Raw genomic sequence first — 144,179 nt, 5'->3', positions numbered from 1 at the left:
TGCCACCCAACGTGCTCTAGAAGGTGTAAGTCAACTACCCTGGCCAGCAAGATCTCCGGATCTGTCCCCCATTGAGCATGTTTGGGACTGGATGAAGCGTCGTCTCACGCGGTCTGCACGTCCAGCACGAACGCTGGTCCAACTGAGGCGCCAGGTGGAAATGGCATGGCAAGCCGTTCCACAGGACTGCATCCAGCATCTCTACGATCGTCTCCATGGGAGAATAGCAGCCTGCATTGCTGCGAAAGGTGGATATACACTGTACTAGTGCCGACATTGTGCATGCTCTGTTGCCTGTGTCTATGTGCCTGTGGTTCTGTCAGTGTGATCATGTGATGTATCTGACCCCAGGAATGTGTCAATAAAGTTTCCCCTTCCTGGGACAATGAATTCACGGTGTTCTTATTTCAATTTCCAGGAGTGTATATTTATGTAAGCCAACGACTTTCTGCAGCGCCCCGATCTTCAATCCACTCACTCAGTTACATCAGGTTAAAGAACGGTTTCTAGGAGTTAATTATTATCAGTAAGTATTATCAGTGGCAGCGTTAGTAACTTATACACCACCTGAGAAGAAAGGTGAAGCACCCAGAAGGGGAGGATGTATCGGAATGTAACCACAGTGGTTGAGACGGTATGTGATGTTATTTTTGTGATTACTGAATCGTATCAAAACTGCAGCGATTTCGAAAGTACACTTCTTAGTACGGTGTTGCATTTCCGCTGGCTTCGATGCACACACTGATTGAGTTGAAAAAATTTGGAATTTTATGGTAAAGTCTTATGGGACCAAACTGCTGAGGTCACCGGTCCCTAAGCTTACGCACTACTTAAGCTAACTTAAACTAACTTACGCTAAGGACAACACACACACCCATGCCCGAGGCAGGACTCGAACCTTCGACGGGGGCTACCCCGCGCGGCGATTGAGTTGAGAAAGGTTCCATAAAGCCGTAGTATCCCCTCCTCACACGTACTGGCCCGCAGCTGTTGTTATTGATACTTCTCATCCAACATACTAGCCGTGGGACAGTTTCGATGTCCGAGCTGGTCTCACAGATGTTAATCGGGAGCAGATATACGGATGTCGTTGGCCGTGGGAACTCCTCAAGGCAGTTCATAGTGACAAGTGCCATGTGTAGACGAGCCGTAGCATGTTGAGGAATGGCACCACGAGACTATCACATGAGAGGTTACAGATGAAGACACATGATATCCTTGACGTACCGTCCTGCCGTCACAGCTCCCTCAGTCACTACTAGCCATAACCTGAAGACATACCTGACGGCTCTCTGCAACATGGCCCCAGGTGTAGCACAATATGCGTTTCCAAAACAATGGAAGAATGGGACCTCTCTCCAGGTCGCCACCAAACTCGCCAATTACGATCATCAGCGGTGGCGCAGAACCGCAGTACATCACAACAGAATGCGACGCCATTCATCAACCATTCATGCTTCCCGGTGACGGCACTATTCCAAACACTGGTGTGGTTTGGTGTTAACGGTAGATGGTAATTTCTTTGGTCGGCTGATGCTGTTCGTTTCCAAATGGTGGGGGACGACACAGTAAAGTGCAAGGAGTTCATTAGTTGTTCTCGGATGGAAGGCGTGGATATGAAGGGTCTATGACGTACTTGGAGCACAGTATGACTTCCGGAAACTCGGCGACAAGTGTACCTGGCCTCAGGTTCCCGCGGAGCCCAACATCCGGCCACTGTCACACCCAAATTCCCCACAAATATGGATACTGCATAATTCGACCAGCTGGCCAAATGGTTACGAATAGTAAAGTCTCTTTCAAAATGCAAAGTGCGGACATACCTCTCTACAACGAGCACGCGTCATCTCCATCTCCTTCAGAGTGTCACTCAACGTCCGACGCTGTTCACTCCCGTTATTTAAGCTGCCAGGCCCGGTAAGATTTCTAAACACGAACAACACTAACGGTCGTTCTATCTGTCACAGACAACTGCAACTGTAACTATTTACTTATCCGCTGGAGCTATGTACACAGAAGTGTCAAAGAAACTGGTATAGGCATGCGTATTCAAATACAGAGATATGTAAACGGGCAGAATACGGCGCTGCCGTCAGCAACGTTTGTATAAGACCACAAAGGGCTGGCGCAGTTGTTGGATCGGTTACTGCCGCTAAAATGGCGTGTTATCAAGACATAAGTGAGTTTGAAAGTGGTGGTAGAGTCGACGCACGATCGGTGGGACAAAGCATCTCCTAGGTAGCGATGACGTGGGGATTTTCCCGTACTACTATTTCAGGAGTATACCGTGAATATCAGGAATCCGGTAAAACATAAAATCTCCGACACCGTTGAGACGGAAAGAGGGCCTGCAACAACGGAACCAACGACGACTGAAGAGAGTCGTTCAAGGTGACAGAAGTAAAACCCTTCCGCAAATTGCTGCAGACTTCAATTCTGGGCCATCAACAAGTGTCAGCGTGCGAACCATTCAATGAAACATCGTGGAGCAGGACTTCCGGAGCCCAAGGCCAATTCGTGTAGTCTTGATAGCTGCACGACACAAAGCTTTACACCTCGCCTGGACCCGTCGCATCGACATAGGACTGTTGATGACTCGAAACATGTTCAAATGGTTTAAATGGCCCTGAGCACAATGGGACTTAACTTCTGAGGTCATTAGTCCCCTAGAACTTAAACTACTTAAACCTAACTAACCTAAGGATTCGAACCTGCGACCGTACGAAACATGTTGCCTGGTCAGACGAGCCTCGTTTGAAATAGTATCGAGCGGATCGACGAGTACGGGTATGGAGAAAACCTTAGAATCCATAGACCCTGCATGTCAGCAGGGGACTGTTCAAGGTGGAGGAGGCTCTGTAATGGTGTCGGGCGTGTGCATCTGGAGTGATATGGGACCCATGATACGGCTAGACACGACTCCGACACACGTACTTAAGCATCCTGTCCGATCACCTGCATCCATTCCGACGGACTTGGGCAATTCCAGCAGGACAATGCGACACTCCACACATCAAGAATAGCTACAGAGTGGCTCCAGAAACACTCTTCTGAGTTCAAACACTTCCGCCGATCACCAAGCTCCCCAGACATGAACATTATTGAGCATACCAGGGATGCCTTGCAACCTGTTGTTCAGAAGATATCTCCACCTGCTCGTACTCTTTCGGATTTGCGGACAGCCCTGCAGGATTCTTGGTGTCAATTCCCTCCAGCACTACTTAAGGCATTAGTCGAGTCCGTGCCAGACGTCGTGTCCCGGGACTGGTGTGTGGTCGCGGGGGCCCTACACGATATTGCCGGCCGTGGTGGCCGTGCGGTTCTAGGCGCTCAGTCCGGAACCGCGTGACTGCTGCGGTCGCAGGTTCGAATCCTGCCTCGGCATGGATGTGTGTGATGTCCTTAGGTTAGTTAGGTTTAAGCAGTTCTAAGTTCTAGGGGACTAATGACCACAGCTGTTGAGTCCCATAGTGCTCAGAGCCATTTGAACCATTTGAGCCTACACGATATTAGGTAAGTGTACCAGTTTCTTTGTCTCTTCAGTGCATGTGTACCAATTTACATTGATATCCATCAATGTCTTGCGGGTGCTTCATATGTCAGGCGGTAGACATGGGTCCATTATGTATCAGTCACCTAGCGCATAAATTCAGGTTCCATTGCATTGCATTTGATTTTATATTGCGCTAAAATGAATAACAATTGCTATAACTTTTACGTTAGCAACGCCTTGCTGCGTAATTCGAATATGTCAGCAACCGGACGCCGATGTGAACCCCAGCTACGTTATTGAAGCACGGTACGTGAGCCCACAGCAACTGCTTCATTTGCGTCACGGAGATGAAAACCCGTAATTATTTGTAACGGTGCGGAGTGTGGGACCGCGGCCGGCCGGCTCAGAGACACGGAAGTGCGCTGCGTGCGCCGGCCGGTGCGTGCGATCGGACGCGCCTTTCGCACGGCCGAAGCCGTAATGGCGGCCCACGGCTGATGTGTGGCTGCGGCCACCGCGAGAAGTGCGCCGTGGGAAGGCCACGTCCGCTGCTATCGCACCGCTTTGTGGTACACGCGCTGGCCTGCACTGGAAACCAAAAACGCCAGCTGGACGCCGATATGTGATGTCTTGGTTGTCGGAAGATGGCGATTCCTGTCTTAAGTCTCCTTAAATACGGGGTAGAGGTACACAACACGATAGTAGCGTCTGGCCAGGAAAGTGGACGTCAAGTAGAGTGAAGTTTTCCAAATAACTATAGGTCGATGTTGCACCGTTACGACCATAAAGCGGCAGTTGGTCAGCGACAAGTGCGAGGAAATATAATCTAATAATCCAATATGCCTCAGTCAGAATCTGTTATGCCAAAGAAAACAGTTACTAATTAAAGTAGCTGCAGATCGTCGATAAATTTCCTATCCATGGCTGGTTACGTTATCCATAAATTTTCTGTAACGTTTGTTAGGTAATGCTCTACAAATAAACTATCCTAATAGGGTCGCAATGCCATTATTTTACCAAGCTGCACTTCAACGGTAGCGCTGCATCAAGATATTCGATACGTGGTACTGTAAGGTGCACTGATACTAATAATGAAATCTCAAGGCAACATTTCTTAAATTGTTGGTAATGTACAAGGACCATGAATGAACTGGTATTAAACAATTGTACATCAATACGAATCAGAACAGGGACGGTCAAGAATTTGGCTCACAAGCCACGCCCAAGCACGAGTAACATAGCGTTCAGCCTAGCTGCACACTTCCCTCACCACCAGAGCACTGTGAGTGTGACGAGGAGGAAACTGCGAACGTTACACAATGCAGTCGCACTACGTACGATACGGTTTAGCATTTCACATTTTGCAGTACCACAAATACCAAGTAAAGGAAGTTTTCAGTATTATTTAATTCATTTCGGTGTGCTGAAGATGTGATATAATATTTTATCTACACCGAAGAGTCTAAGAAACTAGTACACACGCCTAAAATCGTGTAGGGCCACGGCGAACACGCAGAAGGGCCCATCACGACTTGCCACTGATTCGACTAATGTCTGAAATGGTACTGGAGGAAACTGACACCATGAATTTTGCAGGGCTGTACATAAATCCGTAACAGAGCGAGGGGGTGGTGATCTCTTCTGAACAGCATGTTGCAAAGCAACCCAGATATACTCAATAATGGACGTGTCAGGGGAGTTTGTTGGCCAGCGGAAATGTTTAAACTTATAAGAATGGTCATGCAGCCACTTTGTAGCAATTCTGGACATGTGGGGTGTCTCACTGTCCTACTGGAATTGCCTAAGACTGTCGGAATGCACACTGGACTTGAATGGATGCAGGTGATCAGAAACTATTCTTACGTAAGTGTCACCTGTCAGAGTCGTATCTAGACATATCAGGGGTCCCATATGTCTCAAACTGCACACGCTCCACTCCATTACAGAGCCTTCACCAGCTTGAACAGCCCCTGCTAACATGCAGGATCTATGGATTCATGAGGTTTTCATACCCGTACACCTCCATCTGCTCGATACAATTTGAAACGAGACTCCTCCGACCAGGCAACATGTTTCCAGTCATCGAAAGTTCAATCTCGGGGTTGACGGGCCCAGGCGAGGCGTAAAGTTTTGTGTCGTGCAGTCATCAAGGGTACAGTCAGCCCCGGTAGCTGATCGGTCTGCGCGACAGGATGTCAATCGTAAGGGCGCGGGTTCGATTCCCGGCTGGGTCGGAGATTTTCTCCGCTCAGGGACTGGGTGTTGTGTTGTCCTAATCATCATCATTTCATCCCCATCGACGCGTAAGTCGCCGAAGTGGCGTCAAATCGAACGACTTGCATCCGGCGAACGGTCTACCCGACGGGAGGCCCTAGTCACACGACATTTATTTATCAAGGGTACACGAGTGAGTCTTCGGCTCCTAAAGCCCGTATCGATGATGTTTCGTTGAAAGGTTCTCACGCTGTCACTTGTTGATGGCCCAGCATTGAAATCTGCAGCAATTTGCGTAAGAGTTGCTTTTCTGTCACGCTGATCGGTTCTCTTCAGACGTCGTTGGCTCCGTTCTTGCACGACCTTTCTCCGACCGCAACGATGTCGGAGATTTGATATTTTACCAGATTCCTGATATTCACGGTACGCACGTAAAAGGATCTTACGGGACAATCCCCACTTCATCGCTACCTAGGAGAAGCTGTGTCGCATCGCTCGTGGGCCGACTGTAACACCGCTTTCAAACTCACTTAAATCTTGATAACCCGCCATTGTAGCAGCAGTAACCGATGTAACAATTGCGCCAGACACTTATTGCCTTATATAGCCGTTGCCGACCACAGCGACGTATTCTGCCCATTTACATATCCCTGCATTTGAACACGCATGTCTTTACCAGTTTCTTTTGCGCTCCAGTGTAGTACAAACTGTCGATATACGGACAGACATGGAGAGTTTCACAGAATTTCTCGCTCAGGTTGTCACGTAATAGTGACGTTTAGTTTTATAATGGAAAAAAGTCTTTCACAAACATATGTGGATCGAACTATTGTAGAATTATTGCAGCCTCGTTAAGGACACATGGAAATTCAACCAGAGGAAAACAGTGTAGAGGTCTGAACAATTTTAACGTAATAGGGCTCGTCTTTAAGACGGAAATTACTTTTCAGAGCGATCAGTTACTTCTTTCAACTAAAACGGCAAACGGTCTTGTAAACAGTTCTAAGATTTCCAGTAACCTCTAAACGTTTAGAAAACAATCCTTGTAATTCTTTCAAGGCCGCAACGAATTCCTTAACATCAATGAGCTTAGGGAACTGAACTGTGTTTGTCAGAATTCCTCCCTTCTACAATGAATCTTCTTTCTAAATTCATACCCATTAAATCTGATTGAAGTTGTTTCTCACTTTGCTGTGTCTTGCTCTGGGCAGTGTGCAGGCAATTACACTTAAGATCCGAGGTCTGCTATTAGTTCCGAGTGTTCTAATTTTCGTTATTTCACTCCTTCCTCACTCATAAATTCAACAAAAGCGGGTTTTAAATAGAAAAACCATTCCAGATATGCGCCCTGACTTAACCAACGTACTTTGCATATATATATATATATATATATATATATATATATATATATATATATATATATATATATATATATATATATACGTGTCCGTCGAAAACTGTTGCAACTAATAGTGGAATAAAGCTTGTGGCTGCAGAAATTTTACTGTTCATGCCATCAATTTCTTCACGTGTCTGCAAATGTAGCACAAAGTGCTTCGTAATGTACAGAACAGTGAATCGCGTCTGTCGATCGTTGGCATTTTTTATTCTTTCATTGTTAACTAAATCCTTACAATCTTTTTGCACGGTATTATCTTGCCGTTTCATAGCAAATTTGGAGCATCCGTCGATTATGCGATTACATCAAAGATATTGAGAATTCCCATCCCTATGTTGTAATGATAGATCACTGGGCTGCTTTTCTTTGTGCCAACAGCCCCTGGACGTGTGAAAGTCCCTCATACTACCAACAAATAGTGAAGGGTAAACGCTGCTGACACAACCAATCTGTCGAACTGAAGAGAGATTAATTCCGTACACAATGGCGTTTAAGGTCCAACGGTACTGACCGACTGTGGTATCACGTATCTGTACCACACCACGGCGTACTAATGTTGTTAACGGAAAGGCAAGTTTGCATCTGACGCCAAGAGCGGTTGCATGGGATCTGACGGAACCAGTGGTGTACATCCCCTGAGCCGCACTTCACCGGCTCCGTAGCACGAGTGTCCTCTGCTGTTGCAATGTAGGAAGGCCATTGGCAGTGCTGTGGCTCATTTGCCCTTGGAGCCACTACGCTACGACACCTTAGTTCATGCTTCTTCCTTATGATATCGCCAGCTGGACTCTATTCCTTGTTGCATCATTTGCAATGTGTCGTCAAAAGTTTGCAAAAATACAAGTTAAATAAATCTTCTCTTTTCTGTGTTACTTGTTCACTGATCATTTCTGCTCCTGTCTAGCTTTCCTATGAAGACAGTTGCCACACCAGTCTGTAGCCAACCTCTCCTTACCGCTGTGTGCGAAGTCCTACACAGCACCGACCGCCTTGTCATCCTCAGCCGATAGGGGTCAGTGGAACCAATGGAGGGGAGCTTTCGTGACTGGAGCCACTATCTCCCAATCAAACAGCTCGTCGATTGAAACTTCCTGGCAGATTAAAACTGTGTGCCGGACCGAGTCTCGAACTCTGGATATTTGCCTTTCGCGGGTAACTGCTCTACCATCTGAGCTACCCAAGCACGACTCACGCCCCGTCCTCGCAGCTGTACTTCTGCCAGTACCGCGTCTCCTACTTTCCAAACTTTACAGAAGCTCTCCTGCGAACCCTGCAGAACTAGCACTTTTGAAAGAAAGGATATTGAGGAGAGCACTTGCCCGCGATAGGCAAAGGTCCCGAGTTCGAGTCTCGGTCCAGCACACAGTTTTAATCTGCCAGGAAGTTTCATATCAGTGCACACTCCGCCGCAGAGTGAAAATCTCATTCTGGGAGCTCGTCAATTGTCCTCACGAGGGCTGAGTGCACCCGACTTGCCAACAGCGTTCGGCAGACCACGACGGTACACCAAGTCCGCGAGCTGTTCGGAACGCCGTGTCCGACCCTGATTTGCGACAATGATGAAAAAGAGACAGAAAAAGAAACAGAAATTAAATTTTAATCACTTTTGTTTCCACTCATGACTTTTTGTGACAGATACCCAAAATTCCTGTGTCCAACATCACTACAAACCTGACATCGTCGAATAAATAACAGCAGCGCCTTGGATGAACATAACTAGTTTACTAGAAAACCATTCTTTCACAACAGCGAATAAGTACGACGGTGTACGGAAAAGTAATGTCTTCAAATTTATTATTCTGTTCTCAACACCGGTTGGGGTGTTACATGTCACGCATATTACTCTGTCGACTTTCCTGCTTCGCTGACTCAAGTTGCAAACCTCTACTCCTGTCTCCTAGCTGCAACGTGTAACGTGGAAGTATGTGACGTAACTATATCAGTGCATGAGAAACAGCGGACTGTAATCGAGTTTCTGAAAGTATGAATTCGAAAACTTCATAGATGCATGGAGCTCCCGCTCCTTCATCATGACAACGCACGCCGCACACGAGTGCTGCAACATCTGCAAGAATCTGACGCCTTGGATTCACTGTAATCGATCATCCTCCACTTGGCCGCATTCGATTTTCATCTGTTTCCAAAACTTAAAAGACACCTTCGTGGACTACACTTTTGCTGTGATGAAGCTGTGCGAGTAAAACTCTACAGTGGCGATACCAACAGACTGGTCTCTCGTTGGGAGAAATGTGTTCGTCGCCAGGGTTACTATGTTCAGAAACAAATATATACACATAAGAAATAAAGATGTGCAATATTGATAATTTTTTTTGTTTAAAACGCTAGAGTTTTAACACAAAAAATTCGCAGGCAATACTTTTTGATGCTCCCTCGTATGTAGGACACTAGTACATGGAGTTCAGTCATTTTCAAATACATAATGTGCACCCGAATATGAATAGCATTCATAGTCTGCATTTCGATCTGCGCCCTCTAAGGAGAGATAAATGGTCCGAAGAAACGGTCATCTTGACTTACGTCGGTAACGTGACATTCGAGAGTGGCAGGCTCTTTAAAAATCAAAAGATTAATTGAACTTCCGCCCTTTGAGATGCGTAAATGCGCTCCAAGAATCTGATAAGAGCATGTCCAGTTCACTGTGAACTAATTAGAGCTCAACCTTGAAGTTAACTCGGATGGGAAAGAAAATAGAGCGCCTCTTCAGACTAACCATAGCAGTATCGCACTGAAGTGATTTAGGGATATCACGGAAAGCATGGGAACCTGAGCCCTGTGCGTCATTACTCGTTGGGCAAGATAGAACAGTGCCTACAATACAATGATCAGCCAAAACATTGTGACCACTGCTCACCATAACGTTGGACGCCACCTGGTGGCTTTTTAGGGTACGTGACGCACTAAGAAAAACATGTAATCGGAGCAGGCACGGACGGAGGATCACCCTAGGGAACATCTGGGCTTTGAATGGGAAATTCCACTGAGATACGTGACTTTGAGAAAAGCCAGATATTTATTATGCGCCGGCCGGAGTTGCCGACCGGTTCTAGGCGCTACAGTCGGGAACCGCGCGACCGCTACGGTCGCAGGTTCGAATCCTGCCTCGCGCATGATGTGTGTGATGTCCTTAGGTTAGTTAGGTTTAAGTAGTTCTAAGTTCTAGGGGACTTATGACCTCAGTGCTCAGTGCTCAGAGCCATTTGAACCATTATTATGCAGAGCCTGTGAACGAACATCTCGAAAACAGGGAAATTGGTCATATATTCACGGGCTACTGTCGTGGGCATCTACGGAAAAAGGTAGAACAGTGAATTTACCACAAGGCGCTAAATGGTTGGACGTCCGCGACTCTTCCCCGAACGTGGATTTCGGAGGCTTGTCTGCTCTGTAAAGTAGGACAGATGGTGATTTGTGCCATCTCTGCCAAAAGAGCACAATGCTGGTGCACGCGCAGGTGTTTCGGAGCACACCGTTCATCACAGATTGTTAACATGGAGAGACAATCTCCTGCGCTTGCTTGCGACCTGTAGTGGTAAGTGAAGACAGGCTAACAGCTGCGAAAGCCCTGCATCCCTTCATGCTTGATGTCTTCCCCGGTGGCGATGTCATCTTTCAGCAGGATACTTCTCGTGTCTCTGAGCCAGAACCGTCCTACAGTGCTTTGAAGAGCATTATAGTGAACTCACGTTGATGTCTGAGCGACCAAATTCGACTAATGTAAATCCTATGGAGCCCATGTGGGTCGTCATCTGGCGCCATCACCGCTATGCAACTCAGTGGCCTGTCATTTACGCGAATTATATAACCTAAGCGTAGATATCTAATGCCGCATACCACCAGAAACCTACCAACAAACTTTCAGATTGCTGATACATAGAATCAGTGATGTATTTCGTTCCAAAGACGGACAAACAAGCTATTAAGTAGGTTGTTACAATGCTTTGGCTCATCAGTTTATAACGAGATGTGTAGAGCCTGACTCTAAAACACAAGACGATATTAAGTGGCTACAAATCAGGCAAGCAAATAATCTAAGAATTCAATCTAAGTTAAGAAATTCAAGAAAAAATAATTTATAAGAAAGATCCAAATCGGAAGGTCAAAGAAACAAGCCCAAGTTCGACCAGAGAGCCCAGAGCTCGGGGCATGTGCTCTAAAAATTTGAAGAAATAAGTACCAATAAAACAAAATGAAGCCTTGGAAAAAATGGCTGAAGCACCTAAAACAGATTCACCACACTCGGATGAACCAAACTATTACGACCACTGCCGCCCGCGATATTGAGTACCGTTGGTGGCGTTGAGACATCGTGACACGGCAGTAACCACGTATTAGAGGAACAGAAACGATTGAGGAAGGGTTCTAGCGACGACATGGACCACAAATAGCGAAATCCACTGGCATAAGCGACTTCAATGAAGAGCTGATTGTTATGGTCCGGCATCTGGGAACGAGAAACTTGGAAACGGCGAGTCTGGTCTGCTGTTTGCCGATCATTTACGAAAAGTGGCTGAAGGACGGTGGGATCACCGTTACGCGACAAGGATTTGCACCACGGAAAGTGGAGGTCCGAGTTTTGCTCTTTAAAACAAGTTAGGCGACAATCTGTCGTGGATCTGACGGCAGAGTCGGGCTCAAGTGTTTCAGAGCACAACATTCAGCGCACCTTGTTCAGTATGGGACTGCAGTAGATGGGCACTGCGTGTTCCCAGGGTAACCCGACGGAGTCGTCAGTTACGACTGCAGTGGACGTGGGCTCCTCGACATTGGATTTTGGGTCAATGGGAATGTGTCGCATGGTCGTACGAAACACGATTTGGTTACATAGGTCGATGGTCGCGTCCGGATACGCCGTCATCTATTCGGAAGGCTGTTCAAAATATTGGCTGCGCTACGGACACAGACCGATGGGGCTCAGTATTACGCTATGGAGTATGTTTACCTGACCTTACGTCGGTCCTTTGATACTTTATTTATTTAGTCTTCATAATAACAGCCTATTATTTAAAAGGGTAAAACAGGCCATACAAATCACATTACCTTGGATAGTAATAAGTTATGTATTAATTACTTATTTCTTATACTTAATTTAAAGAAAAAGAGATAAAAAGCTACAACTATTTCTACTGCTACAAACCTACATTAAAACTCTGAACCAATTACCAAGCTATTAATCTGCTTCAAAGACTACAGAATTTGTTCTCTGTTTGTTCATTTATTTTGGTGCGTTTAACTTGTAGATGGTTGTTTCCGCTACTGAGTCCGCCCTTATACTACTCCGGTCAACAGCAATAGCGTGCTGGATTCCTTAGGCACTGGGCAGCACGACAGCAGCGTTTCCACTATAGCAAGTAATTCCAGCCGTCACTGTTACTTCTTTAAGTCTACCCTTCCATGATCACTTGCATCAACGTAATGTAGATTCTTGATACAGTATTTCATTTGGTGATTACCGACCTTAGTGTCCGCCCCCGGTAGCTGAGTGGTCAGCGCAACAGAATGTCCATCCTCAGGGCCTGGATTCGATTCCCGGCTGGGTCGGAGATTTTCTCCGCTCAGGGACTGGGTGTTCTGTGGCCAAGCAGTTCTAGGCGCTTATGTCTGGAACCGCGCGACCACTACGGTCGCAGGTTCGAATCCTGCCTTGGGCATGGATTTGTGTGATGTCCTTAGGTTACTTAGGTTTAAGTAGTTCTAAGTTCTAGGGGACTGATGACCTCAGATGTTAAGTCCCATAGTGCTCAGAGCCATACGATTGGGTGTTGTGTTGTCCTAATCATCACCATTTCATCCCCATCGACGCGCAAGTCGCCGAAATGGCGTCAAATCGAAATACTTCCACCCGGAGAACGGTCTGCCCGACGGGAGGCTCTAGTCACACATTTCTTTCTCGACCTTAGCTATCTTTCGCCATCTGAAATAGAGGTATGTCTAGCCTGGAAAGGCAGCATGATGACTTAAGGCTGAATGCCTCGTGAAGTCTTCTGGATATTGCCGCTGTAGTATCGTCCAAGATGCGCCAGGTCGACTCGATCCCTAGTGCTGCTTTGGGATCCAATATCCTTAATGCCTGTAGTCCATTGCCCGTAGCATGTTCATAGAGCGTACAGTCCCTCATTGTGTTTTCTGGTGTGCCCACACTGCCGCAGGTAGAGCTATCATTCATTTTTCTTCGGAATTTTTTATAGATACGTGGCATAAGGCCATGGCCTGTCACGTGTAGCAATCCACTCTATGACTTAATAAATCACATTTTTAATCTCTCCCTGATGTTAGAGAGAAATTCATATGTTCTCCTGTCTGCGCTTGAAGTGTCCCATGCCACCCTTGTAATAGGCGATCTCTTATTGCCTTTTTGCAACTGGCCTCAGTTCCCAGCACCCTTCATACTTCCATTTCATTGTCTTTTTTAACCAGTAAAAGGCTCCCCTTTTCCTAATTTATGAGCACGATGGGCATATTCCTAGAATTAATGACAAAGCATCATTCTGGGAAGTGCAGTACGCACCCGTTAATCTTAGTGGCACGCCTCGTTGATCTTCTCTCACTCTTGAGGCTGGCTTCACTGCGGCCTATGAGCCCCAACTCTCGCACCATATCCTACGGTTGGTGCTAATATTGACTGGTGGTAGCGATCGCAGACATCGTGATAGTTGAGGACTACGTAACCACCGAGCGAGGTGGCGCAGTGGTTAGCACACTGGACACGCATTCGGAAGGACGACGGTTCAATCCCGTCTCCGGCCATCCTGATTTAGGTTTTCCGTGATTTCCCTAAATCGTTTCAGCGCAATGCCGGGATGGTTCCTTTGAAAGGGCATGGCTCATTTCCTTCCCAATCCTTCCCTAACCCGAGCTTGCGCTCCGTCTCTTATGACCTCGTTGTCGACGGGACGTTAAACACTAACCACCACCACCACTACGTGACCATTGTAATAAATCACTTGTATCTCTTCGTGCCTCTTTATCCTCGATGACGATGACATTTTGTAGTAGGATAACTGTACATATAACAAGGCTTGAATCGTGCTACAGTAATTTGAGGAGCACGATAATGATCTCTCGTTGATGTCTTGGACACGAAATTCGCCCCATCTCAACAACAAGAAACATATCTGAGAGCTGTAGGGTGGCAGCTCCGCTCCAACACACCACCGGCCCTCAACTTACCGGAATTACGTTAACTGTATGTAGAAATTTGATGTCACATACCTCTGGAGACCAACAAACGGCTTTCTGAATCCATGCGACATAAAATCCTTGTTTTATTGGTTTCCAAAAGTGGGCCAACGTGGCGTTAACCTGGTGGTCATAGTGTTCTAGATTACCAATGTAGATGAAGCAGGAGTGTCCTCAAACAGAAGATGTGCCGATAAACAGCTATTGCTCCTTTCTCATGGCTCTAATCCTTCGCAAGTTAAGATACATGTGTAGCTAGGTTCTTCGACTTGACATACTTTAGAAAATTTAACCGAATAAAGGTTGGATTCAATGTCACCCGTTGGAAATAACGAAGAAAGTGAATCAGCTTTTTGCGGTAAACTTGTCAGTCCAGAAGCAGTATACCTGAAGAAGTTTACTCTATTCTCGCCGAATTGAGACGATTACCAAGACTAGATGTGGTCTTAGACGGTATTAGTGTGATGTCTTCCCCCAGAGACTAAATTTTTTTCCTTTGTGCAACCTGGTAGAACAAGCATAATCCGACTGCCCATGCTCTCTGCCAGTAAAGTCGTGGATAAACACAACCGCAAGACAATGTCATTTTACTTAAGCAAATGTCAGTCATGGTACCATCAAGATTGAAATTGCGCAGTGCTCGTTTCAAACTGTTCTTCTACAGTTTATGACTACTTCTGGGTAAGAACAACCTTGAATCTGTCGTTGCATTGCCGTCAAACCCAACATGAGCTGTAAATTCGCTACACAAAACCACACTATAAATCTCGCACTCTGTCAGGGGTGAGGGCGCTCTTGGCATTCGTAGCGTACTCTGGATGCCGGAAGACATCATTCACCAAGTATCCTGCAAAATTAACCAACCCCTAGTGTGCTCGAATATGTCCAGCAAATAACTGACGACACATATTGCAAGTGCCACTCTGAGTGGAAGAGGTTGTCACAGGAGAGGAATTAGTGGCGGGCTGCATCGAAACAGTCAGAAACCTGATGAAACCCTTCCCCCCCCCCCTTCCACACAAAAAAAGTGTGTCACACTGTATGAAATGATTTTTTACTAAATACCACTTTTATACACTGTCGAATGGCCTTGTATCGACGTTTCGCATGTTACATGAGAACGTCTAACTTTGTCAGTATCATTTATGACTAGTGGGAATATGCAGAGTTTTAAATACAAAAGAGTACTTTCATTTGATTACATAACAACAACTATTTACCAGTTACATAACGTTGCAGCGTCAGAAAAATGTTCTGAATAGAGAGAAGACCTGTCGAGGACAGATGAGTGGTGCGGGGACTTTCAAGTGATCCTGGACGGAAATAAATGAAACGAGCTGCGCGTACATAGGAGAAGAAAACCTCTGCCGCACAATTACAAAATTGGTGACAAATCACCGGAAAGAGTAACTACTGTAAAATACCTGCGAGTAACCCTGTGAAGCGACATTAAAAGGAATGACTTACATCCTGTTGCTGTTATGCAGAGCATTGGGCTTCGATGAAGCTCCGCAAGCGTACTCAATTGAGGGCGAGGCTCTTCAACGTTGCAAACGTTTCCCGCTCCTTCTTGGCCTCTTCCTCCACTGTCTTCCTCATTGGTGTCCTTCGTCTTCCCCGTTTCCTTCTACCCTGTAGGTGCCAGCAGAGAGTTCGTCTCTTTACAGCATCCCACCTTTTTCTGGGAGTGTGTCTGACCCACTTCCACGTCCTTCTCTTGATTTGGATGGCGATAGGTTATTCTCTCGTTTGATTACACCTTCTAACATTCTGCGTGGAGTCTGTTGTTCTAAGTCGTGTCTCCCTACCACTTTCGCGCAACGACGCTCTGAGCGTGTTTTTTAGGGAATTGACTAGTTTGAACCTGGGACCTGTTGCTGGTAAGGAGACGCCGGACCACACATGGCATGTAGAGTTCAGAAGAGTTCAGTGAAACTAGCGATGATATAACCAAATACTTAATGATTTCAGCGTCAGCTCCACTGCACTCCCTGTAAAAGAATCTTAATACTAAGTTTAGTGGAAGAGGTTCAAGGCTTTCCTATTTTTAGTTAGCTGGTAAAATAACGTCGAAAAAGCAGTTAAGTTTACCATTGGAAATTTTATTCTACTCACAAAACATTGTTTATAAATTGCACTATTGATAAAAGGAAATGTCTTAATAGAGGATGATAAAAACTAACTGCGTTCAACAAAAATGTGAACGAATATTCCCTGAATGGGTTTCCAAGTTCTACAATGGATCGAAGGATGACCTATGCCATATCACATCTATAATCTAGGTTTAAATTAAGTTTCACAAAAGAGAAAACTATCAAAATGGTCTACAGTGCCCCTGAATTATCTTTAATTACTTATCTAACTTGTCGTAAATTACAGTGGCTGATGTGGCTTCTCAATAACTATATAACAGAAAAATCATCGCGTTTCAGATTTTAACTTACGTAGCAAATGTGAATACCATGAGCTTCAATTGACGATCGACACTAGTATTACGTAAAAAGGGGATGTAACAGATGAGACTTCTGCAGTTCTAAGTGAAGCTTTATGCGCTCAAAAATGCGGCATCGCGTGCGTTCATTACCTTGTCGGTAATCGTCAGGGGGCGGCGGCCGGCGCAGCTCCATGCATCTCGCCGTCTCGGAAGCAACTCTCTCCTAAGTTCTCCTTACTACAATTTACCGATGTTGGTTTAGAAAAAAAACTATTTGGCTGTGTTTTCATCTGACCAATTAGGGTCTCAATGTTAACCTTAAGCTCCACCTACAAAAATTCTGTCCATCCAATGAGAAACGTTATACTTTTCGTGGTTGGGCAATGTTTTTAAAGTTTGCAACGTAACAGAGACGCGAAAAAGTCTCACGCTAAAACTTGCGGCTGGTGTGGCCCTTTTAGTGTTATCGTAAGATGTATACTGTTCTTCTGGAGGGCTCTAGATTTTAACATGGGCTGGGGGGTGGTGCTGGTGGTTAGCTGGCGACGTGGGTGTCCGTCCCTTATCGTAGGGCCTTCTAGCTTAACACGGTTCTGCTCTCGGCTTCTGTTCTCGTTTCTCCCCTCGGAACTGCGTCTGTCTCACGGTGGGAAGGTATGACATGCATTTAGGCATTCTTGTATTAGTCTGTGGTATTCCATTTGCTCACTCGTTACCCGTATTACTTTGGTTAATTTAATGTCACGATTTATTCGGAGCTATGTGACATACTACTGGATTTGCTTATCATGTCAGGGTTTTCATGGAAGGTGTTGGATTTGCCTGACACCTTACAACCTTCTGAAGAAGACAATTTTAAAATTGTTGAAACCGAGGTAAAGAATTCCCGTAAACCTATATTTGCAACTGGTTGACTTATTTTCATTTTTTTCCCAACTTCTCCAAGTTTACTGTCGTGCGGTTGTAGAATCTATTCACATGTTTAAGATTCTATCGGCGATATCATTTATATTGTGAACTATAACGTTTATAACTCATTTTCTCTAATTATGTCCGACAAAACATTCGTGCCTCATGACTCATTCGAAATAATTGACTCACGCATGTAGCTGCGTCGCACAGGTAGTCCATAAAGAGGCGGATAACTGTTCTTTATGCTTGAGACCAGGACTGAATTCATATTAGAAGGCAAAATATGACGGATACTGGAGATACGTTAACAAGAAACCGCTGAATTTACTTGTAACTACTCAGTTCTACTGCAACACTCAAATGTATCCGTATATTCTCTTATTTCAGTGGATTTTCTGGTATATCGGCAAGAAAATACAGGGACTGGGCATACATATGGAAACACCACTGAAGTAGAAGCATCACCACAAATGTAGATGCTAGCCTAGCCTGCAGGTTAATCGGTTATATTTGACTACGAACATCACCCGTGCAATGTCCTCAATACGTTGTCAGTCATGGTCAGAATAGCGTTGCGCGTGGATTTCAATACTTTGCGTCGGAGCTAAGCGACTTCGAAGAGGTGCAAAGTGTTGGTGTTCGTACGGTGGATACCTTCGTAACCAACGTAGCTGAAGTTGTTTGGTGTTTCAAATAGCAGATCTGCACTGAAGCGCCAAAGAAACTGGTATAGGCATGCGTATTCAAATACAGAGATATGTAAACAGGTAGAACACGTCGCTGCGTTCGGCAACGCCTATAAAAGACAACAAGTGTCTGGCGCAATTGTTAGATCGGTTACTGCTGCTAAAATGGCAGGTTACCAAGATTTAAGTGAGTTTTAACGTGGTGTTATAGTCGGCGCACGAGAGATGGGACACAGCATCTCTGATGTAGCGATGAAGTGGTGAATTTCCCATACGACCATTCCACGAGGGTACCGTGAATATCAGGAATCTGGTAAAAAAATCAAATCTCCGTCACCGATGCGGCCGGAAAAAGATCCTGCAAGAACGGGACCAACGACAACTGAAGAGAATCGTTCAACTTGACAGAAGGGCAACCCTTCCGCAAATTGCTGCAGATTTCAATGTTGGGCCATCAACAAGTGTCAGCCTGCGAACCATTCAACGAGACATCATCGATATGGGCTTTCAGAGCCGAAATACCACTCCTGTTCCCTTGATGACTGCACAACACAAAGCTGCCTCGACTGGACCTGTCAACACAAAAATTGGACTGTTGACTGGAAACTTGTTGCCTGGTCGGACAAGTCTCGTTTCTAATTGTATCGAGCAGATGGATGTGTACGGGTATGAAGAGAACCTCTTGAATCCATGGACCCTGCATGTCAGCAGGGCACTGTTCAAGCTGCTGGAGGCTCTGTAATGGCGTGCAACGTGTGCAGTTGGAGTGATTTGGGACCCCTGATGCGTCTAGATACAACTCTGAAAGTAACACGTACGTAAGCGTCCTGTCGGATCACCTGCATCCATACATCACCATTGTGCATTACGTCGGACTTGGCAATTCCAACAGGACAATTCGACCCTCCATACGTCCAGAATTGCCACAGAGCAGCTCCAGCAACACTTTAAACATTTCCACTGGCCACCAATCTTCCCAGACATGAAAGTTATTGAGCATATCTGGGATTCCTTGCAACGTAAATCTCCACCCATTTGTACGCCTACGGATTTTATGGACAGCCCTGCAGGTTTCACGGTGTCAATTCCCTTCAGCACTATTTCAGACATTAGTCGAGTCCATCCTACGTCATGTTGTGGCACTTCTGCGTGCTTGGGCCCTACGGTATTAGGCAGGTGTACCAGTTCTTTGGTTTTTCAGTGTATATCGCATACAGGGAAAGTGGAATATCATCATCTGCTAAGTCACAATGCGGACGAAAGTGTATGTTGAGTGATCGTGACAGACGGTCATGGATGAGGACTGTGAAGAAAAAGAAGAGGACGGTGGCTGCAAAAGACACTGCAGAACTCAATGTCACACTTGAGAACACTGTCAGCACCAAAAAAAACATGAAGAGGCCCCCAGAAATATGAAATTTCAGGGCGATCTGGAAATCCAAAAGCACTCGTCAGTGACGAAAATGCCAGCAACAGGAAAACTTGGAGTCAAACCCATTTAACCAGGACTATGGAGTAATGGAAGAAAGTCGTTTGGTTGTTTAGGTCTTGTCGCTGCTGCTCACTGTTTCCACCTGGCTGCGTTTACGTTATGAGAGGGGATTCGGTTATGATTGGGGGAGTCATGTCGTGGTATTCCATGGGCAGCATGGATTCCCAGCAAGTTCGTATTACTGCCAAGGGTTATGTGACCATTTCGGCTGTTCAGATCCATATCATGGTACAATGTTTGTGTCGCAAAGGTAATGCTGCATTCGCGAAGCTCGCATCGTCCCGGACTTATTTTGTGAGTAGAAGGGTGAATTTTTCCATCTCCCCTGACAACCAGGGTCCGGATCTAAATATTACTGAGCCTTTATGATATGATTTGGAGAGAAGGCGCATGATCGCTATCCACCTCCATCACCGTCACCTGAATTTGCCACTGTTTTGCACGAAGTATGACATTACATTCCCATGAAAACCGTACATGAATTAATTCTAACATGGGCTTGACATATGTATCAACTATGGCGACTTTACAGCGCAACATCTGAATATCATCAGTATATGGGAAGGATCATACTCGTCTGTCAGCTTATTCTCCATACAACCCAACTGCGTGCATAGTACCATTTTTACCATGAATATTGAACTTTGTAATCAACTCATTACGCGTATTCTACTCCAATAAGCACAGTAAAGTCATTACCTGGATGCAGGCTGACATCTACTCGTTTAGATCGACACGCAGTAATGTGGGTGTGCTCATCCATCAGTCCTGGTACCACAGGTTCTGGGGCACAACTCACTGCTGGAACAATAACAGACAATAAGTTTATTTTCGAACAGAAATTTAATAACAATAGTAATAAGTATACCATTATTAGATACTTACTTTCCGCCTTATTTCTCTTTTGCCTGGAGGCACTGGCTAGTCCTTGCTGCTGTTGCGTTATCATCGTCTTTCTATGAAGTACCGAGCTCGAATGAGGGAGGCTTGAGCTGCTGGATTCATAATAAGAAGAAGGGGTTGGAGCGTTCGAATCCTATTAGTCCACTGGGTTTTCTGTGCTCTCAGTGACTGGGAGGTGTTTACCGCCATTTTTATGTCTCATGACACAATTGCCTAATACTTGCGGTGATTCCTCTGGGCGACTTTTATCAGTTCCCAGTGGGTCCCCGGAAGAGAAGGGGAGTGGGGTGGCCTTGAATATAAGTCGCCCAAGTGGTTAATAAGACATAACACGCATAACATGACACCGGATGTGATAAGATTGTTATCTGAGCCAGAACATAACACTGCTATCCTACTGAGTGTGTATTCTGCTGAGGCGCAGTTCAAGCTCAATGGTACAGTAAGTCACTGCAAGTGTGTCTTCTAGGCCAACCCATATTCGCATGTCAGTGTGGACAAAGATGATTTATTGATGTGGGTTATCTTATTGGGTTTGACTGGGCAATTTCAATAAGATAGCGCCCCCCTCCCCCCCAATCATAATGGTGTCAGCGAACACTTCGAAGAAAATCTTCCTGCACAACGGGTAGGGAGCAGAAGAGGTGTTGTCGAGTATCCATTCTCCAGACTTGACAAAAGTCAGACACTTTGTATGAGCTTCAAGAACGTACTGGCTTGCCTGTGCATAGATGCAGCTGGACACGTTGCTGTCAGTAGTTCGTGCAGCAGTTCTGCGGCATCATCTGCGTATGGATGACCACTTCGAACACTTGTACTGACTCCAGTAACCTGATATTTAAGCTACAATTTTACCAAAAATGAGACGTTTCCATCTGTTAATTTCGAATCTACAAGCAACGAAAAAGTGTAGACATATTTTGGACTACTCTGTATGTCGATGATAGAACGTCAGCTTGCATACTCTTTCCAACAAACGCTCCGCTATCTCGATGTAGTTACTCATTTTCCTCGTTACAATTTCAGCATGCCCACGAGAAGGACATTCTGCTGTGTGTGACCATCTAAAGATCGAATGGTACTTATTCTACTGTCCAATCAAAATTACTTAATAGCTGGCATCTGTCACTTGCCGCTACGATGTCACACTGACTGCCGGCAGTAGGGAGACAAAGTGGGCATGAGCTCAATTTGTTAGTGCAGGCTGCCTACATCAGGAGCAACTAAGCACTCTGGGGCAAAGCTAGTGTTCTCGTTTGATTGATAGGTTATGGCCCCCTGTGGATAATCCATCCATTTGATTGAGAGGTTATGACCCCCTAGGGATAATCCTTCATTTTGATTGACAGGTCATTAATCTATTGTTCCCCACCATTCCGCTTCCCCCTCCTCCTCTCAACCCCTCAGAAAACCTCCAACCCTCCCCCTCCCTCTCACTATACAGTTACACTTTCAGGCCTGAGTTACTCGAATAGCCCCTCCCACTCATATCAGTTTCATTGACTACTTAATTAATATGATCAATTAATGAAACCCTTCCCGCCTGGTAAGCCCCCCCTCGAAACCCTTCCCCAATCTCCCCTTCACCTACCTCGAAATTGGCGGCTATGTGGTGGAAAGGAAGGATCTCATGAAAGGAAATTCATTTGCATGGCAAATGGTATATATTTTATTTGTAAAAAACTCTGTCTGCAGAGGTTTAATCTCTCTTGCTCATCATTCTCCGCTGTTTTGGAAGAGGCAGGTGTTGTAAAGAAGTAATTAATCGATCGCTTTTCTGTTTATCCCAATCGCACAAGGAATACAGTCATGAAACACCAATCACACGTAATTATGCTTTTAAAAATCTTTCAATAGTGAAGAACACTCAGTCCACTGGACCATGTCCAATGTCGACTCACGCTACCGCACAGGCAACTCGCTTGAGGTTCTGCAAAGTGACGTGCCAGACACCTGTCCAGGAGTAACCACTTGGGGCTGTGACTGACAAACTGGATATCGTGCTAATCCCCGGACAAAAGCAACCGTGAAACTCCCTTTGAAATACGTGCTCTTTGTTTATATCTCTGATGCATACGAGATGTCTTCCTTCCAAGGCAAATTCATGACTATGGATTCCGTCATGGGCTCTAAGCTGTTATGTGCGGTGTTGAGAAAAGATCGCACGACTAGAAATTGAATTACATAACATAGGATGTACCGTTTATTTATAAAACTCAATTTTCAGGGGCTGGATCTTACATTAATTTTGCGGGAAAAGATCTCGTCCAGCAACTATATGTCCTAATTAAATCAGAGGAACATGTCCGTCCTGTTTCGACACATTCCTCTAGACAAATAAAGACTTATGTGACATACTCCACTCCCCTGCTGCACCTTGGGCATAAAATCGAGTATTCAGTTACATAGGTACAGTGATTCTAAACCAGCGACTGGTGTTTGTGAGGTACTGCAATCCCTGTGTATACATCTGCTTGACAGATGTGCTTATGGAGTTAGTGGTGGCATGACGTTTAATTTCACATTTCAAACACTGCTGCTATGCAATTGTCTCTTTCTTTGTAAGAGGCATTCTCCATTACTAACGATCGTTTTATATATGACAGATGCGAGCATAGTATAATATATAATTTCTAAACCACGGTAGGATTGAACAGTGGTCGCTATACACCTCTGGAAAGCTATATTGTGCAGGTATCACAAAGAATGTTTTAAGGAAGCCGTCTTTTTTCATTTTCCAGCAAAGCATTATGAGTAAAAGAGATCCAACCGCTGCAAACTGAATTTTTGTAAATAAACAGTATATCCTTTGCTATGTAATGGAATTTCCTGTCATGAAATCCTTTCTCTCCACCTCATAGTCACCAGTTTCCAGGTAGGAGAGGGAGAGAGGGAGGGGAGAGTTAAGCACGTTTACCAGAGGGGTAGGAGCTCTATAATTGATCAATTTAATTAAGTAGGCAGACAAGAAGGGGCTATTCGAATAATTTAGGCCTGAAAGTGAACCTATATCAGTGAGAGGGAGTGGTGAGGGTTGAAGGTTTCTTGGGGGGTTGGGAGTAGGAAGGGGAGGGGAAATGGTTGGGGAACAATAAATTAAGGACCTGTCAATGAAAAGGAAGGATTATCCCCAGGGGTCATAACCTCTCAATTCAAAAGTATGGATTATCCCCAGGGGTTCATAACCTGTCAATCAAAAGAGAGCAATAGGTTTGCACATAAATGCATACTTTCCCCTGATGTAGGCAACCTGGACGTACAAATTGTGCTTGTACCCACTTTGTCCCCCTACTGCCGGCTACTGCTCTGTTATAGGCAGCACACAAACACGGCAAGTCACTTCATAAAAGCATTAATGTTTAATGTGGAGCAATGTCCGAAGTGGCCTTCGCACGTTATGTAGAAAACGCAAGATGTTCTGTCGACAGCTGAGTTTAAGTGATCAATGACTGAAATGCGGCAGGAGACACGTTTAATAGCCGTGACAAACTCATGCCTTAAGGTAACCACGAAGTTGGTGATGTGTGATGTATCTGAGAAAGCGCTGGTCAACAGTCTGTTGCAGAAAGAAAACCACAATCGCTATGTTCATGGCTATTAAAGCTAACGTCTGCGAGGAAACTCAAAACAGAAAAAGTTCTTTCAGCGCTAAGACCAAACTGAAATTTCTTGCTATCACTGGTAGCCTGAAACTATCCTCCCACTGGCTACACGAGCTGCCGCGTTACCAAACGATGAGCAGTCCTTGTTGGCACTTGGTTGAAGCTTACAGGCGACACAAGCTGATTTCAGAGGAAAAAAGAATGATAGGTAGAAAAATAAGAGCAAATAAGAAAGTGATTAAAATGACGTGACAAAGAATTTGAAATAAAAAATTACATTTTAACCAATTAATTGAATAAAAAATGGTAACCAAACCCTTTTAATTGGATTTAGAAATAAAAAAAATGTTCAATGCGTTTGATGAGATTCGTGGCTAAAACATTAATACGGCAAGTTAAAACGCTAATAATTGTGCTACATTACAACAACGAGTCAAGCCGTTATATTTTTGTCTGTCATTACCCAGTCGCAATGATAATCGCAGCCTTCAAAAACTCGGTTTCATGAAATGTTGTGCGAAGCCGGTCTAACGTAAGCCAGTCTCTGTGATCATGATAACCGCGTATGTGACGGTGAATCGCGTCTTGCAGCGGAAGCATCCTATAGTGTTTTGTTACTGCTGTCTATGAAACGTGTGTGTTTCATTAGCATCGTTACGTGCTTGTGCCGTGGTTATCACGCATGATGAAATACGAAATAAAAGTGCTGGACCCACGATTCGGGATCCAAACACGTCAAAGAAGAAAGCAGGACGAGGAATCGGAAATGAACTGAGCAGTTTTGTGGCAGTTTGGCAACGGCGAACGGTTCGGGCGTGACGATGAGCCCTCTTATTGGAGGAAACCAGCTCCAACGCGTGAACTGCGAACTATTCGTCGAGCGCTCTGATTGGAGGAAACCAGTTCTAATGCGTGAACTGTCAACTATCAACTAATTAGTATGTACTAGACTTGGCCACTGTTTCTATGTTTCGATACAGTGTGTCGATACGTGGAACTGTTCCAGTGTTTCGGAACGGCTGTGGTTCACTGTTTCGAAACAGTAGTGTTTCATTCCGCCCCTGTCTCGGACCAGATTCGGTCTAGAGCCAAACACAGATACTGTATCGTTGTTTCAAAATAAGGCTGTTTCAGTCCACCTGTGCTTGGAACGGACTGATTGTACCGAAACAGTGATGTTTCATTCCGCTCTTTGTCGGACGAGATTCGGGCTCGGCACAGGTACTGAAACACAACATACCACTTCATGAAACACTTTCAAGAGTGTCGAAATCTTTTTGACAAACAATAGCATGAAGCTTAAGATATCCGAAGATAAAGCTTCGTTTCTAGCTGACTGTCCAATTTCGAAATGGCGTAACATCTACTTTATAAACACTAACCAACAATAAAACAACGCATGCTATTCACATTCAAAATAATGAATATGTGAAAATCATTGAGTTAAATTATACTTTTTTTTATAACATACGCTTCTCTGTTCATGTACAGTAATCATATTAAGAAACGCTAGTAAGCCTACAACATTTTGAATAAAAAAAGGCGTAGTGACAGTTATTAGACATATACGTAAATTTGATGTAGGTATAATTGCAAGCAATCTGTTTGACATATCACTGATAGTGCAATGGTGAACGGGAAGGGCTGGGAAGCATGATGAATTTATAGGAACGGTTCGGAACACCCTGAAAGACCAAAATTTTTTTGTTATATTTTGTTATTTATTCGAATTATTTGGCGTTATTTGTGAGTCTACAGTCACTGTGCCTATTATCCACAATGATTCCCTTGAGTGCGTGGAAATAAGCAGGATGGGTATATTACCCATACTAACGGAATGTGGGAATCCCAGTAGCATATGCGTTGTTTCTGCAGTTTGCTCCCATCTCCAGTTCCGTTCGTGGTGGCTCTTCTGTCTTCAGCTATGCCTGTCCTCAGCCAATTGAAAAGTATGATTAGATTAGATTAGATTTACTTTCATTCCAATTGATCCGTAGTGGGGAGGTCCTCCAGGATGTGGAACATGTCAGAAAAACAACAATACATGACAAATATTTACAACTAAAACAAATAAGCTAATGTACCATTCCACAGGTCCCAAGTGGAATGATCGTCATTTTTTAATGAACACTAACAGTCATTTTACAAATACTAATGCACTGAATTTAAAATAAAAAAGTTTTTTATTTATTTATAAGGTAATATAACTACTGTAATGCTTATTGACAATGAACACATTACTGCACTGAAATGGTGCAGAAGTTAGATTATACTAACACACACACACACACACACACACACACACAGATGAAAGTCACAGGACACGAAAGCAGCGCATTTGCTGCAGGATACAGTAGACATTCAAGATGATAAAATGTGAAGGTTTATTAGATTACAAAATACGAACTGTTTATTGTACTGTTTCATTTGTGTGATATGCTTTATTAATAGTTTATGCAACAAACACACGACTGCGAGTATACGAGTTTTAGATGTTGCAGACTCTTGCACTTACGGAAAGCAGCTCCGTAATCTGATGTTGGCAACAACAGTCCTGGAAATAATTCGCACTGAATAACCGTATAGCAATAATATTACTTTCTATAAAACTTTTGTGCACGTTCCTAAGGACAAAACTGGATCAAATGGATTGTATCTAAGCTGGCCGTAAGTTGTGTTCCAAAAATGAACAGCACAGAGACAGAAGTGATGACACTTTCTGCAAGACCTGACCATCATTTTGTTGGACACTGCTCAAGTACTTACCGTGCAAGCTGCTACTGATTTGTTTGACTGATGGGCCTGCGAAGTGCTATACCACCTACTCCACTCCCCTGACTTAAGCCCTCGTGAGTTCAACTCGATTTCTAAACAGAAGGTAACGCTTCACGGCATTCGCTTCTGACCTTCTACCAGTTCGTCGGGCAACAGACCGCGCCGCTCAAACCGTCAACACAACTGGCACTGCTAAGAGTATCCTACGACTTCCGCATCGCTGGCAACGGGTTATACACAATGGTGGTGACTTCTTTGAAGGCCAGTAAAACTTTGAAACACGTATCTATTCTGTACGAGCTGCAAATAAATAGTTGCCACTATTACAATTCCAACCCTCGTATGTCTTAGGAGGGAGATGCGGGATTAATTGGAAGGAAAAAAATCAATAAAAGGTAGAGTGAATAGCTATGGGAGATGAGAGCTTACGGAAACAAACATGACGTCCTTATGTTATACATCATTTTAATATGTGAAACTTCCTGGCAGATTAAAGCTGTGTGCCGGACCGAGACTCGAACTCGGGACCTTTGCCTATGCAAAGGTCCCGAGTTCGAGTCTCGGTCCGGCACACAGTTTTAATCTGTCAGAAAATTTCATATCAGCGCACACTCCGCTGCAGAGTGAAAATCTCATTCTGATTTTAATATGTGTTGCTATACAGGGTGTAAAAAAACGGTATGGCCGAACTTTCAGGAAACATTCCTCCCACACAAAGAAAGAAAATATTTTATGTGGACATGTGTCCGGAAACGCTTACTTTCCATGTTAGAGCTCATTTTATTACTTCTCTTCAAATCACATTAATCATGGAATGGAAACACACAGCAACAGAACGTATCAGCGTGACTTCAAACACTTTGTTACAGGAAATGTTGAAAACGTGCTCCGTTAGCGAGGATACATGCATCCACCCTCCGTCGCATGGAATCCCTGATGCGCTGATGCAGCCCTGGAGAATGGCGTATTGTATCACAGCCGTCCACAATACGAGCATGAAGAGTCTCTACATTTGGTACCGGGGTTGCGTTGACAAGATCTTTCAAATGCCCCCATAAATGAAATAATACACAATGCTGGTGACTTCTTTGAAGGCCAGTAAAACTTTGAAACTCGTATCTGTTCTGTACGAGCTGCAAATAAATAGTTGCCACTATTACAGTTCCAACCCACGTATGTCTTATGAGGGAGATAAGGGATTAATTGGAAGGAAAAAAAATCAATAAAGGGTAGAGGGAATAGCTATGGGAGATGAGAGCTTACGGAAACAAACATGACGTCCTTATGTTATACATCATTTTAATATGTGAAACTTCCTGGCAGATTAAAACTGTGTGCCGATACACAGTTTTAATCTGCCAGAAACTTTCATATCAGCACCGGCCGCGGTGGTCTCGCGGTTCTAGGCGCGCAGTCCGGAACCGTGAGACTGCTACGGTCGCAGGTTCGAATCCTGCCTCGGGCATGGATGTGTGTGATGTCCTTAGGTTAGTTAGGTTTAAGTAGTTCTAAGTTCTAGGGGACTTATGACCACAGCAGTTGAGTCCCATAGTGCTCAGAGCCATTTGAACCATTTTTTTTCATATCAGCGCACACTCCGCTGCAGAGTGAAAATCTCATTCAGTTCTTCAATGAAAATGCTCGCCATACTATTAAGTTTATCAGTGTCTACTGGACTCCAGTATTTAGTAACCGATTAGCTCTATATGCCACGCGGAAGTACTGTTTTTTTCTCATACACAAAATGACTTAAAAATCCGTACTTTCTAAAAAACACACCGGAATAAATATGCCTTCACTTTAAAACACTTTTGGAACATGTAGCACAACTAAAGCCGGCAAATTATAACTTCCTTTGGAGTTCATACTACACGCGGCGGTGCCATTGAAAGGCTGGGCTCCGACTGCTTACACTGCTGTAAGCATTCTGTATCTCCAAGAGAAAAGACGCGTGAAGAACACTGCGTTCTGATTGGTGAGTTTTCTTTAAGGCCAATAAAAAAAAAATGTGTGTCGTTGTACTTACTATTAAATACAGCGTCACCATTGCATTTAATAGTAATGACAACGACATATAAATGTGTCAGCTCATTTTAGTTTGACATGGCCTAATAGCAATAACATCTTCTCTTGATGATGGCGTAAGGCCGAAATTGCAATCGTGAAATAAAGAAAGTGTTACAGTCACTGGCGTAAATATGATGTCTTGTATAAAGAAATTTCGGTGTTTCCAGACGTGAATACTAGCATTCACCCTGAGCATTCACTCAGTTATGTGGATAGGACAATTTGTCCACTCAATACCGACTTCGTTGGGATATTTTGTGCACAAGAAGTTCGTAAGTATCCACATACGGGGTGAGGAGACTGCACTTATATGGTTCAGGACGTACATAAAAAAAACCACAGAGGCAAGGCGACAGACCGAAATAGAGTTTAGCTGTCAATTCCATATGTTTACCTCTGTTTTTCTGATAGCAACCACACTCACAGTACAGGCTGTGTTAGGGCTTACTTTTTATACAAATATGGAGCTGTACTGGATTTAGACGATTCTTATGCTGGAATGATGAAGAAAGGAGAAGATATTCGAATATCATTTGATTAGGGAACAGGTACTGAGAAACCAATCGCTTAGTCTCTAAACCTTTTGCTTGAGGAGGAGGATGTCAGTGGTGAAGAGTACTGGTGTATGATAGGGGAGACATTTTAAGGGGGCCGGCCGCGGTGGTCTAGCGGTTCTAGGCGCGCAGTCCGGAACCGCGCGACTGCTACGGTCGCAGGTTCGAATCCTGCCTCGGGCGTGGATGTGTGTGATGTCCTTAGGTTAGTTAGGTTTAAGTAGTTCTAAGTTCTAGGGGACTGATGACCACAGATGTTAAGTCCCATAGTGCTCAGAACCATTAAACCATTTTAAGGGGGTAAACAAGAGAAGAGTGTAGAGGAAGTGATAGATGATAAAGTTTCCCGCAAAGGAAACAGAACCACGACGACAGTTACGCAAGATGTTACTTAAAGGCAGAAACGTGTTCTCAGAGCCACCTGACCCTATTTACAATCTACAGTATAGGTTCAAGGTCAAGCCACATAATACTTTTTCTGCACACACATATCCCATATACACTGTCTAGCGTGCTCAGGTTAGGAAAGCATTAAAAGAGATGCTGGAATTAGGAATAATTTGATCTGCCATTTGTTGCTACAATAGCAATGTACACTTGTTAGCAAAGAAGGGCAGTTCAGTAAGGCTCTCCCTTGACTCACACCAACTTAATCAACTAATTGAAACAGAAACAGATAAACCAGAAACTCTAGACGAACTACTCCAGAGGCTCCATGGAGTGAAAGTATTCACGTTCGTTGACATCAAATGTAATTACTGGCAAATTTAACTCCTACCATTAGGTAGAAAATATACGGCTTTCCTTTGTTTCAGGTGGGGTAACATTTTAGACAGTTACCATTTGCGTTAAATGTATTGTTGGCATCATTCTTCAGGGCTGTCGACACAGTATTGCCGGAGAAGCTTGTAATGGTACTTGAATTACGTAACCATTACCGCACCTCACCTCAACCTCTCGATACCAGCAATATTCTACTGTGTTTCTGTAAAGTAGTTAACATATTTCTGTGAAAACATTCAGATTTGATTTCATTAATGTAGAGGTACTTTGATAAATCGATATATTTACATTGCAATGATATTATTCTTATGTGTGTTCTTTCTTTTGTCACTATGATCTTTGACATACCTGTAACTCTGATTTTTGGGCGCGTAAGCAGTTATTAGAGAGTCAAGTCTTGGTCGTCATGTTGAAAAGACGCAAATTGTAGTCAGTTTATAAAATGTGAACTTTAACAGTGAGGAAGATATTTTCAAGTATGTTTTATATTGTGAAGTGATGTTGCAACAAAAGTAATAAAAAAGAGGTGTAACTTAAATTCGGAATGCTGATTACTTTTTTACATCACCATTGTTTTACCTTGCAAAAGTTTAATCTTCAAGAATGGTTTATGAAACACATCTATAAAATGTATGATTAGATAAAAGAAATGATTCAGGTACTGAAGGGAGACGAAAATTTAATAGTCATGGGTGACTCGAATTCGAGAGTAGGAAAAGGAAGAGAAGGAAACGTAGTAGGTGATTATGGATTGGGGCTAAGAAATGAAAGAGGAAGCCGCCTGGTAGAATTTTGCACAGAACATAACTTAATCATAGCTAACACTTGGTTCAAGAATCATGAAAGAAGGCTGTACACATGGAAGAACCCTGGATATACCAGAAGGTTTCAGATAGATTATATAATGGTAAGACAGAGAGTTAGGAACCAGGTTTTAAATCGTTAGACATTTCCAGGGCAGATGTGGACTCTGACCACAATCTATTGGTTATGAACTATAGATTAAAACTGAAGAAACTGCAGAAAGGTGGGAATTTAAGGAGATGGGACCTGGATAAACTGAAAGAAACAGAGATTGTACAGAGTTTCAGTGAGAGCATAAGGGAACAATTGACACGAATGGGGGAAGGAAATACAGTAGAAGAAGAATGGGTAGCTTTGAGGAATGAAATAGTGAAGGCAGCAGAGGATCAAGTAGGTAAAAAGACGAGGGCTATAGAAATCCTTGGGTAACAGAAGAGATACTGAATTTAGTTGATGAAAGGAGAAAATACAAAAAAACAGTAAGTGAAGCAGGCAAAAAGGAATACAAACGTCTCAAAAATGAGATCGACAGGAAGGTCAAAATGGCTAAGCAGGGATGGCTAGAGGACAAATGTAAGGATGTAGAGGCTTATCTCAAGAGGGGCAAGATAGATACTGCCTACAGCAAAATTAAAGAGACATTTGGAGAAAAGAGAACCACTTGCATGAATATCAAGAGCTCAGATGGAAACCCAATTCTAAGCAAAGAAGGGAAAGCAGAAAAGTGGAAGGAGTATATAGAAGGTCTATACAGGGGCGATGTTCTTGAGGACAATATTATGGAAATGGAAGAGGATGTAGATGAAGATGAAATGGGAGATATGATACTTCGTGAAGAGTTTTACAGAGCACTGGAAGAACTAAGCCGAAACAAGGCCCCGGGAGTAGACAACATTCCATTAGAACTACTGACAGCCTTGGGAGAGCCAGTCCTGACAAAACTCTACCATCTGGTGAGCAAGATGTATGAGACAGGCGAAATTCCCTCAGACTTCAAGAAGAATATAATAATTCCAATCCCAAAGAAAGCACGTGTTGCCGGCCGCTGGTGGCCGAGCGGTTCTGGCGCTACAGTCTGGAACCGCGCGACCGCTACGGTCGCAGGTTCGAATCCTGCCTCGGGCATGGATGTGTGTGTTGTCCTTAGGTTAGTTAGGTTTAAGTAGTTCTAAGTTCTAGGGGACTTATGACCTCAGCAGTTGAGTCCCATAGTGCTCAGAGCCATTTGAACCATTTTTGAAAGCACGTGTTGAGAGATGTGAAAATTACCGAACTATCAGTTTAATAAATCACAGCTGCAAAGCACTAACGCGGATTCTTTACAGACGTGTGGAAAAACTGGTTGAAGCCGACCTCGGGGAAGATCAGTTTGGATTCCGTAGAAATGTTGGAACACTAGAGGCAATACTGACCCTCCGACTTACAAGAAAGATTAAGGTAAGGTAAACCTACGTTTCTAGCATTTGTAGACTTAGAGAAAGCTTTTTACAATGTTGACTGGAATACTCTCTTTCAAATTCTGAAGGTGGCAGGGGTAAAATACAGCGAGCGAAAGGCTATTTACAATTTGTACAGAAACCAGATTGCAGTTATAAGAGTCGAGGGGCATGAAAGGGAAGCAGTGGTTGGGAAGGGAGTGAGAAAGGGTTGTAGCCTCTCCCCGATGCTAATCAATCTGTATAGTGAGCAAGCAGTAAAGGAAACAAAAGAAAATTTTGGAGTAGGAATTAAAATGCATGGAGAAGAAATAAAAACTTTGAGGTTCGCCGGTAACATTGTAATTCTGTCAGAGACAGCAAAGGACTTGGAAGAGCAGTTGAACGGAATGGACAGTGTCTTGAAAAGAGGGTATAAGATAAACATCAACAAAAGCAAAACCAGGATAATGGAATGTAGTCTAATTAAGTCGGGTGATGCGGAGGGAATTATATTAGGAAATGAGACACTTAAAGTAGTAAAGGAGTTTTGCTATTTGGGGAGCAAAATAACTGATGATGGTCAAAGTAGAGAGGATATAAAATATAGACTGGCAATGGCCAGGAAAGCGTTTCTGAAGAAGAGAAATTTGTTAACATCGAGTATTGATTTAAGTGTCAGGAAGTCGTTTCTGAAAGTATTTGTATGGAGTGTAGCCATGTATGGAAGTGAAACATGGACGACAAATTGTTTAGACAAGAAGAGAATAGGAGCTTTCGAAATGTGGTGGTACAGAAGAATGCTGAAGATTAGATGGGTAGATCACATAACTAATGAGGAGGTATTGAATAGAATTGGGGAGAAAAGGAGTTTGTGGCACAACTTGACTAAAAGAAGGGATCGGTTGGCAGGACATGTTCTGAGGCATCAAGGGATCACCAGTTTAGTACTGGAGGGCAGCGTGGAGGGTAAAAATCGTAGAGGGAGACCAAGAGATGAATATACTAAACAGACTCAGAAGGATGTAGGCTGCAGTAGGTACTGGGAGATGAAGAAGCTTGCACTGGATAGAGTAGCATGGAAAAAAAAATGGCTCTGAACACTATGGGACTTAACAACTGACCGATGACCACGCTGTCTGGTCTCCTTCCCCAAAAGCCAACTTAACAACTCAGGTCATCAGTCCCCTAGAACTCAGAACAACTTAAACCTAACTAACCTAAGGCCATCACATACATCCATGCCCGAGGCAGCATTCGAACCTGCGACCGTAGCGGTCGCGCGGTTCCAGACTGAAGCGCCTAGAACCGCTCGGCCACCAACGGCCGGCAGTAGCATGGACAGCTGTATCAAACCAGTCTCAGGACTGAAGACCACAACAACAACAACAATATATAAAACTTTTGAATATCGCAGAATATCACCAGGCTTCTTTGCATCCGAGCTTCGAGTCAGCACTACCTGGATTTTCGACGATTGAGCCATGAGTTCACAACGAGACCAGCGTGGGAAACACGAAAAGATGAGTGCCTAGTTTATCCATTATTTCATGAAATGACTTTATTAACTGTGCTCTAATGACACCTGCCACATAATATAACTTTGTTGTTGCCCGAAAATGCAATATTTAGCAGCGTTAGCAACACTACAATCATAACTAATTTTTGACCTTTGTTGTGGTACGGTTGTTAGAAGTTGCACAGGCGTATTACATTTTAGATATATGATGCTCTGGATGCAGAAGAGTCATGGGTTGAAAACAACAATAAAGTATATGCCTTGCTGGATATGCTTAAAAGCGAAATGTAAGTGTGAATTTGAGGAAATCCGAATGGGGAAAAAACGAGTTGCACTTCCTTGGACATGTAGTCTAGAAATGAGCACTTCGTTCTAACCTACTGTAATGCTGTGTAAGGGATTTTGTCCAAAATTACATGCATGAAAATGTTTTTACAAGGATGTATTACAAATCCATGATTGTTATTTCATGTCATTCAGTTCACGGTTAGCTGTTTTCTCTTCATTCCCACAACTTCTCTTGTCCCAATGACTGCACTTATTCCAAATACTGGCATTACTAAAAACTATAAAATTGCGAAAGTTTTTGTATGGGTCCTCTTGTCATCTTTTAAATGCGCTCGACTTACTGTTCTTAGTTTGCAAGTGCACAAGATAATTACGGACGTAGAGCCATACAACAGCACCAGCAGAGGGATGTAGGTATTGATTTTATGTCATAAGAGGATAACATTCACTTCATGACACGTTTACATGAATTATTATTGTGGCCCTTTTTGCTCTTCCCCTAATACCAAAGCCCATTGATGTAATCGCTCATGATTGCTCATTACACACAGGCAGTGGTTATCACAGCCACGGCGGATTGATGTACTGTGACTGACATGTAGGAAGCCTATAGCTCCATCATACAGATGAACGCTGCTAAGATAAACATAGCACTGAAAATGTAGCAAATGGTCAGCAACTGACAGTTGGGGAGTAATGTATAACCACACTGCGCCACTAGTCCCTCTGGTTCATGGATATCTTTTCAGTATGAATAATTTTGCTTTTTAGTATATAGTGCTGCTATTATGGACAACACATAGTTGATTATAAAATTCATGGTCAGATCGATGTTTTATAGTAGTACATAGCAAACAAAAACTGTGAATGGAAGCATAGCAACCTAGATTTATTACTTTGCTTTTAACAACTTATTAGAGTGGGAACTATTTTAATCCTTATTTCCTTCCATTTCATATTTTGTTCGATCCTTAATTTTTAGTGAACATTGTGACTATTTGTAAGAAGAAAAAAAGATGTACCCTACATACGAGTATGGAACAACTTCTGGCCGCAATATGCATCTATTTAAATCATAGCACTGACCTTTACTTTTAGAACATGACACATCGACTTGGGAAGCGAGCTTGAGGACTCAACACCGGGTGTAAGGGTCTGCCGATGTTTAAGGTTGTGCTTACACTCCTGGAAATGGAAAAAAGAACACATTGACACCGGTGTGTGAGACCCACCATACTTGCTCCGGACACTGCGAGAGGGCTGTACAAGCAATGATCACACGCACGGCACAGCGGACACACCAGGAACCGTGGTGTTGGCCGTCGAATGGCGCTAGCTGCGCAGCATTTGTGCACCGCCGCCGTCAGTGTCAGCCAGTTTGCCGTGGCATACGGAGCTCCATCGCAGTCTTTAACACTGGTAGCATGCCGCGACAGCGTGGACGTGGACCGTATGTGCAGTTGACGGACTTTGAGCGAGGGCGTATAGTGGGCATGCGGGAGGCCGGGTGGACGTACCGCCGAATTGCTCAACACGTGGGGGCGTGAGGTCTCCACAGTACATCGATGTTGTCGCCAGTGGTCGGCGGAAGGTGCACGTGCCCGTCGACCTGGGACCGGACCGCAGCGACGCACGGATGCACGCCAAGACCGTAGGATCCTACGCAGTGCCGTAGGGGACCGCACCGCCACTTCCCAGCAAATTAGGGACACTGTTGCTCCTGGGGTATCGGCGAGGACCATTCGCAACCGTCTCCATGAAGCTGGGCTACGGTCCCGCACACCGTTAGGCCGTCTTCCGCTCACGCCCCAACATCGTGCAGCCCGCCTCCAGTGGTGTCGCGACAGGCGTGAATGGAGGGACGAATGGAGACGTGTCGTCTTCAGCGATGAGAGTCGCTTCTGCCTTGGTGCCAATGATGGTCGTATGCGTGTTTGGCGCCGTGCAGGTGAGCGCCACAATCAGGACTGCATACGACTGAGGCACACAGGGCCAACACCCGGCACCATGGTGTGGGGAGCGATCTCCTACACTGGCCGTACACCACTGGTGATCGTCGAGGGGACACTGAATAGTGCACGGTACATCCAAACCGTCATCGAACCCATCGTTCTACCATTCCTAGACCGGCAAGGGAACTTGCTGTTCCAACAGGACAATGCACGTCCGCATGTATCCCGTGCCACCCAACGTGCTCTAGAAGGTGTAAGTCAACTACCCTGGCCAGCAAGATCTCCGGATATGTCCCCCATTGAGCATGTTTGGGACTGGATGAAGCGTCGTCTCACGCGGTCTGCACGTCCAGCACGAACGCTGGTCCAACTGAGGCGCCAGGTGGAAATGGCATGGCAAGCCGTTCCACAGGACTACACCCAGCATCTCTACGATCGTCTCCATGGGAGAATAGCAGCCTGCATTGCTGCGAAAGGTGGATATACACTGTACTAGTGCCGACATTGTGCATACTCTGTTGCCTGTGTCTACGTGCCTGTGGTTTTGTCAGTGTGATCATGTGATGTATCTGACTCCAGGAATGTGTCAATAAAGTTTCCCCTTCCTGGGACAATGAATTCACGGTGTTCTTATTTCAATTTCCAGGAGTGTATTATAGTAGAGAAAAGATAATTTGTAAATATTCCTTAAATAGTTATTATAACTATGTTCTGGGAATCGTTTGATCACAGGATGGCCTGATAAGGGTGCTTGATGGCGAAACCTATAGCCAGTAGGAAAATAAAAACGCCACTGTTGGCCAAAGTAAATAATGCACTGGAGGAAAAAAATTGCCGCACCAAAATATAATTCATGTAGAACAATGAAATTTCGGAGATACATTTGGCTGGGTAACATATGATCACAGGATAGCGTAAGTGCGAGGTAAGCTGTTGCAAATGTGAAATGCTGGTACGTTAACAAACAGTGTAATCGCCAAGGTGTTGACTGCAAGGATGTAAACGTGCAAGCATTGTGTTGTACAGGTGCCGAATGTCAGTGTATGGGGTGGAGCTCCACAATTGCAGCATTTAGTCAGTCAATAAAGGGACGGGTAATGCTGTTTGTCGATGATGCTCGAATTTTGTCCGTTGATGTCCCATATACGCTCCACTGGTGACAGATCTGGTGATCGATTAGGCCAAGGCAACAAGACGCTACTTTGTACAGCATGTTGGGTTAAAACATTGATATGTGAGTGAGCGTTATCCTGTTGCAAAGCACCTCACTGAATGATGTTCATAAAGAGCAGCACAACAGGTTGAGTCGCAGACTGATGTACGGTTTTTCAGACATGGTGAGTGGGATAACTACGAGAGTGCTCCTTCTATTACATAAAATAACACAGAATTGGAAGGAAAATCAGCATTGGCCGTATTTTGTAGTTTTATTGTCAGCAAAATCGATTTTCGGTCACTTAGTGACCATCCTCAGTGCTGTAATATACAATTATAAAATTGGTAGGCACTGGTATAAAGCTATAACCACAAGCTTAGAGCGATTGCATCATGTGAGGATGGTCACTAAGTGACCGAAAATCGATTTTGCTGACAATAAAACAACAAAATACGGCCAATGCTGATTTTCCTTCCAATTCTATCCACTATTTGGTCGTGGTGCACAGAACACTCCATGGAGTCGCCAATCAATAAAATAACACTCCAGACCATAATTCCAGGTGTAGGTCCAGTGTATCTAGCACGCAGACAGGTTGGCTGCAGACCATCAACTGGCCTCCTCCTAACAGTCGTATGGACATACCTGTCACTGAGGCAGAACCAGCTTCCGTCAGAAAACACAACAGACCTCCACTCTGCCCTCCAATGAGCTCTCGCTTCACGCCACAGAAGTCGCAAATGGTGGTGATTTGGGGTCAGTGAAAGCACGCTACAGGGATGTGTGGCTCGCAGGTGTTCTTGAAGTAAATTACTTGTAACAATTTGTTCTATCACTAAGGTGTCAATTGCTGCTCAGATTGCTGCTGCAGATGCAAGACTATGCGACAGAGCCATTTGCTGAAAACAATGGTCCTCACTCTCGGTAATGACACATGGCCATCCAAAGGCCAAACTTCTGCGAGCGTACATTCCTGTGACCTCCGCTGCCAGAAATCATGTACACTGGCTACACTCCTGCCAAGTGTTTTTGCATTATCAACGAAAGAACATACAGCTTCTCGTAGCCTCATTACAAATCATTTAAACTGAGTGACATTATGATGATGGCGTCTTTGTCGCCTTAAAGGAATTCTTGCTTAACATCACCATCCACTCTCAAAGGCAACTAACGCTCACGACCATTACGGCATATATTTAAAGCAAGCCTGATTTACATCCTCATAGCGGTGAGTTGCGCGACAAGGAAGTTTCTGGAGCAGCTTGCATTTTTGCCAAATTTATTCAAAATGATGGATCCAAGATAGTGGCTACAGATGTGATAACATCACACCGACATCTTGGCAGGAAATGTAAATTTTTGAAGCTATTGGGCTACCTCCATTCACCTTTGCCCTCTCCCTTCCACCTCCCCCAACTCATATGACGTCATTCACTCCCCGCAACCACCCCGTCCCTGGAAATGACAGGAAGTGGTCAGTGTCCAGCTTAGGAGAGGAGGGTTAGGTTAGTGTGCTTTATTTATTTTTGGAGGGAAAGGGTCATTCTGTGCTGGAGAGGAAGGCATAGTATTTAATTTACTTATTTATAGTTCAATCACGTTACCTGCAGTAACTTAACTCGGAGACGTGAGTGTTTGCCCCGATATACAGGAAACGACTGAGCTACTTTGCACTACATCCGCCAAAGAGAGCTGTTGGCCTCTCCCACCCCTGCCCCACTCCTATGACATCACCCATAATACACCACTACTCCCTCTTTTCTCCTCTACAAGTGAGGAACCTTCACTCTGCGCCAAGCTTCTGGATAGGATGAATGTAAGTCTTTACTTTCTGTGATGTGTGCAGTGGAAGAGATGCTGGTGTCGGACAAGGGAAAGTCCAATAGCTATATTAGTTGTGAGGATGCAGCTATGGAGTGCGTCCATAGCTCACTGTACAATTGTCGGGAATTGCAGATGTCGGATGAGTGTGAGAATATGAATCGTTTCATCAAACAGTGAAGATGCGGCAGGATGGACTGACGCTATATTTCGGAGCTCATACCGATAGATGCTTGTGCTGGAGTTGCAGACCTTTCATGAAAAGTCCAGTTAGTCTTCCAAATTGGTATAGTCATCTTGTTCAGAATGTTTACAAATTAGGAGATGCTGATGACGAGCAGATATTACTTTAATGAGTGTACTACATACAAGCAGTTGAGGAATGCATTGATAGCTCCCTACCCAAGGATTGGAAAGGAAGGATAATGGATGAGCATAAGAAGATTATTTTTCAGCAAATAATGGTGATGCATCGTAATGGGCTGAAGATGAATTTTTTGGAATGCCTCGTCAATATGTCTAAGACATGATTGTGTGTCCTTCACCAAGGACCCCAGACTGCCGGCCGCGGTGGTCTCGCGGTTCTAGGCGCTCAGTCCGGAGCCGCGCGACTGTTACGGTCGCAGGTTCGAATCCTGCCTCGGACATGGATGTGTGTGATGTCCTTAGGTTAGTTAGGTTTAAGTAGTTCTAAGTTCTAGGGGACTGATGACCACAGATGTTAAGTCCCACAGTTCGCAGAGCCATTTTGAACCCCAGACTAACTGACCAAGTTCACAAAACTGCCACTGTGGGTGCTTAAAGCAGGATCCACTCGCTCTCAGGGAACCAATCGAAACACAGTATTCCCCACCGCCTATCTGAAAATTGGTGAGGGGCCAATAGGAATGCAGGGATGCCTCATCTGGTCACGTGATCGTCACAGAAGGGCTGTTATATGGTTAATGTAACAGTTCGTTGGTCTCATTCATAGACACAAAGTGTAAGTAGAAGCAAGGATTGTCCAGTGCCCCCCCCCCCCCCCCCCCAGCAGCATGTCGTAAAAGATGTTTTCCTCTGTTGAGGAAACTTTCGGTGGTAAATCCCAGTGCTTCCCAACGGGAATATACCTCTCATTCCCTGCATGTAGTACAATATTCCACTCTCTGTTGAGTAGATTTGCTGTTATACTCCATTTTGTATGTAATGTTTCTTCTTCTATGCTCATCAGTGGCAACCTTCAGCAGTGGCATCCACCACCTTGTCAGAACCTGCAGTGACCTCCGATGCGTCCAGACCAGCAGCAGCAGCCGCCACCAACTTGTTGGGACCTGGAGCAACATGAGATATGGTAGTGCACCTGGCCAGCATGCTGGAGTAGGACCATGAGTTTCTGTTATACATCCCACTCGCCAATTTCGCAACAAAGACACCCAGCCAGTTCCTGGATTTCTAAAGAAGTGTGCTGGTGGTCCTACTCCACATGGTGCAAGTAAGTATTGGTCTCTGAAATACACTATCCCAGAATATTCTGGTGTTACTGCAAGGACGGGGTGTAGATGTAGTGGATGCAAAACTGCGAATTTTTCCAAGTGCTCTAATGCTATTCGTTTCAATTTAAAATGCAACAGCCAACGTCTCAAAGCGCTTAAATATTGATATAGAGGAATGAATGGACAGTGACTGGCGTGTTGTGTTAGAGACTCACAATGCGCTGAGTGGTATTAAAATGGGGTTTACAGAGTCAGCATGGGATGAGCTGTGTAATGCAGAACCATACATCGATCATCAGATGAACACAGAGTATGATCGATCTCGCTCTCCCCCAGAGATCTGCTGCGCCAGGCCGACACTATCCCCAATATCATTGAACAATGGAGCTGCACTCACGCCGGGATTAGGTGGTAGGTCCATTTATTAACAGCACTCTACCATTAAAAACTTGTTTGGTCCACAAAGGATATATGACAGGCGTTTTGTGAATCACTTCTACTACCCTTCCTGTAGACAGGTGTGACCTGTACCCCTTTCCAAGAAATGAGAACGGTTTTTTGGTCGAGGGATCTATGATAGATTATAATTAGATGAAGGAGTAACTCAGCCGCTAATTCAGTATAGTATCTGACAGGGATCCCATCGGGTTCTGGAGTTTTGTTCAATTTTAACGATTTCATTTGTTTCTGAACACCACTGACTAATGTTTATTTCATTAAACTTTTAAGTGGCACAACGATTAAATTTGGGCAGTTCTCCTGGGTTTTCCTCTTTAAAGGAACATTTGAAAGTGTAGTTAAGCAATTCAGCTTTTGCTTTGCTACACTCAGTTTCAATTCCTGTCTCGTTCGCTAGGAACTGGACGTTAACTTTGGTACCACTAATAGCCTTTACATATGAGCAGAATTTCTTTGGGTTCTGTTAAAGATCACTTGATAGTATTCTGCTATGGTAATCATTAAAGGCATCACACATTGCTCTCTCCACAGGCAAACGCATTTCATTCAGTATCTCTCTATCCTACGCTTTGTTTTACACGTATTATATAACAATCTTTGTTTCTTTAGAAGTTTCCTTACAGTGACCGTATACCATGAACGCTCCCTCCTATTATGAATTGTTCTACTGGGTACATATATTTTCAGTGTATGACCAACTATTCTTTTAAAGTTGAGCGAGAGTTTCTTTACATTTCCTGCCCTGTGCTGGAAGTTTCAAGTTCCTCGTTGAGATATGACACTACTGATTTTTTGTCTAGTTAACTGAACGTATATATCTTTCTTCTTGTTTTAGTTGTCCTTTCTCTCTGGTAATCATTGTTGCCATAACCATGTCATGGTCACTGACGCCAGTTTCGCTGTGGAATTCCTCAATGAGGTCAGGTCTGTTTGTTGCCATTAGATCCAATATATTTCCGTCATGAGTGAGGATGCTAACTATCTGTTCTAGGTAGTTTTCAGAGAAGTTACACAGGATGTCCCATCACGCCCATCACTAACAAAACTGTAAATTTTCCAATTAATTTTTGGATGATTACAGTCTGCACCGGTGATAACATTGTGAAAGGGGAACTCACATACATGTGAACCGAGGTTTTCTCTAAAGTTTTTGGTTACATCAGGAGAAGAATCTGGTTGGTGATAGGAGAATCCAGTTATCATTTTATGCCCATCGCTGATATTGAGTCTTGCCCAAACACTCTCTCATGCAACTTCCATTTCTGCCTCGATGGATTTGAAGTTTCTTGTCTAATGTGACCGATACACCACCTCCATTTCCCATTTGCCTATCCTTTCGATAGACACTTAAATTTGACACTTCAGGTTTCAACCATCATCCATGAGGTTACTGGTGAATGCCGCTACGTCGGGTAGGCTAGTTTCGTCGATTTTTGCCATATTATGCAGGTGGTCTTGCGGGAAAACCCCCTTCATAGTTACAAGTTGGAACTTTTGCTCGTTGGGAAATACGGGTCGGTTGATATGCATATCCTTCAGAGGTAGAGTTTCAACAATTTTTTGGAGTGGCGCATACATAAACCATAGCGAGTGGAGGAAGTGGAGCTTAACTGTAGACGTCATTCATTTGAAGAATGGAACATATTTGTCAAGGCTCTCAGTTAGGGCACTGATATGGTCATTCTCCGTACTGAACTTAGGCAATTGCGTAACAAGAAAGTGAGCATCATACCCGTTCACATTATGTAAGAAAACGGATACGTGTCGTGGTAATTGATACTTCAGGTTGCATACAGTGTGAGCTGCACCACGAAATTTTCCCATAGGATGACAATGTTCTCTATGAGGAGTTTCTGCTTTCTAGTGTAACAGCAACCCATAAATATGACAGTCAACAGTGTTGTTGTTCAGATCAATATTCTCGTGGAAATGTTACTCATGCAAAGCTTATCAAACTCCCATGAAAGTTTCTCAAGTTCAATGAGCGACGAAATTGCAGAATTATCCCCAGTATATGATCTGTGGTGGCTCAGACTACAATAAAATGCGCATACTATCTTGAACGCCGCCGCATACAGTACGTGTTTCTTAGTGAAGGTTGTATGTGAGGCTGTGAGATCCTCTTCACACCGTGTCACAAGAGCGAGGAGACACTCGAAGTCATCACACACTACTACAAAGAGGTCGCTCCTGGTGGTGGTGGTTCTTAAACTTTAAAAATCTGTTTTGCTCTAATGGCATTTCAACACAAGAGCAATCAATAGTGTGCTTTGCTAAAGACTCACCTGAGCAAAAGTAGTTGAGACACCTATAGCGAATACGCTTTCTACACTTGTATTTATTCTTTCGGGAAGAAAGATCATATCCCTGACCCCAACGTAGTGTTGATTTTCATTATCTTTCTCAACTGAGATTGGCAGCGTGTTAACATGCAGCATGCACTGACCTGTGAAATCAGACAAATGGAGCAGCCCGACGATTTTGTGGGTGATTTTACCATTGTTGTCATCATCATAATCATTATCTGGCTTGTTCTTCTTCAGGCCAAAAACATTAACCGAAATACCCTCTTCTGCCTCTCGAATTTGAGTATGTCCTGAAGTTTACTGGGAAATCAGTACCATCAAAGTTATAGCACCCACGAATATTTTCACCTACATTGCATTTTTAGGACGCTATGGATTTTTTTTATAATTTCTTTCGCAAGCCAGGAATGACCACGTGAAACAGGCGTTGTCTGTCTTATTAAGGACATTAATAAAAACACGCTTCCTTGTCAGCTATATCTTTCGGTAGATTGTTATAGCTGAATCCCCCATTCATTGGGTCATGGAGAAGTGAATGGACATCGACCGGTAGAACACAGTTGATTGCTTTACCAGATTGTCTACCGGCCATCTCTGAAATTCTGTCCCTAACTTCACTCGAGGTGAGGTCATGAAACCACTCAGTAATCGAGGTGCTCCGCAATATCACATTGTTTTCCCCCAAAGATACACAATACTTTACTCTTTAAGAGCGCCTTCCTCTTTGGGGGGATGTGATAATTCGCAGCATAGCACGGCGCTGCGTCTCACAGAGGGATGTCGCGGATCATTTACTACTTTGATGAGCTCTCTCTCCATGACAGGGAGGCACGCCATTCTACGACTCAGCTCGATCCTCGATCCTTGTAAACGAGATGCGCTCTTCAAACGCGTCTGGCATGACATTCATAATCAGATGTCCTGCGATAGGGTGGGGGAGGTGACTGCTACTAGCCACGTCACTGTATGAATTACTACTACTACTACTACTACTACTACAACTAACGCAAGGTGATGGTGGTGTTGGTAGCGTAACGTGCCGGTGCGTCCTGGCTTCGCAGATTGGTGGCTCTGACTACAGTCTGCTGCGCCATTGTTTCCCCTTGAGGGGGAAGAGGAATGAAGAAAATTACATTCGTAAAAAAATACACAGATACCCCTGAGAGAGAAAACGTGTGAATATAATAATTTACTTCAATCAGCGGCGCCGTTAATGTCATCGTTCTAGCAGTAGGAGGCGATAATCTCCCCCAAATCCTATGGCACTGCATAGGCCCTTTTGGGTAGGAGCGGCTCAAAGCCCGATTCCATCCGGGTTCTGGGGTAATCTCGACATCTTAGAGCCCGAGAAACCACTTACCTACTATGCCGAAATCGAGGGCTGTAACAATATACTCATTTGTGAAAGAAAAACCTCCCACACTACAGACACAAAGGAAATACATTTCAGCACCACAGAATTCTATTTCTACTTACAGGTCTTCTCCGACGTCTTTTTGACTGCCAGAGACTGTTCGAGCACCGATTGTTGTGGGTAGACAGTCTCCAGCTACCTATCTATAGTGTCCAGCGCCTCGGGAATGGTAGCTGTAACAAGACGAAAAATATATTTTAACGTGGAAATACACACGCACAGAGAGATTACACAGCTACTACAGAGATATACATATATATTTTTTCTGTACTTATGTGACTGCTGCTGTTGAGTATTCTCTGCTAGAGGCTGTTACACAGCATGTTGCAGTTTTCATTTTTTTTTTTTTTTTTTCTTTTCGGCCTCCAACAGTGCCTCAGCATGCATTCCTGGTATGTCAGCCGTAACAGGGATAAGCATGAGATAAAATTTTCAACGTCAACCCACTTCTACAAGAACAAATTACACTGGTACGATGAATTTTTTTACTCACAAGGCTTACTTTACTTTACTTTTTCGTGTCCGGAAACTACAATTTGTTTGCCCAATATTGGGCAATGTCCAATGCTTCTTATTTAGCCAGCCATAGATCGTCGAGGGTGCATCTGTGCGGGCAGGCTGGGCATTGTAGGAGATGTTCCATGTCCTGTCGAGTGCCGCAGTCGCATTTGTCGTCATTTTCGTCCAGCAGACCCCATTTGATCAGATTAGATTTCACAGGAGCCACCCCAGTTCTGATGCGGTTAAGCATTCTCCAGGTTTTCCAGTCACCAGAAACGCCGCTGGGTGGGTCCTCTCTTAGTGGAGGGCTCATCTAAGGCGCAAATTAGGAAACGGCGTCTGGATTTGAGTCTGCTGGGGCCACACTCTAGGCCAAATATTGAGTGACGAGCATCAAAGGTTTGTTTTAGCTTCTCGGTATGTTCATGGGTTTTCCAACGTGAGTCAGGGTTTGTGAAACCTGCGGCCCTGTAAAGATTTTCTATGGGGGGTAGGTTTCATGCAGCCTGTCACTATCCTGCATGTTTCATTCAAGCTAATATCCACCTTCTTTGCGTGGGTGGATCTGCACCATACCGGGCAGGCATATTCGGCAGTTGAGAAGCACAAAGCTTGGGCTGAAGTTCTGACCACGGTAGGTTTGGCACCCCATTTGCTGTTGGACAGCTTTCTTATTAGGGAATTTCGTGCTTCTACTTTTTTGCGTGTTTTTTCGCAATGATATTTGTATGTCAATGTTCTGTCCAGCACGACGCCAAGGTATGTGGGAGTATGTGTGTGTTTTAGTAATGTCCCATCCCAGGTAACATTGAGCCTGTACTTCGCCTGCCTCGAGTTCAGATGGAATGCACTCACTTGAGTTTTGGAGGGATTGGGTTTTAGAGAATTCTTTTTGTAGTAGGTTGACATTATAGAAAGGGCGGTTTCTAGTTTCTCCTCGGTGGCTTCAAACCTGTTGCCTTGAACTGTTATTGCCAGGTCGTCTGCATATACAAAATTTTGGTTTTGTCTGGAGTTGGTTGGTCATTTGTATATATGTTGAATAGGATTGGCGCCAACACGCTCCCTTGGGCGAGCCAATTTTTCTGATTCCGCCATCGACTCTTTTTTCCCCTCAAGCATTACGAAGAACTGTCTATTTTGGAGCAGGGATTCGATTATCTTGACTAGGTGGTAGTCTTTCAGGGTCTCGTAGATTTTATGCAGTAGTGTCCGGTGATGTACTGTATCATAGGCGGAACTTAGGTCGACTAGTGCCAGCCCGGTGATTAGTTTATTCTCAAACCCATCCTCGATATGTTCCGTCAATGCTAGAATTTGACTGGTACAGGACTTTCCAGGTCTAAAACCTGCTTGGTGTGGAATTAGCTTCGAGTCAACGATCTTCTCTATCCTGTTGAGGATCAATCTTTCACAGAGCTTAAACAGATGGCAGAGAAGGGTTATGGGTCGATAGCTCTTCGGAGACTCTGGGTCCTTCCCGGGTTTAAGGAGAGCCACCACTTTTGCCTTCCTCCACAGTTTCGGGATTTGAAAGGTTTCACGGCACACGTTAAAAAGTCCAAGTATCCAGTCCCTGGCGCCAAGGCCGAAGTTTTTAATCTGTTCCACGCAAATATCATCAAACCCAGCGGCTTTCCCATTATTCATGGTATTTATGCCATTGTTCAACTCTCTCATGCTAAATGGTTTCTGGAAGTTGGTGTTTTCCGTTGGCAGTAGGCGTGTGATTTTAGTTTTCTGACGTTTGGAGTTGAACTTGCCGTTTAGAAGGAGTTGGTTGGCCACCTGGTTTGGAGTTACGTTGGCCGGGGCCTTGCTTAGCCTTGGGTCACCATCCAGTTTCTTAATCAGGTTCCAGGCTATTTTGCTACTGTGGGACATATCCATTCTTTCTAGGGTTGCTATCTACTTCTTCTCGCGTGCCTCGCTGAGGGCTTACATTAAAGCTGTGCCACAGGTGATGGTTTCGTCGCTGAATGGGTCTTCCGCGAACAATACTTGAAACTTCTCCAGGATGTCCTTTGAGGCATTTGAGAGCCCTGGGATATAGTGTTGTCTGCAACCCCTAGGTTGTCTAGATACCTTTCGCAAAGTCTCAACAAAGGTAAGGTAATTATTTGGTGTTGGGGTCAGACTGGCTAATTCCTCATCCAGCGCTTGGGAATATTCTGACCACCTAGCCTTTTTAAAGCTGAATCTCCTACGGAAAGGTATTTTGGTTGTTTTGATTGTTGAGTAGACTTGGATTCCAATAGGTCGATGTTGTGTCTTTGGGATTGCATCATATACTATTTTGCAGCAGGTGTCGTAGATGTTCCGGCTGACGAAGCAAATATCGGGATTGTAACCTCGCTTCCAAATTTTGCTGTTGAAGTAGCAGGGGAGCTTGGGGTCGTGGACAAGTGAGAGGTTATTTACCTCAGCCCATTGTTCTAGCAGCTGACCATTGGCGTCTGTCTCGTTGTAGCCCCAGGTGGTGCTGTGGCTGTTAAAGTCGCCCACAACGAAGTGTGTCCTTTGATTGTTGAAGCTTTCTGGCGTTGAAGTGTGTAAGTTCTGGCTGGGGGGTTTATATACGGAGCATATTGTAAATGATCCACTCTCTATCGCTAACACTTCAATGTTGTTGGTGGTTGTCTTACTCGTGGAAGAGAGCAGCATCTCGGGTCTGGTAAATATTGAGCTCCCATATCTTCTGTGAGGTGCTTCGACTGCCAAGCGCATTCCTTTGATATTGGGTCTGTTTGCTGTTTCATCTCTATGCGTTTCCTGCAGGCACAGTACGACCCACTTTTCTGATCGGCATAGTTGCGATATTACATCCTCCTTATTCTTGGTGATTTCCTCGACGTTCAGGCTGACGATCGTCAGGGTTGTCCCTGAAGAGGACCTGTTTTTGTTTTTGGCTTTTGATTGCATTGGTTTCCGGTGGTGGAAGGTTTGGCCGTTTGCCCATTGGGCAACGTTTCCGGGGAACGCCGGCATTTTACTTTCTTCTCTGTAGCATGTAAGTAAAATGCACACGTAGAGGCACCAGTCATGGCTGTGGGTTTTCCAGAGGAGACTGGATCTCAACAGAAACAGGCTGAAGAGTTCGCCATGGTCCAACCTTCTCCCGTCTCTCCTCACAATCCAGACTAAAATCCTAGGGCTGTAATGTAACAAGGGAAAAGAAACGGAATTACTGATGAAAAATTCACAATAGAGGTTTTAACAAGCGAATTTTTTTCCCTGTTTGTACATCGTAAGCACAGATTAACGAGAAAAATTGTTTAATTACGCGGTAGTTTGTCTTCTACAAATCTACAGCACTTGCCACCAATGTATAAATACACACACACATGCACAGACAGACGCAGAAATATACCCACCACAGCGGCCAGGAACAGTGAGGATGAAGCAGGCTGGTAAGAATTTATGTATACTCACAACATTTCACAAGCATCCAATAAGAGGGCTTTATTTTGAATGGAACCCCAATCAGGAAGGGCGGTTGATGGAAAGTTGTAAGGGAGCATTTTCAAGAACCAATGATGTTCAACCTTTGACCGAAAATTCCAGAAATTCCTTGCTCCACTCTAAGGTAACGCGATCTGTGACGTCAGACTTGTTTGGCGAGGCTGGAGACTGTAGTGATGTCAAAGTTCCTTGTCTGACTGTGGGTGGTGCTATTCGTGACATCACACTTGATTTTGTCCTGTTCAGTCGGTCACTGTACAGGGCGCGTGGTCCACTGCATGCCGCAGGTGATGTCCTAACGTGTGAGAACCGAACTTCCAGTTGGGGCCCCCATTCAGCCACGTACAAGTCGGACGAGCAGTCGCACAGAGTACGGTATTCTCTTTCCATTCATAAAAGCACGCACGGCGTCAGGATGCAGGATTCGAAGCTTCTCCTGGATAGTGAAGTATGTTTCGTGATTGTCATTACTACAGAGGTGTTTTTCTTTTCCCGAGTAGGACACTGAGCCGTGGTTGTTATTAGACGTGTGACTTTTGTTTTTTCGCGGATTTCTCGTCTGTAGGTCAGTGCCTTACGTTCCACTGTCGTTTGAGTAAAACTACAGCTCTGTGCAGCAGATGTGTATCCAGCGAGCTGTTTTTTTTATGTGCGCGTTTTTAGCTAGCGTTTTGTAGGCAGCATTTAGATGAATCACGCGTTGTACATAACGACATTTTTATTGCGAGTACAAATTGTTTAGGGTCCATTTGCTATCTGTAGCGATACGTGTAAGTGTCTTTAGTTGATTTGCGTGAAATATTTAGAGATAGATTGCTGACGCCATTTGCAGCAGTAATGGAATGAGGTTTCGAGTGCGTTTATAGTATTTTTACATGATATATTTAGAGATATTTTTTAGTGTAGGAGTGCATCTGCGAGTGTATTTAGGTGTATTTCAACTTGTAGCTGAAGAAGCGGTCCTATGGAGATATTTATTTCGACTTATAGTTGAAGTGAGCGTCACATTTAGAGTCAGATATGTATTTATTTATTTATTTCAGTTGTAGGTGAAGAGAGCGCTCTATGTAGAGTTACTATTTATTTCTAGTCTGTCTCTTCTAGTGCCAAGTGGTACTGTGAATTTTTTTCCAACGGGATGACACTAGTTCTGTGTGACATCTTCAGTTTTGAGCTGTATTGTGACTACATGGACTCGTTGTGTGTAGCATAATGCATTTATATATGTAATTAGCAGTGAACTTTATGATGAATTACGTAATTAGGACCGTTATTTAATTCAGTTTCCCACCAAAAATAAATAAAGTACTCTAAGCTAACCTTCCTATCCTGCTGTTGGACAGAGTCTGACCTTTTCCTGCAAATTCCAGGTGCAAGGTAGTGGTGGTAGTGGTGGTGAGGGGGGGGGGGTGACTGACATCATAGGAGTGGGGGAAGGAGTGGAGGACTTAGGTTAGAGGAGGTAGCTCCTTCATGGTGATGCGATTGTTTTTTCCATCAATGTATTTCCTGATGAATAAATGCTACTTTCGTCACAGTTCATTGTTATACCTCACCACTATGATTATTATTGTTCCTTTCGTAAGATACGTTATTTTTAGTAGAGAGAGAAGTGTTTGGTGTAAGATCAGTGTTCAGTATGGGCAATTTGCAGTTTTGGCCCTCAGCCAGTTTTACTGACGCCGCTGTTCTGTGACTAGTGCTCTCATATGGCACTCAAAAGATTCGTAAAACTTTGAACCTCAATGTCTTGGAAACGCTTGGGATGCAAATTGTAAAAGAGCAGCGTTTTTTTACGTCTGCCTGTATTGTGAGGGGCAGTGAAATGAAAACGAGACATACAGTAACTTTGACGCTTGCTCTCCAGCCGAAAATATGGGCACTGTGGTTCATTTTCCAGACGAATATGAGGAAAAAAAATATTATTCTCCATAATGATACAACTGGTGCAGTGATGTCGACATTCTGTTCAACTTTAAGCTCCTCCATCAGGCTGTGGGGAACGCACTGCACACAAATTTTCTGGAACTTCAAATGCTCTGTCATGATTGACATAAGCGGTACTGTGACTGATGTCCAACTTGAGCCGAATTTCTTCCACCATCTGTCACCAGTCATTTCTGATGGCAGCATCCACTGCACCAATGACAGAAAGGGAAATTACATGATGACCCTGTCCTCGCAGACTAGTGGCTTTCGGTGACACGAGACCTTCTATGAGTTGTTTACTCCACACAAACACATGCACACATGGAGGCATATTCTGTTCGCCATACACAGCATACATGTGGGCATGAATTTCGTTTCCTGACACTCCATCTGCAGTCAACAACCACACTAAACCCTGCTGCTTCTGTTTCGCAGTCTCAATGGTGAAGTTGGATGGACACACGACTCACTGACTTCACATGAAGCACATATAACAGACAAATGACATAGCAGTGTATCATCGTGCTATTCATTCCTGATGCTCAATAGAAGTCAATTCTATACACACACTTACCTGTGTTACCAATTTCCGACCCATATGCGTTATATACGAGAGCTGATCAACAAAGACTGAGTCTGATTTTTCCTGTAGCTTCCATGATAGTTTCCTAACTGTACAATGAATTTAAAAAAAAAGAGCGAGTTTAATGTATGATGTTCATATGTGGCAGCACTCTCGTATTGTTAGGTTGACAGTAATGCACTATTTTATAGACGCTACTTGCATTTCGTATACGGAACAATGGAGGTGATGCAAGAGGTGGAGTGTGGCGCAACACAATTCTATGTTCCTTTAAACCATACAGATACACAAACTTAATAAAATCTGGAGTAAGCGTACGGTAAAGAAGCACTACCTCTTGCAACAGTGTTCAAAGAGGGCCATCTTACCTGTGTTAAGCAACGGGGGACTGATATTTCGGCACCTGTTGTGACTGAAGTCAGCATTAACACAGCTGTTGCGATAGTCCGTGAGAATCGATGGATAACATTACATAACCTCAATGAAGTGTTGATCATCTCAATATGACCTGTATTTGTGCCCGTTTCGTGTGAGGTCTGTTGACTCCCAAACGAAACGTTGTGCATATGGAGACAAGCCGTGAGTGCTGCGTCTCTTTGCTGATGGAGGGGATGTGTTTCTGGAATTGATTATGCCCTGGGGTGAGTCAAGGATGCATAATTATGGTCCTAAATGAAAACAGGCCGGCATGGAGTTGAAATAATTACGTTCTCCAACTCCTAAAGTAGGCAGAAGTTTGTCCATTTGCAGGGAAAGTGATGGTGATCACAGTTTGTGACTGTCATGGAACAGTCTACCAGCGTGCAGTTCCCCCTCACAGTATTGTTACAGCAGCAGACTACACGTCAGTATTAGCTAAACTGAGCAAGCACATTTGAAGGAAGCGACAGAAACCTTGGACTGAGTGGCGACTTCGTCATGATAGTGCGCGGCCTCAAATCACAAATCAAGTCATGTAGGTTCTGCCTCCATTCTACTTTACCTGTGTACCGCATCCACCTTGAGATTTTAGAACTATGAGACAGTGCTCAAGGAAAGTGAGGCGATTCTCAAGGACATGATAAAGAATGCCATGCATTATGTATTCGAAGACTGGCAGAGACGCTATAAAAAGTGCGTTCAAGTAGAAGGGGAGTACTTTGTAAAATATCATGTAAACATTCAGGTAACAAAACATCTGTAACAAAAAATCAGTCTCACCCTTTGTTGATCAGCCCCCGTAGTCCTTCTCGTCTTCATTTGACTGCCCCTTATGCAGTGATGTGAAACTTCGGCAACATCGGTGACCCCTTAGGTGTAGTTCAAAATTGGTTCTGAGCACTATGGGACTTAACTGCTGAGGTCATCAGTCCCCTAGAAGTTAGAACCACTTAAAGCTAACTAACCTAAGGACATCATACACATCTGCCCGAGGCAGGATTCGAACCTGCGACCGTAGCGGTCGTGCGGTTCCGGACTGTAGCCGCCTAGAACCGCTCGGCCACTCCGGCCGGCGCCTTAGGTGTAGTCTGTGATTATCTTGCGAGTGATATGCGTGCTGTCCACTGCTTCGTGACCGAGGGCTGCGAGGGCGGAGCCAGCAGGTAAACGACGCTGAGACGCGTGCGACATTTCGCGCGCACCAGGTCGCCTCATGGTTTGCGCCTCTAGGAGGGACGGGAGCGGCCGCCGCCCGCGCTTCCCACGTGCCGGTTCCGTCGCGCCGGGAACAGAGGAGAGCAGAGCAGTGCTGACCACTCAGTTAGTACGCACGCCTGTCTGGCTGGCTGGCCTACCAAACACACCGGCTCAATTGTTGCATCAACAGTGGCAGCCCCCTCGTTTCCCATTTCGTCATTATTGATTTACCTCTAGACATGGTCACATTTGCTGTGAAAGCCTATCAGAAGGCGTAAGTAACCTTATATTAAATCAAAACTACCACTAACTGTAACAGTAATTGGCACCTCTAAAACAGGAGTTTTTTTTTTTCAGAAAGCAGGTTGCTTTTATTCAGGAGTCCAGCACATTACATAGTTTCCCACTATTCTGGATACGAAACCTTGTTTTTCAACATAATCTCTGTTCAAGGTGATGACCTTACATCACATTCACTGGGAGAGCCTTTATGCCACTCCACTGGTCGTCGTTAGAGCCAACGTCTTGCTGCAGCAATAATCTCTCCATTATCCGCGTACTGCTTCCCACGGAGTGCATCCTTCATTAGGCCAAACAGATGGAAGTAGGAAGGTGCGGGATCGGGCTGTAGGGTTGATGAGGACGAATAGTCCAATTAAGTTAAGTGTGCTCCTCTTGAGAGACTTCTGTGAGGCCTTGCGTTGTCACGGAGATATTTCTTTGCATTCTTGTGGCGACCAACACGCTGAATGACAGTATCCGCACGTTGCGTCATCGCAGGAGCCACAGCTGTGCACGGATAGGTTTGTGCGACCTTACTGCGATAGTGGCACATGCCTCGCCCAACGACTTACCATGATCAGACATATTTCGGGCTTGTAGCCGGTCTTCGTTTAATTTATTGCACGATAATTCGGCTGGGCCCTGCCAATCATCTTCAGGTGAAGTGTGGTCCGTTGTCACCTCTAATTCTGACGGACGCACGGAATACAAGCGGCGCGTTATATAGGGCAAATGGAGAAAGTCTTCGTCAGTCTTCGATGGCTCACCTGAAGATGGCTGGCAGGTGCCCAGTCGAAATACTGTGCAAGGAATTGAACGTCGACCGGCTGCAAGCCCGAAATTTGTTTGAACATTCAACGCGGTGGGAAAATTTTAAGACTCATCATGCTTTTGTTCACTAGCAGGTATCCGTAGACATTCTGCAATATACTCTCTGTCTGGATTTCACCTCCGTTACAGACGCCATTTTGAAGGCTAAGGCCGACCGCTGTGGCCGAGCAGTTCTAGGAGCTTCAGTACGGAACAGCGCGACCGCTACGGCCACAAGGTTCGAATACTGCCTCGGGCATGGATGTGTGTGATGTCCTTAGGTTAGTTAGGTTGAAGCAGTTCTAAGTCTAGTGGACTGATGACCTCAGATGTTAAGTCCCATAGTGCTCAGAGCCATTTGAACCATTTGAAGGCTACACATAGCGCAGCCACCTTTACAAACTTCATAAAACTATAGGGGTTGAAACGGAAATGTACCACTACGTCCCACTGCAAATTCCACATTTTTCAACCGAATCTGGCTGAGAAAAAAAAAACAAAAAAAAGGTGTTGCGCCCCTTATATTTACTTTCCTCTGTACTATTGTCCTCTTGTTGATAATCTTTACTTCGCCGGAATTGAATACACAACGTGTAACATTCAGCTAAATACACAACACAGTCACGTGTAAAGTCTACTTAATAGCAAACAGTTGATGCTAGTAAAATTGCAAAGGTGCATGTCGTTAAAGACTTTAATGCATATTTCTAAATTTAATACAAAGATCGTCATAAAAAGAGCAGCAACCAGGACATGGCGAATTGCGATCATTATTGGCAGGCAGGTAGATGGTACAACACATACGAAATGATTACAGTTTTAACTCTGAATGACCAATTTTTGTTGTGCTACACGACCACAGAGCATACGTGTTAGTTTGGCGTCGGACCTTCACGCTTGCGAATACAAGCGTCCAAACGCTGCGATATGGAGTTTACACGTCTCGGATGTCGTCCTCTGATACTGCATATAATGAGACTTGCACCTGAGCGCGCAGTTCCCGCAGATGGTCGGATGAAGGTGTAGCCCTGGACATACTCTCCATGACACCCCACACATTCTCCACCGGTGAGAGAGCGTCTGGCTGGCTAAGTCAGAGTACCCACAGCTGCAAGGTAAAGCTCGGGAGGCGGGGGTGGTATGAGGACGAGCGTCCTCGTCCTGAAATAGTGCAAGCGCGAGGGCGTTCACAAATAGCAGAGCCACCAATTGCAACACCTCTTCCGTGTACCACGCGGCTGTCACGAAGCCCCTTAAGAACACTGAAGGTGAACGGACACCACGGGATATCGTTGCCCACAACTGCACACGAGACTGGCGGGACTTGTGATGAAAGCCCATAAACTGCTCCCCGCGGCGCTCTCCACTGCGCCTCCAGGTATGGATCCAGTGGCCTCCCCTTCAGCTAAAACGAGACCGTCCTAAAGATGGCCCGCTGCCTGTTGCCACCGAGCGTGAAAGAATTAAATGGTTCAGTGGAAGAGCTGCAGCAGCTGGCAGTTATTCGTCCTCCCAGGTCGCCGTATTCTACAATAGTATTTACTGCGGCAAAAACATCTGGCAATTTCAGGACAGTAGTAGGTTACAGAGATCGTAATAAGAAGGTGGCCCTCCGTTCCACTCTGCTATCAGATTTGTATAACTGTTTCTGCTGGTCTGCAGACGCCTTTGCTTTTACTGACTTACATCTGAACCAGGGATGTCAAATTCCGTTGACGTTGTTTAAAGTACATTTCATTAGGTAAATATACAGATTTTACGTGTGGTTAACACATGGCCAACTCTAAGTTGTGTAATTTTGCCTCAATTCAGAATTAATATAATACAGTGCAATTACTTATTCTACTCATTCATTCATTAACCAGTGAGGTTTGAGGTGATATTTATGATGTACGTGTCATCAGGCATGTAAATCCTGTTATATGTGGTAGAACATTACTTAGGAATAAGTGCAAATAACACAGGTATGTGAACCGTGTCTTGTACATAAAAGCATTAAAGCAACTAAAAGAATCAAACGATTTCATGTTAAACATAACATTTAAATTTAACATAATATAAAGAATAAAAATATACTAGTATTTGTTAATTGTTGATAAGATACAATTACAAATGTGAGTGCAGCGTGGTCAATGATTAGCTGGACTGTTATATTTATGGAGGCAGCGAATATTATCGAGAGGTTTGTTACTGTTTATGTTTATGAGCAGGCAACTTTATTGTATACTCAGATAAACAGGTGCTGCAAAGATCTAACAACTACCAAAGAAAATAAATTTCTCCTAAGCTTTCCTATCCTACTGGACACTGAGTCCAAAGATTAAAAGAAAAAAGTCACCTGCTTGTAACAGGAATTTCTTTGACCAAGACAATTAGCCAACTGTCATTCTGTCAAGATGGTATACTCAGTGATGAAACAAAGCAGTAGGCGCCGGCCGGAGTGGCCGAGCGGTTCTAGGCGCTACAGTCTGGAACCACGCGACCGCTACGGTCGCAAGTTCGAATCCTGCCTCGGGCATGGATGTGTGTGATGTCCTTAGGTTAGTTAGGTTTAAGTAGTTCGTTCTAGGGGACTGATGACCTCAGCAGTTAAATCCCATAGTGCTCAGAGCCAGCCAAGACAATGTGTCTAAAAGTGTATTTTTAATACGAGAGTATGCCATCTTAGGGCACTGTAGAACACTTGTAAGTAAGCATTATAAATATGGATTCTTATATGGCTATATCACTTGCTATGTATTTCACTGTAACTGTCTAATATGCTTTCAGAAAACACTTGATAATGGCACTTCGAAGCCGAAATCATGATCGTGTAAGTGTAAATGTAACACTGCAAATAAACAACAGTCTAATAGTGGTACTGCCTTTAAAGAAATATATTATGACTGTGGCCCCGCATTATGGAAAAAAAGTATAGATGCACATGTTGATGTAAAAGTTTTAGGATGCTTCCGCTGAATGTACCTGTTTAGACTACAAGGGGGTACCCAAAAGAAATCGAAATAATTTTTCGATGGGCAGAGGTTTTGTAGTACCCCGTTTTGTCGTTAGGAGAGCATAGAGCGAACATTCCGGAGTCATCAACCCGAGTGTCGACGTTGGAAAAGGTCAGGACTAGTTTCGGCAGAGTTTACAGTGACAACTGTTTTGTGTGATTGTCGTTTTTGCAATGATTGATTTTCGTGAGCAGAATGAGGCAGTGAAATTCTGCTCTCTACTCGGAAATAGTGAAACAGAAACTCTTGACATATTAAAACGATATACAAGAACGATGCTACGGGGAAAACTCAAGTGTTTGGGTGGTGTTTCCGTTTAAAAAATGGTGAAATGTCAGTTGATGGCGAACCTCGTTCAGGTGGTCCTTCCACGGCCCGAACACATGAAAGTGTTGAAAACATTCGTGCATTCATCAACGGAGGTGGTCAACGGACCGCTGAAGAAATTGTAGAGCCGTCGGGAGTGACTTGCAGTTCAAAGCAGCGAACTGAGATTTGGGAATGAAAAGGGTGACTGCCAAATTCGTGCCACGGCTACTGAATGCTGAACAGAAAACAAGGTGACGTGGAAGCATGCTGTGCTTTGAAGGAAGAGTCCCTAAATGATCCAATTTTTTTTAATTAGCACAGGTGACGAAACTCGGTCTGTACTTACGACACTGAATCACTGCAGCTATCAAGCCTGTGGGACACGTCAAGTTCGCCTCGTCCCAAGAAAGCCCGTCAGGTGAAATCAAACATTAAGACAAAGCTGATTTGTTTTTCGATGTGGGAGGAGTCGTCCATTGAGAGTTTGTGCCGCAGGTCAGAAGGTCATCCAGGCTTCCTACTTGGAAGTTTTGCAAAGATTGCGCAACAAGTTGCGGCGGAAGCGGCCTGATTTGTGGTAGGCAGACAACTGGATTTTTCATCATGGCAATGTCCCTACTCACATAGCCCCGTCCGTACGACATTTTTTCACCAGATATTCTATGACTACTGTTCCTCACCCCCATACTCATTTGACCTTTCCCCGTGAGACATTTTCCTTCCTTTTTGTTTCCTAGAATGAAAAAGAGACATGAAAGGAAAGCGTTTTGCTGACGTTGCTGAGATGAAGAAAACAACAACGGAGGCTCTATTATGCGCCAAAAAAATGTATTTCAATAATATATCAAAAAATGAAAGTCTATTAGCGCAAGTTCTAACAACCCTACCACAACAAAGGTAAAAATTTAATAATGATTGTGGTGTTGCTCACGCTGCTAAATACTGCATTTTCGGACAACAACAAAGTTATTATGTGACAGGTGTCATTAGAGCACAGTTATTAAAGTCATGTAATAATGAATAAACTAGGCACTCATCTTTTCGCGTTTCCAACGCTGGTCTCGTTGTAAAATCATGGCTATCGTCGAAAATGTAGGTGGTGATGATTCCAAGCTCGGATGCAAAGAGGCCTAGGTGTTATTCTGCGATATTCAAATATTTTATAGATGCGCTTCACAAACCATTCTTGAAGACTAAACCTTTCAAAGTTAGCCCAATGTTGATGTAAAAAAATAATCAGCACTCCAAATTTAAGTTACACTTTCTTTTTATTGCTTTTGTTGCAATATCGCGTAGCACACAAAACATCACTTCACAATACAAAACATACTTGAAAACATTTTTCTCGCTGTTAAAGTTCACATTTTATAAGCTGACTACGTTATGCGTCTTTCCAACATGACGTCCAAGACTTGACCTTCTCAAGGTCCGACTCTCTAACAACTAACTAATAATCGCTTACGCGCTCAAAAATCAGAGTTACAAGTACGGCAAAGATCATAGTGACAAAAAAAAAAAAGAATACACATAAGAATAATATAATTGCAATATAAACATATCGATGTATCACAAATGAAATCAAATCTGAATGTTGTCTCAGAAATATGTTAAGTAATTAACAGAAACACAGTAGAATATTGATGGTATCGAGAGGTTCAGGTAAGGTGCCGTAGTGGTTGCGTAATTCAAGTACCATTACAAAGTGGAGAGTAACTTTGAAGGGGACTAAAGGTTTGTGCTTAAAATGTGAAGAAAGAAGTAAAAAGAAATAAGTTAGGTTTCTTTTTGGTACCCTCACGTGTAGCTCTGGGCAGAATTGAAACGGGGACGCTAAACAGTGTCGATAAAAAGGAGAACAGAAGGCTTTAAAATGTGGTGCTACAGAAAATTAAATAGGTGAGTCGAATAATTCGTAATGGGGAGAAAAGAAATTCACGGAGCTACTTGACTAAAAGAAGGAGACGGTGGTAGAACACGTATTGAGAGATAAAGGAGCCATTATTTTGGTATGGAGTAAAAATTGTGAAACGAAGACTTGAGTATAGTACGTGGTTTCAAATGAAAATAGATTACAGTCGTTACGGAGGCATTAAGAAGCACTGGATAGACCACTGTGGAGAGCTGCAGCAAACCAGTCTTCGGGCTGAAGACCACAACACGAACGAGGTAGGAACAAGAGAAAAGTAGAGGACTGGATTCAAGGATGGCAAGGGAGAACGTTTCAGCAGTAACACAAAAACGGGCTGGAGGTATTACCGATACAATGTTACTTTTAATCTCCGGAACAATACAGGTTGTTGTGGTGGACTTGCAGCAGTAAAGTTGATGTTGCGTCCCCGACGGGGCAGCAGTGAATGGTGGGACGATGGCAGCGGTGCGGCGACAAGTGTCCCGGCCGGCGCGCGAGGCTGCAATTTGGCCGATGGCGCGTGTCGCCGGGCGCTGCCCACGCGGCGGGAAGAACACAGGGCAGACGGGCCGGGCCGTCGTGAGCCCGGCGCGCCGTCACGCGCCCATTGTCAGGGCGGGCCCGCCCACGCCGGCCGCGCTCGCGCTCATTACGGCGACACACAATGCCCGCCGTAAACACGCTGCCCCGCGAGGGCGCGGGGGAGGGACGGCACATCACAGCTGTCCGCGCTGCTAAGTGTCCGCCGCGTCCACCCGCCTACCTCGCCTGCCCTGGCCGCGCGCCTGCCACGGCTCAGCTTTTAAACGCGCACCGGCTCCGCGGCGGAGGCCTTTCACATACAACACCTGGAGTTCATTCATTCACATCATTTTCAGAGAAACTCTTAACATGTCTTCCGGTCTTTGTTAGAGTTGTAAAACTACCGTAGGCTGCTGTTACGGTACAGAATACTAAGGGGCAGAAATTAGAAAAAATTATTATTAAAACTCTTTTACATTGCGCCAGGCAAATTCAAGTCATGCCAGAAACAGAGATGAAAGCAGGAAGCGAGCAGTTACGTCACAAGTGGAACAGGTCGACGTCTCTCTCTGCCGAGTTGGTAATAAGCATTCAGCAGAAAAGAGGACGGAAAACAAAGGCAGTGAGACAAGAAGTAAGACAAGCGTATTCGTTAAGCTCGTAAGGCATGGTGCAAGAAACTGTATCTATTTCATAAGAGCACATAGCGGGGGACCAACGTAGCAGATAACAGCCTGTTAAGTAAATGTAGCAGAATAAGAATGACACATCGGTCGTTACAAACCGAGCCTCCCGTCATACCTCACGCTGGATAGGTTTTAATACTCCAGCTCTCCAGTTCTCGTCATGAGTTGACCATTGGTATCGATGGCATTCACAGTAATAGCACTCGATTCCAATTCCAGTGTTACGATACTGTAGTGAATCTATGTCGTAGATCTCCAGCAGTCAGTGAACCAGCCGAAGATGTGCTCAAGATGATGGCCTTCATAGGATGAACTTCATGATGCTAGCCGCCTACCATCTACTGATGAACAAACTGACTGTCTTCTGACAACACCACTTTGCCAAGTGCTGCCAATACCGGACTTAAACGCGGAAGCCAGAAACAAGGCCTTTTGGGGTCCACGCTCACTCAGGCACCTTTGGGTGCTGAGACCTACTAGGGTTAGGTTTGAGATCAACCGACCACACGATTACCGACACCAGGTACATCGTGAATGGCTCATCAAGCGTCATCATAAAATTCGGAGTCGGACCGAGTACACTCTGCTGCGGGGCGAGAACCACTTCACGCTGAGCAGCTGCCGACCCCCTCTCTGGTAGCCACCGCGCCACCAGGATCGCTGTCATCACCCCCGGGAGTGCACCCGCTGAACTGAGTCCACAGACGTCAACTAGAATCCAAGACGTAGCTGAACTGCCAACAGCCGAGGCTGCTGCAGAAGAACGACGACTCGCAAACATTGTGAATACATAACTGAACTTCAGTAATGTTTTACTTACGTCGTTGATGCTTCGTAGATTCCCAACAGAAAAAACTGACCTCACACAGAGATGTCTCCGCCCGGCCTCTGTATTACCGTGGACTATCGTAAACAAGCGTAGACTATAGCAGTTTTCCTAGTAGCTTTGGTCAGGGAAGGTCGTACCCACATTACCTGTACGTTACGTTTGTTGCACACCTGTCGGGCGTTATCTCATAACGATCACTTTCTTTATGTATGCGATCGATGCCTTAATAGATTCCCCTAAAAACTGGAAGTGGTAAACCATCTAGAAACAAAGAGACACGTAACCTATAGGACATTTTTGTTCCATATAGTTATCCTTTTGCCTGTTACTTAAAAGTAAACAGTACGTATAAAAATTGTACTTGTCAATGTTTAGTTCAGGTTGTATTCGAAAATTGTTGTTTTGTAACGTGAAACAGAGATGCTGTAGCAAAAATATAGAAAACAACAGAGAAAACACAATATCCTCAACAAAAAAGTAAAACATTTTCTGTTCTCGAGATACAATTTTTGCGTTCATCAAGAATAACAGGAAACTTTTGCCTTTGCCCATGATTAAGAACATTCTACTGAGTCCAATATATATATATATATATATATATATATATATATATATATATATATATATATATATATATATATATGGGTGTGTGGGTGGGTGTGTTTTTGTGACTGTAAAGTGTACTTTCATCAAAAGTAATTATTTTGGTTACAGCAGATGTTATGCGTCGAACTAACTTTTGTTACGTTTTAGACGCAATTTATATTCTTTGAGAATATAAAATACGCAATGGACTAACAATGACTTACGTAGGTTCTAACTACGTGCAAAACAAACGACGAGACAAACAAAAAAAAGAGCAATCATCGGCTCCCGGTTTCTCTCTTACACATTCATTTATGTTTCTTTTCCTGCCAGTGCTACCACTGCTACCAATAACCCTACCGTTCATTTCGACATTTACGTAGTGCGCCAAAACTACCAAACCACAGTTTTGGTAGAGCGCAACTCTAGTCTTTAATGTCACTACATCTACAGGTTGACTCCGTGATCATGTTACGAACTTTTCAGCGATGATGGCTAAGGGGCTGCGCGGAGTAACCGCGCGGTTATAGGTGCCATGAACGAATCGCGCGGCCCCTCCCAGCGGAGGTTCGAGACCTCCCTCGGGCATGGATGTGTGTGTTGACCTTAGCGTAAGTTAGCTTAAGTTAGTTTAAACAGTGTGTAAGTCTAGGGACCGAAGACCTGAGGAGTTTGGTCCCTTACGAATTCACACACACATTTGTTGGATATGGGTAAATGTATGAATTTGAGGTAAGGGACCATGATCTGGAAATGACCAAGTCGAAAGTTTGAAATTTTCCCGGCGAATCAACTATTCAGAATGATTTCGGGCTTGCAGCCGGTCGTCGTAAACTTCATTGCGCGATATTTCGGCTGGACAACTGCCAGCCATCTTCAGGTGAGCCGAACAAGGACTCACGAAGACATTCTCAGCTCCAGCTTATATAGTGCGCTGATGGTACTGCCGCGAATGGTTGCAATTGCGGAGACAGAAGGGCCACACCGCCCAGCGACAGCGCCCTCGCTGGTGGAACTGCAGTACTCAGCTGCCGTCGGTACTGTCGCTGGCCGCAGCTATCGAACTCTTTTGGCGTCTTCGTCTCGAGCAAATTTCGGAGATGACGGGGACTCCATGCGTTATTCAATTGGTAACCACTGTCACGGTTCATTAGATTTCCCGCAATGCGTATTTCAACGGATTCTTTGATAATGGAGTCCCAAAAAGTTTTTGCAATGGCCAAAATCTAAGTTTTGTCGTACTCCATTGAATTTCCGTTAGAAATACAATGTTCCGCAACTGCAGACTTACTGGGTTGCAGAAGAATGCATACCTTAGAAGTTACGGGTACTTGGTCAGTAGAAGGGATGTGTTCCACAGTAGTGAAGATAAACATGTGTTTAGAGTTCTTAAGGAATGCATTTTAAAGCCCATATTCAAAAAAATGGATCTAAGCACTCTGGGACTTAACATTTGAGGTCATCAGTCCCCTAGACTCAGAACTACTTAAACCTAACATAATGACATTACACACATCCATGCCCGAGACAGGATTCGAACCTGCGACCGTAGCAGCAGCGCGGTTCCGGACTGAAAAGCCCATATTCACTAGACTTTTTTTTCTTGTTTTGGTCCCTACTACCACATCTGAAAGTTGCCTACCGCACGAACTTTCGACTCGCTCGTTACCAGACCAGCGTCCCTTATCTCAGATGGATGTATTTACCCTTCTCCTTCACCATTGAAAGTTTATAACATCATCATGGACTCATCCTGTATACCTGGCAACGTACTGAAGGCAGCTCAAACGAAGCTCCTATATATATGGAAACGTATTGTAAGCAGCTCAGGCGAAGGAACGTTTACTTGCAAGATTTCGAACTAGTCTTAGAATCATAATTAGTCTGATCACCAACAGTTTTAATTGATATTGTGGGAACTTATTGCTGAAACAGAATGGGCAATTCTTTTTCTCTGTAATTTGCATTCCTAACGAATTGTCACAGAACAGAGTGAAATTTAACATATTGCAGAAGTCTTGGATGGGGTTCACTTTCTGAACATAATATCAGTACGTCGTGCAAGCAATGTACACTGCTCGAAAAAAGTAGTCAAGCACCCAGAGGACGTGGTCAGATGTCAGTTTACGAGGATGTTCTGAAAAGAAATGCCTGCTAATTTTGTATGTGAAATTTCCTAACGATTTTTAAATAAAATAAATTTTACTGACAGTCTACATCTTTTTTTTTCATTTATGCATATTTATTTCTCAGTATAGTCATCCTGGCGAAGAACACAGTTCACTCACCCAGAGACGAGTTGGTTGATACAATCGTCGCAGAAGTTTTGACTTTGTTCATGGAGCCAAAACTTCACCTCTGCTTGCACCGCTGCATCACTGTCAAAGCGAAGTCCTCGAAGGTCATGCTTAAGTTTCTGGAACAGATGAAAATCGGATGGGGCGAATATGGAACTGTATGGAAGATGATCGAAGAGAACGAACGCAAGGTGTTGGGTTGTTGCAGATGTTGCGGTGCTCGTGTGTGGTCTGGCATTGTCGCGCTGAAGGAGAGGGTGCTTCATGTGTGGACGAACTCTTCAAATTCGCGCTTTCCGTTTCCTGAGTTCTTTCTCACGCACCACCATAGTCACGTTGCACACCACCATGTTACACATCACAGTTCGGAATCCTCCAGAAGTGCGTTATCGAAGTGGGAAAGTCGACAGAGTACTGTGCATTACACGTAATACCTCAACCAGTACTGAGAACAGAATAAATAATCGGAGGCATTAGCTCTCAGCACGTCCTCGTAACTTCGTATATGCAACATCAGTGGCTAGATTGATGATTAGAGTTGCAGCTCTCAGTGACATGTATAGCGGCTCCCAGAGTACATTAGTGTTGTACGTCTTTAAAGGATGGTCATTGCTAAGGAAGGTGGGTGGAAACAAATTGAAAGTAAAGAACAGTCATATATCAGCTAATAGGATTGCATCACAACTAATGTCCACATCAAGAGCACCAAAGGATAAAATTCTTACAATATATATGAGACGCAGACTTACATTGCTCAAAACGAACCCGAATGAACAGTCTGACTTCGCAAAAACTTTCTCTATACCTGAAAATTTCTGCTGTCATTAAAACTCTAAACCTCGTAAAGGCACTGGGAAGTGACGGAATCCATCCGGAAGTTCGTCTGCGTACTGGGAACTACACAAAAAGATGGCTGTCCGATTTCTTCTCTGAGTTTATGTTATCTCATTCAGTCCCACAAGAAATGAAGAAAGCAAAAATCATAGCAATATTCAAGACCAGCAAGTCACCAGACAAGCCTTAGAACCACGCTCAGTCGCACTATTGACCACTGTTTGTAGTTCCTTGAAAGAATTCTATGCAGTCGGATTAGTCCAGTAATATTTCAGAACATTCCTTTTGAACAAGCTAGATGTCGTCTAGGACGGATCTATGCTGATCAAGTCTTTATCTTTAACAACATTTATTGATGCATCATGCCAAATGAGGCAGAAAATATCAGCTGTTTTCTTCGATCAAGTTCAACATGTGACACAGTTTGGAGGCGTGGACTGCTTTATAAATTATTGTTACCTGTCCCTTGCAAACGGGCAACAAAACTAATTGGCAACATGTTAACTGGAAGGACATTTACCGTAACTACAGAAAAAGACACTAGCTGCCCAAAAGTATTGAATAATGGCTTACCACAGGGATCCGTTCCTGCTCCTCTCTTATTTAATCTATATACTCGTATATCTGATATCCCTCCAACACAGTCCAGAAAGTTTAGCTATGCAGATGATTGGGCAATAGCTTCCCAACACAAAATTTTTGAAAGAACTAAGAAATCCCAACTTCTGATCTACATATCTTAAACCATATTTCCGCAAATGGAGATTACAACCAAACTCAAATAAAACATAAGTTTCATGTTTTCTTCTGTCCAATATATTGGCACACAGAGTCTTCGATGTCTGTTGTGAAGGAGACACAGTTCATAATAATATGCACCCAGAATACCTTGGGATCTCGTTAGATAGGACACTTTCTTTTAAGGAGCGCTTGACATGAACATCTGCTAAGCTCAAAACCAGAAACAAGCTTCTCCATAAACTCTGCGGCTCTTGCTGGGGATCGTCAGCAGACGTTCTCCGGGTATCTGTTCACGGTCTGGTGTACTCAGCAACAGACTACTGTGCGCCTGTCTTTCTTAATAGTCCACACGTAAAAAAGACAGACGTAGAATCTAATAAGGCCATGCGCATTGTTAGTGGATCAACAGGATCTACTCTCACATACTGGCTATCTATCTTGAGCCACATTCCACTTCCTGATATCAGACGGAAGAGCGCGCTACTGTGTAAATACCAGAAGATAGCTAATAACACCGACATTCCAGTAATGGACGACATATTCCGTGCGGAGCGAAAAAGACTAAGATCAAGACATCCCACTCTTATTGCAGCCAGGACACTGATGGAAACTGAATTCAATCCAATCTGTGAATGGAAACCCTCGGGAAATTTGGACTACCCTGGACCGCAGCCGAAGGGGCCATGGACGATGTACAGACATCCTCTGCAAGTGGGGCAAATCTTCATCACCTTCCTGTGACTGTGGTCCGGAACGAAAGACAATTGCTCACATTGTATGGATATATCCCGCACGTGCCTACAAGGGTCCTTTCGAAGATTTCCTCACAGTGGCGAGTGACGTTATAAAATACATAAAAGACCTTGATATACATCTGTAGCTGTTCTTATTTGTGTTACTTTATGCTGGAGAGCTGTACTTACATGGTGACATGTAGTAGGTTTGTAATCTTTGTATATGTATTGTCATACGATAAATAAATAATAAGCATTGTTAGCAGGCCTCAAAGGGTATGTAAGAGGCGTGAACAGCATCAGATGTTATGTGATAACTGTGAAGTGGGCGGAGGTCCTGATTACTCACGTGAGACAACATTATCACCACCTGACAGAGTTTGAAATGGGTCTTATTCTGAGTCTCCATTTGGCTGTCTAATCGAAACGTGCAATGTCCAAATTTGTGGAATAGTCGACAAGGTTCTGGTTGACCACGTCTGATCAACATAAGGGAGGATGGGCGGTAATGGACTCCCTGCAAGTTTCCGTCTCGTTCCACACCTTTGGTGAAAGACTAGCAGCAGTCGGACTCGGCAGTTACCGTCCCGTGCCTAGTCTGACGTTAACACCACAACACAAACTACTGCATTTGGAGCGGTACCATAAACAGGAAGTGTGGACTGCTAATGAGTGGGGTACAGCGATGAAACGCAATTCTGCATATCGCTATCGTCAAGAGAATGGGACTATCTTGGGAGATGTCTCATTCTTCCAAAATTTTGGAGAGGCACAACAATGTCACTCCTGGCATCGTGGTGGGGGGAGCTGTCGAGTGTGAATTTAGGTCATAACGTAGTAATTAAGGGAACCAAAGGGCACAGCAGTGCACCATGGCCATCCTGCTTGTTAGTGTGTTATTTCTCATGCGACAGTATCGTGGTACCATTTTTCAACGGGACAACTGCTCGTCCATACAAGACTTGTCCCTGTGAACTGCCTGCGTGATGTTGAAGAAATCCTCTGGCAAGCAATATACCCAGATCTTTCTCTTATAAAATACTTACGGTACTGGCTCAGACATCAACTCCATCCCATTTCCAGTATCCAAAAAATCTATAACCAATTACAACAGCTGTGGGTCAGCTTGCCTCAGGAAAGCATACAGTTGCTTCATGACATCCGTTCAAAACGAATTGGCGGATGCATTCAAGCTAGGAGTGCAATGCCATACTGATAAGTGAGCTAATGATGGCAAGTTCTTTGTAAATTTGATTCGATTTTGTCGTCACTGAAGTAACATCATGTACCATCTTATGCCGTGGAGTTACATTTCGTGTCCTTTTCTCCTTCTGGGTAATTCAGTTTTTCTTTCGGGAGATGTAATTGTAGCAATCACAATTTCGCCGTTGTATTAATCTCCTGGCTGGCACTTCCTTCCATATTCCCTCAACCTCTCCGGTCAGACGTCAACATGACTCTATTTGGGAGAGGCAGATACAATAGCTGGGATATCGATAAGCTGATAGCTCAATCTTACTAAAATTTGTGGAGGGAATAGATTTCAAATTTTTGGATTTACTGATCGTTTTCAGTTGTCTTCACCTTCGTATTTAAATGACAAATAAAACTGAAGCTGCACCCGAGATATAATTGCTCAAATGAGCTGCTAATCGATAGCAAAACGCGACAATGCAATGACGCAAAGCCTTACCTGAATAGCGAAACTAAAATTATTGATTTAAGTAGCTGCTGGTTTACGTGGATAAGAAACGGTCCACTTCTCACGCCACTACCGTAAATGAAATTCTTCACCTCATCATAATTATCACTATTACCGTTTGTTTCATAACGATTTTAATCTGTCTTTCACAAACCAAGAAATAACATATGTTTCCAATTAGTGGAAAGACACTACGTCGCAGTTTGACCAGTGGTTAATTTCAGTATTAAACTGCAGAAATTACACATTGAGCGAATGAGTGAGAGTATACTGCGAATACAGGTGGTTTGAACGATATGCATTCTCTTGATGTTCACCTATTCTGTGGAGGGGGGGGGCGACTATAGCAGCTCTATAGCATTTAATGCCTCTTTACTACATTTTCCACATCGCGCACGAAGGAGACTCTTAGCACAACATGTTCTTCCATAATGCCGAGAATCTCTTGTACTCGGTATAATAACGTTTAGCGTGTCTGGTCAGGGCACACATTTTGAGGATCATAAACTTCCATTCGTGAACAACACGACGTACTATCTAACCACCAGCGTTTTCCGAGAAAGCTCGCAGTCCTCAAAATGCGTAGTTCCCATGGCTGTGACGACCCGAGAAAGTCACGAACTGGAAGCGTTCCCACCTGCTTTCTCTGTGTCATCACCATTCGATGCTGCGGTCTCTGTGTGTAAGAGACGAGACTCAGTATCAGATACACACAGGGGCGTATGCCGGAGCTGCTCTAGGTGGAGGTGAAGGACGGGAGGGATCGGGGAGAGGGGGAGGGGGGAGTGGATGAGAGGGAAAGAGGAACAGGATACGAGGTACAGTGTGTTATCTTAGAAAATGAAACTCAAAACTACCGGAATGCTGTTTACTTAAATCACTAAATATCCTAACGCAACCTTTACGGTAAAAAAGGTACTTACCACCTACAATACATGAAACTGGCAGGGAATAGTTAGTCTGAGCTTTGTACATATTATGTTGCTCTCAGGCAGCTAATGTGCAGAATATTTTCTATATTCACATTTTTAGTAGCTTTGTCATTAGCTGGTAATGGTGGGGAAAACTTGTCATTAGGTAAATCATCGAAAGCTAAAGCTATAACACCACTGTGGGTTGTAAAACCAAAAGCATTTGGCTTCAGCTGCAAGAAGAACAGCGCCTAACGGCGAAATAGTTTTGAGATTTCTCAACAAATGGCCCTGTGTATCTATAATACACATTTTCACATTCTTCCAGCTGCAACTGAGAGTATGTGTGTATATAGGAACAAGATGAGATTTGGCTTTCTTTTTGGGAGGTGGAGGGAGCGGCTCCTGCCCTTCGCCCCCGTTGAGTACAGGTTTCAATACACAACAGAACAAAAAGCTTTCAAACAGCGTACGCAAAAGTAAACTGCCTATTTTGCGTTACCTACAGCTACATCCGCATCGGTACTTTGAAAATCATTATAAAGTGTGTGGCAGGAGATGCATTTTGTGGTATGTCACAGCAACATTTCATCCGCGAAGTATGTTAGCTAGCGAGGCAAGCAGGTGATCCAGACCCGCATCAAATCCGAACGGCCTTTTCACGACCGTTAGGGCTGCTTCACCACCCAGTCTGGGGTGATTTGTAATTGGTTTTAACAATCGTTTACTGAAATGCAAGGCTTACCCCAAATCTCCGTCTCAGATAATAGGATACACAAAAAATTAAAATACGACACAGCCTTTACACGATTCTCAGACAATCGTGACAGGTAGAACAACCTACCACCATGTTAAAACAAAATAATGCTGCCAAATCGTGAAATCCGCTAACCCTGTACGATGTAAAAACCCAAGGAATGAGAGATTTCCACATCTCATCGCCATACATTCATGTACGGTTTGTGGGACGAACGACTGAAAGATGCCTTAACGCAGTCCACTGTTATTTCTACTTGAAATGGAATATTGAGAAACCCCAAATGACCAAGACACTAAACTTTTCTGGTGATTCCAAAAACATTCCAGGTCCTAAAATTATGTCGAAGTATAGTTTTTCCTCACATTTTTCGTAACATGAATGTAGAGAGATGAATGCCAGTTGTAGGCAATCCTAATATGTTTTCTTGGCGTTATGTTTAAATTGATTTAGTGAACATGTGGGTTTTCTCAGTATTTTGTAATAAATAAACATAAATCAATACTTAGACTTTATCACTAATATGAACAAAAGTCAAACAAATTATGGCTATTTTCCTTCCTCTTTGGTATTATACTCATGTTGGTCAATTGTACATGTCAAAACAGAAGTTCTTGATGATTTCGTCTTTTGGTCATGCAGCATGCATTTTCTTCTCACTTATAGACACATGACCTTGATAAGCCTGCCTTACAGGACCCAAAGGGATTACAGTTCGATTAGGCAGTCGGAAATTGAGCTCATCTGGCCCATCAATGAGTGCCCTAACGTTAACAATACCAGGAGTATCATGTGAATAACAGGAGTGCATGACTTGTATTACATGAAAGAGCTGCTTGTTATTTCCAAGTGTAGCCCTTCTTCAATTTCAACGCAAATAGCATTAATTCGGTACTTTCCTTAAAATTTTCTGTTTCTCGTATTTTCACTTCAAAATTCATCCTTTTGCTGGACTCTGTTATTAATTACAATCAAAAATAGATGAGCAGGCTTCATCAGGGCTTTTTCGTGCTATTCCCTCATGACAGAGGTAACACCTGGCTCTTCCACTAACTAAGGTGTACAGATTAAAGGCATTTACTGAAAGCTGACGCAAGTAAAACGTATTTTGTATTGGTATCTGCAGGTTCTGCATAAAATCAAACGAGGGGCCTGCAATGATAGATTCAGTCTCAGTAATTTCTTGAAGAATTTATCAGCACGCCCCTTGTGCACTATTGAATGTCATCGCTGCCTATCAATGACGTGGTTCACCTCTTTAAATGACAAGACAGTCTTAACTTAAGGTAATAATAGACGGACAAAGGATGTTAGTATGTTCTTTTTGTTGAACGAATTTTCTGCGAGTGTTTCACGGTGTATAGCCGCCCACACCACTCAGACTATTCATATTACGAGTTTACGGGTGTACAAGCATTACGCACGCAGTCATGATGTTGCCCTGTTGGGGTTCCATTACTTTGGTCCTCTTAAAGGTAGTTTAAGACATCACTGAATGAATGAAAAGATGAAGGTATCGGTGTTGCTCAAACGATAAACTTATTTCTGAGGGTATAAGAAAGCTTGTACAAAGATGGACCAAGGTATTGATAGCAGAATGCATGTGTAGAAAGCGAAAGTCATTGTAGATTTTGTACTGTTCCGGGAATAAAACTGAAAAATGTTGTGGGGATTCTTTTAGACTTGCCCTCGTTCAACACTAATATTGTGTTACGATAAATGATTACTATTTTGACAGAGCTCTGTGATTAACATTTCAGTGTATGTGACACAGCGTACTTCGTTGTTGAACAGTGGGCGTTCCCTCCTCATTGTCCACGACTACGACGCTGTAACTCCGGCCTATAAAGGCAGTCCTCTAACGAGCACCCTTGGCCGCTGTCAGAGGTGCGACCGGAGTACTTTCTTTATGACGGATTTTGTATTGTGCACTACCTAGGAGGCGGTCACGACAAGCGAACTTACTGACACTTCACGAACAGAATAGTAAATCTCCCCAGTGTTTATTCAAAACATCGATCGTTATTCCAGCGGACGCGATGTCCAGCTGCAGCACGCAACGTCCGAAGTGTTCACAAAACGTCACTATTCACGAAAAACGAGAGTCCTTATGTCTTTACAAGCTGTTTCTGAAATTCTCATTCCTGTTTACAAAATCATTACTTACAATTCTATACGACTAGTAAACAAAGTGGGGCCTAGAAATGACTTAGTTACATATTTATAATAATTTTTTAGAGCATAAAGGCAGGGAAAAATAATTTCTCGTACTTTTAGTTGCTTCTAAAATGACTTAGGGAGTTCCAGTCACTCTGTTCGACTAAACGCAGAATTACACGTCGTTGCTGTTGTCATCAATAACCCTAGCGGCAGCCCAAAGGCTATGTGCTCAACTGCAGCACCGACCTTTTAATGATTCAAATGGCTCTGAGCACTATGGGACTTAATGTGGTGTCACCGCCAGACACCACACTTGCTAGGTGGTAGCTTAAATCGGCCGCGGTCCATTAGTACATGTCGGACCCGCGTGTCGCCACTGGCAGTGATCGCAGACCGAGCGCCACCACACGGCAGGTCTCGAGAGACGTACGAGCGCTCGCCCCAGTTGTACGGACGACATTGCTAGCGACTACACGTACGAAGCCTTTCTCTCAATTGCCGAGAGACAGTTAGAATAGCCTTCAGCTAAGTCCATGGCTACGACCTAGAAAGGCGCATTAACCATATCTGGAGCGAGTCGTATTATCAAGAGAAATGTACCACAATGAATTAAAGTTAAGTATACGAGAAGCTCCGTTCTTTTCTTTATAGCTTTCATTACGTATCCTGTTTCAGACTTAACGCCAGTCGGCGTGTGTGTACGCGTGCCTTTCGGTTACCCGTCACTGTGGACTGGCTGCCTTGTCAGTCCACTACACTTAACATCTGAAGTCATCAGTCCCCTAGACTTGTTGTTGTTGTTGTTGTGGTCTTCAGTCCTGAGACTGGTTTGATGAAGCTCTCCATGCTACTCTATCCTGTGCAAGCTTCTTCATCTCCCAGTACTTACTGCAACCTACATCCTTCTGAATCTGCTTAGTGTATTCATCTCTTGGTCTCCCTCTACGATTTTTACCCTCCACGCTGCCCTCCAATGCTAAATTTGTGATTCCTTGATGCCTCAAAACATGACCTACCAACCGATCCCTTCTTCTAGTCAAGTTGTGCCACAAACTTCTCTTCTCCCCAATCCTATTCAATACCTCCTCATTAGTTACGTGATCTACCCACCTTATCTTCAGCATTCTTCTGTAGCACCACATTCAGAAAGCTTCTATTCTCTTCTTGTCCAAACTAGTTATCGTCCATGTTTCACTTCCATACATGCGGTTAAAGGCGCTGCAGTCTGGAACCGCAAGACCGCTACGGTCGCAGGTTCGAATCCTGCCTCGGGCATGGATGTTTGTGATGCACTTAGGTTAGTTAGGTTTAACTAGTTCTAAGTTCTAGGGGACTAATAACCTCAGCAGTTGAGTCCCATAGTGCTCAGAGCCATTTGAACCATACATGGCTACACTCCATACAAATACTTTCAGAAACGACTTCCTGACACTTAAATCTATACTCGATGTTAACAAATTTTTCTTCTTCAGAAACGATTTCCTTGCCATTGCCAGTCTACATTTTATATCCTCTCTACTTCGACCATCATCAGTTGTTTTACTCTCTAAATAGCAAAACTCCTTTACTACTTTAAGTGTCTCATTTCCTAATCTAATTCCCTCAGCATCACCCGATTTAATTTGACTACATTCCATTATCCTCGTTTTGCTTTTGTTGATGTTCATCTTATATCCTCCTTTCAAGACACTGTCCATTCCATTCAACAGCTCTTCCAAGTCCTTTGCTGTCTCTGACAGAATTACAATGTCATCGGCGAACCTCAAAGTTTTTAGTAGAACTTACAACTACTTAAACATAACCAACCTAAGGACATTACACACATCCATGCCCGAGGCAGGATTCGAACCTGCGACCGTAGCAGTCGCGCGGTTCCAGACTGAAGCGCCTAGAACCGCTCGGCCGCCGAGGCCGGCCTGAACTTTTAAACTGTGTTGACCTGTCACCACACTGCTGCCACAACCCTCAACACTGGAACTGCCAGGTGAACCTCAAACCCACAGTAAATTTCTCCAGGTAAAATGATATACTCGTATGTGTACCAAATTTGATTGAAATTGACCTTGGCTTCCGAAGTCATGCTACAACGCACACACACACACACACACACACACACACACACACACACACACACACACATACACACACACACACACACAAACACATTTTTTTTTTATTCATGGATTACGATATAGTTCAATTTGTGCTTCTCGCATGAGTAATACTAATAGAACGAAGTTAACAAACATAATTTCTCATTTTTGTATTTCGCTAGTATGATTTTGTGTATGCGTGCAAGCGTGTGGTTGTGTTAAATTTTAGAGTTCAGATTATTTTGGAAAGACGGTATTGCACGTAACTGCGTTGTTCGTTATACTGATCGTGCACATGGTCAGGAGTAAAAGTCAGACATACGAGTAGTTAAGTTCGTTTTTTCATGATTATTGTCGTGATTCACACTAACATCTATGGAAGCCCTATGCTTCCTTTGAACGTTGCTTTTGAGACAATTATGAAAGTGAGTTAATACCGAGAAAGAAGAGAATCACAGTGTTTGAGAAGTGGCGCCATAGAACGTTGTAAAAAATTACGTGGACTCGTAAGAAATGAAGAGGTTCTTCGAAAAACCGACGAGGAAAGAAAGATGTGGAAGGCAATGAAACAAAGAAGACATCAGGGAGTAGCTACCACAGTACTAGAGGCTAGTGTTGAAGGGAAAACCTGTACCGAAACACAGATGCTTAAATATGTCAAAAAATATTTGAGTACATTTTACGTAACTGCTACATTACATGAAGAGGCTACCACAAGAGGACAAAACTTGGCGGGCTGCATCAGACCAGGGAACAGATAAAAAATTGTAGCAAACCGTGTATAATTTTGGACGGTTTCTGTTTTTTGTTGCTTAAAAGTAGTGCCCCGCACAACCGGCACAGTTTAATATAATTAGGTACTGCGCGTTTAACTAGTTATATGGAACGTACGTACATCAAGTTAACACAAAATTTTAACATACGGTACCATAGCAAAGCTACACAAGATAAACATATGTAAGCGACTGGTCTTACATTCCGCTTGTGCCGTCTTTAAACAGCGAACAACCATATTTTTCAGAGTAGCATAGTAGCTTGTGCTCTCGAAGTGAGAGTTGACGGCTGGGGAACCAACTCAGTCGAATGAGTCGAAGCATTAACTTACAGTTCGAACTGGGAGATTGGAAGCAGCTCAGACTCAGAAAGCGACGACCAGAAGTTAAATTGTTTTCGTTTTTAATGGTTATGGCCTGTGGCAATCAATTATAACCATGGGGCTAGCGTGTTGTTGGTGCTTGTACCTTGTCGCTAATAAAAGCTTTATGGTTGAAGACTAAAAAACATAATTACACTACTGGCCATTAAAATTGCTACATCACGAAGATGACGTGCTACAGAAGCGAAATTTAACCGACAGGAAGAAGATGCTGTGATATAAAAATGATTAACTTTTCAGAGCATTCACACAAGGTTTGCGCTGGTGGCGACACCTACAAGCTGCTGACATGAGGAAAGTTTTCAACCGATTACTCATACACATACAGCAGTTGACCGGCGTTGCCTGGTGAAACATTGTTGTGATGCCTCGTGTAAGGAGGAGAAATGCGTACCATCACGTTTCCGACTTTGATAGAGGTCGGATTGTAACCTATCACGATTGCGGTTTATCGTATCGCGACATTGCTGCTCGCGTTGGTCGAGATCAAATGACTGTTAGCAGAATATGGAATCGGTGGGTTCAGGAGGGTAATACGGACCGTCGTGCTGGACCCCAACGGCCTCGTATCACTTGCAGTCGAGATAACAGGCATCTTATCCGCATGGCTGTAACGGATCGTGCAGCCACGTCTCGATCCCTGAGTCAACAGATGGGGACGTTTGCAAGACAACAATCATCTGCACGAACAGTTCGACGACGTTTGCAGCAGCATGGACTATCAGCTCGGAGACCATAGCTGCGGATACCCTTGACGCTGCATCACAGACAGGAGCGCCTGCCATGGTGTACTCAACGCCGAACCTGGGTACACGAATGGCAAAACGTCATTTTTTCGAACGAATCCAGGTTCTGTTTACAGCATCATGATGGTACAATCCGTGTTTGGTGACATCGTGGTGAACGCACATTGGAAGCGTGTATTTGTCATCGCCATACTGGAGTATCACCCGGTGTGAATGTATGGGGTGCCATTGGTTACACGTCTCGGTCACCTCTTGTTCGCATTGGCGGCACTTTGAACAGTGGACGTTACATTTCAAATGTGTTACGACCCGTGGCTCTACCCTTCATTCGCTCCCTGCGAAACCCTACATTTCAGGAGGATAATACACGACCGCTTGTTGCATGTCCTGTACGAGCCTTTCTGGATACAGAAAATGTTCAACTGCTGCCCTGGCCAGCACATTCTCCAGATCTCTCACCAATTGAAAACGTCTGGTCAATAGTGGCCGAGCAACTGGCTCGTCACAATACGCCAGTTACTACTCTTGCTGAACTGTGGTATCGTGTTGAAGCTGCATGGGCAGCTGTACCTGTATACGCCATCCAAGCTCTGTTTGACTCAATGCCCAGGCGTATCAAGGCCGTTATTACGGCCAGAGGTGGTTGTTCTGGGTACTGATTTCTCAGGATCTGTGTACCCAAATTGCGTGAAAGTGTAGCCACACGTCAGTTCTAGTATAATATATTTGTCCAACGAATACCCGTTTATCATCTGCATTTCTTCTTGGTGTAGCTATTTTAAGAGCCAGTAGTGTATATTGGTTCTATTAGACTAACAAATAAAGCGAAACAAAGACTGTTTTGCTTTCATTATTTTATGGAGCTATCAGCTAGAATTAATTTAGGAAAGGACAGGTATTCTGTACAGTTTGTTGGATGTTGTTAAAGGTCCTCATTCTCAAATACTGTATTGAAATGATCTTGGTAATTTTCGCGCTGTTAATTACAGTTCCTGAAGACATTTGCACCGTTTCTAACTGTAACATTTGACTTAGAGTGTTAAACCTTTAACGTAAGAGTATTCCTCTTAATGAGTAGATTATGACAACATTTTAAATTTGATCAATAGTCATAGCACACATTGAAAATTAGCTAAAGTAATACCAGGCATACCTCATGTACCGGCGGACAGGATTCGTGGAGCACTGCAGGAGTGGCTAAAAAAATCGCATGAAATCAGTGGAAGGCATCCCTCCTTAGCTGCAAAGTCCTGCCAGCAGTGCCGGTAGGACATTGGCTGCAAGCGGGGAGCTAAAAGAAATGGAGGATAACGGTAGAGCAGCTCCTCGTAATCCACACATATCTGCAGTGAATACCAAATGACGTTTGTGGACGGGTAAAGCAAGACACCACTGGACAGTGGTAGACAGGAAACTGGTGATCTCAAGTGGTGAATCACTCGATACCTTTTGTCAATCTGATGGGAGGTTATAGGTTAGGCGTATGACTGGATAACGTTACCTACCATCATGCATAGTGCCTGCAATGAAATATGGAGGCGGTGTTAGGATATGGGAATGTTTTTCGTGTTAGGATGTGTTGCCCTTATTGTGGTTAGTAAAATTCAAAGTGTACAAGGATGTGAACACACTTTCGGCATTGTGTACTCTGTACACTGATAAGCCAGAACTGCCCCTCACGACATTGGATGCTGCCTGGCGGCGCTACGGCCACGTGATTAGGCAACAAAATTATGGAAGCGGGCAGACACGGACGAGGAATCACCCTAGCGAAGATATTGGTTGCAGATGGGGAAATCCATTGAGATAAGCGACTTTGACAAAGGGCACATTACTATTACGCACAGCCTCTGAACGAGTACTTCGAAAACATTGAAGCTTGTAGAATGTTCACGTGCTATTGTCGTGAGCATCTACGGAATGAGGTAGGACAGTGAAACTACCACTAGGTGCTAAAGGTTGGACTTCCACGACTCTTCACTGAACGTGGGGTTCGGAGGTTTGTCCGCTCTGTAAAGTAAGATAGATCTGTGGCATCTCTGCCGAAAGAGCACAATGCTGGTGCACGTACAAATGTTTTGGAGCACACCGTTCATCATATATTGCTGAACACGGAGCTTCGCAGCAAACCATCCCTACGTGTTCACACGTTGACCCAGCGACAACGTCAGTTACGACTGTAGCGCGCTCGGGAGCATCGGAATTCGACCGCAGTTGAATGGAAACGTGTCGGCTCTTCGGGTGGACCACATCTCTACCACATTAGGTCTATTGTCTCTCCATATACGCTGTCATCGAGGTGAACAGCGGCTGGAAACGTGCTGCGCACCGCTCATGCTGGTGCGAGCAGTATTATGCTAGGGGAGACATTCTCCTGCGATTGCCTGCGACCTGTCGTAGTAATAGGAGACACGCTGACAGCTGCAAACAAGCCGCATCTCTTCACGCTTCATATCTTCTCCGACGACGATGCCATCTTTCAGCGGCGTAATTGTCCGTGTCTCGGAGCCAAGAACTGTGTCACAGTGGTAGGAGGAGCATAATAGTGAACTCACGTTAATGTCTCGGAGACGAAATTCGTCTGATATAAATCCTATGAAACCCAACTGGTTCACTGTCGGGTGCCGTCGCCGCGCACTCATGTCATCGTTCTGTTATTTACGCGAGGTACGAGGTGTGGCTAGAAAAAACCGGACTAGTACTGGTGAAACAATAAAACGAATGCAATAAGGCTGAAAGTCGCGTGGCCTGTCACGTGACTCTCGCTCCGCCTACTGCTCGAGTTTCATCTGCCTCCTGCACTCAGTCTGCCCGTGGCGTCTGTTTTAAGTAGTTGACGTTTTGTCTGTGCGTCGGAAAATGTTGAGTGTACAGAAAGAACAGCGTGTTAACATCAAATTTTGTTTCAAACTAGGAAAATCTGCAAGTGAAACGTTTGTAATGTTACAACAAGTGTACGGCGATGATTGTTTATCGCGAACACAAGTGTTTGGGTGGTTTAAACGATTTAAAGATGGCCGCGAAGACACCAGTGATGACACTCGCACTGGCAGACCATTGTCAGCAAAAACTGATGCAAACATTGAAAAAATCGGTAAACTTGTTCGACAAGATCGCCGTTTAACAATCACAGCAGTGTCTGAGTTAACAGGAGTTGACAAGGAAAGTGTTAGGCAGATTCTTCATGAAAGTTTCAACATGAACAAAGTGTGTTCAAAAATGGTTCCAAAGTGTCTCACAATTGAACAGAAGGAACGCCGAAGAATGATTTGTTCTGACATCCTGGAAAACATTGAAAGTGATCCCACCTTCTTACAAAATGTTATTACTTGCGATGAATCGTGGTTTTTTACTTACGATCCCGAAACTAAACGCCAATCGATGCATTAGAAAACTCCTGGTTCTCCACGACAAAAAAAAAAAAAAAGCACGAATGTCAAAATCGAAATTCAAGGCAATGATGATTGTTTTTTTTTTTTTTGACATCAAAGGGATTGTGCACATTGATTGGGTACCAGAGGGACAAACAGTGAATCACCATTACTACATTAGCGTCCTGGCTACCCTACGTGAGCGAGTACGGAGAAAACGGAACGATTTGTGGAGAAAAAAGTCATGGATCCTTCACCAAGACAATGCCCCAGCTCACAGTGCGTTGTCAGTGAGGACGTTTTTGGCAAAACACAACATTCCCATCTTAGATCATCCACCCTACTCACCTGATTTGGCCCCCTGTGACTTTTTTCTTTTCCCTAAAGTCAAGTCAGCTTTGAAAGGAACTAGATTTGAGACTGTTGAAGCAGTAAAAGAAAAAGCGACGGAAGTAATGTATGGACTTACCGAAAATGATCTGCAGCATTGCTATGAACAGTGGAAAATTCGTATGGAGCGGTGTAGAGACCGAGGAGGAGAGTACATTGAAGGAGATAACATGAAATTGTAAATAATTGTAAATAAATGTTTTTTCCAGCATCAGTCCGGTTTCTTTCTAGCCGCACCTCGTACATGACCTGTGCGTAGACATCTAATGCCACATACCTCCTCCAACCTACCAACAAACTTTCGGATCCCTGATACGCAGAATTAGTGAGGGGTTTCGTTCCAAAGAAGGACAAACAAGTTATTAAGCAGGTCTTCGTGTGATGAGGGCCTCCCGTCGGGTAGACCATTCGCCGGGTGCAAGTCTTTCGATTTGACGCCGCTTAGGCGACATGCGCGTCTATGGGGATGAAATGATGATGATTAGGACAACATAACACCCAGTCCCTGAGCGGAAAAATTCTCCGACCCCGCCAGGAATCGAACCCGGGCCCTTAGGATTGCTATTCTGTAGCGCTGACCACCTTTTTTTTCATAATCTAATTTTGTTCGCTTTCGTTCGTTGCATCTGCTCTTGGCGGACGTCGTAAGACATCCGTTTAAGTTCGTTGTTGATCGATTAAATCAGTTTTTTTTTTTAATACAGAGGGCAGCTAACCCGCTGACCGAACACGCTGAGCTACCGTGCTGGCGACCACTCAGCTACCGGGGGCAGACATGAAGCAGGTGGTCGTAATGCTTTGGTTCATCAGTGCACAGTGGTTCAAATGGTTCAAATGGCTCTGAGCACTATGGGACTCAACTGCTGAGGTCATTAGTTCCCTAGAACTTAGAACTAGTTAAACCTAACTAACCTAAGGACATCACAAACATCCATGCCCGAGGCAGGATTCGAACCTGCGACCGTAGCGGTCTTGCGGTTCCCGACTGCAGCGCCTTTAACCGCACGGCCACTTCGGCCGGCCGGAGCACAGTGTATAACCAGTTCGGAGACAGTGACTCTATCAGCGTGGCAATGAACACTGTCATCAAACTGCGTCTGTGAGATAGTAATTTGTGGACAATTAGCTTCCTGGGGCGAACTGTCCTGCCCAGAGTCCCCGTCTGAAACCAATGGGCCACCTATAGGCCCCCTGAAACCAGTGGATCAACAAATGGGTTCAAATGGTTCTGAGCACTGTGGGACTTAACATCTGAGTTCGTCAGTGCCCTAGAACTTAGAACTACTTAAACCTAACTAACCCAAAGACATGACACACATCAATGCCCGAGGCAGGATTCGAACCTACCACCATAGTAGTCGCGCGGTTCCGGACTGAAGTGCCTAGAACCGCTCGGCCACAGCGGCGGGCAATGCATCACCTATGGGTGAGCTAGAACGTCGACTTTACTTCGAACACTAGCGTCCTGCGTCAGTAGCTTCTCGGGATACGGTACTGGACGAAGAATGGGATCCATTTCTCCACAGAAAGTCAGACACCTCATTGTAAGTGTCCATAGCAGAGTACAAAGCGCTATAAAGGTGAAGGGTGGACATAACGCATACTATCGTCCACTAACAGGTGTACGGATACATTTGATCTGATAGTATAGATCGACAGAATTACGAACGTTTGCTGAAGTCGGAACTACCTATTATTCACAGTGGCATAATGGTCTCTTTGGGGGGATAATTTCCCTGAACTAATGGCGCAAAAACGGAAAATGTGTTCGCAGTTGCGAGTACGAACCACCTTCAACTATATATTGGAATGACTACAGTAAAAATTTGTGCCGTACTGTGTCTCGAATCTGAATGTCCAGCTTTGCACGAGCGGTCGCCTTAACAGTTTCGGTCCTCCGAGCACCAGACCAAAACTTCCGCATCTCGTCATCCATGAGTCAAAATCTGCATCCGTACGGTACGTATATTCTTGTGGAGGAAGGACATATTTATTGAGAACCGAGAGTCTGGTACTGACGAATAAATTCGAAATAGCAGCGTCTGTGTTATTAAACAGTACGATGCCGTGTTCCATGGGATGTGCATGCATGCGAGCATTACGCAACGTACGAGTGCAAGTCTTGACACGTGAATGACGTCACATGGAAGTATGAACATGAGTGAGATTCGTGCTCGGATGGCCGAAAAAGTGAAGATGACCAGTCGCGTATAGCGGAAAATCGAGGTTCCAGTCCCGGTTCGGGAGAAAGCTTCACTGTCATCGTTCCAATATACAGCTGAAGGTGGCTCATGTTCGCTACTGCGAATACATTTCTGGTTTTAGTTGACGGTTGTAGTAGCTGCAGTGCCTGTTTCTTCAGATATGCGTGCATGTCCGAAGGAGCATTCATTTACATCTACGTCTACATGGGTACTCTGCAAATCACTTTTAAGTGGCTGGCAGAGGGTTCATCGAACCACCTTTACAATTCTCTGTTATTCCAATTTCGTATAGCAGGCGGAAAGAACGATCACATATATCTTTCCGTACGAGCTCTGATTTCCCTTGTTTTCTCGTAGTGATCGTTTCTCCCTATGTAGGTCGGTGTCAACAAAATATTTTCACATTCGGAGGATAAAGTTGGTAATAGGAGTTTCGTGGGAAGATTCCGTCACAACGAAAAACGCCTTTCTTTTAATGATGTCCAGCCCAAATCCAGTATCATTTCTGTGACACTCCCATATTTCGCGATAATAAAAAACGCGCTACTCTTCTTTGAACTTTTTCGATGTACTCTGTCAGTCCTCTCTGGTAAGGATCCCACACCGCGCAGCAGTATTCTATAAGAGGACAGACAAGCGTAGTGTAGGCAGTCTCCTTAATAGATCTGTTACATTTTCTAAGTGTCCTGCCAATAAAACGCAGTCTTTGGTTAGCCTTCCCCACAACATTTTCTCATTTTCTATGTGTTCCTTCCAATTTAAGTTGTTCATAATTGTAATTTCTATGCATTTAGTTGAATTTACAGCCTTTAGATTTGACTGATTTATCGTGTAACCGAAGTTTAAAGGATTCCTTTTAGCACTCATGTGGATGACCTCACACATTTCATTATTTAGGGTCAACTGCCAATTTTCGCACCATTTAGATATCTTTTCTAAATCGATTTGCGACTTTTTTTATCTTCTGATGACTTTATTAGTCGATAAGCGACAGCGTCATCTGCAAACAACCTAAGACGGCTGCTCAGATTGTCTCCCAAATCGTTAATATAGATAAGTAACAACAAAGGGCCTATAACACTACATTGTGGAACGCCAGAAATCACTTCTGTTTTACTCGACGACTTTCTCTCAATTACTACGAACTGCGACCTCCCTGACAGGAAATTACAAATCCAGTCACTTAACTGAAACGATATTCCATAATCACGCAATTTCACTACGAGCCGTTTGTGTGGTACAGTGTCAAAAGCCTTCCGGAAACCCAGAAATACGAAATCGATCTGAAACCCCTTGTCAGTAGCACTCAACGCTTCATGTAAATAAAGAGCTAGTTGTGTTTCGCAGAAACGATGTTTTCTAAACCCCTGTGTGGCAAAAGACCGTTTCGTTCGAGATAATTCATAATGTTCTAACACAATGTATGTGCCAAAATCCTGCTGCATATCGACGTTAATGACATGTGCCTGTAATTAAGTGGATTACTCGTACTACCTTTCTTGAATATTAGTGTGACCTGTGCAAATTTCCAGTGTTTGGGACGGATCCTTAGTCGAGTGAACTTTTGTATATCATTGTTAAGTATGGAGCTCTTGCATCACCATACTCTGAAAGGAACCTAATTGGTATACAGTGTGGACCAGAAGACTTGTTTTTATTAAGTGATTTAAGTTGCTTCAGTACTCCGAGGATATTTGCGTTTACGTTACTCGTGTTGTCAGGTGTTCTTGACTGGAATTCTGAAATATTTACTTCGTCTTCTTTCGTGACGGCATTTCGGAAGTACGAGCATTGCATTGTACTTCTTAATAACACAGGCACTGCTATCTCGTAATGCCCCAATGCCTGATATTAGAGGACTACATAAATTGTTGATAAGAATTCTGAAACGACTGCAGTATCGCAGTCGACGTAAAAATTCTAAATACCTCGCTAGAGGTAATTTGCTAAATCGAAAAGACGATCTTTATTTAACATTAATTCATTAAATTAGCGAGACAAATGCATCGATAACTTACGAAACACTGTGGTGTGGAATACTCTAAGTCCACATTTATAATCATATTTAAAATGCCACCTTTCGATAAAAAAGTGAGCCACATCCTGTTTAATTTCATTTTTACATTTTTTGTGATGTTTCTTGCGTTTCTTTGTTATAATCATCAAAATTATTGATATGCAAATAGAGCCATCAGTTTGTCAGGTTCCCCATATACCATTTTATCCATTGAATGATAGTGAAAGTTAGCCTTCATTGCAATGGACTTTGCACAAATGATCATGTGAGTCATAAGACATGCAGTTGCCGCGTATGGTTTGATTCATAACGTAAGAATGACGTCACAAGCTACCGTAGTAAAACAAAAGCAACCTCAGCTGAAGTTGGGCAGTTGTGGTCGGCTCTGGAGAGTTTTCAGTGAGGTAGTCCATATAATAGCAATGGGAGTAGCAGTTTCAGATAAGTAAATTCTAATAATTAGTTTGGCTGCAACATGGACGACTCGACGTTGAAGTGCAACACCATGGTTTTTTTGTGTTGGATGATAATAAACCAACATCACGCAAACTTTTCTTTGCTTTCCAAACATTACGAATCACCTGCCACCAGTATCCACAACGCTGAACAAGACAGATTACGATAAGTATGAGTGTAGGGTGATTAGAAAGGAATGACTTGGTTTTGGACATTGGACGCAACATGGGACATGCCGGCAAGGAAATGTATGTTGTTTGAATCGACGTGGCCTTGTGTTTCAGAAAATTGTCGTTAGATGTCAGTCATTGCGTCTCCTCAGTTTGCAGTCAGGAGTAAGAATGGCGCCTACTCAATAGAAATCGTTTTGTGTGCTGTAGTTTGCAAAGAGTGAATCAGGGCTATCAGTTCATCGTGCCTTTCGTTGGCGTTTTGCAATTGATATGCGTGCACCGAAAGACGTTCGCCGTTGGTATGGCCAATTTGAAGAGACAGGATGATTTTGCAAAGGTAAGAATCTTGACCGATCTCGCACTCGTGATAATATTGTGGAAAGAACTCAGCAAACGTTTAAGCGGAGTTCATGGAAGTTTAATCGCCGCGCAAGCACAGAACTGGCAATGCCTCATACGGCCCTCTAGCGCGTGTGAAGACATCTTTTGGTCTATAAAGGATACAGTATACAATTAGTGAAAGGTCTTCTTGTTGGTGAGAAAAAGGAACTCGTCGACATCAGCCATGCTCTACTTTGGGACATGATAGACAATCCCTTTTTTACCACGGTCACTTTTCAGTGACAAAGCAACATTTCATGTTAGCGGTAAGGTAAACCAGCATAACGTGCGCATATCGATACTTCAGAACCCTCGAGTAATTACTGAGCACGAATGAAATTCACCTAAAATGTGCTATTTCTCGTGAAAAACGTACGGTCCCTTCTTTTATGAGGAAAGAAAAGTGTGAGGAATAAGCTGTCTTCAAATCCTGCACATTGCCTTTCACAACTGCGGGAAGACTCCATTGCCTTCATTTCCCAACAAGATTGAGCTCCACCGCAATGGCACAACAACATACGTCAGTTTCTCAATGACACTCTTCCTCAACGCTGGATAGGGTGCATGGGACCCCAAGTCATTTTCGTGCACTCTTGGCCTCCAAGATCACCAGACATGACGCCATGCGACTGTCTTTTTTTTCGGAGATATGTGAAGGAAAGTGTGTTCATCTCCCCTTTCCCTCGTGACACAGAAGAAATTAAGAACAGAATAATAGCCGCCATAACTTCTATAAAAGCAGATATATTGTGTTAAGTTTATGATGATTGTAGCTATAGTGTAAATGCTGTTTGTCCTCCTGCTGGTGGAATATAGAGCATTTGCTATACCATAGCTAAATCTTTAAGATTTTGTGAATGTTTCGTAGTGAATAACTCGTTTATATTATGTTTTTGTCAATAAATATGGAGTTTTGAAATCAGGTCACACTTTTTGAAACACCCTGTGTATCAACAGGATTTGTGCATTTTGGCCTCTATTAGTGGGAGATAGACTTTTATGTCAAACAACGAAACGTGGGCAGACGTCATGGTAAGGTGACCCAACATCTTTGGTCCTCTGCTGCTGAATGCCTGATTCGAGACGGTCTCGTGGGACTGTGGATGGCGTCAGTAACCTCCATACCAGCAGATGGTGTGAGTAATGAGACTCAGGTAATCGGGAACACAGGTTTTGTTTTCTTGTCATACTGAACAAAACTTTTGTGACAGTCTCTCAGGAACTTGAATGGAGCCGTGTGTCAGACAGCATATATAGAGGATGGTCCACTGATCGTGACCGGGCCAAATATCTCACGAAATAAGCGTCAAACGAAAAAACTACAAAGAACGAAACTCGTCTAGCTTTAAGGGGGAAACCGGATGGCGCTATGGTTGGCCCGCTAGATGGCGCTGCCATAGGTCAAACGGATATCAACTGCTCTTTTAAAAATAGAAACCCCCATTTTTTATTACATATTCGTGTAGTACGTAAAGAAATATGAAAGTTTTAGTTGGACCACTTTTTTCGCTTTGTGATAGATGGCGCTGTAATAGTCACAAACGAATGGCTCACAATTTTAGACCAACAGTTGGTGACAGGTAGGTTTTTTAAATTAAAATACATAACGTAGGTACGTTTGAAAATTTTATTTCGGTTCTTCCATTGTGATACATGTACATCTGTGGACTTAAGATTTTTGAGAACGCATGCTGTTACAGCGTGATTACCTGTAAATACCACATTAATGCAATAAATGCTCAAAATGATGTCCGTCAACCTCAATGCATCTGGTAATACGTGTAACGACATTCCTCTCAACACCGAGTAGTTCGCCTCTCCGTAATGTTTGCACATGCGTTGACAGTGCGCTGACGCATGTTGTCAGACGTTGTCGGTGGATCACGATAGCTAATATCCTTCAACTTTCCTCACGGAAAGAAATCCGGGGACGTCAGATCCGGTGAACGTGCGGGCCATCGTATGGTGCTTCGACGACCAATCCACCTATCATGAAATATGCTATTCAATACCGCTTCAACTGCACGCGAGTTATGTACCGGACATCCATCATGTTGGAACTACATCGCCATTCTGTCATGCAGTGAAACATCTGGTAGTAACATCGGTAGAACATTACGTAGGAAATCAGCATACATTGCACCATTTAGATTGCCATCGATAAAATGGGGGCCAATTATACTTCCTCCCATAATGCCGCACCATACATTAACCCGCCAAGGTCTCTGATGTTCCACTTGTCGCAGCCATCGTGTATTTTCCGTTGCCCAATAATGCATATAATGCCGGTTTACGTTACCGCTGTTGGTGAATGGCGCTTCGTCACTAAATAGAACGCGTGCAAGAAATCTGCCATCGTCCTGTAATTTCTCTTGTGCCCAGTGGCAGAACTGTACACGACATTCAAAGTCGTCGCCATGCAATTCCTGGTGCATAGAAATATGGTACGGGTGCAATCGATGTTGATGTAGCATTCTTAATACCGACGGTTTTGAGATTCCAAATTCTCGCGCAATTTGTCTGCTACTAATGTGCGGATTAGCCGCGACAGCAGCTAAAACACCCACTTGGGTATCATCATTTGTTGCAGGTCGTGGCTGACATTTCACATGTGGCCGAACACTTCTTGTTTCCTTAAATAACGTAACTATTCAGCGAACGGTCCGGACACTTTGATGATGTCGTCCAGGATACCGAGAAGCATACATAGTATACGCCCGTTGGGCATTTTGATCACAATAGCCAACATCAACACGATATCGACCTTTCCCGCAATTGGTTAACGGTCCATTTTAACACAGGTAATGAATCACGAAGCAAATACTGTCCGCAGTGGCCGAATGTTACGTGATACTCCGTACTTATACGTTTGTCACTATTACAGCGCCATCTATCACAAATCGAAAAAAGTGGTCCAACTAAAACATTCATATTTCTTTACGTAATACAAGAATATGTAATAAAAAAGGGGTGTTCCTATTTCAAAAAAACGCAGTTGATATCCGTTTGACCTATGGCAGCGCCATCTAGCGGGCCAACCATAGCGCCATCTGGTTTCCCCCTTCAAGCTAGACGAGTTTCGTTCTTTGTAGTTTTTTCGTTTGATGCTTATTTCATGAGTTATTTGGCCCGGTCACTATCAATGGACCACCATGTATACTATATATACTAGAAGCTGGCGAGGGTAATGCGACTCGGCATACGGGACATATGTCTTTGGTCCTCTGGCGCTACTATACACCAAGTCCACAACGGTCTCCCAGCAGCTTGGATGCAGCCTGAGTGTCAGACTGTGTGTGGTTACTCTCTATACTAACAGCTGTTCACGGTAGCGTTACTGTATGTACGGAACACGTATCTTTGTTCGTGTAGTGCTGCTGAAGGTCAGGTTCGCGACTGTCTCTGGGACTCGGGTGGAGCCTGTAGTTGTGAGTGTCAGACGCTGTGGCGCCCAGCGACAGGCAGCCAGGTAGTGCGGGGGCGGCCGGTGCCCGGTGCCTGGCGGCTGGCGCAGCGTCGGCGCGGCGTCCGGCTCGTGATCGGCCGTCGTGTCGGCCGCGGGCGGCGCGCCGGCCCGTGGCGAGGCCGGCCGGGGTCAGATAGCGCGCGCCCCGGGTCACCGCTTCACGCCCCGCTGCCACTCTGCCCCGGGCGCCGGCTGGCTGATTTACGACCGCGGAGCAGAATCCAGAGCGTTCTGGGCGGGCTCCAACAGCGTCCGCTACCGCCGCCGTATTTACTCTGCCAGCTTGCTTGTCATTGCTACTCCATCCTTGATCCGAAATGAGTCCCTATGAATGATCGAACTCATCCAAAGTTCCTCTCAGAATCCTAGAGCGCCAGCACTTTTTCTACGAAATCCGTGTAAATTTAGTCACACAATCACAGCTTCCTTGCCCGTCTCCTCATTCAACTGCACTCCAAGTCTGACACTTTTAAAATAACTCTTTTATTCTTCCCGGCCCACCTCTCTCCGCTAACGTGATTTATAATCTTAGTACGCTGTGCATTCAATAGAAGAACACTACTTACACCCGTTTACATAAACATCCCCCAAAATCGTCATACATCACAACTATAACCTCTTCTAGAAACAGAAAATTCGACCTGTTATCTGTAGAACCTTTCAGGTAAAACCATTCGTCACCTTGTGCAACTACACTGAGGTAATAAAAGTCATGTTATATCTAGTAATATCGTGTCTGACCTCTTTTCTTCCGGCGTAGTGCAGGAACTTGACGTGTCATGCACTCACCATGTCACTGGAAGTCCCCTGTAGAAATATTGAGTCACGCACGTCTGCTGGCTTTCAAACAATAATGAATGAAATGAGGTGGCCCTAACTACGTACCCTCCGACTCAGCGTTGAAATATTAAAAGTTTTGGTTGGTTTCGTTGTCGAGGGGCTGGGATACGTAGTTGCCGCATTACAAGCCAAATACTGCTAAGTCTACAGTATATGATAAGAATACACACACAAATCGAATAGTCGAAGGTTTCTATCACTCGGCAGTTAGGCATTATGAATGTAACATATACATTTCTTAATGAAGATTGCAATTAAATAAAATCTGCAGGTACTATCTGAACGACTTTAAAAGATGAGTACGAGAGCAGAAGTACTTTTGAGAATGCGGTGGCCGACCGTTGTGACCGAACGGTTCTAGGCGCTTCAGTCCGGAACCACGTGACTGTTACGGTCGCAGGTTCGCATCCTGCCTCGGGCATGGATGTGTGTGATGTCCTTAGGTCAGTTACGTTTAACTAGCTCTAAGTTCTAGGCGACTGATGACCTCACATGTTACGTCCCATAGTGCCCAGAACCATTTGAACCATTTTTGAGAATGCGATATATTTCTGCAAAACACTTATTGGTGTCGATGGTCCATCAATTAAATAAAATATAAGTTGAATCAGAGGGAAACAATAGATTCCCACACCACGAAATTAGTTATGAACAACAACACAGCTCACGAGATATTCACTTCAAAACGGACACTACGTCTTCACTGTAGAAACCTCAGAAATCCCACAAGTTCACAATTCGGCACTCCAAAGTATTTCTATCTGCGGGGACCACGAGCAAACCGCTCCACACTCGCCAAGTCTCTGACTCGACCGAGCGTCCGTCAAGCCGTCACGTCCAGCACTAACTCTCGTGTCCTGTGCCGTCCTGTCCAGAACTATTCACCCTAACTCGCTCCCATCCAGCCTCCCCATTCACGAGCGCTATGATTGCCTAGAGCGCTCGCGCCATGTCTTCATACCAACGCGCCCACACAAACATAATGAAACATATTCGAAGTACTGGATTTACATTTAAATAACTTGAAATTATATAAATATTCCTACGGCTGGACCATAAACACGCTTTAACACACATTATTAGATACATAAACAAATTAAATAAACGTATATCAAAGGAATAGAACGAAAGGTAGGCCAGTAGCCTAACGTTTCTGTGGTTTCTAAAACACAGTAAATATTTAACCAATTTCTTCATGAATGGAACGGCTATATAGCGGATATAAACAAAGACATAGAGAAATAAATATATTTATAAGCATGCTGCTACCGTTTTCTCGTGTAACTGTAGAGTACTTATGGCCTGACGCGATCGAAAGTAATCGACTACTTTGACCTCCAGTAACTCATGTGCTGTTTAAGTTACATGCCTGTAATTCATACCAATTTAGGTTTACACTAATAGCTTTCTAAAGGTACGTAGATCGACGAGACCGGATAAACCATTTAGATTTTGGAAAACGTTGGTGGGTGTTACTTGTATAATTTATCGTCAGATAATAAACTTTAAACTAACAAATATATTGAAAATCTGATCACACCATCAGAATCGTCGTCGTCTTTTTGAGGTCTCTCGATTCATCTGGCTACTATTAATTTCCATACGAACTCTGAAATGTATGCCATTAAGGTTTCACAAAGTCCGCCATCTCTGGACCTCCCGGCGCACAGCGTCACCAAGGAATTCCCAGTCACATGCTCGATGGACCAGGCGCTGGGGCTACCACTGTCGTCCAGCTAACGTTCGGCACCATGTGTTTGCTGCCGTGGGCCGGCTGGCCGAGCGGCCCGTGCGGCCACTGCTTCCTCCGAACTTAGATTATTTTCAGGGCGCGACGACTCGCCAGTTGCCTCACACGTCTCTAGCTGTCTATAACTACGAAACAGTTGACGCTGCAGCGTTTTGTGCAAGAACAGAACTCTCGATTATTGTCCCATAAATGTTCGTTGGGATTCATGTCAGTCACTCGAATTGTTCACAATATTCTTCAAAGCAATCGTGAGCAGTTGTGGCCCAGTGAGATAGCGCACTGTCATCAATTACTATTACATCGTTGTTCGGGAACACTAAGTCCATAAATGGCTACAAATTACCTCCAAGTAGTCGAACATTATCATTTCCAGTAAATGATCGGTTCATTTGGACCAGAGGACAAAGTCCATTCCTTGCTAACACAGCCCACGTCATTATGGAAGAGCCACCAGCTTACATAGCGGCTTGTTGACAACTTGGGTCCATGGCTCCATGGGATCTGCGCCACACTCGAACCCTACTATCAACTCTTACCAACCGAAATCGGGACTTATCTGAGCAGCCCATGATTTTCCAATCGTCTGGGGTCTAGCCGATGGTCAGAGGCCCAAGAGAGTCTGTGCAGTCGGTGTCGTGGTGTCAGCAAAGGCACTTATTTCGGTCATCTGCCGCCAGAGGCCGTTAACACCAAATTTCGCCGTACAGTCCTAACGGATTCTTTCGTCCTATGTTTCACATTGATTTCTGATGCTATTTCACGCAGTGTTGCTTGTATGGTAGCTCTGACAAATCTGCGCAAGCGCAGCTGCTCTCGGTCGTTAAGCGAAGGCAGTCAGCCACTGCGCTTTCCGTAGTGAGAGGTAACGCTCGAAATTGGGCGTTCTCGGCACGGTCTTGACGCTGTGGATGTCTGGATATTGAATTCCCTAACAATTTCCGAAACGGAATGTCCCATGCGACTAGCTCCAACTACCATTCCGTGTCCAAAGTCTGTTAATTCCTGTCGAGCGGTCATAATCACGCTGGATTCCGTTTCGCATGAATTATCTGAGAACAAACGACGGCTCCACCAATACACTGCCGTTTTAAACCTAGTGTACGCAATACCATCACCAAAGACATATGTCCCGTATGCCGAGTCGCATGAGTGTATAGCTGTCTCATAACTTTGTCACCTCAGTGTATATCTACAACTAAACTCCTGAAACCGGCTTAAGACGTGTGGCAGAGGGTAATTTGTGTACCATTGCGCTTCCCGTCTTTCCTGTTTCAGTCGTGAATGGTCCGTTGAACAACGTGTTGGTAAGCTTCCACCTGAGTACAAATCTTTCTAAATTTATATCCATGCTGTTATCGCGGTATGTACGTAGGAGGAGCAATATATTAGTTTGCTCTTGGAGGAAATTTCAACAGTATACCACACAGTGATTTACAAAGGATCTCTTCTAATGTCTGCCACCACAGTTCGATGCTTTCGTGCTTACCAAACAAATCGCTGACGAAACGTGCAGCATTTATCTGGGTTTTCTGTAATGGCTCAATCAATTTTGTATTGTACGGATCCCAGTCGGGCGAACAATATTCAAGTATCGATCGAACAAAGATTTTAAAATCTACCAATTTCATGGGACTACTCTGCCTGAAGATCATCCGAATGGCTCTCAATCTGACATCTACCTTCCTTAAGATTAGTTTTATTTGGTAGTTTCCTTTTAAATCTCTCCGAACGTATACTACCACATACTAAATGGCTGTGACTGTTCCAGACTTGTCATTAATGGTGTTACCATAAAATAATGGAAAGAACTTCCCAACCGGAAACTAGTCATCAAGTAAATAAAAGCGAGATTTGCAACTTAGGCTGTTTTTCCGTTGTATCAATAAACCAGCAAAACATGGTTCAAATGGCTCTGAGCCTTATGGGACTTAACTTCTGAGGTCATCAGTCCCCTAGAACTTAGAACTACTTAAAGCTAACTAACCTAAGGGCATCACACACATCCATGCCCGAGGCAGGATTCGAACCTGCGACCGCAGCGGTCGCGCTGTTCCAGACTGAAGCGCCTAGAACCGCTCGGCCACCCCGGCCGGCGATAAACCAGCAGATTTATGCGGAATACAGTATATTTTTCTTATATTGGAGATGAAGTGGTAATCCAAGCACTAAGCGTGGATGCTCTTCAGGTCATCCAGCATTTCGCGTCATCCGCCAACAGCCTCGTGGAGTTTTCGACGGTATCTACTAGGTTATTTATGAAAAAAAGTAAATACTAACGGTCCTATAACACTTCTTTGGGACACTCTTGAGATTACTTCTGCGTCTGAAACTTTGCCTTCCTTAAGAATGACACTCCGTATTCTCTTAGCTACGAACTTCTCAACTCAGTCCGAAACCTGGTATCGTACTCGGTACGCTCGCATTTTGTTCACTGGATGACAGCGTGGAACTGTATAGAACGCCTACCGGACGTCAAGGAACGCGTCGTCTACTTGGATGCCGATGTTCACTTAGCTGTTTCATGGACGAACAGAGCGAGTAGATATTCACACGATCATTGCTCGGGGAATCCATATTGATTCCTACAGAGTAGATTTTAGATTCGTGGGAGGGTCACATCATGCAATAACAAACCTTTTTTAAAAAAAAAACCACAGTATACGTCTATTTCATCTCATTTCATTGTGTTCCGTTTTCTCCCCACACCGTGTACCGGGAGCTATCGAGTTACAATTACCCCCAACTCCCATTTCTAATCATCACCTCTGTTAAGTAAGCATTTACGTACACGGGTAAGACCTGTTTCATTGCTCTAGCCAATAGCGTCATTGGCAAACTACACAGACGTTCAGGGTTCTCTCTCCAGCCTCATCTTGGATTATTTAATTTAGAAGACTGGATCCGTAATGGCATTCTCTCAGTTTCGTGAAGCAAAAGAAATGGTTGCTGAAACGATTAAGCAGCAGTACTGACATGCAAGCAACTGAAATAGCTTCAAGTCAAAAGGCTCGTACCAGGCCTAAAGTCAAGAGACAATTATTTATCTTAACTTACTTATCACACCTTCTCTCTCCCAAATTATTCCTTTCTGTTGTTACACAACAAAGAAAATATGTATAAAAATACATGAATGGACTATTTTCGAATCGACTCTTGGTTCATTTTGTCACAGCCGTGACGTACGTGTGCACACAGTCTACGAGCACAACGAACAGGCGCACATGAGACAGTGGAAATGGGTAATCGTCAGTCATACAACAATTGCGAGGAAATAAGTCCTATTGTCTGGATGAAACAGGACGCAGATTCACATGCTCACATAAAGCGATCAGCGAGTCAGATGTACTAACATTATGTTTTGGTGTTCTTCACGCGACACCATTAACGACGTTCTTATAGCTCGTCCTGAGCAGAGATAAAAGTTGTGTAAAGTAAGTGTTTTTCATGCTTGCAGATAAACATATTAATAACAAGCCGCCTGCGAAGCGCTTACTGAAGAAGGCATTTTCGTCTGCGCTTGTTGAGTTTCTTGTTTCGCACTTTGTGAGCGTAGCTTCTTTTAATGATTTTCTATTGACGATAATGAGAGCCAAGGGAGATGGTCAAATCAGGCAGCGGGTACAAACACAAGCCTTTCGATTGTCACCTCCGGCGACGCAGAGATGCCGTCTGGCAAAAAGTTCACTGGTGGCCATTAAAATCTGAACACTGCAAAGACAGAATGCAACAACCGGAAACTGACATTGGGTATTTTACTACATGTTTGGAGATACAAATGATCAGAATTTCAGCTCAGCCGTACAAAGTAGGCAGAAACAAAGCAATACACATTCTGTAGAAATGTTAGGCAGCGGGTTCGTAATAAATGGGGTTCAGGAAGGCCATAGTCCACTGTTTGCTGGGTCTCACCAGTCCCACGAAAGGAGCGCTAGAAAGCCAGCCATACTGTACGCTAGCCGCTAGCCCACGAAGGACAAATGGTTCAAATGGTTCTGAGCACTATGGGACTCAACTGCTGAGGTCATAAGTCCCTAACTAACCTAAGGACAACACAAACATCCATGCCCGAGGCAGGATTCGAACCTGCGACCGTAGCGGTCGCGCGGTTCCAGACTGTAGCGCCAGAACCGCTCGGCCACCAGCGGCCGGCCCACGAAGGACATTAAAGCAAGCTGGCCGCGGTGGCCGAGCGGTTCTAGGCGCTTCAGTCCGCAACCACGCGACTGCTACGGTCGCAGGTTCGAATCCTGCTCGGGCATAGATGTGTATGATGTCCTTAGGTTAGTTAGGTTTAAGTAGTTCTAAGTTCTAGGGGACTGATGACCTCAGATGTTAAGTCCCATAGTGCTCAGAGCCATTTGAACCATTAAAGCAAGTTACATACCTGGAGTGAGGACATGGGCTAGTTTGCAGCAAGACAAGTAATATCGTTGAAAGTACGACGAACACCAGAGACGTGGCAACAGAGGGAAGTGCACCCACAGCGGATGGACCACACATAAGTGGCACCACGTCGTCTTTTCATATGAGTCCCGGTTCTGCGTACTCCATTATGATGGACGTATCAGTTTTCGGAGACTCTGGAGAGAACGGTCGCTGCCAGGCTGTATCGACAAAAAGGCCTAACACCTCCTGTGATGATATGGGCTTCCAATGGGTGCACAACATCTTATGACGAAGTGAAAGTAAAATCAATGGGCGTGACAATACAACTTATTTCTCAATGATAAACTATTTAAAAAAAACCACAGGCTGTCAAATTCTACTATGCAAGACGACTTTCATTGCACCAATGTAAGTGTCCAATACTTTGAGAGGTGGTAATACTCATTGAAAGAGGAAAAATAAGCTCGATAAACATGGGTCAGGAAATTCATACTTTCTGAGATTAGTCCGATAAATATGGGTCCGCGAAAGCAAACTTTCTGCCATAAATACATGTTCACAGGGAGCGTTCAACGTGGTGTCAAGTCATAACAATGCACCCCCCTGCCATCCGGCGTAAGGAATGACGCACCCTTTGAAGTATATCCGGTTGCTGTACTTGCTGGCAAGCATTGAAGACGCGACCCTGTAGCGTCCGCACATCGATAATTGGCGTAGCGTAGACCAATTCCTTCGAGTGTCCCCATAACCCTCCCCCCCCCCCCCCCCGACCAATCCAGCGGTCCTGAAGTATCTGCGTCATTCGCGCACTATGTGACAAAAGTGTGGTGGTGCGCCATCGTGCATGAACGACATTTGCATTCGTTGATGCAATGGCATAGCCTTCAGCAAGGTAGGCAATACGTCAATAAGAAAGGCCAGATATGTGCCCTATTTAACTTTTGTGGTAGCCTGTTAGGCCCTAACAATCTATCACCAAGTACACTTGCCCATACGTTGATTGAGAATCGGTGCTGATGCCCTCTTTCCTGAATTGCTTGGGGATTTCCATCCGCCCATGCTTGCCGGTTATGGAAATTAACAACACCATTTCTCGTCAACCCTGCCTCATTGGTAAATAAAATCTTGGATGTAAAGAGAGGATCTGCGGCACACTTCTGTAACAGCCATTGACAGAACCGCCGTCTGCTATGATGTTCCTGTGGCGTTGGGCCTGAACGCGTTGTAGATGTTATGGGCACAGCAATTGTTTATGAAGTACCCCCCAGATATGATAGACACGCCTTCTGTTGCTACTAATTGTCGCACACTGCTCCCAGGGGTTTCTTTCACAGAACGTAGTACACGTTTCTCCATGTCTGGCGTGCGGGCTGTGCGGAGCCTTTCATTGTCAGCCTTCCGAAGTGCAAGGGTTCCTGTGTCCCTCAGACACTGGAATGGTCTGTCCAACAGCTTATCAGAGGGCACCCTGCGCTCTGGATATTTTTCAGCTTAGGTCCATTTGTTTAGGAGCATACCATATCCGCCATTTCACTTGTCGAGTAGTATGCTTCCATTACAAATAAGTGTGTAAGAGGGAAAATGTAAATGTACTACACCATTTGTACGCACACAGTAAACATTGAAGTGAATGCGCGTTTGGAACAAGATAAAACATCATGATAGGCACCCAGGGTTAGGCACACAGCGTGGCCTTCAACACGACTCGAACCACACAACTGAATGCAGACCACGTAATGGTAGGTAGAGTACTGTGAGTAAGACATTATAATGCTCTGCCGACACATCTGACGGAGCGCCAATGCAACGATTGTGCTAATATCCGCAACCAAGCGTCGCGCAGCCCTTCCTATTAACACAAGTTTATCTCGGAAAGTATGGGTTTTTGTTTCGATGCGTACTATCACCTCTCAAAGTATTCGACACTTTTTTTGAAGACTCTATTACTGAACTGCATCTCCCTTTCAACATGGCTAAGCACAAGATAATGCTGTAACAAACAGTGAGGTTCAGACAAGAATATATTACAAGATTGCATGAAATGTGTCGATTACATAAAATCAGTAGCAGGGTAGGCGAGCAGAAGACTTACACATCTGCTGAATATGCATGTATCATAGCATCTAACACGATTAAAAAAACCTGTACTACTGCTTCAGCATGAAAAGTTGAGTGCTAGCCATAGAAATTTGCCAGCAAATAAAACGAAAGCAAAGAAAAGTGAGTGAGATCTTTGTTTCTTCCTCTGTGTGTATGAGTATGTTGTAAATGCTGATGCACACTGTGTATCTACATATCTACATCTACATACACCGCATGGTGCATGGTGGAGGATATCTTCTACCACTGTTAACATTTTCGTTTCCTGTTCATTTCGCAAAAACAAAAAAAGAAAAAAAAAGAAAAATGACTCACTGTATACCTCCTTACGAGACCTAATTTCTGTTAACTTCGTGGCGACGGTAGAATCGTTCTACAGTCAGCTTCAAATGTCAGTTCTCTAAATGTTCTCAATAACGTTATTCGAAAAGAACGTCGCCTTCCCTCCAGCGATGCCCACTTGAGTTTTCAGAGTATCTCCGTAACTCTTACCTGTTGTTCGAAGCTGCCAATAACAAATGTAGCAGCCCGCCTCTGATTTGCTTCGATGACTTCCGTTAATCCAACCTAACACGAATCCCAAAGATGGGAGCAGCACTGGACGAGCGACATGACGCTGGCACGGTAGCCCAGCGTGTTCGGTCAGAGAGTTAGCTGCCCTTTGTAATAAAAAAAATGAAAAAGAACTGAGTGTATGGATGAACAATGAACATCAACAGGAGTCATGGGGTCGTCCACCCTGAACAAATGCAACGAACAATAACGAACAAAATGGGATTTAAAAAAAATGATGGCGCAGTGGTTTGCATACTGGACTCGCGTTCGGAGTGACGACTGTTCTAACCTACGTCCGGGCTTCCAAATTTACTTTTTGGTGATTTCCCTAAATCGGTCCAGGCAAATGCCGGGATGATTTCTTCCAAATCGCGCGGCCGATTTCCTTCCCTATCCTTAACGCCATCCGAGGTTGTGCTCCGTCTCTAATGTCATCGGTGTCAAGGGGACGTTAAACCCAATCTTGCTTTCTCCCTTTCGAACACTACTCAAGAATGTGTCGCACTAGTGTCCTATATGTGGCCTCCTCAACAGATGAAACACTCATTCCTAAAATGTATGTTATGTAAGCCACAACTTGCAGGCAACTGCACCCTGCACCATGCACGCTCGATAGTTAGGGCCTCCTGCACATTTCGTATGAAGCCCACCAGGAAACATATCCGGCCCTGGGCGCTACTTGTCTAAGGGGTTCCGTAAAGCACCGAAAGTTGGAGCTTCCAAAACTAACAAAGCCTGACGCCCGGCCTCCACTTAACGACAGAGAGCAAGCGGGTTTTCGCTAAAGTCGGGTCCACACTGAGCGCGCCGCGCCGTGCTGCGCCGCCCCGCTGCAGCCCGCGCACTGCTGTAGCACAGTAGAATGCGCCGTCCGCGCCGCGCCGTTCCGAGGCGCGCACTGTGGTTCCAGTTGGAGCGCGCGCACGTCTGAAGATGGAGCGAGCCGAGATTGTGAGTGCCGCATTTATTGTGCTGTACCATCAGTCAAGGAAGAAGAGGAAGAATCGTCGTCATTGGGTAAGCCCAGTGTTAAAGAGTAGGGCATTGTACGGTGGAAATGATCTTTTCAGTGAACTACTTGCAGGCGACAGTGGACAGTTCGAAAACTTTTATCAAACGTCTTTCGAAGACTTCGAATATCTGTTGAAAGTGGTCGAACCAGACATAATGAAGAAAGACACAAATTGTAGACGTGCTATATCTAAGCCGGCCGGTGTGGCCGTGCGGTTAAAGGCGCTTCAGTCTGGAACCGCGTGACCGCTACGGTCGCAGGTTCGAATCCTGCCTCGGGCGTGGATGTGTGTGATGTCCTTAGGTTAGTTAGGTTTAATTAGCTCTAAGTTCTAGGCGACTGATGACCTCAGAAGTTAAGTCGCATAGTGCTCAGAGCCATTTGAACCATTTTTGCTATATCTACCAAAGAGAGACTGGCAATAACTTTGCGCTTTCTGGCAACTGGAGGTTCCTTTACAAGTCTGATGTATCTGTTCAAAATATCTAAACAAAGTATATCAACGATTGTCATCGAAGTTTGCACCACTCTCAATAATGCACTGAAACCCTTTGTGAAGGTAACAAGTTATTATTGTTCATTGTCGTTAAATGAAACCATCCTTTTCAAAGGATTTGTAGTTAAGTTATTTGCATAAAGTTGTTACCTCTCCAAAGTCAGATGTGTACACGGTAAAAGAGGTTGAGGGCTGATAGCATTACATCAAAGAAAGTTCCTTACAAACAATTATTTATTGACTGCAGTTTTGTTATTCGTTACAACCTTATGTACGTAAATATCCGCACACAAATAAAAATGTCTGAAACACGTTATTGTTAACAGAATGTGCTTAATCAAATGTATTTATGAAGGACTACAAAGAAGTATATGATGGAGGTTCTTGAAGCAGAGCTGAATCTGGTAGACGGAACGAGATAGAGTCATGTTGTTCATTGCTGCTGCTTGGTTGAGTAGGGACAACCGTTTGATGAGAGACGAGCACAGGTGACTGGGAGTGACTCGAAGGAGAAGTTGCGGAATAGGATTGCATTGTGGAGAGGGGTGGGTGGGGAACAGGACTGCTTTGGGGAGAATGGACGACAGAAGGAGACGAACTATCTGATGTCAGATGACATGCATACAAATCAGTCTTGGCATCGAAAATCAAATTGTTTATTCTGTGCATTAGCACTGATCGCCTGCGGGTGTCAAATTTGCCGAGCTTCACTGCAATATGTTCCCTGAATGTGGAACACTCGTCGGGACGTACATATCCCACACTTTCCAAAATGCCATAGGCCTTCATGAGCATCGGATCTTCTTTCTTCTTACGTTTACTGGCCGGTTTTTTTGGGGACTGGAAAACCTTTCCCCTGTACGCCATTCCTTCTTCTTTGTTAATAGGACTCTCCGGAGTAGTGCCATTTAGATGTAATACTTCTTCGGCGACATTTACCGTAGAATCCTGTTGGCTTTATTCATCACCAGAACTCCGAAATGAAACATTAGGCTATAATGTATTAGGTTTGACAGTAAATGCCACAGCCAGAATTCTATTTCATTATGGTACAGTACGAAGTAATTTCTTTTCCTTTAATTCACTTATACGGCTAAATCGATTCTACAAGTAGCAATATTTCTTGGCGAACTCGGAAATTCCACTAGTGTGACAAGTACGGTTAAATTTGTGAATAATGGTCGATGGATTGATATCGGATGTTTTCTGAAGGCAGACATGATGCCATTGATTGTTAACAAACTCTTATTACAATGTCAGGACTGCAGTTTCGGCCGGAAGCCATCGTTGTTGAATTTCGAAGTATGTTAAGTTATATCATTGTAATCGGCATGCACTTGTTCTGAGCATAAAATATTGCAGTACGAATTTCTTATATGGAATGAAAATTCTATGCAAAATGCAGTTGTGACATGATACTAAAAATTTGTCATCAGTCAATGGCGCCATGATTTCCTTCAGAAAACATTATATCACTGTGGACCCCTCACAACAGAAATTCCTGTTATCGCAAGATTTCAGTCTAGAACTGCCCATTGTAGACGCTCATTTCAACCACACTTGTCACGATTATGTAACAAAGACATGTTTCAATTCTTCAGTTTTTAAGACAAGATATGTTGTAACTTCTTTGAAACCCTTTCTTTTCAGTTGCCGAGTACTACAGAAGAATGGAAACGATGTTCGGAGGAATGTAATAAAACATGGAATTTCCCCCATTGCCTGGCTGCTAAGGACGGTAAACACGTAATGTTACAGGCACCAATAAATACCGGCAGCGAGTACTATAACTACAAGAACTTTATTAGGGTTGTGTTATTTGCTCTGGTGGATGCAAAGTACAATTTCTTGTATGCACATGTAGGTTCACAAGGTCGTATGTCTGATGGCGGAATATTCAAAAGCACTAAATTGTGGAAAAAATTGCAAGACAACTCCCTTAACATACCTCGACCTGAACCACTTCCTGCACGTGAAGAGATGACACCATATGTTATATTGCCCGACGAAGCATTTGCTTTGCATGAGAATGTGATGAAACCATACGCAGGCGTCTATGCGAAAGGTACAAAAGAGAGAACATTCAACTATCGACTTTCAAGAGCCCGTCGAGTTGTCGAAAATTGTTTTGGAATCCTGACATTCGTTTTTAGGGTCATGAGGAAACCAATGCTTCTGGACCCAGAAAAAGCCAGTGTTATTGTACTGACAACTATTTACTTGCATAATTATTTGAGACAGAGCAAGAAATCTTCCAGTATGTTTGCTCCAGACGGCACAGTGGACAGTGAGCTGCCAGATGGTACTTTAGTGGAAGGAACATGGAGACGGGAAGCACAACCAATGTCATTATGCAATTTAAAGGCAGTCCCAAGAAAAAGTTCGTCAAATGCCCGAGCTATTAGCGAAGAGATAGCCGACTATTTTATCAAAACTGGACGTATACCTTGGCAAGATGAGGCAGCATGAAAGCATATACGTGTTTGTTATCACTACATCGTTGTGAAGACCACACTTTGGCCTAATTATCTAGTGTGTTAAAGTGCTAATAGAATCTGACTCTATATTATAGATAATTGTTACATAACATGTACGTACATATTCTGTGTTTATGGTACCAGTGGGAGTGTCTCGTTCCTTCAGGAATTCAAATAATGGGAAAGCAAACCAGTTACTATTGTGTCTGTCAGCCCTGAAACAATAGTGCGATGTTATAATAAATGTAAATGGGAAACTGTGTTGTTACAAACATTGTTTATGAATAGTTACCTTTTCCAGTGCCCCTCGACTTTTCATTTTCATTTTCTCCCTTCTGTAGGAAGACAACAATGATGTCATTCTTTTTTCTTTGCTTCGTCGAATCCACAGCCGACGCCACTCGCGACCCACTGCCAAGCATCACTTTTTTTGGTTTTCATGTGGTAATTATTGTCTTTTGGGTCCCACAGTTCCCGCCTTTGTCTATACAGCTCTATGAGGTTCTCACCTTGCTTCTGGTCCCACTCCATAACGAGGACACCTACGCGAGAACACACGACCTGTCACCGCGAATTGACGCACGCAATAAACTACCGCGCCCGCCAGCCGAAGCCCCGTCTAAACTGAGCGCCCGCAAACGCGCCACTCCCTTTGATGTACCGACAACAGCCGGAAAACTGCGCGGCGCGGCGCGGTTCGCCGTCCACACTGGACACGCACACCCGCGCACAGCAGTTTTGCGCAGCGCGGCGCGGCACTGCGCGCTCAGTGTGGACCCGCCTTAACATACAAGCAACACTGTGTGAAATAACCACAAAGACCAATGTGGGACGTACGACGAACGTATCCGTTAGGACAGTGCGGCAAAATAGGGAGTTAATGGGGTATGGCAGCAGACGACCGACGCGAATGCCTTTGCTAACCGCACGACTTCGCCTGTAGCGCCTCTGCTGGACTCGTGGCCATATCTGTTGAATCCTAGACGGCTGGAAAACCGTGGCCTGGTCAGATAAGTCCCGATTGGTTTTCAGAACATTCTGGATAGTTCGAGCGAATGATGTGGCATCGTGAGAGTCTGACATTAGTTCCATCGAAGACGTTTGGAATGTAAACGACAGGCCATTTCGCACACAAAATCCTGCATTGAAAACGCTATCGCAATTAACGACGGCTACAGAGGCAGCGTGTCTCATTTTTTCAGCAGGGGAGTTCCAACGACTTTTTGAGTCCATGACACGTCTAATTGCTGCAACCGGCCGGGTAAAAGGAGGTCTGACACGATATTTAGAGGCATTCCATCACTTACGTCACTTCAGAGTACTTCATTGAGGAAACCCTAAGAAATAGTGCCTAACGGCTTTAAACTGTGACAGCGACTGATACATAGGTGACAGCTGCCATACACAAAATGATACCGACTGGTAGGACACCTGACTCCCAGTCGGCAGGACGGCAGTTCCCCTTCTGGTGATCCAGATTTAGGTTTCTCTTGAGTTCCCATATTCACTTAATGAAAATGTTGGAATGGTACCTTCGAAAATGCCATCAATTTCCTTTCATATTCTTCTCTAATTACAGCTTTTGCTCCGTTTCGAATAATCTCGGCGTCGACGGAGACCCTAATATTCATTCCTTTATACATACGGCGGGGCAACTAAGCGCTGTGTTCTATCTTCTGGTAATTCGTCGTTCACAAAAGCGTCCCAGTACATCTTAAGCATGAATTTTATTCATAATGGTGCATTGTTGAACCGCATCAAATGCCTTTTGGTGGCGAATAATCACGACGTAAAGCTGATCACTGTTATCTACTGCCTTTTATATCGCATAGACGAACAGAGCAACTGAGTTTCGCCAGATCGTTGTTTGTTATTTCCTATACAAAAGATTTTCTGTCTCCAAAAACACTATGAATCACAATGTAAATGTTCCAGAAGCGTAGATCGATTGACGTCGGAAATACAGGACCATAACTATTTTCGTATATACCTGATAAATCTTCTTGAAATCCGGTATGACTCGCGCCTTCTTAAGGGGAGGTTTACTATCATTGGCCCGAAAAAAGCATGTTCTTTGAGAATTTTTTTCTCGAGATGTTTTCAAAAATTTCGTCAAAATGTTTATTGATATTTACCCTAAAAACTGGAATTTTTTCGACCGGAAATGTCGAAGAGCCAAGGCGGAAGTGCCGTCGGAACGAAGCAAAATTTCGATGTAGACCTCCACGCGCGGTATGTCACAGGTCAGCCGGCTCGTCTCAAATCAAAATTGAGTTGACATTAGCGAAGTATATAAGATTCTTTAGGAGTTGTACCTCGCTTAAGTTATCTGGACCATAGGTAACAAAACGGCGGCCATTTAAAAAAATAAGGTTTCTTTCATCGATTTTTCGACTTTGTCGGCCAAGCAAAAATATTTGTAGTTGATGGATCGGAATAAAAGTGGTACAACTCCTAGAAAATCTAGTTAGTTTCGTCGGAGACATAGAATCTTGCCAATCGGTTCAGTAGATTTGAAGTTACCATACCGAATGATAAAAAAAAAGTCATTTCGAGAAAAACGCGTTTGAAGAGTTGATTACATATAAATGCAATATTATGCAACGTATGTTCAATTTGCTATTCCGGGTCCTTAAACTAATCCTTCCTCTTCCTCATAGAGGGCCTTCTGCTCGGTCTGGGCCATTCTGCGCTACTCCAGAGCCGCTCGTACGGCCGGTGACAAGCGGTTTTCGGCCGCTTGAATCCGGTGGTCGTCCGAATGCTTGGCGAAATGCGTCGAATAGAGTCCCAGGGTGACGTCCATCGTTGTCATGGTCTTCAGAATTGCTGAATACCGTTCGTTGAAACTGCTCACTGCCAAGAGAGTCGCAATCTCCACAGTCTTCGCACCAGAATGCAAATGCTTTGGGGCTAACTTCCAAACACACGCGTTCAAACTTTCATTTGAATTTTGCGTGTTTCTTCCCAAGCATCCCAAGCACCGCTACAATAACACGTCCTGCGAAAGTAAAAAAAACTAGTGCCTGAAAAAGGCCCATTTCAGGCAGGTGCATTTTTTTGTTCAGCCGCGAATAACAAACATTTCCGTTCCGTATTCGGAAAAACCGTTTCAGGGGTGGATTCTAAACACTTTTATGGATCCAAAAATGCAATTAAAAAAGTCGTCTTTTTGAACCAAAAGGTAGTAAATCTCCCTTTAAAATCCCTTTGAACATGGTACTGTGATGTCGTCCGAAGAGCGAGGTCCCATAATAAAGATAGTACCTCATGATGGAAGCACATCTACCAAAAATCGCTGCAAGACGCAGCAACGAATGAGAGATGTCGCCCAAGACACGCCTTCTAGAGATTCCGTACCTGGCCGCTGCAAGAAGTTAAGTGCAGCGCCGCTCAGCCCACTCTGTGATAGCCAACTATGATGGCAGTATCATCACAGATCAGACTCGACAGCGAACTAATAGTATTAGTCAGAACCGTGTACCAAATCTATAGTTGATTGTACATTAATATGTGACTGTCATTCAGTAGTGTTCAGAGTTATAAACAGCTGCCATAGTGTTCTGCGGCAGTGCTAAACATATACTGACATTAATGTGGACATGGACTGCATTCATGTTAGGTATTCAATATCAAAGAGTTTTAATGGAGTGAATTAATACGCTATGCGTGTTGTAGCTCCTTCTCGACCTCCGCCGGAAACAAAATTTGAACAGTTTTCTAGGCTTGCTACGAGATGTATACAGGATACAGTGACCTATGGTTAAATGCTGCTACAAGAGGGGAGGGGCAAGTTCTTTCACTTTAGTTAATGTATGAAGAATCGTACAGGTATTGTATCAAGTCCATTCGCCAGGTCTCTGTTGAACGATTTTACTTCATTTTCTATTCCGTAATCACTTACATCGGCGTCTGTCATTCATCGGCATACCAAAGGAAGAACCGTAGAAAGTCCGTCCTCAGTGAAACGACTGTTGAAAAATGAATGGAGTATTTCGGCTTTCTCAATGTCAGCCTTCGTTTCGTGACAAATATGATCCCTGGTAGCAGAGATATGATCCAATCCGAATCTACGGACAAGCTCTGCTCGCTTTCGTAGAAAAGTTCTAAGATGAACCATGTGGGTCTTCCCCATCCCCATCGACCTTGCTCGGCACAACCGTCTGAACGATATTGTACAGCTTCCTTGAGTCTAGACCTAAAATTCAGCAACGACTTTGTCGCAAAGAAACAAAAAATCCACAGTAATGCCATCCTACCTCTGTCAGATCGATTGCTCACGGCAACGCTGTTGGCAACATGAGACAGTGTTTCGCCATTAACGCTTACGCAGTCACGAGACTCTGTATAATACCTCTCGATGCCTGCAATGCATCTGTGATACCAAAGCGAACAACGAAATTTCGTTTTAATTTTAAGGCCGATGCGACAATATATGAACACAAACCCCTGCGGTTACAGTCTTATAGGTGTTAGACTACCGTAGATGTTATGTTAAAAAAAAAAAACCAAAGCGCTATAGATGAATCAAAAGAGCTGCTACAGATATTAGGTGTTTAGGCAGGATATTCCTACTGTTTTGACCAACTCTCTAGATACTTACGAATATCAACTAAGACAAGGAGAAAGAAGACGATAGATTTTAAAATTTCAAGCACGTCAAATCGTGTAACTACTTAAGGGTAATACTATGGGGCAATATGAAATAGAGCTATCACGTAAATCCAGGGAAAGTTTAGAATTTTATCGGACGTCAGAACCAGTTGCACCAAAATTTCTCCTCTACCGTTGCCGGTCTTTAGGCAGTTTCAAGCGAACACGCCAGAACAAAGTGAGCGTCTCTCTCAGTTAGAACGTACCAGACGAGTGTGTCTAAAGGGCTGAAAACGGCCTTGGAGAAATTTAGTGCAACTGGTGCTGCGATTCAATAAAAATGTTACAGGTAGTTGTGCATTTCTTGTGTCGAAAGAAAAACATCGAACACAACAACAGGCTTGCTTGTAGGGTTCTGAGAAAGAACAGCGCATCTGGAAACGACGCTGCAGACTAAACGTTAGCTCGAGGAATTCTCAAGCATTGTTCCAGTGTATGGAATCCTCATTAAGTAGCCATTACAACAGACATCGAATGAATTCAGAGCCACCAGGCAGAATGGTAAGAGGACGGTATAGCCTACATGAAAATGTAACAGAAATGCAGGAGGATCTTAAATGGTAATTCTTAGAAGAAAAGCGATCCTGTTCTTGTGGAAAACTTAGGGTACATTCAGAGAACCTGCATTAGCGAAGGACTATACAGGCTCTCTGCTGCCACACTTTTATATATTACCTATGCATCATGACAATAAGGTAAGACAGATTACGGCGCATACAGACGCATACTGACAGTCAGTTTTCCCTCGCTGATCGCACGACTGTAATGGGACGAACTTATCTTCTGCCAAGCACTCTACAGTGACTTGCAGGGTATTTAGTTGAGTAGGTGTAGATGTCCTAGATATTACACCGCATCTGTTTCATTTGAATTAATGAAGACTGTATGTAACTATCTTACACTACACACTATATATCTCTCACAAGGAATCCCTTGAGTGTGATGTTTACGACATTTGACGCCCCACGTATTGTCTACCATGCGACCACAATATTGGCTGGTAATAGCACCAGGGGGCGGGACTGGAGGCAGCCAATGGCGAGCACAGCATGAAACTATGGGGCGTAGTTGAACTGCTTACTCGACGAGTAACTCACAACAGTACTACAGTGGTAGTAGTGTTGATACAAAGCAAAGCAATGGCAACGATAAACAAAGCAAACATTGCATTATATCTATAACAACAGTTGCCGAAGCTGACATTTCGTTAGAAAGGAACCTGAGGAATTTCTCAGAGTGAGAGAGAAGTGGCAGATGAAATATTAGCATTTGTGCAAGATGAGTCAGTGGAGTGTATGGTGTCGTATACGCTCGACTGTGCGGAGTATACGAGGAGTACACTGATGACGATACGTGCATAACAAGTGAAAGTGACACTGGAACAGATGTCGGGCAGGGAACCACAAATCCCGTCTCCAGTGAAACGTAGTAAAGGGCAATCGTTGTCCAAGGAGCGAGCACAAAACATTATCGCTTATATGGAAGATCATCCGCAATTTACTAGAAAAAAATTACGAACAGATTTCGAATAAATCCACAGCAATATGACCGTGTAGTACGTAAGGAAAACTACGGATGCCCAAGCGAGGACAAGTGACACTTGTTACAGAAAATGGTGTTTGCGCATTTCAGGGACGCACAATACAATATACAGGCTGTACATGATAGTGACGTGCTACGCTATGCAGTCACTCTGCCCGCGACATAGACTACATTGATTTCAAGAGATGCAGTGGGCGGTTGGGGTTCTAGGCGCTTCAGTGTGGAACCGCGCGACAGCTACGGTCGCAGGTTCGAATCCTGCCTCGGGCATGGATATGTGTGATGTCCTTAGGTTAGTTAGGTTTAAATAGTTCTAAGTTCTAGGGGACTGATGACCTCAGATGTTAAGTCCCATAGTGCTCAGAGCCATTTGAACCATAACTTCAAACAGTGCAACATATGTGGAAGATGTAAGATTACGAAATTTCAAACAAAGCGTCGGCTTAACGACGCATAGCAAAATGTGGAATCAGCAAAAAAAAATTTTAGATGAAATAGACAAACTTCACTCATAGTTCAGTAAGGAATCTATTTTGAACTCCTAGCAGTCGGGATTTGAAGAAGAAATACCATATGAAAGGAACCCGGGAAATTAGAGCTACCAAGAGAGCTGTATCAAGATCAACTAACATAAACGTCCTAACGCATTGTTACCCAGTTGTGCAAACTTTTCATGTGGATGGTAAATCGTCTGAAAAAGTATTTATTTTGCTGCGAGGAGTTGGAGGTGCTTTCGCCCCTACGGTTCTTTCTCGTGCGCGTGATCTTGCAGGGGTAGCAGGGAATATTTACGTCACAGCAAACAAGAGTGAGAAAATGGGCGTAACAGAACTACAATTATGGTATGAGAACTGGTTTTGGCCAATAGCTGCTCAAAATAACTTGCTTTTGCTTGATTACTGTCCTTTGCATAAAAATCATAGTTCTTTAGAGTAAACTATCCCTTCTGGAAAGTGTGTGACATCGCAGTTCTTACCACCTAGAACCAGTGGACCAATTCAGCCTCTGGATGGTTGTTTCTTCTGTGCCTATAAAACATATTACCGCACTATCTGCAGCTACACCTTAAATTATAGTCAGTTTCAGGGCAAGTTCAACTACAATCTGTTTCTCACTCGGTTGCATGCCATCACATTCTATCAGTTCTAACACACCGTTACACCTACATGATTCTATATGCATTCCTTGAGAGTGGATACGTAGCTGAACGTCGTCCACAGTTCGTAGCTTCCAAGGATTCGCCTTCGATAATGATGGTGCGAAACTTTGTGATCACTGTGGCGCGCCATTGCCATTGCTGATTCCACAGTTTGCTATGCATCGTCAAGCCGACGCTTTGTTTGAAATTTAGTTATCTTACATCGTCCAAATATGTAGCACTGTTTGAAGTTATGGTTCAAATGGCTCTGAGCAATATGGCACTTAACATCTGGGGTCATCAGTCATTTGGTGCTCATGGTGAAACTTAATGGTTTGCTTTTAATATTTCTTGAGTGTCAACCACATCCATTTCTTGAAGTGTAACACATAGATCCTGTAGGAGGCTGATCTCTGTCGTTGATCTCTGTCGTTCTCCTGATATTTTTCCTGTCATAATTGTTAGCACAACACTTTTAACTTAATTCTGCCAAACACTGAACTTGCGACCTCGCACTCAAGGGCGTCCCTTGTCAGTAGGCCGTAAGTCTGCGAAAAGGGCGAAGATTTTCAGAGTAGTGTTTTAGGATTCGGACTCGGAACTAGAAGTTGACTAGCCCTGCTGGTGCCAGCGAGATGAGCACCAGGATCCCCGCTTCGGAAAAGAGAGTATCCGGGGCAGAAACGGGGCCGGCAGCCTGGGAATGACAGGTACGGGCCGCCAGGGAGCCTTCTGTAATTAACCTTCTCATTTACGACGGCGCGAGTTTTTGGGAGGTCAGCCAGAAAAAAGTTAAACACAAATTAGAGCGGCCCGTTTGCGGTAGCTTTAATTGGAGGGTGGCGGCTTCCGTGGAGCATGTGGACCGGTGGTTAGGCGCGGACGTTTTTCACCTGGCCGCGGGGGCGTGTCCCGGGGGCGGACTTGGTTAGGGCCGGCGCCAGGTAGCTGCCGGCTCTGTCATTACAAAGGCGCCGCTGGCCAGACGGCCTGCGGCGCCGCGAATCTCCGCCGATCCGATACGCCCCGGGGCTGCAGGCGGGCTCTGAGGCGTTCTGCCACTGACCCTGAGGTACTCTATCACTGGCGAGAGGTATGACGTACAATTTCCACATAAGGGACGTGGGAGAAGCGTTCATAGGTTTCTGCAAAGATCACAGTGCCACAGTACAGCGAGTACCATAAGTAATAGATCTTTCAGCATTGGTGAAGGTACGGCACTACATGCAGAGACAATACCGTCCGACAACTGTACAAATTGGGCTTCCGGTATTGTCTTCCCATTAAAGTGCGAACATCTCAGTACAGTAGTTTAGGTTTAATGTTGGCAGTGCTCTATCAAACCAATACACCCAAGATATTGGTGTCCCTTGGGGAGGGCATGATAACGTGTACTACCCATTGCCATCGATGTGGAGATCGTAGGATACCCTTAGCAGCGCCAATTGTGTTGATACTCGTAGTTCGTGGTGGAGAGATCTATCGCCCGATGAATCTTTGTAATGTTTATTTATCGAATGTTATGAAGTGCTTCCTTCACTTTAGAAATCAAGTTATTTGAAGACACAAGGGGCCAAATCCGGTGAGTGTGGTGAAGGTGAACGTATACGCCCGAATATTGTCCTGGAAAATGGTGGGCGGGTCGTGCAGAAAATGTAGCCGCTTCTTTCTCTAAGCTGTACAATTTTGGAACAAAGCCTGAGACCAACTCAGAGAACAAAGCGACGACACTTTCTGCAGGACACACTCACTATTTTGCAGGACAATTCACGAGCGCATATGGCGCAAGTTGTGACTGATTTGTTCGATAGATGAGTCTGGAAAATTCCATACCAGCGTCCACACTCTACAGGCTTAAGCTGTCAACTTGATCTTAAACTGTATGAAGCACTTCATGGCATTCGCTTCATAATTGTTATAGAGATTCGTCAGCCAGTACGCCGCTCCACCCGAGCTATCAACACAACTTGTACTGCTAAGGATATCCTACGACTTTCACATTGCTGACGAAGTACAACGAAAGCTGATGACTACTCTGAAGGGCGTTATCGATTTTGTGTAAGCAGTAAACAAATAGCAGGCTAGCCACTATTGAAGTTCCAACCGTCTTAAAGGCTCCAAGGGCTGTGAACTGTTATAATGCCTTCGTGGTAGTTAGCCTTCGTGAGAGGCAGTTAGTGGCGGACATACTGGAAGGGTACAGTACCGCCCGACATTGAAATTAGGTACAATATTCTTCGTTATTCTTGTCAGAACAACATATTTTTTTCTAATAATAACTCAATTTCAATTAATACAGCGAAGCCGGATACCAGTGTGGGAAAGAATGACAATTTATTTATTTAATTGATCACATGTGCACTCCCACAAAATAAATCCCTACATCCAGTTTGGTGAGATCTGTGAAATGAACGAATGTATGGTCGTCTGCTAACCGCAGATAGTGAATGTGAATATATGATCATCTTTGAGACGGTACTTGGGTCACCTTTGGTGGGACCAAAGAGATGAAATTTACCTGAGCTTTCAGCGCCTGAAATGTGGCTGACCAATACGGTAGCAAGGTGCTCCCTCACTCGGCAGAGGTACGAGAGGACCTGAAGAACGGCCATGTTTCAGCACTCTGTCGCTGGACCTAGAGTTGGTAAGACCTGTCTTAGGTGTGCTCCGTAAAGACAAAAGAGTGGAGACATAGTATGCATGTGGAATACTTAAGAGTAGTTTGAAATAATAATTTCTCTATTTCAGGAACTTTTGTGGGGAGAATTAAATGTCAGGCAGGTAATATTAATGGGATCGTAGTAATCTTCGGAAGTGACCAACGGTCACAATGAAACCATGTGTAGCAATAAGTTGAAATACTTCCGTGTGCTTAAGTTAAGCTGAATTACTAGCGTGTGTACTATACGTTGAAATATTTAAGAAATGGCGTGTGCAGGACTTGAAATTAGAGACGAGTACTTCCACGTGGTGAGTACTGTGTGAGTCTCAATCTGTGTATGAGACAAAGGATAAAGAGAAGTACTCGTCCATGGTATCAGTTGAGGACTCGCGTGTGTGATGAATATGTTCTTAATATTACTTTGCGTATTATGTTTCCGTGTGACTCTTGATTCAAACTATAATACTCTGAGAGTGAAGCAAGGTGAGTCAGCCGTCTATCCAGCAACGCCACTTGGCTTGCATTGCACAGGAAGACGTGCATATATCCTCCAGAATTCGTAGTAGGAAAGAAAAGTTACGAAGTGGGGCAGTGTCGTGTGAAACTGAGATGAATACTAATTGAAGTGGGAAAGCTGAAAGTGATAATATTGTGACTATTCCTTGTGTTGTATTCCATGTTGCAGTGTGGTGTATGTCATGTAATTTAAGTATGTGTGGTTTGCATGGGAGAGTAGCAAGGCAGTTTCAGAGGTAGTGGGTATGCATGTTCCTTTTGTACCGATCGGTCTGGAGGAAAGTTTCGTGATGATGGTTGTGAGAGTCGAAGTGTGAGACATAGCAAAAGATTCACCATCCTATCCAGAAAGTGCACTGTAGCGTTAAATAATTACGAGACCATAAGATAGAGAATCACCAATGGGCGGAATTTCTCATGTGTTATTGTTGTAGGTTATAGAATTTGTGTGTTTAGGTTATAGAATTTATCGAAATAAATAAGATAGTGAAAAGAAAAAGATTGGTGGCCTTTTCCTTCGAATAGTATGCTGTCATGATACCCAGAATTTATAATGTGTGCGCCACTCATATTCAGTGCGATGGCCACGTGTTGATAAAAGCCGTTAAATAAAAAAGAAAGAAAATGTGGTATTGCCAGTGCGTAGTGAACAGTCAGAGTTGTATAAATTACTAACAGTCAGATGTGCGTTATCCGTTACGTAATATTCATACAGGAGGATAATTTGTAACTTAATTGTGAGTAATAGAGTTCATGTTACTCGATAAATAAGAATGAGTCCACTCGCTTGGCAGAACACTTCATCTTGCAGGCCTGACTGCTTGATGCCACAGTATGAGCAAGGCATGTGGGTGCCTCTCAATACAAATCCTCCACGTTGTCATTTTACAGTGGCTTTCCTCGGTCGCGCCTGGACTATGGCTGTATTGTGCACGAGTTTGCACGACCATTCTATTTAAAGAGCTTAAAGTGCACCACGTGGGAGTTGTATTACCGTCAGAAGCCTTCACGGCAGGCTCAATACTCACAAGCGAAAGGTCCAGTTCGACATTTCGAAATCTACCTTGAAATTTTTTGCGAAAAAGAATACACCGAAACAAATTCAGTATTAAAATTTTAGCTCATGTCACTCATTTTTGCCGCACGAAGAACAGCGTTGTGTTCAGCCCTTCCTAACCAGCACTTGAATCGATGACTAAGCATACGCAGCCGTGATAACAGGACGAAACGCCGCATAGAGCGAAGTGTAAAGTGCACACACGAGAATTTTAAGCGCTAAAACCATACGAAATCTGTCTGAGATCATAAACTTTTTGAATAATTTGCAGTTCATATCGTCGGCTAAACTGTTGCAGAAATGTAATTGCTACATAAGTGACTAGCAGGAGAAGGAAAATCAAGACAGTGTATGGTGTTAAATTACAGACGTCTTCTGTCAACCAGAACTTTAATGCGTTGACATTACATATTTGATAACAATTCATGTAGCACTGTTCTTATACCAATTTTTACTAATGTATATTTTGCAAACAATGAAACAGTTCCTAGTTTGTGCCCTGTAATCGTCACAAAAATGCGAAGTGTCTGTTGGACAGCGAAAACAAACATTTTCCTTACACCTGGCACATCTGATAAAAGAACAATTAATGCATTCAGGCATTTCACAACTATTACTGGTTTTACTTGAATGGAGAAGGAAATGGTCGTAGCCGTTGTTCTGTATACTGTGCTGCGCACCTCGCACCAATCTTGTAAAACGTGGTGATGCAAACTGACAATGCAGAAATAACTGAAGCTTAACAATACAGTATCGCAGATAAACCTGAAATGACGAAGACCTGTCTTAAATTATACTGTACGATAATTATCTGAAAAATACTTGAACTGTTGAAAATTTTTATCGAGAGGCTGCATCATACAGTTAGTCCCAGCTGGAATATTTCGTCTCTCTCCTAATGACAAACGTATCGTTTTGTCCAGGCAAAGAATCCAAAAAAAAACCAATGTAATTGGTAAGAAGACGTTTTGGATGTAACACTGAACATTGCTCTCTCCCTGATTTTTCTGGATTTTGCTACGTCGTCCTTTTTTAATTTAGTTGTCCCAATTTGCCTTGATGCTCCTGCAGACACAGTTAAAGCTACGGAAACAGTAATGCACCAATACTTTTCACTAACACTGTTGTACACAAATATGTCACACAATTCATAGACTGCACAAGAGACTTAGTATTTTTTTCCGTTTGAAATGATAAACTGTGGTTTCCACTATATTTTAAAGGATAGCAAAGAGCTTCGTTTTACGCCAACTACGGATTTCTTTGTGTTGTTACCCACTAATGACATCTTCTCTACACGTTTACTTGGGTAAACGTAGTAATTTCGCGATTTCTTTTCCCGTATAATTTTCTGAATCTGTTTCATTAGGTCGAAAGAAGCCTCGAAATCAGTAATTGTTCATCTCACTAGCAGTTCAGAACGCTCTTTGTCGTAGATCTCTGACAATAGCGGTGCACATACTATTCGAGCAATTCTACATCTTTCGAATTTTATTTTTCACACTTTTGCTAGTTTCATTTTGCCGCCTGTTCCGTACTTCGTGTAAGTCTTTCTTCCATTTATACAATTCATGTTCAGATTTTACGAAATGAAATTAGCTTTGCACACTGACTTAGTTGAAACTTTTTCTCTCTCCATCGTTTAACAATAAAAAATAAAAAATTACTGTTTCTCCTCCTCTCTGAAAGCTATGATCGTACATGTATCCTTTGGGTTTGGAAGATTGATTCTGTTCTGGACTTCAATTAGTACAAAAATCGTCGTTCGAATCGCAATTCACAGAATGCTCCGAGATTTTTCTTGTTTCTTCTAATATTTTCATAGTTTCTAACGAAATGTCGTCATCACCGAAATGAATACCGAAGACCTTAAATAACAGCTAACACATATGTAGGCCATCACGTTTTTCATATTCAATCGTTGCAAGGTTAAAAATATTACTTATATTTAACATCACTGGGAAACTATATAGTCTTCAGAAAGGCACATGTTATTAGCAACATATACCAAGAAATCACAAAGAAAATCAATTCAGTTCTGTCTCCATTGTTAACACTTAGCGATTCCACAACTGCTAATTATTATAAATATTAAATCAATTGTAAATTCAAATGAAAAGTAAATATGAACAATTCTGTCACAGAAATTCTCAAGCGACAATGAAACTCGCTTTAAAACTTACGATCACACTGTTCTGTGTTATTTGTTTACTGATGTGCTAACAACCAAGGATAGATATGTGCCTGTCACGTCGAGCATGCACTGTTGCTACGGCTACGGCTACGGCAGGGCTGGAATACGTTCCTCCAACCGCCTTGCGAGCCAAGAATTTGAAAAATTTCAGCATTTTTAAACAATAACAGTGTGTCTTAGCAGCTAAAATTTTGACAGTGTGTCTCTTTCGATGTATTCTTCCAGTACAAAAAAAAAATTCAGGGCATATTTCGACACCTTGGATTGGACAGTTCCCTAGTCAGTCTTCGTGCTGAGGCCTCTAACTAAGTTTCTCATTCTGCAACACGCATTTAAGATGTACTCATTCTCCCAGAATCCGGTTTTCTTCTCAGATTGTCAGGAGAAGGTTGTTTGTAAATCACGAAAGAGCAGTAAGACCGTAGGATTAGAACTGTGCCACGATTATTATTGCACAGTTGAGGTCCCACAACGCCCAGCTCGTGGCGCCAAAGGTGCTGGTAGTTCTGTCGTTACGAAAGAGGGAGCTGGAATCACCAAAGGACGCTGCATCTAATGCCACATCTGTCCACAACCTGGCAACAGGAGCGACCGTGGGGGATCCGTCAGGGAGCAATGGAACGAGCGGGACACTTGTAGCAAATTCACGACGAAGATGCTTGGCGGCTGGTTGCGTAGCAGGAGAACCGGCTAGCAACGGGATAGCGCAATGGGCGTCCAGTTGAAGCGCAAGACAAGGACAGTGGTGCCAACTGCACAGAGCACTGATAACGATGTTTACCTGTAGGTTTGGTTACTGGTGCTTGCAGAGTCTAATTGATGGAGTGCTCGGGCAGTGCCTGTACCTTTTACTGTGTACCCTGTACTTGAGTCCCCAAGTGGAACAGTCCTTCGTTTTATACAAGTTCAACTGAATTGTCTTAATGAACCATCCAGCAGCGCTTGTGGAACGCTATGTTCCTCAATTAATTTGATGTAGTACATTTGAAGTGTAGTGCTGATTTCCTCTTGTTGTTGCTGAAAACATTGCTTCCATTTGTTTCTCTTTTTTAAAGAAGATTTCTATCCCTGAAATATTGCCTGTGACTCGTGTATAGATCTTTGAGCTTATTTTATTTTTATTATTTTTTTTCCTAGTACCAATCACATTTCTTCTGCCTAAAACCAACCTGTCTCGTTTATGGGACACTTCTGCTTATTATTCTGTTTAGTTGTATACTAAAACTACTACCTAGAAATCCACCGACGAAATTTTACACGTATTTCAGGAATATCTTTGCAGTATTCTGGTAAAAGGGATCCACGGTTTTCAGCGGTTCAGTACCGAGTATTGTTTCTATAGTTCCTTTGAACTACTCTTAAGAGGTCAAGATGAAACTGAATTGTTATCAAAGAGCACTAATTTTGATGCTGAATTTGATGCAGCATTAAACAATCATTTGGATAAGGCAACTTTTTCAAAGGAATGTCCAAAACAATTCAAAATGAACTTTTGCAAATTAAGTTTCAATTTGATACGAATATATTTCAAAGCAAGTAAAGGAATCAGAATTATTAGCTGTTACAGTAGATGAAATTGGTGACAGGCCAAATGTATTTCAGATGGCTGTTGGATACAACTATGTATTAAGAATAAACCAACAGAAAAGTTCTAGGGTTTCCCTTCTCCTTTCAGCCAAGATGCACAGATGTTGGCTAGAAGAATTAGACATGCAAAAAGTGAACGAGTCTCCCCAAAAATCGATTGTACAAACGCATGATGGGGCTTCTGTTATGGCTGGTTCCTCTGGTGGGATATAAGATTTGTACAAAAATTCTATCCTAATGCAGAATATATACACTGCCATACCCATGCAGTTAATCTTACAATGTGCAAGAAACTGTCAATCAGCCACAATGTGAAAATATTTCTTTAGAGTGGTCTCCTGACCTTCATTGCTTACATATTCCGTCCTCACAATCATATTCCGCACATCAAGACGCTCCATTCGAACCCAAACTCGATAAGATAAAGTAAATGTTGTATGAATTCATGTAAACGATATGCAAATAACAAGTAAATCGCAAGTGCGCACTGAGGTTGAAATACTCGAGGCTGGCGTACACACACACATTCAAGACACGACAGTCACAAAAGCTTTTAGTTCGGGAGAGGCAAACCATACGCCAGGAGGCCAGTCCCTTCAGAGGACGAATCAACCTTGGCCGCCGTGGAGCAGACAGCGTGTGCGCGAGTGAAAGGGAGAACGACCCCGTGTTAGGCTTTAAAGCAAATTCCGCTACATTGTGTGGGAGCGCCCAGCCTACGTATTCTATACAAACATAGCACGCAGTTTCAGAGGTTTTCACAGGGAGAGAGCAAACGTCAAATGACGATACTACAGATTTCCGGACTGGTCGCCTTAAACGAAACGTCATTCTCCCATTTAAGAAGAGCAAGAGCAATGCTGATTGGCAGACGATAACAATCTTAAACTTTGTATAGAAATTTCATTATCAAATCCTAACCGTAAGAGGTAACTTCATATTCCGAAAAGAACCCGGAAATAACTTGTTCAGTTCATAACTGAAACTGCCATTGTGATTTCTCAGAATTTTTGCAAAAATAAAAAAAATGATTTTCGTTAGTTTCACGTTTTTCTTACACTAACTAGCACTACTCTGGTACCCAAGTATCTCACTAGTTACGTAAGAAATTTTGTGAATTTTTGTGTCACTTCCTCACAGCGGACAACTCCACAAGGTATTTATTGCTGAAAGTTTTTCAGGCATTTCTCTTTAGAACGTTAGAGGCGTCTGTCTCACTTCTGTAGTAGTGTGGGGGTAGAAATTGTATCTTGCAGGAGCCACAGGGTAAAGGGCACATCTCAGATTAATCCGTTGCGCAGAATGACAGAATAGTACGCACACTCTCACAGTATTGCAGAGTGCTCCAAAAAGATTTTTACAAAACCTTGACCACGTTCACTGGTGTCCAAAATTAAAGCAACAAACCGCTATTTCCCCGTCCTGTGTCAAAGTCACGATATAATCACACAAACTGTCAACAGATGCCTGTACGACCGTATTCCGCACAGAAGATGGCATTCCGGTCAACAGACAACCACGCCAGCGATAACGTCAGGGCATCCATCAAATGGGGTAATATTTGTTGGGTAGTCCCACATCCACAATCACTGTGTATACAGTCACGGTGCAGTATGGCTCTCTGTTGTGGAGGGCCATACGGAGGACGAAAGCAGGACATTCGCAAACTTATGTGGCCCGATGGCTTAAAATGGATCGTTCTGTTGATAGAGACCGAAACTGTATCCCAAAGACCAGAGCAGGGCCGACCACATGTGACATCAGAAAGAGGCTGCAAGGGCACGCCATTGTATTGCACGGCTACTGGCATCTGAACTCGCAGCATCCTCTGGACGTGGTGTATCGAGGCAAACGGTGTACAGAAAGCTTCGGCAAAGTGGCCTTTATTGTCAGACTCTTGCTGTTTGCTTACCTGTGACACGTCTTCACAGAAGGGAGCGTCTAGAGTAGAGTCGTCAACATGCCAACTGGATGCTCGAACAGTGGGCCGCCGGCAGCGGTGATCGAGCGCCTCTAGGTGCTACAGTCTGGAACCGCGCGACTGCTACGGTCGCAGGTTCGAATCCTGCCTCGGGCATGGATGTGTGTGATGTCCTTAGGTTAGTTAGGTTTAAGTAGTTCTACGTTCTAGGGGACTGATGACCTCAGATGTTAAGTCCCATAGTGCTCGGAGCCATTTGAATCATTTTTTGAACAGTGGGCCAGTGTTCTTCTCACAGATGAGTCGCGAAGTGGTTTGGAGAGTGAGTCTCTGGCGTTCGTGAAATATTATTTCGGGACACAACCATTGCGTAAAGAGACTGATATCGAGGAGGATCCCTAGTGGTGTGGGAAAGGATTATGTTGACCATTCAAACAGCTCTTCACGAAATTGTGCGAGTGAGTCGAAAAGGTTTAACTGCTGCCAGGTATCACGAAGAAATCTGGAGACCTCATGCGCGGTTGCTGCGAGGTGCTGTGGGCACAGATTTCGTATTGACGGACGATAGGCTCGACCTCATAGAGCACGGATGGCTGATGTTTTCTTGGAAACAGAAGATATTGCACACATGACGTGGCCTGCTCGCTCTTGTGATTTGAATCCCACAGAACACGTCTGGGATACACTACGGAGACGGATTACATCATGTCAGCATCCATCAGCCACTCCTCAAGACGGCGAGCAGCTCTGTAGGAAGAGTGGACATTATTGCCTCAACATGAAATTGACGACGTTATTCACAGCATGCCCCGTTGTTGTCTGGCCTGTATTGCTCCCAGAGATGGTCACACCCCATGCTAAGCACAGTAATCAGTTGCCGAATATGCGTGAGAATTCGTTAAGCTCGAAAAAAAGAAGAACATTTTTGTCTACCGTTATGCAATTAGCTGTTGTTTACGTTTTGTATTTTTTACGTCGTTTCTACTTTACTGTCACCTGTTTATACTGTTCTGTGGCAAAATAAACGCAACCTTGCAAAATTTCCGTTTGTTGCTTTAATTTTAGACACCAGTGTATATTCCAGAAATGGGGATAGGTAGAAAGATGCGGTTTGCGGCATAGTAGTCGTTTAATACAGTTCAATGATTGCGTAATCTGTAACACGAACGACATCTGAGGATACTGCATTTCCTCCCATGTCCGGCCAATCATGTCCTCATTAATATGTGCAACTGTGGCTCTAATGCGAGCTCACAGTTCCCGCAGGTCCCGCATCGCAAAGCACTTGTATTTAAACAGGCACTTTGCGAGGTTTTAAGGAACACCGAAGTTTGTTATTTCCAATGATGGGTCTAAGCGGGGAAATATTTTCTCCTGCACAATAGTTTGATGTGCCAGTTCCTTTAGGATTAGACTTCCAGACGAATTAGTAGCCTTTGATTCGAAAGGCACTGGAACTGATGTGTAATGTATGGAACAACTTCCTCTCTTGTTCTGATTCCCTCAGTTCTCTACAAACAATTCAAAAAAATATACTCAACAGACGAAGTTGTCCAAAACATACAAGACACACTTTACATATTATAACGTCAGTCAAGGAAGGATGTAACTCTCCGTACCGTACCACGTGGGAATGCTGGTGAATTAGCAAGGTGACTCGGCTGCAAGGGATGCATCTATTAAGAGAAATGTGGTGTCCTACTGAGCGCTATTGCCTCAACGTTGAGGAGTGGGGATTATATGCCAGTTGGAGAATTTGTGGCTGGAGATACAAAATGACCAATTAACGATGTTGAATCCTACAGTTTTTCCATGGTGAGCGTAGTTTGTCACTCGAATGTAAAGAAACTGGTTTAATATGACTGAGATTAGGGCATTGCCACCTGATACACAGGCATCTCCTCCGGCAGGATGATCCATCAGCGAGTTATTTGTTTGCGTTTTACGTTCTAAGACAATAAGAATGATTTTCCTTGATAAGTATTTGTCTAATGTCTTAAATAACAATGGGGCTAGAGTCGTAAAGTTTCTCTCTCTCTCTCTCTCTCTCTCTCTCTCTCTCTCTGTGTGTGTGTGTGTGTGTGTGTGTGTGTGTGTGCGTGCGTCAGGACCTCTGCCCAAACATATGGTTCATCGTTAATTAGTCGGAGATCAATCGAGTCACGATTATTTGAATAGTTTTCAGTTTTACATGTCTGTTTGTGCTTCAGCTCATTTAACAATTACGATTGTGTAGAATTGTTAATTAACTTTTACTTTTTCTCGCAGTGGCTGCCTCTCTTCCTGGTTTTATTAGCGGTCAGCGAGTCACACGTAACAGGCAATTACTTCTAACACTTTTTTCAGCTAATTTTCGTTTCATTTATTATTTTATGTCATGATCTAGTTTTATTTAAGAGTGGGGAAGCGACATGAAAGTGGATTTGGACACGGGATGTTTGTTTTATCGACATGTATGTGTGGACATAACGATGAAATACACATGAAGAGTAACCAGTAACACAGCAGCGACAGTATAGCCATGATCCACGCTGTCTGCTACTGCCACGCAATAGCAGCACTGCTGAGTCGTTGTTAATACGTATCGATAAAACAAATATCGTCCTAGATTAATCTGAGATCGCTCAATCGCATGGTCAAGTAAAAGTCCTCCTTAAAAACCATTTTGCTCCTAATTGGAAACAAACCGGTGACTTCTGTCTTTGATGGATGTCGCACGAAAGACGTTATGAGCAGTATTTGTTTGGGTTGACTCCAGCTACACTGAAAAAATGAAACTGCAAGTATCTGTCGAAACACCAGAGAAAAAGTGCCTGACGACTCTTAGGAGAGACACCACGTACATATCGGGTTCGTTCATCATGAAGGTCGATCCAGTTAAACTGTAGGCAAAGTCACTAAGGCCCGTTTCACCTGGTAAAGTACCGCAAGGCACCTGGAAACCACTTTAAGATGGGCGTGGAGACATTACTGCCTGCTGTGGATGCATCACGATGTTTTATACATAGAAGTATTACACCCATGTAGGTATAGATGGTTAGAGAGACGTTACAGTTAGTGTGGATTATTTCAGTCATTTAGTAAGTTTGGTTATGTGGTTGCTAGTTGCTAATTTACCACTCCTAGACATCCCAAGTACGGAGCATAGCTAGAAGCAAAGCGTCTGTACAGTTGCAACATACTTCTACGACCGACATATTTCTCACAAAGGGAAAATCCAAGAAGCTATAGCTTTTTAGTAGGTTTACCGGCAATCCGTCTTTAAGTTAGCTGTCGATTCTTTTTAAACCTGTAGAATAATTATATTCACGAGCATCTGTTCTTCTGTTCTTGGTGTTGTTAACTATGTGGAAATCTACTCGGCAGCCAGCTTGCAGGGGACGGTTGCTTGCTATCTAGCCGATTGACCAAAGACTGGCAAACACGTTCGTTTCCGGTTGGGAACTGGCAAATATGACTGGCATTAGCTCCACATTTTTTGGTGGTAGACGTTCTAATCATATCGCTCACAGCCAGTGGAAACTTCGCCCGTTAGTCGATAATTTTCTGTTTGGAATCAAAATCTTCGAAAAGATGGTGCAGATACATTCGAGGTATGAAGTATGTACCGCTTTACTGCACAAGGATACAGAATATCTGTCAAGCTACGACTCCAGCATTACATTAAAGCCTCCAGTTTTCTCCCCTACGGGGCAGGCCTCGTATTACAGGTATTGCCTGTACGGAGAGGTTAACTGTTACGAAAAAAAAGGAGCGTATGCTATGGACTGTGTAAAACGTCCTTTCACAGACTTCTCGTGAAATTGCGGATGTTTACCACTTTCTATTCTTTCCACTTGAATGAAGCAGGATGTCTCTTAATGTACTATCCAGCAAACATCCTAAGGTGGTACGTCGGCATTCCGAATCTTATTTCTCGGTACATTCGCCGTATTTAGACACTGACATCATCTTAAAAATCTGTTGCACTTCGAACACTGTTTAAGTTTCTAAATAAACATAGGAGGGGTGAGTTCGAGCAGTGTCCCTGTGGGAGGTGTGGAATATACTCTACCCTAATCAGAATCTGGTATCTTTCCGACACCACGCCAAACATAGCGTAATTAAAAATTGAAGCGTGACGTGACTGTCGCATATTGCTGGGCGATATTTGTTTATTTTTCTGCTCATACCTTGGCTACTTTTAAGAGTGTCCAGAGCTTGCTAACTCAGGAAGGAAGCTACCAATTATCTTGTTAAGAAAGAGCAGGACGAGCTGTTCGTCCTGTGGTCTGGCTTGGCCATATGAGGTCAGTCATAGAGACTCTAAAGAAGGTACGTGGGTCTCCAGGTCACTATAATTCACGGAAGCAGTTGCGGTAAGCTACTGTTCCACACTCTGGCGCCGAATGCAGCATTCTCCTTTCAAAGAGGCTGCCGCTAAGCCACAACAAGTCCATAGATATAACTGTGCACGACAAATTCATCTCCATGTACACAGATCTAAGAACAGGCCTCCACGACGCTGCTTGCCTTTCCCTCCAATCAAGTAAGTGTAGCCCGCCACCGTGCTTAGATGCGGATGGCTCGATCGGTGTGTGAAGCACGACTAGATATTAAACTCTTGCATGTTAAGGGTTGTTCTGTACACAAAGAGTGGGATATTTCGGCAGCGTTCCCCTGTAGCTCAGTAAACAAAGCGATATTCTCGCTAGTCATTGTGGCAATGGTTGGGTGCCATCCCCTCCAAGTAGAGTTTTTCAGAAACATAGGGAAGCGGGGTTTGATACGAGAAACAGAGTGAAACAGACTTTTGGCCCTGACAGAGAGGAAAAGAGAAGTCTACTCCTGGTGGCGATTGGGGTGCACATTTGTCGCGTTTTGAATAAATGTCTCACTTCGCATTAGTGCCTTACACTTTCTCAGCAGCTCAGAGTTTGCCGAATTTGCTATGTAACTGGTGTTGCCTGGTTAATTGTATTGTTGCATGTGTCTTGTACTCGTTTACTTTTCATTTGCAGGGTAAACAGATTAGAGAAGCTTGTAGAGTTTCCGAAGCGGCCTTCCACGTGGACGAGGAACGGCCCTGGACTAGTAGCGGGACATAATGATTAAACCGTAATTTTTGTGTTTCAATATTTTAGGTGACTGTGTGCTCGTGGTGTCGGAACAATTTCTCATGCAAGGTTACGAGACTAAGTTCGGTTTGTTGGAAACTCATTCTCTGTCATTTTAATGTAATATGCGTAGAGGTCTTAGCATAAATAAATAAATTATTAAATTCAGACCTAATTTGAATCTCAGAAACAAATTACTGTCCTAGAACTGACACTGGTTACGTGACCCTCTACAACCAAATATAAGCAATGATTCCTAATTTGTTAGTCTCACTGTGGCGCTGTTCCAGTGCAGAGTAGGTGCTAACCCATTTTCTTTAAATATGATATTTTAGTGTACTTTATTCTGTGGTTATGACTTGTGATTTGCGAGTATCGCACTGAGTTCGTCACAGATGTGCTAAAGGCTTGTCTTAGAGAGACCAATAAAAGTAGGCAGGGCAGATTCAGTTCATCCTGATACTAATCCAGATACCACAACAGCTATTGTTCAAATGTTTTTTCGTGCATAGCTCTGGTGAACTACACATATTCTCACATAAAAAAAGAACGCTGTCACTGAGATATATAGCAAATTTGGCCTTCTTGATATTTTAAAAACGCCGTTACCTTATTGTCGTCATCAGTTCAATTTATGTCATTGTTACATCACAATTTTGGCAATCAATTGAAGGGGCAGACCCTACAGGGTACAGATTTTCTGTCAATAACACTGTGAATCACCTTTTTTTGGATATGCTTGAAGAGGGAAATTACAGTCTATCTAAATCTGGGCGTGAATTCCTAAGGGACAAAACTTCTGAGGTTCTCGGTCCCTAGACTTACACACTACTTAAACTAACTTGAACTAACTGATACTAAGAACAACACACACACCCATGCCAGAGGGAGGACTCGTACCTCCGGCGGGAGGGGCCGCGCAATCTGTGACATGGCGCCCTAAACCGCGGGGCCACCCCGCGCGGCAAATGTGTGTCTTGTTCTCCATCTTAATATGGCGATGTTTCGAATAGACTTAGGCAGATCACCATTAAAAATCCACTGATGAGCCAAAAGATTATGACCACTGCCCACCGCGAAATTGGATGCCACCTGGTGGCGTTGAAGGTGCGTGACGCGAAAACATAAATGTGTAAGCGGAGCAGACTGGTCACCCTAGATAAAATATGGGCTGCAAATGGGAAAATCCATTGAGATAAACGACTGTGACAAATAGCAGATTTTATTACGCAGTATATCGAAAACGGTGAAGCCGGTCGAATGTTCACGTGCTACTGCCGTGAGCATCTACAGAACAGTGAAGCTGTCACTAGGCGTTAATTGTTTTTAGACGCTCACGACTCTTCGTAGAAGGTGGGTTTCGGAGGCTTGCCTGCTCTGTAGAGTAGGGTAGATGGTGACCTGTGGCTTCTCTGCCGAAAGAGCACAATGCTGGTGCATGCGGAAGTGTTTCGGAGCACACCACACATCGTACATTGTTGAACATGGAGCTCCGCGTGTTCACGTGTTGACCCAACCGCATCGTCAGTTACGATTGCAGTTGGCACAGGACCATCGGTACTCGACCGTCGATAAATGTAAATGTTTCGGCTCTTTGAGTGTATCACATTTTTGCTACACTAGGTCGACAGTCGTCTCGACAAACGCCGTCATCGAGATGTACGGTGGCTCGAAATGTGCAGCGCATCACGGACAGAGGCTGGTGGGAGCAGTATTGTGCTATGGGAGAAATTCTCCTGCGCTTGCATGGGACCTGGGGTAGTAATCGAGGAGACTCTGCAGTTGCGAACCACCTCCAGCCGTTCATGCTTGTTGCTTTCCCGACTGCGATGTCATTTTTCAGCAATGCAATTGTCCGAGTCTCGGAGCCAGAACCAAGCTACATTTGTTTGAGGAGCATTATAGTGAACTCACGTTGATGCCTCGCTGGCCAAATGCGACTGATGTAAATCCTATGGAAACCACCTTAGTCGCATCGGGCGCCATCACCGCATACACAAATCAGCGGCCTGTTATTTACGCGAATTACATGACCTGTGCGTAGACATATAATGCCACATACCTTCACAAAGCTACCAACAAACAGTCGGATCCCTGACACGCAGGATCAGTTATGTATTTCGTCCCAAAGACGGACAAACAAGCTATTAAGCAGGTGGTCATAATGTTTTAGCTCATCAGTATATTACTATTGGTTACTGCAACATATGATAATGAAGTCATTGTCCCTCGCATAACATAAAAAGAAGTGGACAGTGTGCAAAATCTTTACACATTTCACTGTTCTGCTTACAATATTGTCAAGTGGTACAGGCCACGAATTATTAAGACGGCTTTTCACGCCACGTCTCTCTCTCTCTTATTCCTATGGCCTCTATACGACATACACGATGGCTGGTTAGGATTATCGTGCAGCCTACCTGAAACACACGTTCCTTAAAATTACGCAGCAGACTCTCACGAGAGCTATGCCGTCGCTCTTCCAAGGAAGGCTATTTTACTGTGGAAATGGGAAACCAGTCCAGGGATGTGTCAAGTTGAAATGTATGTCAAATACTAGTGTCTACGGTTCCTTGATGTGTAAAAAGTTTAAGCTTTGATCAAAATATGCGACCATTTACGTCACATATTTTGTAAGTTGCAAGCTCACTCATCAAAACCTACAGATGAATTGCCTATATACATAACTGAGATTGTATTGAACCCTCAGAGCGTGAATCCTACTCGCACTTGAATTTTTATTCCCTACATATTTGTATACTTTCGTCTTGCTTCTTAATCCAAACGTTGTTATATGTCCTGATATCTTCCTCATAGTGTTTCTTTCATTTATCATGAGTTCTTCATTTTCACTTACTGATTCCAAAATCAGTGTTTTTGATGCATATTTAGGCATATATTCTATCCAAACTAATGTCTTGTGATTATGAATTCTCATGTTATTTCACTAAGAGCCGTTGTTTACAGTTACAATATACTGTATACTGCGGAAATTCCACTAATGAAAGACGATCAAAATGAGTAACGTACAATAAAAACTGCGGAAGTAACAAAAACGAAGAAAGAAAAAATATGTAACGTGAGATCCGAATAACTATGCTGACCACAATTATCAGAATTCTGAAACAGAGGGTTTTACCCGCACTGTGTCTCATCACAAGTCACCGTCATTATTTTAATGTTGTAAGAACTGGGCAAAGTGAGAGTCAGGATGTGTTCCGGGCTACTACCAAATCGACGACCTTGTGAAATTACCTCACACAGGTAACAAGCAACCCGGGAAGCTCCAGAAGCAAGTCGAGGCTGCTTCCTAGGGGGGAAATGGCTGACCTTCTCTGACTAAACGTCAACACTGCCGCACGTTGGTTTCTTTTTTTTTTTAATGTGTTGCAAGCTGCGAGATCTAATGCGGAAGTAACCATAGGCAGTCCACGCAACGAACCGGCAATGGCCAGTGCAGCACACTACACTACGGTAGAACACGCTGTCTGTCTTGGGTCGACTGTGTGTGTGTTTGACACAACAATTTTGAGTCGTTTCCAGCGTGTCACGGTCGCTCTGTGTTTCTTTTATAAACAGAAGATCTGCGACAGAATGTTTAACTATCAGAAAGACCAACCTCTATCCAACGTAAGGGAGAAAGACCTTAAATTCTCTAAAACGTTCGGAATAGCCTTCATTACGGGTTCACAACTACACAAAAATTCCACGTAGGCACAATCTGCATCACATGGAAGTGCACCAAATGGCACCCTGGAGCTGTCGTTCTACAGAGGCCACTGAGTGGGAACTAGCCCAGATACACAAATCATCCACATACAGGGCAGGGGTTACCAACGGCCTGAGGGAATCCACAAGCCCGTTAATAGCAATGAGGAAAAGAAGGACACTTAATACGGAACCCTGTGACTCATCATTCTCCTAGGTGCACAGGGAGCTGAGGTCGGTGCCATCCCAAACACAGATCGACTGTTGGACAGAAACTGTGGTATAAACATGTGAATGGAGTCCAACAGCCTCATTCATAAACTGTAAGTAAGTTATGATGGTACCAAGCCATGTCACAGGCCTTAGAAAGGTTGAAGATAACTGCAACACTATAGCAGTGCTGAGAAAAGGCCTACCAAACTGCGGTTTCCAACCGAAGCAGACGGCCGAAAGGATGCCATCCCTCCCGAAAGTTGCATTGGTAAGGAGACAAAAGGTGCTGAGATTCAAGGACCCAACAGAGCCGACTAGCCACCATCCATTCAAATAACTGGCAGGGGACGTTGGTCAGACTTATCAGATGTAACTGTTAAGGGGCGATGGATCCTTACCTTGCTTGAAGACAGGAACCACAATACTGATGTTGGGGTATTCCCATGTCCAGCACGTTTCCAGATTTGTCCGCAACCGAACATGTGTCGGACCAGTTCAAATGTCAACTCAATTCCAGTGCAGTATTCATGATACCAAGGACAATTTCAACAGTTGTGGGCTAGGTTGTCTCAGTAGAGGATAAATTGGCTTTGTGACATCCTTCCCAACATAATCAATGCACACATCCTGTCCAGAAGGGGTGCCACATCATACTGACACGTGGGCTCATATTGCCAAGTTCTCTGGCTCCCTCGATATTATAATCACTGAAATAACTTCAAATATTCAAAATATCCACGGGTGTACTGCCGGTCTACAGTGTCCAACGGGCACAATATTTCGACGATCATACATGTCGCCATCATCAGGTGAACTGACGGACTGAGCTCCTGTGAACGTGCCGGCACGGAGATCCGTACACTATGGCTGCTCAGGGGGAACAGGGTTCGGTCGCGGCGGCGGCCGATTTAAATACCCTCCGCCCGCGGCGGGCTCACTCCGCCGTCCGCGCCCCGCGCCACGGTCGCGCGGTGAAACAGATTGCGACGGCGTCTGAGATGACGTCGGTGTGATGGCTCTGTCCGCCGTGGTCGTCACAACTATACATTTGCTCGATTTACTCTTGATTAACCCAATCGCTGGTTCCCAAGCCTTGCTAAGATTATAGCCACAGTCACGGTTTATGAGGTCGTCATTGGTGCGAAGTTTCTCAACCTGTGAAGTTTCGCTCCGTTCCTCCTCCCTTTCTGGAAACATCCCCTTTTTCTTTTGGCAGGCAATGTAGTTTAAGAGGTGTTAGTATACACTAATTCGAGCAAAATCCATACACACTACTCAAGCTGGTGTATGTATGTATGTATGTTCCATATCTCCTCCTAAATCACTCAATCCTTTTCAATCAAATTTGGTATAAGAACCACTTACTTTCTGGAAATAACCGCGATGTCGGTAACACCCACTCTTAAAGTAGTGGAGATGGAAAAGAAGCGTGGTTCACGAAGTGCAAATACCCAGACTTAGTTCATCCAGTACTTGATAATGAGAGCATTTAGTAACTTGCAACAAACTTTACACATGATTTCAAGCCTTTACGAAACTTCTTCTCGCTGACAACCTCTCTAAATGATAAAAGGAAAAAACAGTTTCTAGCTTCCTACATTTTCTCTGTTTATACAATAAAACTGCCGAAAGATGCATGGCCATTTCATTTATTACTTCTTTACTAATAACTCTACTCGCAGCACATTTTGCAGACAGTATTCACATATAGCACTGAACGTAAATGCAAACCCATATCACCGTTTGACAGTCAGTTCAGGAGATATGGTATCATGCATACTGAGACACATTAAGTATGGATTTTATTGGAAATGGAAACTGTAGGGCGAAATTCGCTACAGATACAGGTGAAATATGTGTATAAATATGTGTGAAATATGTTAAGTATACGTGAAGAATTTATGACATGTTGGTATGTGGACAAAGTCACAGGTGAAAAGCTTCTCGTAAAACCGTGGATCGATTTCAACCAAACTTGGTACATACATTATTACTATCTGGAAAGAAATACTGCAGGGGATAAGAACCGGCAACCTTCTATTGGGGTGGGGACGATAACGTGGAGAGAGAAACGAGGAAGATGAGATGGACAGACAGAGTGGGGTGGGGGTAGGACGCAGACAGACAGAGTGGGCAGAAGGAGATGGACAGAGAGAGGGGATAGGAGGAGGCGGACTGAGAGAGAGGGAGGAGTAGATGAGCAGAGAGAAGGGGAAGAGGAGATGGACAGACTAAGGAGTGAGGAGGAGATGGATAGAGAGAGAGATGGACACAAAAGGGGAGGAGGAAATGAACAAAAAGGGTGGGGCGCAGGAGGAAAGAGACAGAGAGAGAAAGGGGTGGGGGGTGGTGGAGAGAAGGAGGAGAGGAAATAATAAAATTGAAATAAATACCTACAGGTACTCAGTATTCCATATAACACGTTTCCAGTTGTTATCTATTGCGGAGATACAGCTGGTTACAGAGATGAGTTTTCATTTCGCTTGTTGGCATTCTAGCAGATATGGGTTCATTTATTGATTGTCACAGAGCGAGATGGCGTACTGATTTGCATACTGAACGCGCATTCGGCAGGACGATGGTTCAAATGTGTGCCCAGCCATACACATTTAGGCTTTCGTTGATTTCCCAAAATAGCTCCAGGCAAATGGCCGGATGGTTCCTGTGAGAGGGCACAGTCGATTTCCTCCATTCTTACAAAATCCGAACTTGTGTTGCGTCTCCTACGAACTCGATGTCGACATAACGTTAAACCCTAATCTCTCCTTTTATCGGCTGTCTTTTTTCTGTGAATTTGAATTTGTGAAACTGCATAAGTAAACGTAACTAAATTTTTCAACTGTAATTGAGATTCGTTAGTCAATTTGCGTGAGACTGATACAGCGCCGAGCAATCCTGTTCGTCTGACGTGGAAATGAACAGAGTGTTGATGAAGAGATTATGTTTGTACAATGTATTCCTCAAACTGGTGCAGATGCTCTTCATTTATTGGTGTCCATCATACAAGAACGTAGCTTCTGCTCCGTCTTTAATGATCTCGACGTCGACAGGAGGTTAAACCCCAATCTTTCCTTTTATCGACTGTCATTAATGGTTTAAGGTTCAAGATGTGAAATTCTGCTTGAATTCACATAATCAAATTTTTCTACTGTGACTGTGATTTTTATTCCAATTTGCGTGGGACTGTTACTGTGATGGGCGTCCAGCAATCATCTTTATCAGAACTTGGAAATCAACCGAGTGTTTACGAAATAGACATTATTCAGTTGGCTGAACGCAAAGTTACAGTAGAACATGGTCCTTCAACAATTACATGCATATTTTCTACACATATTGGTGTTTCACACACAAGAATGTAATGGAAATTACGTATGCACGGCATCTATCCTTATCATTTACACGGTGTTCAATACCTGCGAGAATGTAATAAAGGTTAGCGCTGGCATTTTGTTGTTGCCTAATTGCAAATCACCGAGTAATGCCATCAATACAATTCACCGACGAAAACCCACAACCGACTGAGGAGTCTAATTTTCAAGACCACTTCTCTGTAAATGATTGTTATGGTGGAGGTGTAGTGTTACCATGTCGCATTACAGGGCCCCTTAATCTAGACTTTCTTGAAAACGAGGTTTCACCATGAGGTTCCTTTGGGTACAAGAACGGGTATGTTCTTCCAGAACCACCAGACCCCTGCACATTCTTGTTATCAGATGACACATTATCTAAACCTAACATTCCCCGGTGGAAGGGCTTGGTGGAAATAGTCACGTAAGCACAAGAGATGAATTGAGCGTTCGCATTATGAATAGTTTTGCCCTCATACGTGGTGTCATCAAGAGAATTCGGTAGGGCATTGAAGTCTGAGGTAGAATTTGTGAAAAGCTAGACTGAAATTAACCATTTGCCTTAAACATTTGCCTTTACTTGACGTCTTCTGTGAGTATTTGTTTGCTTAACGTTCTAACAGCTGTATTACTGTGACCAATAAAAGTTGGATACATGTAGCATGTTTTATTCGAATCACTCTACGCTACTACCTTCTAAAATATCTACCTATCCTTCTGAAACGTCTTGTATTTAACATATCTTTGTACACTTTGCCAGAGTCTCTCTTACGTAAAAAGAGTTGTAGTGGCAGGGAATATGACCTGAACGAAGCATTATGCAAGTGCAATGACCGTCCACTACCTCTTCATGTTCAGAGATATAAAGTTATGTGCTTCTCACAATGTAATAATTTAGTAGCCTTACACAACACGAATAATAAATCACAAGTAAAATCATTCTCGTCCCATAAAATACCTAGGAGTAGCGTTGTGAAAGGGCGTGAAGCGTTTCGATCATGTCGTATCAGTTCGAAGTAAAGCAAATGCAAGTTTGTTATGATACCCCACTAAGAAACCGCGGTTCATTCACTGTTTAGATAGCACTTTTATGATGTAGGTAAATGTGTATGAGATCTGTGCCAGAACAGACCAAAAGCCGGCCGAAGTGGCCGTGCGGTTAAAGGCGCTGCAGTCTGGAACCGCAAGACCGCTACGGTCGGAGATTCGAATCCTGCCTCGGGCATGGATGTTTGTGATGTCCTTAGGTTAGTTAGGTTTAACTAGTTCTAAGTTCTAGGGGACTAATGACCTCAGAAGTTGAGTTCCATAGTGCTCCGAGCCATTTTGAAGAACATACCAAAAAGCTTTTAAAATCTTAAGTGCCGGTGTAATTCTGTAGAGTACGGACGAAATAATTAGATAGATAAAATCAGGTACAGGGGTATGTAAGTAGTCTTTCTCCCAATGCTCCAAACGCGAAAGGAATGAGCTAGAAACTTTAATAGATGCTGCGGTGAAAAATATGTTGTACCATGTATTTCAGAATACAAAGTACAAATGCAAAAATATAAGTGAAGTACAAACATCTCTAAATTTCGTTTATATGGCGTGCAATGCCGCAGCGGAACGAAAAGTTAATAATTTCAAAAGGAATTAAATACATCTGATATAAAGTCTAACTAATATGCTAACTGTAATATCAGTAACTATTATGTTGGCAAGGTTAGAAAAATGTTCTGTAGCATTTCCTCAATGTAAAGATAAAAAATATCAGTTATGACGATACAGACAAACCTCGCGTAAAACAAGCAGCTATCGGTAAATGTATATTTTAAAAATTGGTAGAGAAACAGCGGGAAACGTAACTGATAGTGTAACTAGCGAAACTCGAATTTTAATACAAAAAAATAAATGTAATTGTTCATAAACAGAGAATTAAGAAATTAACACGTATGCTTTCAGCACTGAAGAAAAATTCGCACGGCCAAAAATATTCTGCAGCAACCGAGATAACCTGAATAGCAAATAAACTGAAATAGAGAGTACACTGTTACCATGTAATGAAATACTACTACTCTGGTGGTACTTACTCTTAAGCTGACCAGACAGTCAGCAGTCCTGCGCCTGTTTATTCGTTCCATATTACACAGAATTTATGTTTAGCAATACATCTAGCAAAATCGGCAGCTTGTCTGTAATGCAGTTCCCTGTTGAAAATGTTATCTCAGAGTTTTTTGGACAAAACCAAAGACAGCACAGCCTTCTAATAGTTGCCAGACGTAGAGCAGGAATATCTATGGAGTGGGGATTTGGAGAAGCAAAACAGTATTTTTGCCGCTATTGTACAATGTCATCTGACGGTGTTATATCTACTTCTGAACATTATGTGTTACTCCTTTCACGACATTAGACAGTTGCAGTAACAATCGTACACCGAAAGTGTTACTATAAAGAGAAAAAGGACACTATACGTATATGTAACATTAAAATTGCGGTCTTTTTACTCAAAACTGAAACAATGTCGTATTAAGAGAACCAATATTTCACACTGTAGTGGAGTGTACGGTGTTTCGAAACCTTGACGACTCAGGATGTGTGTCGGGCTGGGATACGACTCCCAGTTGGGCACACTGTTTTAATCTGCCAGAATGTTTCAAAAAAGCTTATTATCAAAATTAACGTGAAATTTACCGTTTCATGTTGGCAATATGTGCATACGCTATGTTCATTCCATAGATATTCGGACTGTGTGTTGACTGCCACGTATTATTTATTTCACTTTCTTGCTATATGGTCTTATTGTAACTACAGAATGTTATTTTAGAGTCTAATATTTTTTATACGGTGCGTAACTGTCACGCTTAGTCACAAGCAGAGCGTCAACCTAAGGAACCGTAATGACTGGCCTTAGATTTCAAAACAGTCTTTGCGATAAGAGCCGTGCTGATAAGCGGTTTATCAGCCCAGAAAAGTCAATAGTGGAAACACCGTGTTCACTTATCAGTCGTATCGAATTGCTATATTTTCATTATTGATTTAATAACAATCTAATTGTGTCTCGTACGGTACCCGTTTTTCGTACTGATATATAGGCTGTGCTGCTTGTTTAATTTTCTGAAAGTTTTATAATCATACTGATAGTTTCGGTGTCGCTGAACAATTATCAGCTATTTGGAAATTCAATCATTTGTTGCAATGCAAAGTATCTAAATACCGGCTTCAATTATTTTTAAATGTATTCCCACAGCAGGAATTCTGAGTACTGTTTAGCCAACGAGAAGAGTGAAAAACATTTAGAAGGAGCAATATGATGACGCATGCCACCAGCGAGTACATAAATGACAAGACAGCAATGATGTCTGAAGGCTAGAAAAACCACCACAGCGAATTAGTGTTGTTCAAAAATGGTTCAAATGGCTCTGAGCGCTATGGGACTTAACATCGGAAGTCATCAGTCCCCTAGAACTTAGAACTACTTAAACCTAACTACCCCAAGGACATCACACACATCCATGCCCGAGGCAGGATTCGAACCTGCGACCGTAGTTGTCACGCGGTTCCAGACTGAAGCTCCTAGAACCGCTTGGACACAGCGGCCGGCGAATTAGTGTTGTTATCATGAGACCCTATTATCAGGTACGTATTCGGGTAACACTCATAATACTAGTAATTCACTACAGTGGTAAGAGCACATGCGACGTGACAGTTCAGACCGTAAAGAAAAATGGATCTCCACTTCTACTGATCGAATGAAATTATCTCCGCCCAGTAACGCTGCTCCCGCAGTCGAGAAGTCCGTCTTGGATGTCATTCGGAAGAACCAGACTACGAGCACCTTTGCCGTGCAGAAAAATCGAAAAAGGCTGGTGGAGGCTTGCAAGTTCCATACCACAAAGCTCATCAAATGACATGACATATTAAATTCTAATCCTCATACATGTGTGCATGACGTCTCCCCCGAAAAGTGGATAGGTGAAACCGATCCTAAACAAATATATCAGAGCGTTGGCACGATTGTTCAGTTCTCCAGATTCTACAGTGTTGTGGCGTTACCTGCACTATGACACCTAATAAAAATTCGACATTTCAGGGGACATGATATTACCTTTCCCATTGCAGAGGTGAGTACGGAATGAATTGTCCGTGAATACGTATTCGCTTGTGTTCACTTCCATTCGCTCCGGTGTAAAAGGTGCTTTACCAGCACTTTACAGAGTTAGACAAGGGCGTTATTGTGCATGTTCTTGTGGCAGTGGCGGATACATATGAAGGGGGTGGGGGGGGGGGGGCCCTTGCGGGGCCAGCCGCATTGCCACCCGCGCCGCCCCCGCCAGTCAGCCCACACGCTATTCGTTCGTTTCTTTCTTCAGTCAATTAGACTGAATGGAGTTATCGAGTAGTTGTACTTTCCTATGCAGCAGGCGCGTCCGCGTCATCGTATGTTATACGTTTCTGTCTGGCACATAGATAGGTAACACATACCTACGAAAAAAGTCGCGGCCATTCTAGTGATCTCGATACGTTATTCTGTCTGGCATTTGTTCGAGAAAAGTCGCGAATATTCTAGTGTTTTCTTGTACAGAGACCCTTCGATACGTAGCGTTATAAATACGTACTACACTGCTGGCCACCGTAAATGCAACACCCTGAAGGAAGCATCCGAATCAAGTGAAATTTACACCATGGGTTTGCAGCGATGAGCTATGCAACTGATTAGAATTTCAGCGCAGACGCACATCACGCGCGCCTGTGGCGCCACCTCATAGCGCCATTTAAGGCTTGGCGATTTCGACGAGTGTACGTTCGGCACGTGTGTTTACCTTGTGGTTGTTTCACAAGACGATCAGTTATGCCTCGTAGACAACAGCGAACATCTTTTGATCAAGTATCCGAGTTCGACAGAGGAAGGATAGTGGCTTACCGAGATTGTGGATTATCATACAGAGAAATCGCTAGTCGTGTTGGACGAAACCAAACAACTGTAATGCGGATATGTGACCGTTGGATGCAGGAGGGTACGACGGACCGACGTGGTCGATCGCATTCACCTCGGTGCACCACTGCACGTGCTGATAGGCAAATTGTGCGCATGGCAGTGACGGATCGCTCAGTGACATCCCGAACCATAGCACAGCACATTGCGTCTGTAACGCATCATCCAGTGTCTGCGCGTACCATTCGACGCCGTTTACAGCAGAGTGGTCTGTCGGCAAGACGTCCATTGCTTCGTCTACCATTGACGCAGAACCACAGACGTCTCCGTCGCCAATGGTGTGATGACAGACGGATTTGGACGGCAGAATGGAATGACGTTGTCTTTACTGACGAGGCACGCTTCTGTCTGCAGCACCACGATGGTCGGATTCGAGTGTGGAGACACCGTGGAGAGAGGATGCTGGACAGCTGCATTATGCACCGCCACACTGGTCTTGCACCGGCTATTATGGTATGGGGCGGTATTGGATATTACTCTCGCACGCCTCTAGTACGCATTGCCGGTACTTTAAATAGCCGGCGCTACATATCCGAGGTGCTGGAGCCAGTTGTCCTTCCTTACCTTCAGGGCTCGGCCACAGCCATATTTCAACAGGATAATGCGCGACCACACGTGGCACGCATTGTCCAAAGGTTCTTCGTCAATAACCAGATTGAATTGCTTCCCTGGCCGGCTCGCTTTCCGGATCTTTCGCCGATAGAAAACATGTGGTCCATGGTTGCTCAACGAGTGACCCAGATTACATCCCCAGCTGCCACACCAGATGACCTTTGGCAACGTGTGGAAGCTGCTTGGGCTGCTGTACCCCAGGAACACATCCAACGTCTCTTTGACTCAATGCCGAGACGTGTGGCAGCGGTGATCTCCAACAATGGCGGCTACTCTGGCTACTGATTCTGGCAGGAACCACATGTCACAGACGTCTGTAAACGTAATCATTTGATACTTGGTCAACATGTTATCTACAAAATAAATTTTGTTGTGCTACCTCTTGTCTTTCTTGGTGTTGCATTTACGGTGGCCAGCAGTGTATTTGCCGAATAGGAAGCAGAATGTTAGTTACATCGTCTTATTGACGATGTAATTAACCAGTTTTCCAGAAAGAATAGGCGCATTAATTCATCATTTAAGGAAGAGAACCACAATTGTAACTTTTTTATATCATGAGATGGCATTGTCTTGAATATGTGTATAATCAGTTTACATTAAACTTCCTTAAACTTTGCATGTGACTTGATTATTTTTTATTACGGTAAAAGTAAAGGTAGCTCAAGATATATTTAGCGCCCCCCTTCTTGAGGTTTGTTTGTATCCGCCACTGTCTTGTGGCCGGCTGGTCGGAACATGCAGTAGCCATGCATGCTATGCGTTCAGGTTTGACAGTGGAGCTATGTTGGACGTTGAGAACGTGAAACACCAAACGCTTCGTCAAGGCTCTGGTCAACCAAGTCTATCCACACAGCAGAGGATCTCCGTATAGAGAGCAAACGCATTGTAACCCTATCACGCATGTGCCTGCAACCTGGGCGCAAGTAATGGACTGAGTACATTTTACAGTACTGGCAGCAGACTAGCAGAAGTAGGCCCACAGACAGGCCTCTACATGCACCTGCCGCTAGGACCACAGCCCAGATGACTGCGTGTGTAGTGTTGTCGTACTCTGGAAACATGGACTGTTGACGAGTAGCGCCACATATTTGCAGTGCTGTGTCTCGGTCCTGCACTAACGATGACATTCATCAGGGAGGATTCCTTTCGATAATAGTTTTGAGCGTGACATCGGTATTATCTATAGCGTCATGGTGTATCGAGTCATCAATATGCCTTATGGTGGCGATTGAGTGACCTGTGACGGCATAGTAGTACATTAAACATCCTGTGTCGTTATACATTACTTGTCATACTACAGTTACGTGGCACTATCTTTCAACACGCCAACGCTCGCCCGCACACTGCACGTGCTTCTACGAACTGCCTTTCTGACGTTGAGGCATTTTCTTAGCTGTGTGGAGCCAACTCTGAGGTACACTCAATCCTAACGCCAATATTCCGTACTGTCGGTGGCATGTTACAAGAGTTGAGAGCCAACTTACTGCAGCTGACCATTCAGTATCTCTACCGAATCATTGTGTGCATCCTTGGCTAAGATAGTGAAACATCTCAGTGATGCGAGACTGTCGTGTCCTCGTACTACCAGTTTCGTTTTTAACTGATGGTTAATCAGTGACTTCACAAAACAGTTTATGGTGCGAATTTTTGTTTTAATTCGTTCTCTCCTTGTTTATTTCTCTTGCAGTGAATATTACCCACCCTACAATTACGCATTCAACCAAGAAGATCGACGAGTTTAAAAATCACGTAAAACAAGGAATGGTTGAACTTTCGTATGTAGTGCCATTTGATTATGATCCTGGATCAAGAGACAATAATATTTCCTATAAATGAAATCATTGTATATAAAAATTCATCCTGCATATGTTTGTGTTCACAAAACTCGAAAATTAGTCAGCCGATTGACTAGAAATTTTGACGCAAGGTAGGTTTCTCATAGGCGCTTGTTTTTATGTACCTTTTTTTAATATATGAAATACATTAGAAATTTGGTACATAAAGGAGAAACTTTGTTACCAAAAGTCTCGAAAAGGTCTTGGCCAATTTACTTCATTTTTTACACGATACTCTAATGAATAGCCGGACAGAAATAGGTTACACATTTTTAATGCATGTAACATATGAAGAAGAAACATTATTAACAAAATTCTCGAAATGTTCTTGACAGATGTACTTAAAATTTTACACGACACCCTAATGAACATTCAGACGGACAGCGGAAACACTGTTGTGAAAAATCTCAAAATTACTTGGCTGTTTTACCTCAGATTTTTATATGTTACTGCAATAAACGTTCCGACACGTATAGGCTATATATTTTCAATGTATACAAACAAATATAAAAATTTATAGTAGAGAAACATTGTTAGAAAACAAAAAAGCTTTTTTATTTGTGTATATGGGTTAATGGATTATGATTATAATACTACTAGAGAATAGCAATTTCCATCAACAATAAACAAGGCTCAAGGTGAGAGAGAGGCGGGAATAGGGTATGAATAGAGGGAGGAAATGAACTTATAGAGCGGAAAGGAGGAGATGTACAGAAAGAGGGGGCAGAACGAGACGGTCAGAGAGAGGGCAGGAGAAGGCGATTAGAGCGTATAACCACTTTCTATACAAGTTTAGCAGTTTTCGATTTAATCAGAATCAGCCACAGCAACGCGTGGCCGGGTACAGATAGTATCATTATAAAGAAATTCATGCATATTTCTCCATCTGACAATGTTTCGAACCTTTTTGGAAGATATACGTCGTGTAGCAGGACTGGACTTCGAAGTTTTACTTTTTGCAGTTCGAGCTCTACAGTCTGACCAACTGAATGATGAGCAGACGGCTAGTTTTAGAGATATCGACAGTGTCTTCGTCGCTCGCACACAGCGCGACGTGCGCCACGCATATCTCCGCAAAAGAGACATTTAAACCAGCTGCCGCGAGATGCTGCTTTAGAGAGCTCGCCATACACCACCATGTGGCGCTACTCATGCCACCAGAGGATGTGCAATTCACATCACCTAAGTGCTTCCTGTAGTGTTTGTACCGCGCGTCTTTTTTAATCCGATGTACTCAGAGCACCGCCCCATATTATCCTGAGATTACACTCACATCACGCAGAGCTTACGGAAGACTTGCAGTGAGACATTACGAACCTCGCACGACGCTATTGCTACTCCAGTTGCTAGTGAATATTGTAAATCCATCCTCTCATGGGACGTGAAAACACTCTTGGACGAAAAGCTGGTGACGTCACAGCGTGGAATTCGATACCCACGGGAAACACAGGCCGTGGCGCGTACGTCACAGCACGTGACACTGCAGATCTTGCGAGTGCCAGGAGCCGTCTCATTTCAGACCAGTTTAGTAATACTTGACAGCGTGTTTATATGCATGCACGCTTCCGATAGCATAGACAAAATTAAGACCTTCACTTTGTGTCTTTTCAATTAAATATTGATTTCCCATGGGCTCTGCATGGAGGCGAGCGTTCTCGAAGTGTGGCGGACAAGCCGACTAGAGTGTCGTCACAAGTTCGCTGCAGGGCCCGTATATCTCGTTGGCCACGGTGGAATACTATGTTCCACTACACTTCGGAGCGTGAAGTAAAGAATCTGGCACGTCAGATTTTTGCCTCTTGGGAAGGACGTGGCCAGTGAGATGTGACATCGATTTTACGTCACATGCAGAATTTAAGAGCGCCATATTCTATAGCCTTCAACGTATTGTGGGTTTTTTTCATCATAGAGTACGTGGAACGAATGTAAGCTGTTTCAAAGCATCATAAAATTGAGGAGCTCTCAAAAAGGCTGAGATTTGTTATAACAACATAATAGAAAGCTATATACCGGCAGTTAAAAGCTTCCTGTATTTGATATTTTCAGTGCTGTGAAAGTACATCCGTTTCAGTGCTATGGCACAATAATGATTCAGAAAAAGCGTGTCGTCTTGTTACAATTTGCCCGTTAAATATCAAATGATGACATTCGTTGATACAGTCTTTAACATAGTTTATATCCTATAGTGTCTATGGAGGACTGGTCGCTATGTTGAATCTGTACCGTAATTGATATCGTAATGATCTGTGAAAAGAAAGGTAGCAGATTCGTGTCCAGATCCTACCAATTTCTTCACCTTTTGGTTTCTAAGAGATTTTGGGACTTCGTTATTAAATTATTCGAAGTATTCTTGTTGCAACGGTCATCGACTGGAGTGTTTCCTCAGTGGCTAGATATCTTAATGTGACTGCCAGTCTGTTTCATAAATTAAACACAAGTTATGCACTGAAAATTTTTGCAATTCTGAAACTTTCAGTAAAATACACTCCTGGAAATGGAAAAAAGAACACATTGACACCGGTGTGTCAGACCCACCATACTTGCTCCGGACACTGCGAGAGGGCTGTACAAGCAATGATCACACGCACGGCACAGCGGACACACCAGGAACCGCGGTGTTGGCCGTCGAATGGCGCTAGCTGCGCAGCATTTGTGCACCGCCGCCGTCAGTGTCAGCCAGCTTGCCGTGGCATACGGAGCTCCATCGCAGTCTTTAACACTGGTAGCATGCCGCGACAGCGTGGACGTGAACCGTATGTGCAGTTGACGGACTTTGAGCGAGGGCGTATAGTGGGCATGCGGGAGGCCGGGTGGACGTACCGCCGAATTGCTCAACACGTGGGGCGTGAGGTCTCCACAGTACATCGATGTTGTCGCCAGTGGTCGGCGGAAGGTGCACGTGCCCGTCGACCTGGGACCGGACCGCAGCGACGCACGGATGCACGCCAAGACCGTAGGATCCTACGCAGTGCCGTAGGGGACCGCACCGCCACTTCCCAGCAAATTAGGGACACTGTTGCTCCTGGGGTATCGGCGAGGACCATTCGCAACCGTCTCCATGAAGCTGGGCTACGGTCCCGCACACCGTTAGGCCGTCTTCCGCTCACGCCCCAACATCGTGCAGCCCGCCTCCAGTGGTGTCGCGACAGGCGTGAATGGAGGGACGAATGGAGACGTGTCTTCTTCAGCGATGAGAGTCGCTTCTGCCTTGGTGCCAATGATGGTCGTATGCGTGTTTGGCGCCGTGCAGGTGAGCGCCACAATCAGGACTGCATACGACCGAGGCACACAGGGCCAACACCCGGCATCATGGTGTGGGGAGCGATCTCCTACACTGGCCGTACACCACTGGTGATCGTCGAGGGGACACTGAATAGTGCACGGTACATCCAAACCGTCATCGAACCCATCGTTCTACCATTCCTAGACCGGCAAGGGAACTTGCTGTTCCAACAGGACAATGCACGTCCGCATGTATCCCGTGCCACCCAACGTGCTCTAGAAGGTGTAAGTCAACTACCCTGGCCAGCAAGATCTCCGGATCTGTCCCCCATTGAGCATGTTTGGGACTGGATGAAGCGTCGTCTCACGCGGTCTGCACGTCCAGCACGAACGCTGGTCCAACTGAGGCGCCAGGTGGAAATGGCATGGCAAGCCGTTCCACAGGACTACATCCAGCATCTCTACGATCGTCTCCATGGGAGAATAGCAGCCTGCATTGCTGCGAAAGGTGGATATACACTGTACTAGTGCCGACATTGTGCATGCTCTGTTGCCTGTGTCTATGTGCCTGTGGTTCTGTCAGTGTGATCATGTGATGTATCTGACCCCAGGAATGTGTCAATAAAGTTTCCCCTTCCTGGGACAATGAATTCACGGTGTTCTTATTTCAATTTCCAGGAGTGTGTATACAGGATGTTTCCTTAAGAGCGGGCAAAAATTTAACAGGACGTGGAGGATGCTCCACTGAACAATTTGAGGTAGGGAACCTGGGATCCTAGAAGCCAGCTTAAGGAGGTAATACGAATAAAATCACATTACGCTAGTTACAGTTAACTGCAAATACAATCATTGACACAATGAAGCTACCATTTGTACTGTATCTTACAAAATGTGACGAAACTGACGGCCATCAACCTCAATGCAAGCATGACACCGCCGAACAAGATTCTGACGCACCCTGGTAAACGTCCCTGGTGTGTTTCGAATCACATCACATGCAGCAATTCTGGCAACTAATTCCATCTCCGTATCCACTGGGGTGTTATACACAAGTGGCTTTAGATATCCCCACAGGAAATAATTAAGGGGATTCAGGTCAGGTGACCTCGCAGATTATGGAATACGATATCATCTTCCAATCCAGCGACCGGGAAATACAGCACTGAGACGGCTGCAGACATCCACACTGAAGTGAGGCGGTGCACCGTCTGTTGTACCCACATTCTCTCACGAACGGCTGAGGGTACATTCTCCAACAACTCAGGTACAACTCTTTGCATGTACCTCAAGTACAGGTGGTCCTTCAGACGATCAGGCAGAAGATATGGTCCAATGAGATTGTCACCTGCAATGCCGACCCGGATATTCACAGCAAAACGTACTTGATGGTGTGACTCTACTACAGCGTGAGAGTTTTCCTCATCCCACACATGGCTGTTCCTGCTGTTCGAGATACCATAACAATCAAATGAAACCTCGTCAGTAAACAGCACGATTTGAAGTAAATCTGGCCAAGCAGTCCATTATTGTAGCAACCACTGATACTTATTCATGATCTA

This window comes from Schistocerca nitens, chromosome 2, assembly GCF_023898315.1.
Source record: "Schistocerca nitens isolate TAMUIC-IGC-003100 chromosome 2, iqSchNite1.1, whole genome shotgun sequence".
Taxonomy (NCBI): domain Eukaryota; kingdom Metazoa; phylum Arthropoda; class Insecta; order Orthoptera; family Acrididae; genus Schistocerca; species Schistocerca nitens.
The sequence above is the reverse complement of the archived record's forward strand: the minus strand, read 5'-3'. Positions refer to the sequence as shown.